The sequence below is a fragment of the Salmo trutta genome, unplaced genomic scaffold (assembly GCF_901001165.1).
Source record: "Salmo trutta unplaced genomic scaffold, fSalTru1.1, whole genome shotgun sequence".
In the NCBI taxonomy this organism is placed as follows: Eukaryota; Metazoa; Chordata; class Actinopteri; order Salmoniformes; family Salmonidae; genus Salmo; species Salmo trutta.
Window position 1 is genome coordinate 1 of NW_021822845.1, and position 110,156 is coordinate 110,156.

General features: G+C 44.5%; 1 protein-coding gene across 1 annotated transcript; it reads right to left on the minus strand.

Moving 5' to 3' along the window:
- Nucleotides 1–15,266: 15,266 nt before the first annotated feature.
- On the minus strand, nucleotides 15,267–75,334 carry LOC115185519 (A disintegrin and metalloproteinase with thrombospondin motifs 3-like; the record flags this gene model as incomplete). The annotated part of the gene is made up of 2 exons (XM_029745769.1): nucleotides 15,267–15,501; nucleotides 75,163–75,334. Coding segments are annotated over 2 exons (407 nt in total), but the record flags the coding sequence as incomplete, so codon positions are not given.
- Between the last annotated feature and the right edge of the window lie 34,822 nt (nucleotides 75,335–110,156).

Sequence of the window (110,156 nt, forward strand, 5' to 3'; positions counted from 1 at the left end):
TACAAGGAGGAGCTGAGGGGGGGGCGATATACCATTCCTAGAGTTAAACGAGCATTATTACCAAGTACCAAATTTAAAACTAGACATTCATATTGCTTTGGGACAGAGGTTGATATGGACACAGAAACATTTAGGCAGCATTTTACATAAATCGCGATACCACCACCTCTACCAACTCTATCAGCTCTATAAATATTGTACCCAATCAACTGAACATCTGAATCAGGCACAGAATCACACAGCCACGATTCAGATACAACCAATACGTCAACATTTGATTGTGAGACCAAAATTTCAATAAAGTCCAACTTTTCTATCAGGCTTCTAGCATTCAAATGAATTATTCCAATGCCATTGCTACAGGAATTCATATCAGATGGAGTATCCAAGGTAGCACCTGAAGCTGCACTGGATGAGCAATAAACCATTTTCGAGCTATTGACAGAGCTCAATTTTATGGGGACAAGATTACTACTAACAATACCTCTCTGCATGTGAGTAGTATTCGCAATACGGTGATTGGACAATAATCTAGGAATTGCAGAAAGGTTGTTAACTGTAGTTTGTTCCATATTTGCAATTGAGGGACTAATTAATGAAACTGGGAGAGGAGCATTGAACGTAGTCTGATAGGGGAGCGTACAATCCCAAAAGTCAACCCCCGAAAATACACAACGTCAGGTATCAAAGGCTCTATATGAGGCAAGAGTAAGAGACATGTTGGTGGAGAGGATGCTGGAGCCATACCTGTTAAGATGTAAATTGTCCCGAAGAAATAGACCTGGTCGGTCTGTAAAAGCTGCAAAGTTATCCACAAATGGAATTCCCATCGTGCAGCAGTATCCCTTAAGCCAGGTGTGTAATTGGCGTATACGACTAAAAACCATATCCGTGTAGCGTGGGGATGGAAATGGACCGGAAACAACGCACTGCTTCCCAGATTCCAGCAGCGTATTTATCAATGTTTTAAAATCGTCTCTCGATTTCTCTGACTGCTGGAGTTTAATGTCATTAGACCCAACATGGACAATGACAGTTGAAGCGGCGGAGTGCTTGCTAATAAGTAGCGGTAGCATGGAATTTAGGTCAGGGATCCTAGCGCCAGGGTAGCAGAAGGTCTCAGCTTTCCGGATGGAAACGTTTCGGACCATGGATGAACCCACCACGAGAACGGAAGGACTACAGATGGGTTTACTGGGTAAATGACAGGGCCTCTCCCGAGTGATCTGCCTCCTAGCAGGTTGAGGGGGGCTAGCAGCTGAGTCTGACGACCTAGCGGCGGGCAAGGAGCGCAGATGAGTATGCTTGGGCACTTCCACCTGAGAGTGAGACGGCAGCAGTAGAGATGTAGCGGAGGGACCCTGTACAGTATGATTGTAATGCACTTCCAGGTCTTCCAGGACCTCGAATCTTCTCCCCAATTGTAGCATCTCCGAAACAATTGATGGATTCCGTTTCCTGGAGTGCTTTACTCCCCGGACAGCAATCCAGGCATCCTGAGGCGGAGCAGAAGGGGTGGAACAGACCAGGCCCTTCGGTTTAGCTCCTAGCCTGGGCCATGGCTCGTTTAAGGGAACCGAATGGAGTTTCTCCTTTACAGGCTCCCCAAAAGTTGAGGTGCCGAGCCAGGGGCAGGTGACGTCGTCGATTTTGGAGGTGGTTTGTGCAACCATGGAGTCCAGGAGTTCTTCGTCCTCCTTGATCTGGCGCAAGACAGATACTCTCCCCTCCAGCTCAGCGACTCTCTGGCTCAGATACTGGCAGGTGGTACATCCAGGGGTGAGCGAAGCCATGAGAGACAGGTGGTTTTGGGCCCGGAGGCTAGCAGTTAGCAGTTTGTTTTTAGCCTAAAGCCAGCTTTAAAATAAATCCTCAAATAACATTATAAAAATGGAAGTGTAGTAAAATAAAAAGGCTAGAGCTGCCGCTTTCAATTGTTCTCTGCTTCCAATTCTTAGAATAGCCTAATTGACTTTCCAAGTGGCACAGCGGTCTAACGATGTGTGCTAAGGTGTGGAGAGTGTTGCATTCACGTGACCATTCACGTGTTCACGAATCTAGGAATTGCAGAAAGGTTGTTAACTGTAGTTTGTTCCATATTTGCAATTGAGGGACTAACTAATGAAGAGTCAAGTGAGTGTGTGGGTAGAGTCCAGTGAGTGTGTGGGTAGAGTCCAGCGAGTGTGTGGGTAGAGTCCAGCGAGTGTGTGGGTAGAGTCCAGTGAGTGTGTGGGTAGAGTCCAGTGAGTGTGTGGGTAGAGTCCAGTGAGTGTGGGTAGAGTCCAGTGAGTGTGGGTAGAGTCAAGTGAGTGTGTGGGTAGAGTCCAGTGAGTGTGTGGGTAGAGTCCAGCCAGTGTGTGGGTAGAGTCCAGTGAGTGTGCATAGAGCCAGTGCAAGAGAGTCAGTGCAAAATCAGTCCGGTCAGCCATTTGGTTAACTGTTCAGCAGACTTATGGCTTGGGGGTAGAAGCTGTTCAGGGTCCTGTTCATCCCAGACTTGGTGCTCCGGTACCACTTGCAGTGCGGTAGCAGAGAGAACAGTCTATGACTTGGGTGTCTGGAGTCTTTGACAATTTTTAGGGCCTCCTTCTGACACCGCCTGGTATAGAGGTCCTGGATGGCAGGAAGCTTGGCCCCAGTGATTTACTGGGACGTACACACTACCCTCTGTAGCATCTTGTGATCGGATGCCGAGCAATTGCCATACCAAGCGGTGATGCAACTAGTCAAGATGCTCTCAATAATGCAGCTGTAGAACGTTTTGAGGATCTGAGGGTCCATGCCAAATCTTTTCAGCCTCCTGAGGAGGAAGAGGCATTGTCGTGCCCCCTTCACAACTGTGTTGATGTGTGTGGACCATGATAGGTCCTTAGTGATGTGGACACTGAGGAACTTGAAGCTCTCCACCTGCTCCACTATGGCTCCATCAATGTGAATGGGGGCGTGTTCGGCCCTCCATTTCCTGTAGTCCATGATCAGCTCTTTTGTCTTGCTCTAACCTCCTCCCTATAGGCTGCCTCATCGTCATCGGTGATCAGGCCTACCAGTGTTGTGTCGTCTGCAAACTTAATGATGGTGTTGGAGTCGTGCATGTCCACACAGTCGTGGGTGAAAAGGGAGTACAGGAGGGGACTGAGCACACACCCCTAAGGGACCCCCGTTTTGAGGGTCAGCGTGGCAGATGTCTTATTGCCTACCCTCACCAACTGGGGGCGGCCAATCAGGAAGACTAGGATCCAGTTGCAGAGGGAGGTGTTCAGTCCCAGGGTCCTGAGATTGTTGATGAGCTTGGAGTGCACTATGGTCTAGAACAGCTGTAGTCATTGGTGGGAACGGGCAGTGTGGAGTGCAATAGAGATTGCGTCATCTGTGGATCTGTTGGGGCACTATGCAAATTAGACAGGCTACCTTGGCGTTCTTAGGCACAGAGACTATGGTAGTCTGCTTGATATAGATATTACAGACTGGGTAAGAGAGAGGTAAGAATTTCTGACTGAACATCTCCAACAATGTTTTTTTTTCTTATGTTATTTAACTAGGCAAATCAGTGAAGAATAAATTATTGATTACAATGAGGGCCTACCAAGAGGAAAATTGCGACAAAACACACAACACAAAATGCGAGACATCACAACACTACATAAAAAAGACACCACAACACTACATAAAGAGAGACCTAAGACAACACTACATAAAGAGAGACAACACTACATAAAGAGAGACAACACTACATAAAGAGAGACAACACTACATAAAGAGAGACAACACTATATAAAGAGAGACAACACTACATAAAGAGAGACAACACTACATAAAGAGAGACAACGCTATATAAAGAGAGACACCACTACATAAAGAGAGAACTAAGAGAACACTACATAAAGAGAGACAAAACTACATAAAGAGAGACAACACTATATAAAGAGAGACAACACTACATAGAGAGACAACACTACATAAAGAGAGACCTAAAATAACACTAAATGAAGAGAGACAACACTACATGAAGAGAGACAGCACTACATAAAGAGAGACAACACTAGATGAAGAGAGACAACACTATATAAAGAGAGACCTAAGACAACACTACATAGAGAGACAACACTACATAAAGAGAGACCTAAGATAACACTAAATGAAGAGAGACAACACTACATGAAGAGAGACAGCACTACATAAAGACAGACAACACTAGATGAAGAGAGACAACACTATATAAAGAGAGACCTAAGACAACACTACATAAAGAGAGACAACACTACATAAAGAGAGACAACACTACATAAAGAGAGACCTAAGACAACACTACATAAATAGAGACAACACTTCATAAAGAGAGACAACACTATATAAAGAGAGACACCACTACATAAAGAGAGACAACACTACATAAAGAGAGACCTAAGACAACACTACATAAATAGAGACAACACTTCATAAAGAGAGACAACACTATATAAAGAGAGACACCACTACATAGATGAAGAGAGACAACACTATATAAAGAGAGACCTAAGACAACACTACATAAAGAGAGACAACACTACATAAAGAGAGACCTAAGACAACACTACATAAATAGAGACAACACTACATAAAGAGAGACAACACTACATAAAGAGAGACAACACTACATAAAGAGAGACCCAAGACAGCACTACATAAAGAGAGACAACACTACATAAAGAGAGACAGCACTACATAAAGAGAGACAACACTACATAAATAGAGACCTAAGACACACTACATAAAGAGAGACCACACTACATAAAGAGAGATAACACTATATAAAGAGAGACAACACTACATAAATAGAGACTAAGACACACTACATAAAGAGAGACAACACTACATAAAGAGAGACAACACTACATAAAGAGAGACACCACAACACTACATAAAGAGAGACCCAAGACAGCACTCCATAAAGAGAGACAACACTACATAAAGAGAGACAGCACTACATAAAGAGAGACAACACTACATAAATAGAGACAACACTACATAAAGAGAGACAACACTACATAAAGAGAGACAACACTACATAAAGAGAGACCCAAGACAGCACTACATAAAGAGAGACAACACTACATAAAGAGAGACAGCACTACATAAAGAGAGACAACACTACATAAATAGAGACCTAAGACACACTACATAAAGAGAGACCACACTACATAAAGAGAGATAACACTATATAAAGAGAGACAACACTACATAAATAGAGACTAAGACACACTACATAAAGAGAGACAACACTACATAAAGAGAGACACCACAACACTACATAAAGAGAGACCTAAGACTACACTACATAAAGAGAGACCTAAGGCAACACTACATATAGACACCACAACACTACATAGAGACAACACTACATAAAGAGAGACACCACAACACTACATAAAAAGAGACAGCACTACATTAATAGAGACAACACTATATCAAGAGAGACACCAATACTCTACACAACAAAAGAGACACCACAACACTACATAAAGAGAGACACCACAACACTACATAAAGAGAGACAACACTGCATAAAGAGAGACACCACTACATAAAGAGAGACAACACTACATAAAGAAAGACAAAACAATATAAAGGGAGACCTAAGACAACAATACATAAAGAGAGACAACACTACATAAAGAGAGACCTAAGACAACACTACATAAAGAGAGACAACACTACATAAAGACAGACAACACTACATGAAGGGAGACAACAGTATATAAAGAGAGACACCACCACATAAAGAGAGACCTAAGACAACACTACATAAAGAGAGACAACACTACATATAGACACCACAACACTACATAAAGAGAGACAACACTACATAGAGACAACACTACATAAAGAGAGACACCACAACACTACATAAAAAGAGACAGCACTACATAAATAGAGACAACACTATATAAAGAGAGACACCAATACTCTACACAACAAAAGAGACACCACAACACTGTATAAAGAGAGACACCACAACACTACATAAAGAGAGACAACACTACGTAAAGAGAGACAACACTGCATAAAGAGAAACACCACTACATAAAGAGAGACAACACTACATAAAGAGAGACAACACTGCATAAAGAGAAACACCACTACATAAAGAGAGACAATACTACATAAAGAAAGACAAGACAATATAAAGGGAGACCTAAGACAACACTACATAAAGAGAGACAACACTACATAAAGACAGACCTAAGACAACACTACATAAAGAGATACAACACTAGATAAAGAGAGACAACACTATATAAAGAGAGACCTAAGACAACACTACATAAATATAGACAACACTACATAAAGAGAAACAACACTTTATAAAGAGACACCACTACATAAAGAGAGACCTATAACAACACTACATAAAGAGAGACCTAAGACAACACTACATAAAGAGAGACAACACTACATAAATAGAGACACCACAACACTACATAAAGAGAGACAACAGTACATAGAGACAACACTACATAAAGAGAGACACACTACATAAAGAGAGACCTAAGACAACACTAAATACAGACAACACTACATAAAGAGAGATAACACTACATAAAGAGAGACAACACTACATAAAGAGAGACCTAAGACAATACTATATAAAGAGAGACACAACTACATAGAGACCTAAGACAACACTACATAAAGAGAGACAACATTACATAAAGAAAGACAACACTACATAAAGAGAGACAACACTGTATAAAAAGAGACCACACTACATAGAGAGAGATAACATTACATAAAGAGAGACACCACAACACTACATAAAGAGAGACACCACAACACTACATAAAGAGAGACAGCACTACATAAAGAGAGACACCACAACACTACATAAAGAGAGACACCACGACACTACATAAAGAGAGACCACACTACATAAAGAGAGACCACACTACATAAAGAGAGACACCACTACATAAAGAGAGACACCACTACATAAAGAGAGACCTAAAACAACACTATATAAAGAGAGACAACACTACATAAAGAGAGACCTAAAACAACACTATATAAAGAGAGACAACACTATATAAAGGGAGACCTAAGACAGCACTACATAAAGAGAGACCTAAGACAACACTACATAGAGCCACCACAACACTACATAAAGACTGACAACACTACATAGAGACAACACTACATAAAGAGAGACACCACAACACTACATAAAGAGAGACACCACTACATAGATAGAGACAACATTACATAAAGAGAGACACCACTACACTACATAAAGAGAGACACCACAACACCACATAAAGAGAGACAACACAACACTACATAAAGAGAGACACCACAACACTCTATAAAGATTGACCTAAGACAACAACACAGCATTGCAGCAACACATGACAACAACATGGTAGCAACATAACATGACAACAAAACACTAGCAACACAATATGGCAGCAGCACAACATGGTAGAAACACAAGCATGGTGCAAAACTTGTTGGGCACAGACAACAACACAAAGGGCAAAAAGGTAGAGACAACAAATACATCACGTGTAGCAACCTCAAGTGTCCATGATTGAGTCTTTGAATGTAGAGATGGAGATTAAACTGTCCAGTTTGAGAGTTTTTTTGCAGCTCGTTCCAGTCGCTAGCTGCCGCAAACTGAAAAGAGGAACGAGGGATGTGAGTGGTTTGGGGACCTTTAACAGAATGTGACTGGCAGAACGGGTGTTGTACCGTATGTGGAGGATGTGAGTTGCAGTATGCATCTGTAAGAGGCGGTAGAGAGGGAGGGAAGCAGCAGTGTTAGTTCAGAGTGTTAGTTCAGAGTGTTAGTTCAGAGTGTTAGTTCAGAGTGTTAGTTCAGAATGTTAGTTCAGAATGTTAGTTCAGAGTGTTAGTTCAGAGTGTTAGTTCAGAATGTTAGTTCAGAGTGTTAGTTCAGAGTGTTAGTTCAGAATGTTAGTTCAGAGTGTTAGTTCAGAGTGTTAGTTCAGAATGTTAGTTCAGAGTGTTAGTTCAGAGTGTTAGTTCAGAATGTTAGTTCAGAGTGTTAGTTCAGAATGTTAGTTCAGAGTGTTAGTTCAGAATGTTAGTTCAGAGTGTTAGTTCAGAATGTTAGTTCAGAGTGTTAGTTCAGAGTGTTAGTTCAGAGTGTTAGTTCAGAATGTTAGTTCAGAGTGTTAGTTCAGAATGTTAGTTCAGAGTGTGCTGCTCACAGATGTGTCCCATTTTCCCTATTATTACCTGCTGGCCTTTCTCTGTTACCACGCAGGCCTTTAACTTGGACATGATGCATTCATTAGCACCCACCACAGCCAGGCTAGCTTTATCAGCCACACATGCACACACACACACACACACCCCACCCACCCCCACACACACGGACACACACACACACACCCAACCACACACACACAGACACACGCACACCCACTCACAAGCACACGGACACACACAGCCCTCATATTAGAGCGGATGAGTTGGTTATTAACACCATCCAGCCATCTCGCTCATCACAAACAGTGTCTGTCAGTGTAAAGGTCTCCCATCAGTTAGACAGGGAAACAGTGTCCTCTGGGTTGATACAGTATCATTAAGCAGACACTTCATATGCAAGAGATTACAACACAATGGATGTCACAATGGAATGGTCTCTCTCTCTCTCTCTCTCTCTCTCTCTCTCTCTCTCTCTCTCTCTCTCTCTCAGACAGTGGAATTTGACAGACTTTAGGGAGGAACATTGTGCATCACTGACGCTCCCTGTCCTCCTGCCCTTGACCGTGTGATTATGTGAGAGTGTGTGTGTTGGTGATTATGTGACTCGTGGACGGAGCGGGAGGAGGGGGGGGGGGGGGGTTCAGGTATCTCCCATACATTCCTCTTCATTTCCCATGGACCATTTAAGAAGCTGATCAATGGACTGTTTTTCTCAGTCATGTTGTTCTCCTCTCTGGGGGCAGCTTGTTGCTGATTGGGCCTAGAGTGTGTGTGTGTTTGTTCATTGATGGACAAGCTCTGGGCTCTTCAATTGGTTGGTCATTGACAAACCAAACCACACTAGAATTGATCAATTGATGCTATTGAGAGAAAAAAGGAGGATTTGGGAGAGCCAGATTAACATGGGAAGGGAGTAGGAGGTAAACACTCTAGTTGAACTCTACAGACAGGATTCAGAGGTTGCCGTGGGAGCTGACTGACAGACTGCCCACCTCATCTCTGACCCCTATCTCTCTCCCCTCCCCCGCTGTCTCTCCTTCTCATACTCCCTCTCCCTCCATTTCTTTCTCTCCCTCTCAATGTCCACCGTGACTTCCTGACCTTTAGCTGACCCAAGATTGACCCCTACATGAACTAGTGGCGGTGGAAAGAATGGAGAGAAAATGTTGCCATGGAGTGTAGAGGAAATGTTACCATGGGGTGTAGAGGAAATGTTACCATGGGGTGTAGAGGAAATGTTACCATGGAGTGTAGAGAAAATGTTACCATGGGGTGTAGAGGAAATGTTACCATGGGGTGTAGAGGAAATGTTACCATGGGGTGTAGAGGAAATGTTACCATGGAGTGTAGAGAAAATGTTACCATGGAGTGTAGAGGAAATGTTACCATGGGGTGTAGAGGAAATGTTACCATGGAGTGTAGAGGAAATGTTACCATGGAGTGTAGAGGAAATGTTACCATGGAGTGTAGAGGAAATGTTACCATGGGGTGTAGAGGAAATGTTACCATGGGGTGTAGAGGAAATGTTACCATGGAGTGTAGAGGAAATGTTACCATGGAGTGTAGAGGAAATGTTACCATGGAGTGTAGAGGAAATGTTACCATGGAGTGTAGAGGAAATGTTACCATGGAGTGTAGAGGAAATGTTACCATGGGGTGTAGAGGAAATGTTACCATGGAGTGTAGAGGAAATGTTACCATGGAGTGTAGAGGAAATGTTACCATGGGGTGTAGAGGAAATGTTACCATGGAGTGTAGAGGAAATGTTACCATGGAGTGTAGAGGAAATGTTACCATGGGGTGTAGAGGAAATGTTACCATGGAGTGTAGAGGAAATGTTACCATGGAGTGTAGAGGAAATGTTACCATGGGGTGTAGAGGAAATGTTACCATGGGGTGTAGAGGAAATGTTACCATGGAGTGTAGAGGAAATGTTACCATGGGGTGTAGAGGAAATGTTACCATGGAGTGTAGAGGAAATGTTACCATGGAGTGTAGAGGAAATGTTACCATGGGGTGTAGAGGAAATGTTACCATGGGGTGTAGAGGAAATGTTACCATGGAGTGTAGAGGAAATGTTACCATGGGGTGTAGAGGAAATGTTACCATGGAGTGTAGAGGAAATGTTACCATGGGGTGTAGAGGAAATGTTACCATGGAGTGTAGAGGAAATGTTACCATGGAGTGTAGAGGAAATGTTACCATGGGGTGTAGAGGAAATGTTACCATGGAGTGTAGAGGAAATGTTACCATGGAGTGTAGAGGAAATGTTACCATGGAGTGTAGAGGAAATGTTACCATGGAGTGTAGAGGAAATGTTACCATGGAGTGTAGAGGAAATGTTACCATGGAGTGTAGAGGAAATGTTACCATGGAGTGTAGAGGAAATGTTACCATGGGGTGTAGAGGAAATGTTACCATGGGGTGTAGAGGAAATGTTACCATGGAGTGTAGAGGAAATGTTACCATGGAGTGTAGAGGAAATGTTACCATGGAGTGTAGAGGAAATGTTACCATGGAGTGTAGAGGAAATGTTACCATGGAGTGTAGAGGAAATGTTACCATGGAGTGTAGAGGAAATGTTACCATGGGGTGTAGAGGAAATGTTACCATGGGGTGTAGAGGAAATGTTACCATGGGGTGTAGAGGAAATGTTACCATGGAGTGTAGAGGAAATGTTACCATGGAGTGTAGAGGAAATGTTACCATGGAGTGTAGAGGAAATGTTACCATGGAGTGTAGAGGAAATGTTACCATGGGGTGTAGAGGAAATGTTACCATGGAGTGTAGAGGAAATGTTACCATGGGGTGTAGAGGAAATGTTACCATGGGGTGTAGAGGAAATGTTACCATGGAGTGTAGAGGAAATGTTACCATGGAGTGTAGAGAAAATATTGTCATTTTCAAGCAACTTTTCTGCAATTCTACCCACATGTGTATATGATATCTGAGTGAGAGTGACTAAAAAACTCAATGGGGGCCCAATGGAGGTCAGGACCCCTGGAGGTCAGGACCCCTGGGCACGTGCCCTTCACCCAGTTGGTATTCGGCCATGATTACTACAAGTTAAGATAGATGCCTAGACTAACCTACCAATCTAAAAACATTTTAGCTGGCATGGGCTAATTGATTGACTGTCAGTGACGGACATAACAAGAAGAAAACTTCTGATGTACAACCACGTGTATTCTACTATTCTAACTCTCAAAAGAGATCCTGACTTACTTACTAAAAAAAAAATGTGGGGTCGGGGGCCCCCTAGCGGCTGGGGTTCCTAATAGACCTCTTATGTACAGATAACAACAGAGAGACAGGCTGGCTATAGCTCTGAGTCACTCGTGGGCTAAGCTAGTTAGAGTAGGGGTGACTACTTCACGTGGAATATACTGGTTTTTCAGATGAATGATGTATACCTGGATATACCGTACGTACTGGGGAGAAACAGAAATCAACAGGACTGGAATTGTATATTGGTTTGAGAGTGTTCTCTCTATGTACTTCTCAAGGTACTTTTAAGTAATATCTAGCGGATAGCATGGCCTGCTAAAGGTCTGAATAAAAGCAAGATAAAAAATACTCTACACACTCACACAGCCTGCAGTATATTGAACCCTCAAGCTTCCCAGGTAGAGGAAGATACACACACACACACGCACGCAAGTGCACACACACGCACACACACGCACAAACACAGAGACACAGACACAGAGACACACACACACACACACACACAGACACACACACACACACACACACACAAAGCTCACAGACAACAAAAGGTTAAGATAACACACTCTTCTCTGCTCTGAGACAGCCTCTATGATCTGACCCTGTAAGGGGTGCGTAACCGGTGGCAGGGAAGTCAGACGCAGGAGAGCAGAACTAGGTAATAGCCGGAGCAGTTTAATAGTATTAACCAACGGCATAAAAATAACAAGACATGGGTACAAAAACCTGTCGCGCACCGGTCAACATGTGCACAAGCACTTACAATAAACAATCCCACACAAAGACATGGGGGGAACAGAGGGTTAAATACACAACAAATGATTGAGGGAATTGAAACCAGGTGTGAGGAAAAACAAGACAAAACACATGGAAAATGAAAAGTGGATCGATGATGGCTAGAAGACCGGCGACGCCGACCGCCGAGTGCCGCCCGAATAAGGAGAGGACCTGACTTCGGCGGAAGTCGTGACAGACCCTGGCAGCCTTGGACAACAATGAGGAGAGAAAGAAAGAGAGCCTCTTCAGCGTAGCCATGTTCCTAGATAGAATAAGGACTCAATGGAAGCCACTGAAGGTATGGAGCCATGTTGCCTAATCAAAGGCTGAGGTAATAGCATCCATTGGATCTCCACACCAGTATTCGTCTCAGGGTAGAAGTGCTGCTCTAGGGTCAGTTTTGACTTTTAAATCATAATGAATAAGAGGGAAAACCTGATCCTAGATCAGAACTCCAACTCTGAGCTTCTCTTTGCTTCACTTACTTTGATGCATGGAGAAACCTCATGGAGAAACCTAATGGAGAAACCTCATGGAGATACCTCATAGAGAAACCTCATGGAGACATCTCATGGAGAAACCTCATGGAGATACCTCATGGAGAAACCTCATGGAGACATCTCATGGAGAAACCTCATGGAGAAACCTCATGGAGACTTCTCATGGAGCTACCCCATGGAGAAACCTCATGGAGACACCTCATGGAGACACCTCATGGAGATACCTCATGGAGAAACCTCATGGAGAAACCTCATGGAGAAACCTCATGTAAAAAAGTTAAAAAGCAAAGCTCCAAGTCCTGAGTACACTCTACCGCCAGAGAGACAGAGAACGAGACGATCCTAAAGTGAGCAAAGTTAACTTTCAAGAAGAAAGTGGCATAGATGCCATGCGTGGGAGGTTGTTTTGCTTATTTATTTACTGTTTATCGGGTTTTTCAGTAATTTATTCTGAATGCGCTGTTAAAAATCTCTCTGTCTCTAGATGAGAAGGGTGCCTGCAATATGGCTGTGCATTCCCCTCTAAGATTGTCTTACAGATATCTACAACAGGGAGTCAAAAGTGGAGGGGGTGCTGTTCTTTCACAACACCGGAGTAAAGACTAAAACAACTGCTGCTGTTTCTGATAGAAATCTCTGATATCTGTCTGTTGCTTCTTGCACAAAGGCTACACACACACGCGCACACACACACGCACGCCCGCACACGCACACACACACACACATACATGCTCGACAAAAACACATGCACACACATGCTCGACAAAAACACATGCACACACATGCTCGACAAAAACACATGCACACACATGCTCGACAAAACACATGCACACACATGCTCGACAAAACACATGCACACACATGCTCGACAAAAACACATGCACACACATGCTTGACAAAAACACACGTGCACGCATGTATAAACACACAGACACGCACAAACACAATCTCTCTCTATTCTCAGATCAGGTTTAATTTTCAGAGATTCAATTCTACATGCCACATTCCCAATCACACACACTCAGACACTCCTGGGAGGCAAGTGCTGGGCTAAGCTCTTTGTTGTGTCCTAAATCATATTGTCTGCTGGCTTTGCATCATTCCAATTCTGACACATGACATAACATCTGAAGGGACATGGGGGGACAGACGACAGGTTTCACTAGCCTGTGACCATTCTGTCGCTCACATGCACGCAAGCACACACAGAACATATTTGAAATCCCATCATATTCATATAGAGGAGACAGACAGAAAGACAGACAGACAGTGAGATAGGCAGGCAGGCAGGCAGGCAGGCATGCAGGCAGGCAGACAGACAGGCAGAGAGAAAGACAGGAAGAGAGACAGACAGACAGACAGACAGACAGACAGACAGACAGACAGACAGACAGACAGACAGACAGACAGACAGACAGACAGACAGACAGACAGACAGACAGACAGACAGACAGACAGACAGACAGACAGACAGACAGACTGTGGATTACCTGGGCTGATGGCTGGGTGGAAACATGCAAGAGGAAGAAGGGAATCTGCTGTCTTTCTGCCTGTCTGTAGGTCACATAGTTCCTGTGGATCCATGTGGATAGTTTTCTCTCCTAGTTTCTAGTTCTCTGTCCTAGTCTCTAGTTCTCTGTCCTAGTCTCTAGTTCTCTATCCTAGTCTCTAGTTATCTATCCTAGTCTCTAGTTCTCTATCCTAGTCTCTAGTTCTCTATCCTAGTCTCTAGTTCTCTGTCCTAGTCTCTAGTTCTCTATCCTAGTCTCTAGTTCTCTATCCTAGTCTCTAGTTCTCTGTCATAGTCTCTGGTTCTCTGTCCTAGTCTCTAGTTCTCTATCCTAGTCTCTAGTTCTCTATCCTAGTCTCTAGTTCTCTGTCCTAGTCTCTAGTTCTCTATCCTAGTCTCTAGTTCTCTATCCTAGTCTCTAGATCTCTATCCTAGTCTCTAGTTCTCTATCCTAGTCCCTAGTTCTCTGTCCAAGTCTCTAGTTCTCCATCCTAGTTTCTAGTTCTCTGTCCTAGTCTCTAGTTCTCTATCCTAGTCTCTAGTTCTCTGTCCTAGTCTCTAGTTCTCTATCCTAGTCTCTAGTTCTCTATCCTAGTCTCTAGTTCTCTGTCCTAGTCTCTAGTTCTCTGTCCTAGTCTCTAGTTCTCTATCCTAGTCTCTAGTTTTCTGTCCTAGTCTCTAGTTCTCTATCCTAGTCTCTAGTTCTCTATCCTAGTCTCTAGTTCTCTGTCCTAGTCTCTAGTTCTCTGTCCTAGTCTCTAGTTCTCTATCCTAGTCTCTAGTTCTCTATCCTAGTCTCTAGTTCTCTATCCTAGTCTCTAGTTCTCTATCCTAGTCTCTAGTTCTCTATCCTAGTCTCTAGTTCTCTATCCTAGTCTCTAGTTCTCTATCCTAGTCTCTGGTTCTCTGTCCTAGTCTCTGGTTCTCTGCCCTAGTCTCTAGTCCTCTGTGAGTGTTCTGTTTCATTTTAGCTGACATATTAGACAGTTCTTTCTTGCAGGAGTGTGTGTGTGTGCCTCTGTTTGTGTGTGTGTGTGTGTGTGTGCGTATCTCTCTGTGAGTGTGCTATACCTACGATGTTCATGAGCGTGAGCAGGTACTTCTGGACGTGTTCCTTGCCATGGAATTGGACCACGGAGTCATCCACTCCCAGCAGGACCTCAATGTTGTAGGCTCTCTCTGGACTCTGTCTCCTCTGTCTCTGGGCTCGGGTCTGGTTGATACTCTGCTCCACACCACGATACAGGGACTCGAGGTCTATCAGACCAGGCAGGTCAGCACCTAGAGACAACACAGACACACTGTTAACATCTAAAACACACACACACACGCACACACGCACACACACACACACACACACACACACACACACACACACACACACACACACACACACACACACACACACACACACACACTGTTAACATCTAAAACACACACACAAACTGTTAACATCTAAAACACACACTACATTTCGCGACACCCGCAATAGCATATGCTAAACATGTGTATGTGACCAATACAATTTGATTTAATTTTACACTGTTAACATCTAAAACACACACACACACAAAAACACACAAACTGTTAACATCTAAAACACACACACACACACACACAAACACACACCCAGTGTTAACACCTAAAACACACACACTGTTTACATCTAAAACACACACACTGTTAACATCTAAAACACACACATACTGTTAACATCTAAAACACACACACACACACACACACTGTTAACATCTAAAACACCCACACAAACTGTTAACATCTAAAACACACACACACAAACACACACACACACACACACACACACACACACACACACACACACGCACACACAGAGTTAACATCTAAAACACAGAAGCACACACTGTTAACATCTGAAAAACACACACACTGTTAACATCTAAAAAACACACACTGTTAACATCTAAAACACACACACACACACACACACACACACACACACACACACACACACACACACTGTTAACATCTGAAACACACACACTGTTAACATCTAAAACACACACACACACACACACACACACACACACACTGTTACCATCTAAAACACAAACACACACAAACACACACAAACTGTTAACATCTAAAACACACACAGTTAACATCTAAACCACACAAACTGTTAACATCTAATACACACACACTGTTAACATCTAAACCACACAAACTGTTAACATCTAATACACACACACACTGTTAACATCTAAAACACACAAACTGTTAACATCTAATACACACACATAGTTAACATCTAAAACACACACAGTTAACATCTAAAACACACAAACGATTAACATCTAATACACACACACTGTTAACATCTAAAACACACACACACACACTGTTGACATCTAAAACACACACTGCTTGAAACACAAGCATTTCGCTACACCCGCAATAACATCTGCTAAACGTGTGTATGTCACCAGTAAAATTTGATTTGATTTGACACTGTTAACATCTAAAACACACACACAAAAACACACACTGTTAACATTTAAAACACACACACAAACACACACGCTGTTAATATTAAAACACACACACACACAGACAGTTAACATCTAAAATGCAGGCACACATGCAGCCACACGCACACACCACACACACACACACACACACACACACACACACACACACACACACACACACACACACACACACACACACACACACATCGACACACACACAATGCTGTCTCCACAGCCAAGGATGGCTCTACTCATCCTGCCACAGACGGAAACACTGTGGCTTCCACAGAACATTATCCACTTGTTGGAAAGACTGGGAACGCCCGGCAATCTGGAGCCACATATCTCTACGGAATCTACATGCACTATCCTGTTAGGCTCTTTACACAGACACTCTTAGCTAAGGACTGTGTGTGGCCTTAGGCTGCCTGGTAACTGCAGGCTATCAGGCTGAGAGATGTGGTCTCATTGAGAAATGCTTCACTGTGGGGATTAGCTGCATGGTCACTGGTTAATGCCAGTGTGAAAAAATCAAGTACAGTACAGTACACTGCACATTTAACATGACAATTCTTCCAGACATACAGCACCAGTCAAAAGTTTGGACACACCTACTCATTCCAGGGTTTTTCTTTATTTGTACTATTGTCTACATTGTGGTATAATGGTGAAGACATCAAAACGATGAAATAACACATATGGAATCATGTAGTAACCAAACAAGTGTTAAACAAATCAAAATATATTTTATATTTGAGATTCTTCAAAGTAGCCAACCTTCGCCTTGATGACAGCTTTGCACACTCTTGGCATTCTCTCATTCTCTCAATTCTACAAGTAAATAGTCAAAATAAAGAAAAACCCTGGAATGAGTAGGTGTCCAAACGTTTGACTGGTACTGTATGTTCCACAAGACACTCGGTTTATTCATTTAGGAGACCCAGAACGCTAGGCCTTCTGAAGTCAAATACAACGAGACTTAGATTTCAATTTAGGTCGTGCTCAGTCCACTGCCGGTGCTTATTCCATTCTATTGGTAGCATCTCATTTGGACAGGTATGAGCTTTTGTTGCGTGCCATATAATGATGAGGAAAGGCAACTTGCTACAGAGGACAGTGATATCAGGAAGGAGAGCCACTAAGCTAACACACATGGTGAAATGCTTTAAGAGCCATGCGGGCTTTAACATACACTATGTGGAACTGTTTGATCTTTACTAGTGTAACACATCAGAGTGTTGGAGTATAAAGGGTTGGTGAGAGAAACTAGAGAGATAGTGAGGGAGAGAGAGACATAGAGAGAGAGAGATAGAGAAAGAAAGAGAGAGAGAGAGAGATATAGAACAAGGGGGCTGCTGGGTAAATCTACCTCCTAGTCTCCCGTCTCACAATCAGCAAGGGGCATCCTTTCCTTCCCGCTGCTCTTATGCAACGTTACCTAGGCAACCGGCTCATGGGTAAAACAACGCACCGCACAGCTAATATTGGCTCCGGAGTCGCTAGGAGATCCTAGAAGTCGGACGGAATAAGATTCAGTAGCAGCTAATATGAGTGACAGAACATTGTGAGGATGTTCTCTAACTACAGTGGAAGTGCAGGGGAAAATAATTAAAGGGATAATTAAACATGATTGTTTTTTTAAACAGTCAGGGGTGTACAATTCTTTTTCCAGCAGGTGCCATTGTCTAGGCTATCATGTATCTATGAGCACACATGTTGACAATTATTCTGGGCATCTTTAATAGAATTAGTTGAAGTTAAGGCCCTGTCCTTCAAAACAACCCCTGCTTGTTTGCCCTAAAAGGCCCTAACTCTTGTTAACGAGCATGATGTCATAACCACACCATCTGCTTTTAAAGACGATCACTTCAGATGTTCTGGTTACATAAGACAATCGATGGAAAGCAACATTTTGACTCTTTTGTTTTTTTTAGGAGGATACCATCCCTCTGGATAAAATGCCCTAAGACACTTGAGTAGCTTTTGAACAAGTGATGGACAGAGAGATGGAGAGAGAGACCACATTAGAGACACATATTTCCCTCAGATTACACAGACCCACAAATAATTCCAAAACAAATCCAATTTTGATAAACTTCCATATCTATTGGGTGAAATACCACATCAAAGCAGCAAGACTTGTGACCTGTTGCCACAAGAAAACGGCAACCAGTGAAGAACAAACACCATTGTAAATACAACCCATATTTTTGTTTATTTATTTTCCCTTTTGTACTTTAACTATTTGCACATCATTACAACACTGTATAAAGCCATAATATGACATTTGAAATGTGTGTATTCCTTTGAAACTTGTGAGTATAACGTTTACTGTTTTAGAATTTCACTTGCTTTGGCAATGTAAACATATGTTTCCCATGCCAATAAAGCCATTTGAATTGAATTGAGAGCGACAGAGAGAGGGAGAGGGAGAGAGAGAGAGATGAGTAGAGTTGTGATTTATCTCTATAAGCGAGAGTGAAAGAGAGAGGAGAGAAAAAGCTAACACACACAGAGAGAGATGGGAAGAGTAGTGACGTGTCTCTATAAGCAACAGAGTGAAAGAGAGAGAGAGAGATATGACAAGTTGTGATTAATCTCTATAAGCGAGAGAGAAAGAGGGAGAGAAAGCAATGAGGAGAGACCCGACAGACCTTGAGTGTTACAGTTCTGCTTCAGTCTTCTCCACTATATTTATGACGTGTCACAGTCTTTGCCACCAGGTACACATAAATAAATACAATCTCCTCACCTACAGTTCTGAAATCAGTCTACATGTTTCACTGTCTCTGGCTCTTGTCTTGACAATGCCAACAATTTTGCATTTATTATTTCTTAAAGTTGTTGTTACTGTCTATTACAACACTTTCCCTACATAAGAGACTGTCTGGTACAGTGTCCATCTTGTCCTCCTGCTTCTCTCCCCGAATCCTCTTTTCCCTTTTCTACTCCCTCTCTACTCTCTCTCTCCTCCCTCCCTTCTCCCTCTCTCCTCCCTCTCTACTCCCTCTCTCCTCCATCTCTCCTCCCTCCCTCTCTACTCCCTCGCTCCTCCATCTCCACACCCTCTCTCCTACCACTCTCCTCCCTCTCTCCTCCTTCTCTCCTCCCTCTCTCCTCCCTCTCCCTCCCTAACTCCTCCCTCTCTACTCCCTCTCTCCTCCTTCTCTCCTCCCTCTCTACAACCTCTCTCCTCCCTCTCTACTCCCTCTCTCCTCCCTCTCTACTCCCTCTCTCCTCCCTCTCTCCTCCCTCTCTCCTCCTTCTCTACTCCATCTCTACTCCCTCTCTCCTCCCTCTCTCCTCCATCTCTACTCCCTCTCTCCTCCCTCTCTCCTCCTTCTCTCCTCCTTCTCTCCTCCCTCTCTACTCCCTTTTCTAAGTCAGTTGCAGTGCAGTCAGAAGATATTTCAATTCCATGTGTGTAGTGACACAAGGTGGACCATAACAAAAGATCTAGAGTACCTCTCCCTTTTACTTTACCCCCTCATCCCCCTACTGCCCTCTCCCTTTTCCTTTACCCCCTCATTCTCCTACTGCCCCTCCCTTTTCCTTTACATCCTCATTCTCCTACTGCCCCTCCCTTTTCCTTAACCCCCTCATTCTCCTACTGCCCCTCCCTTTTCCTTTACCCCCTCATTCTCCTACTGCCCCTCCCTTTTCCTTAACCCCCTCATATCCCTACTGCCCTCTCCCTTTTACTTTACCCCCTCATTCTCCTACTGCCCCTCCCTTTTCCTTTACCCCCTCATTCTCCTACTGCCCCTCCCTTTTCCTTTACCCCCTCATTCTCCTACTGCCCCTCCCTTTTCCTTTACCCCCTCATTCTCCTACTGCCCCTCCCTTTTCCTTTACCCCCTCATTCTCCTACTGCCCCTCCCTTTTCCTTTACATCCTCATTACCCTACTGCCCCTCCCTTTTCCTTTACATCCTCATTCTCCTACTGCCCCTCCCTTTTCCTTTACCCCCTCATTCTCCTACTGCCCCTCCCTTTTCCTTTACCCCCTCATTCTCCTACTGCCCTCTCCCTTTTCCTTTACCCCCTCATTCTCCTACTGCCCTCTCACTTTTACTTTACCCCCTCATTCTCCTACCGCCCTCTCCCTTTTACATGTGTGACAGAAAAATATGACCTCACCCTGTCTCCCCCTCAAAAAGCCTCCCTCTGCCTCTCCCATCGCTCCCCTCTCCAATGTCTCCCCCCCTCCCCCCCGGACCTCTCATTCAGGTGGAGGAGCGCTTCCTTATTAGGAGACATAGGTGCTCTGTCTTTCAACCTTTGCAAATGTCAAAAATGTCTGGTGCCTGCAGAAGAGAGCAAGAAGAGAGAGAGGCAGAGAGAGAGAGAGACAGAGAGAGAGACAGGGAGAGAGAGAAAGAGAGAGACCGAGAGAGAGAGAGAGAGACCGAGAGAGAGAGACCGAGATAGACCGAGAGAGACCGAGAGAGAGAGAGAGACCGAGAGAGAGAGACCGAGAGAGACCGAGAGAGCGAGAGAGAGAGTAGGAGACTAATGGTGATTATTCAGGTGAAAGCAGTCCTAATATTGAGATGTCACTGCTACAGCAGACTGTTTGTCAGGACATGGTGTGGTTCTCTGGAGAGCTGCTCATCATGTTCAGCTGGCCACGGCCTTAACTAGACACAGTCTTCCTGGGGGGAGTTGGAGCATGATTTGTGTGTGCGTGCGTAAGTGCGTGCCTATGCATATGTGCCAATTGGACACCTTGCTGTTGGATTCGGCGAAGTTACTCCAGTTGTCTTATACTTAGTGATTGATGTAATCCAGCACACAGACTCAGGAAACAACACATGCTGACACACACACACACACACATACAGACACACAGGACTCTGGTCAAAAGTAGTGTAGTATGTAGGGAATAGGGTGCCATTTGGGATGCATAACAACATTCCTTTAGCTAATTTCATTAAAGCAGGTTTCTCTGTACTGGTCAATACATATGATTAAAGCAGGTTTCTCTGTACTGGTCAATACATTTGATTAAAGCAGGTTTCTCTGTACTGGTCAATACATATGATTAAAGCAGGTTTCTCTGTACTGGTCAATACATATGATTAAAGCAGGTTTCTCTGTACTGGTCAATACATTTGATTAAAGCAGGTTTCTCTGCACTGGTCAATACATATGATTAAAGCAGGTTTCTCTGCACTGGTCAATACATATGATTAAAGCAGGTTTCTCTGTACTGGTCAATACATTTGATTAAAGCAGGTTTCTCTGTACTGGTCAATACATTTGATTAAAGCAGGTTTCTCTGTACTGGTCAATACATTTGATTAAAGCAGGTTTCTCTGTACTGGTCAATACATTTGATTAAAGCAGGTTTCTCTGTACTGGTCAATACATTTGATTAAAGCAGGTTTCTCTGTACTGGTCAATACATATGATTAAAGCAGGTTTCTCTGTACTGGTCAATACATATGATTAAAGCAGGTTTCTCTGTACTGGTCAATACATATGATTAAAGCAGGTTTCTCTGTACTGGTCAATACATATGATTAAAGCAGGTTTCTCTGTACTGGTCAATACATATGATTAAAGCAGGTTTCTCTGTACTGGTCAATACATATGATTAAAGCAGGTTTCTCTGTACTGGTCAATACATTAGATTAAAGCAGGTTTCTCTGTACTGGTCAATACATTTGATTAAAGTAATAACTTAGCGAGCAAGATCAAACTGATCAAACTGCTGTATGAAACAGATTTTTTCAAAATTGTTTGAATCAAGCTTTAAACAGTATTCTGATCAACAAGTGTCAATGGCAAACAGATATATTTAGTGTGTAGGATGGTGTTGATATCAGAGGCAATGGAGTAGGACAGTGTTGATATCAGAGGCAGTGGAGTAGGACAGTGTTGATATCAGTGACATTGGAGTTGATATCAGAGACAGTGGAGTAGGACGTGTTGATATCAGAGACAGTGGAGTAGGACGGTGTTGATATCAGAGACAGTGGAGTAGGACGTGTTGATATCAGAGACAGTGCAGCAGGACGGTGTTGATATCAGAGACAGTGGAGTAGGACGTGTTGATATCAGAGACAGTGCAGCAGGACGGTGTTGATATCAGAGACAGTGGAGTAGGACGGTGTTGATATCAGAGACAGTGGAGTAGGACGTGTTGATCTCAGAGACAGTGGAGTAGGACAGTGTTGATATCAGAGACAGGGGAGTAGGAGGTGTTGATATCAGAGACAGTGGAGTAGGACAGTGTTGATATCAGAGACAGGGGAGTAGGAGGTGTTGATATCAGAGACAGTGGAGTAGGACAGTGTTGATATCAGTGACGGGAGTAGGAGGTGTTGATATCAGAGACAGTGGAGTAGGACGGTGTTGATATCAAAGACAGTGGAGAAGGACAGTATTGATAACAGAGACGGGAGTAGAAGGTGTTGATATCAGAGACAGTGGTGTTGGAGGTGTTGATATCAGAGAGAGGGGAGTAGGACGGTGTTGATATCAGAGACAGTGGAGAAGGAGGTGTTTATCAGAGACAGTAGAGTAGAACAGTTTTGATATCAGAGACAGTGGAGTAGGATGGTGTTGATATCAGAGACAGTGGAGTAGGATGGTGTTGATATCAGAGACAGAGGAATAGGCCTGTGTTGATATCAGAGACAGTGGAGTAGAATGGTGTTGATATCAGAGACAGTGGAGTAGAATGGTGTTGATATCAGAGACAGTGGAGTAGGAGGTGTTGATATCAGAGACAGGGGAGTAGAACGGTGTTGATATCAGAGACAGTGGAGTAGGACAGTGTTGATGTCAGAGACAGGAGTAGGAGGTGTTGATATAAGAGACAGTGGAGTAGGACGGTGTTGATATCAGAGACAGAGGAATAGGCCTGTGTTGATATCAGAGACAGTGAGGTAGGAGGTGTTGATATCAGAGACAGTGGAGTAGAATGGTGTTGATATCAGAGACAGTGGAGTAGAACGGTGTTGATATCAGAGACAGGGGAGTAGGAGGTGTTGATATCAGAGACAGTGGAGTAGAATGGTGTTGATGTCAGAGACAGGAGTAGGATGGTGTTGATCTCAGAGACAGTGGAGTAGGACAGTGTTGATATCAGAGACAGGGGAGTAGGAGGTGTTGATATCAGAGACAGTGGAGTAGGACAGTGTTGATATCAGTGACGGGAGTAGGAGGTGTTGATATCAGAGACAGTGGAGTAGGACAGTGTTGATATCAGTGACGGGAGTAGGAGGTGTTGATGTCAGAGACAGTGGAGTAGGACGGTGTTGATATCAAAGACAGTGGAGAAGGACAGTATTGATAACAGAGACGGGAGTAGAAGGTGTTGATATCAGAGACAGTGGTGTTGGAGGTTTTGATATCAGAGAGAGGGGAGTAGCACGGTGTTGATATCAGAGACAGTGGAGAAGGAGGTGTTTATCAGAGACAGTAGAGTAGAACAGTTTTGATATCAGAGACAGTGGAGTAGGATGGTGTTGATATCAGAGACAGTGGAGTAGGACGGTGTTGATATCAGAGACAGAGGAATAGGCCTGTGTTGATATCAAAGACAGTGGAGTAGAATGGTGTTGATATCAGAGACAGTGGAGTAGAATGGTGTTGATATCAGAGACAGTGGAGTAGGAGGTGTTGATATCAGAGACAGGGGAGTAGAACGGTGTTGATATCAGAGACAGTGAGGTAGGAAGTGTTGATATCAGAGACAGTGAGGTAGGAGGTGTTGATATCAGAGACAGTGGAGTAGGACAGTGTTGATGTCAGAGACAGTGGATTAGGACAGTGTCGATATCAAAGCCAGGAGTAGGAGGTGTTGATATAAGAGACAGTGGAGTAGGACGGTGTTGATATCAGAGACAGAGGAATAGGCCTGTGTTGATATCAGAGACAGTGAGGTAGGAGGTGTTGATATCAGAGACAGTGGAGTAGAATGGTGTTGATATCAGAGACAGTGGAGTAGAACGGTGTTGATGTCAGAGACAGGGGAGTAGAACGGTGTTGATATCAGAGACAGGGGAGTTGGACGCTGTTGATATCAGACAGTGGAGTAGGACGGTGTTGATATCAGAGACAATGGAGTACTATCATTTCTCTACGTGAAGAAAATAAATCATACAAGTTATCTATGGTTACTGTTCGCCTGGCTCGGAGGCATCCCGCCCACAGACACACACCACACACACCAGACTCCTTTGCACACCTTGGCCACATAGCTCAAGGCATGGACACTTTGTCTCCTTGGCGACAGGTTTATAGGTCGTCAAGGTGATGAGTGGCGCGGACGGAAGACCGTTAAAGCGGCCGCTGGCATCTGGATATGTAGCAACGCACCATGAGGTCGCAAAAAATGTCACCGCACCGCCATGAGCAGGCACTCATTACAAGTAGAGACAAGGGAGGAAGAGAACACCTTATGCAACCAGAAGAAGAAGACACTCTGATGATACACATATTGAACTCTGCATCGCCTCCCTTTATAGGTTTAATTATTTAATCAGTTAATCAGCAATCTAATTTTACATGAATGCAATTCCCGAAGCACACCCTCCACATCGTACATTATTCAAATATGAAGCATGAATTCAACTTGCTTTAATTTATAACGGATTTTAAAAGGGTTTCATTTATGATTAATTTAAATATTCCTCCATTTCATTGATTTGATTTGGTCCCCTTATGGTAAACAGATCAGTGATTACTTAGTTGATCCAGATGACCAGTACATCGTCTGTTCAACTTGTTGCTGTAAAACACAACTACCACATAGTGTTCTATTGGTTTAGAAGACACTGTGTGCATCATGAACTAGGAGCTGTAATAATATTCATCATTATGATCTACAAGCCAAATCCCATCCTAGATCAACACTCCTACTCTGAGATGCTTTGTGGATATGGGCCCTGACCTTAGTGAGCTTTCTCCAAAAGTTGAGGGACAGAGGTACCAGATAGACAGAGTTTAAGGAGACAGAGGTCTGTAGGGACAAAGCATTACCTAACTGTCTGTCTAGGTCTACTTCAGACCCTGTCTGTGTGATGGGGAGGATCCTGTCTGTGTGATGGAGGGATCCTGTCTGTGTGATAGGGAGGATCCTGTCTGTGTGACGGAGGGATCCTGTCTGTGTGATAGGGAGGATCCAGTATGTGTGATGGGGAGGATCCTGTCTGTGTGATGGAGGGATCCTGTCTGTGTGATAGGGAGGATCCAATATGTGTGATGGGGAGGATCCTGTCTGTGTGATGGGGAGGATCCTGTCTGTGGGATGGAGGGATCCTGTCTGTGTGATAGGGAGGATCCAATATGTGTGATGGGGAGGATCCTGTCTGTGTGACGGAGGGATCCTGTCTGTGTGACAGGGAGGATCCTGTCTGTGTGATGGGGAGGATCCTGTCTGTGTGATGGAGGGATCCTGTCTGTGTGATGGGGAGGATCCTGTCTGTGTGACGGAGGGATCCTGTCTGTGTGATAGGGAGGATCCAATATGTGTGATGGGGAGGATCCTGTCTGTGTGACGGAGGGATCCTGTCTGTGTGATAGGGAGGCTCCTGTCTGTGTGATGGGGAGGATCCTGTCTGTGTGACGGAAGGATCCTGTCTGTGTGATAGGGAGGATCCAGTATGTGTGACGGGGAGGATCCTGTCTGTGTGACGGAGGGATCCTGTCTGTGTGATAGGGAGGATCCAGTATGTGTGATGGGGAGGATCCTGTCTGTGTGATGGAGGGATCCTGTCTGTGTGATAGGGAGGATCCAGTATGTGTGATGGGGAGGATCCTGTCTGTGTGATGGAGGGATCCTGTCTGTGTGATAGGGAGGATCCAGTATGTGTGATGGGGAGGATCCTGTCTGTGTGATGGAGGGATATTTTTTTATATATTTTTTTTATTTCACCTTTATTTAACCAGGTAGGCTAGTTGAGAACAAGTTCTCATTTACAACTGCGACCTGGCCAAGATAAAGCATAGCAATTCGACACATACAACAACACAGAGTTACACATGGAATAAACAAAACATACAGTCAATAATACAGTAGAAAAAAAGAAAACAGAAAGTCTATATACAGTGAGTGCAAATGAGGTAAGTTAAGGCAATAAATGGTGGCGAAGTAATTACAATATAGTAATTAAACACTGGAATGGTAGATGTGCAGAAGATGAATATGCAAGTAGAGATACTGGGGTGCAAAGGAGCAAGATAAATAAATAAATACAGTATGGGGATGAGGTAGATTGGATGGGCTGTTTACAGATGGGCTAAGTACAGGTGCAGTGATCTGTGAGCTGCTCTAACAGCTGGTGCTTAAAGCTAGTGAGCGAGATATGAGTCTCCAGCTTCAGAGATTTTTGGAGTTCGTTCCGTTCATTGGCAGCAGAAAACTGGAAGGAAAGACGACCAAAGAAGGAATTGGCTTTGGGGATGACCAGTGAGATATACCTGCTATATCATGTCTGAGTGATAGGGAGGATCCAGTCTGTGTGATGGAGGGATCCTGTCTGTGTGATGGAGGGATCATGTCTGAGTGATAGGGAGGATCCAGTCTGTGTGATGGAGGGATCCTGTCTGTGTGATGGGAAGAATCCAGTCTGTGTGATGGAGGGATCATGTCTGAGTGATAGGGAGGATCCAGTCTGTGTGATGGAGGGATCCTGTCTGTGTGATGGAGGGATCATGTCTGAGTGATAGGGAGGATCCAGTCTGTGTGATGGAGGGATCATGTCTGAGTGATAGGGAGGATCCAGTCTGTGTGATGGAGGGATCCTGTCTGTGTGATGGAGGGATCATGTCTGAGTGATAGGAAGAATCCAGTCTGTGTGATGGAGGGAGTGATAGGGAGGATCCAGTCTGTGTGATGGAGGGATCCTGTCTGTGTGATGGGAAGAATCCAGTCTGTGTGATGGAGGGAGTGATAGGGAGGATCCAGTCTGTGTGATGGAGGGATCATGTCTGAGTGGTAGGGAGGATCCAGTCTGTGTCATGGGGAGGATCCAGTCTGTGTGATGGGGAGGATCCTGTCTGTGTGACTCTACATGGCAGTCTCAGCTGTGTGTGTGTGTGTGTGTGTGTGTGTGTGTGTGTGTGTGTGTGTGTGTGTGTGTGTGTGTGTGTGTGTGTATGTGTGTGTGTGTGTGTGTTACTCTGACTGATGATCACCTGTCACAGTACATACACAGTGTGTATTTACACTCATTGGTCAAAACATTAAGAACATCAACGTAATATTGAGTTGCACATACACAATACACATACACAATCCATGTTTCAATTGACTCAAGGCTTAAAAATCCTTCTTTAACCTGTCACCTCCCCTTCATCTACACTGATTGAAGTAGATTAACAAGTGACATCAATAAGGGATCATAGATTTCACCTGGATTCACCTGGTCAGTCTATGTAATGGAAAGAGCAGTTCCTAATGTTTTGTACACTCAGTGTATAATACGATCCAATCCCTGCAATAATGCACATTAGCCTGATTGGTTTAGATAACTCTCTCTACAACAATCAAGTTGAATATGAGTGTGTAACAGACAGACCTCGAGGCTGAAGAGATAGGACTACTCACACGCAGCACAACAATCCCATTATCTCCCCTGGTGAACACTACATTTATCATCAATGTTGTCATTTTCCGTTATAAGACACAGAATATACAGAGAAATCTAGAGTTCTGTAACTAAACCGTCTTAGCATATCATACGGTAAAGCCATATCGTCTTTAACCAACTCACCAAACACACACGTGCACATGTACTGTGCACACACAAACACACACGCCTTGCTGATATCAAGCTTTTCCAACTCTCATCCTGCTTGATTTAGAGTTAGGTCTCCACAAGGAAGAGATTTCAGAAGGACTGTCTTTTTCTTCTATGAAATAAAAGGCTGGAGAACATTTTTGTCCAGTCAGGGAAGGAGGAAGTGCAGAGTGAACACACTAGAGATGGGAGAATAATCACTGTCCACAGCCAGACGGATCCATCTCTCACAGGTCAGCATCAAACTCTCCACGACGGGTGTGTGTGTATCCTGTCAGTGGGGGCAGGATGGCCACTGCTAAACAGGCAGGTGAATAGGGATGAGAGGTAAGTGTGTGTGTTATTGCACGTGTGTAGTCGAAAGGCAGTACATTTTAGTCTGGACACATAGCCACACCCCTCTTCACACCTAGAGACAACTGCCATCACGCTTTTTGACCTGCAGGTCACAGATCCTCAGACATACACACACACACATGGCTGGGGGCCCTGTCCTGTCCTGACAGAGCGGTGTTAAGGAGGGGCCACCTGGGAGCCAGAGATGACTTATTATGACAGCCAGTCACACATCTGTCAGCCTGATCACTGTGTCCCCACCAGAGACAGAGAGGAGAAGAGGAGGGGGAGAGATAGGGGGAGAGGAAGGAGAGGTGAAGAGAGGAAGAGAGAGGTGGAGGGAGAGAGGAGGAGGGAGAGGGGGAAGGGAGAGAAGGGAGGGAGAGAGACAGGGGGAGTGGAAGGAGAGAGAGGGGGAGGGGGAGCGAGAGAGCGAGTGCAAGAGGGGGGTAGACACACAGAGAGAGAGAGAGAGAGAGAGAGAGCGAGAGAGAGAGAGAGAGAAAGAGAGAGAGAGACATACTGTCACGTCCTGACCAGTATAGGGGTCATCTGTAGGTTGGTCAGGACGTGGCAGAGGGTATTTGTTTTATGTGGTTCAGGTGTTATGAGTATTGTAGAGGGGTGTTTTATTTATCTATTACGGGGTTTTGGTGTGTGTTCTGGGTTTTTGTATTCTAGGTTGGTTTTCTAGTTTGTTTATTTCTGTGTGTTCTGTGTGGCTCCCGATCAGGAACAGCTGTACGTCGTTGTTCCTGATAGGGAGTCATATATTAGTTGCGTGTTTTCACCTGGGGATTTGTGGGTAGTTGATTTTGCACTGCTTGTTATTATAGCCTGTAAAACTGTTCCTGTCGTTTCTTTGTTTATTGTTTTTCCGTGTTCACATTTTAATAAATAATAATGATGAGCATGCAACCCGCTGCGCCTTGGTCCTCTCTCTCCTACGACAGCCGTTACAGAACTACCCACCAAACACGGACCAAGCAGCGGAGGAAGGAGCGACAACAGGTGGACTATAGGAAGCAGTGCGCTCGGGAGGAGATGGCATCCTGGTCCCTGGAGGTGTTGGAGTCAAGGATTGACTGGACATGGGAACAATTTTTGGACCACTGTGACAACCTGCCTGGGAGGCAGGTAGAGCACGAGAGGCACCCCCAATAATTTTTTGGGGGGGGCACACGGGTAGTTTGGCTGGGCCAAGGGTGAGCCCTAAGCCAGCTACCCGTGCTTATATGGAGGAGTGTATGGAGTGGAGGGCGCCGAGTTATGAAGAAGTGCGCACGATCTCACCCATACGCACGCACCGTGCTAGAGTGGGCATCCAGCCTGGTAGGAGGATGCCTGCGCAGCGCGTCTGGTCACCGGTGCGCCTCCTAGAACCAGGCTACCCTACGCCCGCTCTATGCACGGTAACCATCAGGCCCCTGCACAGCCCAGTTCGCCCTGTACTAGCACCCCGCTCGTACAGGGCTGCTAGTTCCATCCAGCCAGGACGGGTTGTGCAGAAGGTGCGATCAAGGCCACCTGTGCGCCTCCATGGCCCAGTTTTTCCAGTTCCCGCCTCTCGTGCTGACCCGGAAGTGCGGACCTCTAGTCTGGCACGTCCAGTACCAGCACCACGCATCAAGCTTCCAGTGAGTCAGCCTAGTCCTACTCAGCCTGTTCCCGCTCCTCGCACTAGCCCTGAGGTGTGTGTCCCCAGGCTGGTACCTCCACTACCAGCCCCACGTATCAGGCTTCCAGTGCGTCAGACCAGGCCCGAGTATCCGGCAACAGTGCCTCGTCCAAAGTATCCGGCAACAGTGCCTCGTCCAGAGTGTCCGGCAACAGTGCCTCGTCCAGAGTGTCCGGCAACAGTGCCTCGTCCAGAGTGTCCGGCAACAGTGCCTCGTCCTTAGTGTCCGGCAACAGTGCCTCGTCCAGAGTGTCTGGCAACAGTGCCTCGTCCAGAGTGTCCGGCAACAGTGCCTCGTCCAGAGTGTCCGGCAACAGTGCCTTGTCCAGAGTGTCCGGCAACAGTGCCTCGTCCAGAGTGTCCGGCAACAGTGCCTCGTCCAGAGTGTCCGGCAACAGTGCCTCGTCCAGAGTGTCCGGAACCAGGTGAGACGGCCCACTGTCCGGAACCAGGTGAGATGGCCCACTGTCTGGAACCGAGTGAGCCTGCCCGCGATCCGGAACCGAGTGAGCCTGCCCGCGATCCGGAACCGAGTGATCCTGCCCGCGATCCGGAACTGAGTGACCCTGCCCGCGATCCGGAACCGAGTGAGCCTGCCCGTGACCCGGAACCGAGTGAGCCTGCCCGCGACCCGGAACCGAGTGAGTCTGCCCGCAGGGATATCCTTGTCTCATTGCACACTAGTGACTCCTTTGGCGGGCTGGGTGCAGTGCATGCCGACCAGGTTGCTAGGTCTACGGTGTTTCCTCCGACACATTGGTGTGGCTGGCTTCCGGGTTGGATGTGTATTGTGTCAAGAAGCAGTGCGGCTTGGTTGGGTTGTGTTTCAGAGGATGCATGGCTCTCGACCTTTGCCTCTCCCGAGTCCGTATGGGAGTTACAGCGAAGAGACAAGACAGTAACTACTACCAATTGGATACCATGAAATTGGGGAGAAAAAGGAGTAAAAAAATAAAAAAATATAATAATTCTACAACTACCTAAAAGGAAGCGATTCCCAAAAATTCCATAACAAAGCCATCACTTACAGCAAAATTCACCTGGAGAAGAGCCCCATAAGCAAGCTGGTCCTCTGTTCAAAAACACACACAGCCCCAGGACAGCAACACAATTAGACCCAAACAAAAAGATAATTACTTGACACATTGGAAGGAATTGACAAAAAAATCTAAGCAAACTAAAATGCTATTTGGCCCTAAACAGAGAGTACACAGTGGCAGATTACCTGACCACTGTGACCGATCCAAAAATAAGGAAATCTTTGACTATATACAGACTCAGTGAGCATAGCCTTGCTATTGAGAAAGGCCACCGAAGGCAGACCTGGCTTTCAAGAGACTGCCCTCAAAATGAGGTGGAAACTGAGCTGCACTTCCTAACCTCCTGCCAAATGTATGACCATATTAGAGACACATATTTCTCTCAGATTACACAGACACACAAAGAATTTGAAAACATTTAATAAATTCTCATATCTATTGGGTGAAATACCACAGTGTGCAATCACAGCAGCAAGATTTGTGACCTGTTGCCACAAGAAAAGGGGCAACCAGCGAAAAACAAACAACATTGTAAATACAACCTATATATATGTTTATTTATTTTCCCTTTTGTACTTGAACTATTTCAAATCAAATCAAATCTTATTGGTCACATACACATGGTTAGCAGATGCTAATGCGAGTGTAGCGAAATGCTTGTGCTTCTAGTTCCGACAGTGCAGTAAGATCTAAGAAGTAATCTAACAGTTCCCCAACAACTACCTAATACAAACAAATCTAAAGGGGAGATTGAAAATATTTACATATGAGCGATGGCCGAGCTGAATAGGCAAGGTGCAATAGATAGTATATATATATATATATATATATGATATGAGTAATGTAAGATGTGTAAACATTATTAAAGTGGCATTATTTAAAGTGGCATTGTTTAAAGTGACTAGTGATCCATTTATTAAAGTGGCCAGTGATTGGGTCTCAATGTAGGCAGCAGCCTCTCTGAGTTAGTGATTACTGTTTAGCAGTCTGATGGCCTTGAGATAGAATCTGTTTTTCAGTCTCTCCGTCCCAGCTTTGATGCACCTGTACTGACTTCGCCTTCTGGATGGTAGCGGTGTGAACAGGCAGTGGCTCGGGTGGTTGTTGTCCTTGATCATCTTTTTGACCTTCCTGTGACATCGGCTGCTATCGGTGTCATGGAGGGCAGGTAGTTTGCCCCCGGTGATGTGTTGTGCACACCGCACCACCCTCTGGAAAGCCTTGCGGTTGAGGGCGGTGCAGTTGCCATACCAGGCTGTGATAAAGCCCGACAGGATGCTCTCGATTGTGCATCTGTAAAAGTTTGTCAGGGTTTTGGGTGACAAGCCAAATTTCTTCAGCCTCCTGAGGTTGAAGAGGCGCTGTTCCGCCTTCTTCACCACACTGTCTGTGTGGGTGGACCAGTTCAGTTTGTCTGTGATGTGTACGCCGAGGAACTTAAAACTTTCCACCTTCTCCACTGCTGTCCCTTCAATGTGGATAGTGGGGTGCTCGCTCTGCTGTTTCCTGAAGTCCACGATCATCTCCTTTGTTTTGTTGACGTTGAGTGAGAGGTTATTTTCCTGACACCACACTCTGAGTGCTCTCACCTCCTCCCTGTAGGCTGTCTCGTCATTGTTGGTAATCAAGCCCACTACTGTTGTGTCGTCTGCAAAAATGATGATTGAGTTGGAGTCGTGCATGGCTACACAGTCGTAGGTGAACAGGGAGTACAGGAGGGGACTGAGCACGCACCCTTGTGGGACCACAGTGTTGAGGGTAAGCGAAGTTGAGATGTTGTTTCCTACCTTCACCACCTGGGGGCGACCTGCCAGATAGTCCAGGACCCAATTGCACAGGACGGGGTTGAGACACGGGGCCTCCAGTTTGATGATGAGCTTGGAGGGTACTATGGCGTTGAATGCTGAGCTGTAGTCAATGAACAGCATTCTAACATGGGTATTCCTCTTGTCCAGATGGGATAGGGCGGTGTACAATGTGATGGCAATTGCATCGTCTGTGGACATGTTGGGACGGTATGCAAACTGAAGTGGGCCTAGGGTGGCTGTTAAGGTGGAGGTGATTTGATCCTTGACTAGTCTCTCAAAGCACTTCATGATGACAGCGGTAGTCTTTTAGTTCAGTTATCTTTGCCTTCTTGGGTACAGGAACTATTTGCACGTTACAACACTGTATAGAGACATAATATGACATTTGAAAGGTCTTTATTATTATGGAACTTTTGTGGGTGTAATATTTACTGTACATGTTTTATTGTTAATTTCACTTTTGCTTATTATCTATTTCACTTGCTTGGCAATGTAAACATATGTTTCCCATGCCAATAAAGCCCCTTAAATTGAAATTGAATTGATAACGAGAGAGAGAGAGAGAGAGAGAGAAAGAGGGAGATCAGTCTGCATTCCGTGAGGTCCATTACACCACCGAGCTATGGATGCTATGTGTCCTTCCATTCCACAGACTGACAGGTGACAGAGTACCACAAGGTTCTTCATTTTATCGCTCTATAGTAGAGCCGTCTCCTCTGCTCTCCTGTCTTTATCGCTATATAGTAGAGCCATCTCTGCTCTCCTGTCTTTATCGCTCTATAGTAGAGCCATCTCCTCTGCTCTCCTGTCTTTATCGCTCTATAGTAGAGCCGTCTCTTCTGATCTCCTGTCTTTATCGCTCTATAGTAGAGCCATCTCTATTCTCCTGTCTTTATCGCTCTATAGTAGAGCCGTCTCTTCTGCTCTCCTGTCTTTATCGCTATATAGTAGAGCCATCTCTACTCTCCTGTCTTTATCGCTATATAGTAGAGCCATCTCTACTCTCCTGTCTTTATCGCTCTATAGTAGAGCCATCTCTGCTCTCCTGTCTTTATCGCTTTATAGTAGAGCCATCTCTACTCTCCTGTCTTTATCGCTCTATAGTAGAGCCATCTCCTCTGCTCTCCTGTCTTTATCGCTCTATAGTAGAGCCGTCTCTTCTGATCTCCTGTCTTTATCGCTCTATAGTAGAGCCATCTCTACTCTCCTGTCTTTATCGCTCTATAGTAGAGCCGTCTCTTCTGCTCTCCTGTCTTTATCGCTATATAGTAGAGCCATCTCTACTCTCCTGTCTTTATCGCTCTATAGTAGAGCCGTCTCTTCTGCTCTCCTGTCTTTATCGCTATATAGTAGAGCCATCTCTGCTCTCCTGTCTTTATCGCTCTATAGTAGAGCCATCTCTACTCTCCAGTCTTTATCGCTCTATAGTAGAGCCATCTCCTCTGCTCTCCTGTCTTTATCGCTCTATAGTAGAGCCATCTCTACTCTCCTGTCTTTATCGCTCTATAGTAGAGCCATCTCCTCTGCTCTCCTGTCTTTATCGCTATATAGTAGAGCCGTCTCTACTCTCCTGTCTTTATCGCTCTATAGTAGAGCCATCTCTACTCTCCTGTCTTTATCGCTCTATAGTAGAGCCATCTCTACTCTCCTGTCTTTATCGCTCTATAGTAGAGCCATCTCTACTCTCCTGTCTTTATCGCTCTATAGTAGAGCCATCTCCTCTGCTCTCCTGTCTTTATCGCTCTATAGTAGAGCCATCTCTACTCTCCTGTCTTTATCGCTCTATAGTAGAGCCATCTCCTCTGCTCTCCTGTCTTTATCGCTATATAGTAGAGCCGTCTCTACTCTCCTGTCTTTATCGCTCTATAGTAGAGCCATCTCTACTCTCCTGTCTTTATCGCTCTATAGTAGAGCCATCTCTACTCTCCTGTCTTTATCGCTCTATAGTAGAGCCATCTCTACTCTCCTGTCTTTATCGCTCTATAGTAGAGCCATCTCTACTCTCCTGTCTTTATCACTCTATAGTAGAGCCATCTCTACTCTCCTGTCTTTATCGCTCTATAGTAGAGCCATCTCTACTCTCCTGTCTTTATCGCTCTATAGTAGAGCCATCTCCTCTGCTCTCCTGTCTTTATCGCTATATAGTAGAGCCGTCTCTACTCTCCTGTCTTTATCGCTCTATAGTAGAGCCATCTCCTCTGCTCTCCTGTCTTTATCGCTCTATAGTAGAGCCATCTCTACTCTCCTGTCTTTATCGCTCTATAGTAGAGCCATCTCTACTCTCCTGTCTTTATCGCTCTATAGTAGAGCCATCTCTACTCTCCTGTCTTTATCACTCTATAGTAGAGCCATCTCTACTCTCCTGTCTTTATCGCTCTATAGTAGAGCCATCTCTACTCTCCTGTCTTTATCGCTCTATAGTAGAGCCATCTCTACTCTGCTGTCTTTATCGCTCTATAGTAGAGCCATCTCTACTCTCCTGTCTTTATCGCTCTATAGTAGAGCCATCTCCTCTACTCTCCTGTCTTTATCGCTCTATAGTAGAGCCATCTCTACTCTCCTGTCTTTATCGCTCTATAGTAGAGCCATCTCTACTCTCCTGTCTTTATCGCTCTATAGTAGAGCCATCTCCTCTGCTCTCCTGTCTTTATCGCTCTATAGTAGAGCCATCTCTACTCTCCTGTCTTTATCGCTCTATAGTAGAGCCATCTCTACTCTCCTGTCTTTATCGCTCTATAGTAGAGCCATCTCTACTCTCCTGTCTTTATCGCTCTATAGTAGAGCCATCTCCTCTACTCTCCTGTCTTTATCGCTCTATAGTAGAGCCATCTCTACTCTCCTGTCTTTATCGCTCTATAGTAGAGCCATCTCTACTCTCCTGTCTTTATCGCTCTATAGTAGAGGCATCTCTACTCTCCTGTCTTTATCGCTCTATAGTAGAGCCATCTCTACTCTCCTGTCTTTATCGCTCTATAGTAGAGCCGTATATTTGCACATCAAATAGACGGCTATACTCACATCATTCTCCTGTCTATATTGCTACTGTTCACAGTTTATACTCTGATAAAGATACACAATGAGAGATCAGAGATGGTTGGGTTTGATCAGTATGCTGTTATAACAAACACACACACTCACTCACGCACGCACGCACGCACGCACGCACACACACACACACACACACACACACACACACACACAGTGAGAATAATTGTATAATTAGTCAACAGGCCTGAAACGTCCACACTCAGCAACAGCTGACTTTCACAACAATTCACGGTAAACACAAACATCAGATGTATACACACATGTCAACAACACACTCACAGTAGAATTGTTACATAACCAATCAACAAGTCTGAAAGTCGACGTACGGCCAGTGTGTCAACATCAGCATCTCAAACAACAGAATACAAAGGACACTTCGCTCTTCTCTTCTGGTTTCCCCTCCTCTCCTCATTTCCTCAAGTGTTCCTTTAGAAGCTTCATGGGGGGAGAGATGTGAAGAACGAGAGGGCGCAAGATGGAGAGAGAGAAAAAGAGAGATGAAGAGAGAAAGACAGAGAGGATCCCATCCAGAGGTGTAATACAATATGTATGCAAATGCTCTCTCTGCTCTCTCCAGCCCTCCCATACAGATCCAAGCCACACACAGACTGCATTGCCATAGGGACGGAGAATAGGCTTTACCATTGATGATTTATGAAATCCCATAAGCCACCATACACTCATGAGCTAGTTTAACCCAGCTACCCAGTGGACACATTAAAGTACATTAAAGTACATTAATGGAGATTGAATTTTAATCGAGATTAATGTTTGTTTTCCTAAACAATTATGCTGACTCTGCTGAAGAATACTCATTAGAATTGAATTACAAGAGCTGGAATAAAGAAAAGTGTTTTGACATTTATTATTGGCATTCTTTTGCCGCTAACATAATTATCACTCACAAGTAGAAAGACCTTTTGTTTTAAGCTTTAAGTTCTAGAGGCAGCCAAATTAATAAAGCGCTATCTGTGTGGCTAATTGGCAGTGTTTCATAACTGAGACTTTCAAAGCAATTATCAATTAAAAACAATTAAATACAACATTCATCATTGTCAATCATACCACTCTGAGCAGGGAGCAGTACCAGCATCAAACTCCATAATGGACCATCTCTCTCCTCCTCTCCTCGTGTGTGTGTGTGTGTGTGTGTGTGTGTGTGTGTGTGTGTGTGTGTGTGTGTGTGTGTGTGTGTGTGTGTGTGTTCCCACCCTCTTCCCTAGTGTGTGTGTGTGTGTGTGTGTGTGTGTGTGTGTGTGTGTGTGTGTGTGTGTGTGTGTGTGTGTGTGTGTGTGTGTGTGTGTGTGTGTGTGTGTGTGTGTGTGTGTGTGTGTGTGTGTGTTCCCACCCTCTTCCCTAGAAGAGAGAGAGCAGAGCTGGGGATTCCATTGGGAACGGTGATGGTTCCAGGCAGTGGTGTAAAGTACTTAAGTAAAAATACTTTAAAGTACTAAAGTAAAAATTATTTTAAGTAGTAGTAGAAAGATTGTCCTTAGTCACGCACTTATCAAGAGAACATCCCTGGTCATCCCTACTGACTCTGATCTTGCAGACTCACTAAACACAAATGTCCCTGGCTATTTCCGTAAATAAATAAAAAGAAGAAAATGTTGCTGCCTGGTTTGCTTAATATAAGGAATTTGAAATGATTTATACTTTTACTTTTGATACTTAAGTACATTTAAAACCAAATAGTTTTACTCAAGTTGTAACGTGTGTCGTAAGGATCAGACCAAAACGCAGCGGGAACGTGTATACTCATCTTCTTTTTTTAATGTGAAGAAGAAAAAACAAACAAATCACGTGTACAAAAACAAAGGAACGACACTAACAGTCCTGTCAGGTGCTCAGACACTAAACAGGAGACAACTACCCACAAAATCCATAGAAAAAAACACCCCTCTTAAATAAGACCTTCAATTAGAAGCAACGAGGAGCAGCTGCTTCCAATTGAAGGTCAACCCCATTAACTAAACATAGACATAGAACGACTAGAACTAACATAGAAATAAACTAACAAGAACATAGCCCAAAAACCCCGGAACACTCTAAACAAACACCCCTCTTACATAATAACATAACCCAACAAACCCCGAACCACATAAAACAAACACCCCCTGCCACGTCCTGACCAAACTACAATAACAAATAACCTTTTACTGGTCAGAACGTGACACAAGTAGTATTTTACTGGCTGACTTTCACTTTTACTTGAGTCATTTTCTATGAAGGTATGTCTTGGAAATTCTTACAAAGGGACACTTTACTCAAGTATGACAATTGGGTACTTTTTCCACCACTGGTTCCAGGTTCCATTGGAGAGCAGCATGGTTAATCAATGAGCCGTCTTCCGTTCCGTTCCAATAGTATGTAACAGTATACTCCAGCAGGGAGCAGAGCACAGCTAATATCTCCTCCCCTGTCCCTCTGTCCTCATGAACCACACCACTGTAATCTCATCACTGTCAACAGGCCAGATGTTCACCGAACACTAGAATAATCTACAGTACAGACACTACTGAACAAATCAAATCACATTTTATTTGTTACATGCCCCGACTAACAACGGGTGTAGACTTTACCGTGAAATGCTTGTTTATGAGCCCTTCCCAACGATACAGTTAAAAAACGATATCTAAAATAGTAACACAAGAGAAATAAAATACACAAGAATGAAGCTAAATACAGGGAGTACCAGTACCAGATCAATGTGCAGAGGTACGCGGTATTTGAGGTAGATATGTACATGAAGGCAGGGTAAAGTGACTAGACATCAGGATAGATAATAATAAGGTATTTGAGGTAGATATGTACATGAAGGCAGGGTAAAGTGACTAGTCATCAGGATAGATAATAACAAGGTATTTGAGGTAGATATGTACATGAAGGCAGGGTAAAGTGACTAGTCATCAGGATAGATAATAATAAGGTATTAGAGGTAGATATGTACATGAAGGCAGGGTAAAGTGACTAGACATCAGGATAGATAATAACAAGGTATTTGAGGTAGATATGTACATGAAGGCAGGGTAAAGTGACTAGTCATCAGGATAGATAATAATAAGGTATATGAGGTAGATATGTACATGAAGGCAGGGTAAAGTGACTAGGCATCAGGATAGATAATAATAAGGTATTTGAGGTAGATATGTACATGAAGGCAGGGTAAAGTGACTAGGGATCAGGATAGATAATAATAAGGTATGAGGTAGATATGTACATGAAGGCAGGGTAAAGTGACTAGGCATCAAGATAGATAATAATAAGGTATTTGAGGTAGATGTGTACATGAAGGCAGGGTAAAGTGACTAGGCATCAGGATAGATAATAATAAGGTATTTGAGGTAGATATGTACATGAAGGCAGGGTAAAGTGACTAGACATCAGGATAGATAATAATAAGGTATCTGAGGTAGATGTGTACATAAAGGCAGGGTAAAGTGACTAGACATCAGGATAGATAATAATAAGGTATCTGAGGTAGATATGTACATGAAGGCAGGGTAAAGTGACTAGGCATCAGGATAGATAATAATAAGGTATTTGAGGTAGATATGTACATGAAGGCAGGGTAAAGTGACTAGACATCAGGATAGATAATAATAAGGTATCTGAGGTAGATATGTACATGAAGGCAGGGTAAAGTGACTAGGCATCAGGATAGATAATAATAAGGTATTTGAGGTAGATATGTACATGAAGGCAGGGTAAAGTGACTAGGCATCAGGATAGATAATAATAAGGTATTTGAGGTAGATATGTACATGAAGGCAGGGTAAAGTGACTAGGTATCAGGATAGATAATAATAAGGTATTTGAGGTAGATATGTACATGAAGGCAGGGTAAAGTGACTAGGTATCAGGATAGATAATAACAAGGTATTTGAGGTAGATATGTACATGAAGGCAGGGTAAAGTGACAAGTCATCAGGATAGATAATAACAAGGTATTAGAGGTAGATATGTACATGAAGGCAGGGTAAAGTGACTAGACATCAGGATAGATAATAATAAGGTATCTGAGGTAGATGTGTACATGAAGGCAGGGTAAAGTGACTAGTCATCAGGATAGATAATAACAAGGTATTTGAGGTAGATATGTACATGAAGGCAGGGTAAATTGACTAGTCATCAGGATAGATAATAACAAGGTATTTGAGGTAGATATGTACATGAAGGCAGGGTAAAGTGACTAGTCATCAGGATAGATAATCATAAGGTATTTGAGGTAGATATGTACATGAAGGCAGGGTAAAGTGACTAGTCATCAGGATAGATAATAACAAGGTATTTGAGGTAGATATTTACATGAAGGCGGGGTAAAGTGACTAGGCATCAGGCTAGATAGTACTAAAGTATTTGAAGTAGATATGTACATGAAGGCAGGGTAAAGTGACTAGGAATCAGGATAGATAATAATAAGGTATTTGAGGAATATACTATATGTACATGAAGGCAGGGTAAAGTGACTAGGCATTTTTTTGATTTATTTAACCATTATTTAACTAGGCAAGTCAATTAAGAACAAATTCTTATTTTACAATGACTGTCTACCCCGGCCAAACCCTCCCCTAACCCGGACGACGCTGGGCTAATTGTGTGCTGCCATACGCATCAGGATAGATAATAAGAGTAAATTAAAGAACAGAGTAGCAGCAACATGTGATGAGTGTAAAAGTGTGTGTGTATGTGTGTGTAAGTGTGTGTTGTGCCGGTATTCATGTGGGTTTTAAGTGTGTGGGTTTTATGTAAGAGTGTCAGAGTAGGGTGTGTGAGTGTGTGTATAGTGTATATAGTCTTGTGAGTGTGTATATAGTGTATATAGTCTTGTGAGTGTGCATTGAATCATTGCAAGATAGGGTGTAACCCTTTAATTAACGATTTAGCGGTCATGGCTATTCAGCAGTATTATGGCTTGAATACTCTACTGTAGAAGACAGCACAACTGAACACTACAATATTCTCCTGTAGAAGACAGCACAACTGAACACTACAATATTCTCCTGTAGAAAACAGCACAACTGAACACTACAATATTCTCCTGTAGAAGACAGCACAACTGAACACTACAATATTCTCCTGTAGAAGACAGCACAACTGAACACTACAATACTTTCCTGTAGAAGACAGCACAACTGAACACTACAATATTCTCCTGTAGAAGACAGCACAACTGAACACTACAATACTCTCCTGTAGAAGACAGCACAACTGAACACTACAATATTATCCTGTAGAAGACAGCACAACTGAACACTACAATATTCTCCTGTAGAAGACAGCACAACTGAACACTACAATACTCTCCTGTAGAAGACAGCACAAATGAACACTACAATACTCTCCTGTAGAAGACAGCACAACTGAACACTACAATACTCTCCTGTAGAAGACAGCACAACTGAACACTACAATATTATCCTGTAGAAGACAGCACAACTGAACACTACAATACTCTCCTGTACAAGACAGCACAACTGAACACTACAATACTCTCCTGTAGAAGACAGCACAACTGAACACTACAATACTCTCCTGTAGAAGACAGCACAACTGAACACTACAATACTCTCCTGTAGAAGACAGCACAACTGAACACTACAATATTATCCTGTAGAAGACAGCACAACTGAACACTACAATACTCTCCTGTACAAGACAGCACAACTGAACACTACAATACTTTCCTGTAGAAGACAGCACAACTGAACACTACAATACTCTCCTGTAGAAGACAGCACAACTGAACACTACAATATTCTCCTGTAGAAGACAGCACAACTGAACACTACAATACTCTCCTGTAGAATACAGCACAACTGAACACTACAATATTCTCCTGTAGAAGACAGCACAACTGAACACTACAATACTCTCCTGTAGAAGACAGCACAACTGAACACTACAATACTCTCCTGTAGAAGACAGCACAACTGAACACTACAATACTCTCCTGTAGAAGACAGCACAACTGAACACTACAATACTCTCCTGTAGAAGACAGCACAACTGAACACTACAATATTATCCTGTAGAAGACAGCACAACTGAACACTACAATACTCTCCTGTAGAAGACAGCACAACTGAACACTACAATACTCTCCTGTAGAAGACAGCACAACTGAACACTACAATACTCTCCTGTAGAAGACAGCGCAACTGAACACTACAATACTCTCCTGTAGAAGACAGCACAACTGAACACTACAAAATTATCCTGTAGAAGACAGCACAACTGAACACTACAATACTCTCCTGTAGAAGACAGCACAACTGAACACCACAATACTCTCCTGTAGAAGACAGCACAACTGAACACTACAATATTATCCTGTAGAAGACAGCACAACTGAACACTACAATAATCTCCTGTAGAAGACAGCACAACTGAACACTACAATACTCTCCTGTAGAAGACAGCACAACTGAACACTACAATACTCTCCTGTAGAAGACAGCACAACTGAACACTACAATACTCTCCTGTAGAAGACAGCACAACTGAACACTACAATATTCTCCTGTAGAAGACAGCACAACTGAAGACTACAATACTCTCCTGTAGAAGACAGCACAACTGAACACTACAATATTCTCCTGTAGAAGACAGCACAACTGAACACTACAATACTCTACTGTAGAAGACAGCACAACTGAACACTACAATATTCTCCTGTAGAAGACAGCACAACTGAATACTACAATATTCTCCTGTAGAAGACAGCACAACTGAACACTACAATACTCTCCTGTAGAAGACAGCACAACTGAACACTACAATACTCTCCTATAGAAGACAGCACAACTGAACACTACAATACTCTCCTGTAGAAGACAGCACAACTGAACACTACAATACTCTCCTGTAGAAGACAGCACAACTGAACACTACAATATTATCCTGTAGAAGACAGCACAACTGAACACTACAATACTCTCCTGTAGAAGACAGCACAACTGAACACTACAATACTCTCCTGTAGAAGACAGCACAACTGAACACTACAATACTCTCCTGTAGAAGACAGCACAACTGAACACTACAATACTCTCCTGTAGAAGACAGCACAAATGAAGACTGGATTCACACATAGCAACAACGTTTACTCAAAAGCATCAATTGATTCACACTTTCTGGCAATGTTGCCACTAGAAATGTAACTATTCATACAACACACAGTATAAAACCACAGTAAGCATACAGGCTTAATTGACATACATTTAGTTCATTATTAAGTAATCAATTCCTTAATGCTGTGAAATGAACACATTTGAATAAATTGTCAGTATCAGTAATACTCTGTTGGGGAAGCACAGTAACTGTAGATAAACTGTGTATTAGAATCAGATGAGAGAGGAGAGGAGGAGAGGGTGAGAGAGGAGGAGGAGAGGGAGAGGGTGAGAGAGGAGGAGGAGAGGAGGAGAGAGGAGGAGGAGAGGAGGAGGAGGAGAGGAGCAGGAGAGGAGGAGAGAGGAGGGGAGAAGGAGAGACGAGGGGGAGAGGAGGAAAGAGGAGCATGAGAGGAGGAGATGAGGAGGATAGAGGAAGGGAGAGGAGGTGAGAGGAAGAGAGAAGAGGGGAGGAGAGAGGAAGGGAGAGGAGGAGGAGGGGAGGAGAGGTGGAGGACAGGTGGAAGAGGAGGGGAGGGGAGGAGAGAGGTGAGAAGACAGGAGGAGAGAGGAGGGGAGATGAGGGGAGAGGAGAAGAGGAGGAGAGAGGAGAAGAGAGGAGGGGAGATGAGAGGAAGGGAGAGGAGGAGGAGGGGAGGAGGAGAGGTGGAGGACAGGTGGAAGGGGAGGGGAGGGGAGGAGAGAGGAGGTGAGAAGACAGGAGAAGAGAGGAGGGGAGATCAGAGAGGAGGAGGATAGGAGAAAGGAGGGGAGATGAGGGAAGAGGAGAAGAGGAGGAGAGAGGAGAAGAGAGGAGGGGAAAGGAGGAAGAGAGGAGGAGAGAGGAGAGGAGGAGAGAGGAGGAGAGGAAGAGAGAGAAGGAGAGGAGGATGAGACAGGAGGGGAGAGAAGGAGGGGAGAAGGAGAAGGGTAATAGGAGGAAAATGGGGCCTTTATCTCTCCTAGGCTAAATTCAATAAGATACTTATTGAAAGGAAATATTCCCCAGTCTGCAATTTGGCTCTAACACTAAACACTGTTTCATTCTCCATGGTCCACTGCACACCTAATTCTGACTAATCCTTATACACAGAGAGAAGAAGGGGGAGAGCGATATAGATAGAGGGAGGGAGGAGGAGGGAGTGAGGGAGGACAAGAGAGAGGGAGGGAGAGAGGGAGACGGGAAGAAGGAGAAATACAGTACATCGATCCCAAAGGTGAGAAGGTAAAGGTCAGGTCAGACCATGATTGTGATTCTAATGAGAACGTTGAGCTTCCAATTAAGAAAGGGAAGGGTCCTCAGTTCCCCCTCAACCTCCCACCCCGCACACGCACGCACACACTGTGGTGTAGTTAGTGTAGTTCAGCCACTGTGGAGGAGAAGACATGGACCAGGAGCTGGTAATCCTCTGAAGAGTTTGTTAAAATAATCAATGTTACTATACTGTAAGAACACACACACAACAACGCTTCCATGCACATCCCATCCACTGTGACGTAATGAGATATCTTTCCTGTTTCCCATTCCGATCTGTCCATCCTCCACAGAGCTGCAATGATACAGCCAGGGAGGACAGGAACTGTAAACTGAGGGATGAAATCTCTCTCTCTTACCCCTCCATCTCTCCATTGTAATTGAATAGGTCTCATTACACTGCCTGTGGAAATTGCCTCTCAGTCTATGTCCCTCTACTGTACACACACACACACACACACACACACACACACACACACACACACACACACACACACACACACACACACACACACACACACACACACACACACACACCACAGCCATTCACAGAGCAATCAGCAGACCAGCTATTACTGAGGAGGAATCAGGCCATCAGTATTTAAGGAGTGTCACTTGAGCCGTCAACATGAGGGTCAGCACTGAGACAAATCTAGTGTGTGTGTGTGTACTAAGGGTCAGTTTGGTATGTAAATCACGCTTAGGTCTGTTGCGGTTTGCGGTGACCGTATAACCGCCACACCAGCGGTTACGAGTCATGAAGGCAGTCAGATTTCACATGACTGTTATTCACGGTAATTAGGATTTCTACCAAACTTGCTAACTGCCTGGTACTCAGCTCTCTATTGTCCCTCTAATCACTCTGACATCAATGCAAATGTATCGAAAATGTAATCAAACACTTCATGAGCTCATGTTGAGCAACATCTCTATGTTGCCGATGCAATTGCAGGTGAAAACAGAGTGATGGCCACTAATAAAAAGTGGAGGATCCCATCGGCTTTCTATAGGCCTACTATATTTATTTCTCAACTTTCCTAATATTAAGCACATTGCTTATATTTAGTCTACCTGGCTGGTATGAAAATAAACCACGGGGAAAAGCGTCCTCCATTCGCTATTTAAGTGCATAGATGACATGTATTTTTTCAATACAGATGCATGATAATGGTCCGTTCTAAGTCAAAACAAACGTCCCACATATATGATTTAGATTAAATCAAGAATAGTCTGATTGGTGTCACTTGTGAATTCCATATTATCACCTGTGAATGATGCCCAGCATAAGAAACAATGTGTTTCTTGTTTTTTTTACTTGATCGGATCATATTCGCACACCTCATGTAGCCTAGCCTATAGGCCTATATGTTTTGATAAGGTTTGTATCACAACTAAAGTGGCCGAATAACTTCTTAAAATTAAGCACATTCATCCACTTTACAAGGGGTGTAGAGCCTAACTGGCATATATAAGCAGCGTGTGAGTTTCAAGTTTGGGGAAGATCATTTTCACCATTAAAATGCATCTTTACAATAAAAGCATCACATGCATAATGTAATTTGCGTCACTTTTGATAATGGTGTTTTCTGCTAATGGAACATTCATGCTTATAGCCTACTACCATCAAATCAAACTTCATTTGCCACTTGCGCCGAATACAACAAGTATATACTTTACCGTGAAATGCTAACAAGCTCTTAACCAACAGTGCAGTTCAAGAAGAAGAAAATATTTATCAAGTAGACTAAAATAAAAAGTCATAATGAAATAATAATAATGCATCATGTGTGCATTCCTGCACTAATAATGTGAAGAAATAGTCTAGTTTATCAACATTAATAATGTGAAGAAATAGTCTAATAGTTTATCAACATTAATAATGTGAAGAAATAGTCTAGTTTATCAACATTAATAATGTGAAGAAATAGTCTAGTTTATCAACATTAATAATGTGAAGAAATAGTCTAGTTTATCAACATTAATAATGTGAAGAAATAGTCTAGTTTATCAACATTAATAACGTGAAGAAATAGTCTAATATCTCTAATTTAAGCATATAGGACTACCTATTTCTTTGTTAACCGCTCAACACAGAATAGCCGCATGTGCGCGCTCCCTCAAATCGTTCAGAGAAAATATCATTTTTATTTTATTCAGCTTTGTTCAATTGTATTCTTCATACTATAAAATAAGGAATTCTAAGCAAATCTTGTCTGCTAAATGAACTAATGTAGCCCACAGCCATATGGCATAGCCAGATCAGGACCTAAGATAAGGACAACAAAGAGAGAGAGACAGAAAGAGGGAGACAAAAAGAGAGAAAACAGAAAGAGAGAGACAAAAGAGAGAGAACAGAAAGAGAGAGACAAAGAGAGAGAGAGACAGAAAGAGAGAGAGACAGAAAGAGAGACAAAGAGAGAGAGAACAGAAAGAGAGAGACAAAGAGAGAGAGAGACAGAAAAAGAGAGGACACAGAGAGAGACAAAGAGAGAGAGAGACAGAAAGAGAGAGGACACAAAGAGAGAGAGAGAGATAGAAAGAGAAAGAGAACAGAAAGAGAGAGACAAAGAGAGAGAGACAGAAAATGAGAGACAAAAAGAGAGAGAAAGACAGAAAGAGACAAAAAGAGAGAGAGAAAAGAAAGAGAACACAAAGTGAGAGAGACAGAAAAAGAGAGAGAGAGAAAAAGAGAGAGGACCAAAAGAGAGAGACAGAAAAAAGAGAGAGACAGAAAGAGAGAGAACAGAAAGAGAGACAAAAAGAGAGAGAAAGACAGAAGGGAGCATGATAGGGTGAGAGTGAACATCTGCACCAACACAGAAAGTCGCACTTAAGTAACTATCGAACATGAACACAACCGCACTCAACACACGCGCCACGAAGTGTTTAGAGCTACTACACCCCAACACACAACTGTTAGAATTATTCAGATTGGGCCTGGATCTGCAATGGATGACAATCTTAGGACCTTAGGTCTCTCTCTCTCTCTCTCTCTCTCTCTCTCTCTCTCTCTCTCGGTCTCGGTCTCTCTTTCTCTCTCTCTCTCTCTCTCTCTCTCTCTCCTTCTCTCTGTTTCTCCATTGTAATGGGATTACATACACATTTTAGTCCTTTAGCAGATGTTCTTATCCAGAGCGACATTCAATTACTAATTAGAGATGGGTATCCTACATTCCCATGGACACAGAGAGAGGGGAGGAGTAAATAGACAAGGGGCAGAGTAAATGGAGAAGGACGGAGTAAATGGAGAAGGGCGGAGTAAATGAAGAAGGGCGGAGTAAATAGAGAAGGGGTGGAGTAAATAGAGATAGGCAGAGTAAATAGAGAAGGGGCGGAGTAAATGGAGAAGGGTGGAGTAAATAGAGAAGGGGTGGTGTAAATGGAGAGGGGCAGAGTAAATAGAAAGTGGTGTAGTAAATAGAGAGGGGTGTAGTAAATGGAGAGGAGTGGAGTAAATAGAGAGGGGAGGAGTAAATAGAGAGGGGAGGAGTAAATAGAGAGGGGCAGAGTAAATAGAAAGGGGTGGAGAAAATAGAGAGGGGTAGAGTAAATAGAGAGGGGCAGAGTAAATAGAGAGGGGAAGAGTAAATAGAGAGGGGTGGAGCAAATAGAGAGGGGTGGAGTAAATGGAGAGGGGTGGAGTAAATGGAGAGGGGTGGAGTAAATAGAGAGGGGCGGAGTAAATAGAGAGGGTTGGAGTAAATAGAGAGGGGCGGAGTAAATGGAGAGAGGCAGAGTAAATAGAGAGGGGTAGAGTAAACAGAGAGGGGTAGAGTAAATGGAGAGGGCAGGAGTGACTGACAAGAGTAGACAGAGATGATTAGAGAGAATTAGAAGGCAGGTATTGGCCTTTTTAATTAAATATATGGTATGGCCCACTCTCTACTGTAGTGATAGAGCTGATTTCTAAGAACAGGTATCCCCAACCCGAAGATTAGTCTGTGTGTCTGCCAGATGTGCCCGCTCCTATTGGCACTGCGTAGCTGATGATTGCAGTGAAGCTGCTTTGTGAGTGTGTGTACCATACTCACACTGTGCTGCACACACATAACCAGACTTCCCTGATGAATTACACTGAGCTACTTTCAGACAGGGAGGGAGGGAGAGAATGTATGTGTGTACTTTTGAGTTTTTGTGTGTAAAACAAATTGGGGAACGGTACTTGTGTTCTGTCACTCCCTAAGTGGGGTGCTCAGTGACCCTGAAACCACATTACACTACAGAGCAACACCTCCTACCCTCCTCCCCCTCTGTTTTCCCTCTCATCTCCTGTCTTACCTCTCTCTCCTATCCTTCTCTTCTCCTATCTTACCTCTCTCATCTCCTTTCTTACATCTCTCTCCTATCCTTCTCTTCTCCTATCTTACCTCTCTCATCTCCTATCTTACATCTCTCTCCTATCCTTCTCTTCTCCTATCTTACCTCTCTCTCCTATCCTTCTCATCTCCTATCTTACCTCTCTCATCTCCTATCTTACATCTCTCTCCTATCCTTCTCTTCTCCTATCTTACCTCTCTCCTACCCTTCTCTTCTCCTATCTTACCTCTCTCTCCTATCCTTCTCATCTCCTATCTTACCTCTCTCATCTCCTATCTTACATCTCTCTCCTATCCTTCTCTTCTCCTATCTTACCTCTCTCCTACCCTTCTCTTCTCCTATTTTACCTCTCTCTCCTCTCTCATCTCCTGTCTTACCTCTCTCTCCTACCCTTCTCTTCTCCAATCTTACCTCTCTCCTAACCTTCTCTTCTCCTATCTTACCTCTCTCCTATCCTTCTCTTCTCCTATCTTTCCTCTCTCTTCTCCTATCTTACCTCTCTCCTCTCGAAAGAATAGCTCTTCTCTCTCCAGTCTCAGCAGAGAGCTACTGTACCACTCAGAACCTCATCTGCCCCATCTCCTACCTCACTATTCCCCTTCCGCCCCACTCTCCTACACCCCTCTCCTATCCCCCATGCCCATCCTACAACCCTCTCCTATCCCCCATGCCCCTCCTACACCCCTCTCCTATCCCCCATGCCCCTCCTACACCCCTCTCCTATCCCCCATGCCCCTCCTACACCCCTCTCCTATCCCCCATGCCCCTCCTACACCCCTCTCCTATCCCCCATGCCCCTCCTACACCCCTCTCCTATCCCCCATGCCCATCCTACACCCCTCTCCTACCCCCATGCCCCTACTACACCCCTCTTCTACCTTCCATGCCCCTACCTACCTACCCCCCGCCCCCTCCCACACATGCCCCTCCCGCCCCTCTCCTATCCCCCCGGCAGCAGCAACAGTCTCATGTCCCCCCTCTTGCCCTCTCCCAACCCCGCCTGGGTCTCTGTCCACTGTCTGCATGTGTCAAATGGAAACCATCTTATTAGCACAGCTCTAATGTGTTCCCAAGATTCCCTCTGACAATTCCTGGTTGGGTTTTAATTGGCTGACCCCATAAATATTTCATTTATTTAAATACAGTGCATCACCTTTCCCTTCACTTATTCCAACACACAGCCATCTAGAGAGGGAGAGAAGTAGAGAGGGGGAAGGACAGAAGTAAAAGGGAAGAGAGGGGGAGGAGTGAGGAGTGAGGGAACATGCTGTGTAACATCTATAACACCTCCCCACTGTGATGCTAACAGAAAATCATACAAAACACACACACACACAGCACCTGTAAGCAATGCTAAAACACCGTAGTTAACCTAGTCCAACATTTTTACTGTCTGCCATCTGGGGCACTTGAATAATAGCAGGGTATAGGGTGTCTGTGTCTGTGTCTGTGTCTGTGTCTGTCTGTCTGTCTGTCTGTCTGTCTGTCTGTCTGTCTGTCTGTCTGTCTGTCTGTCTGTCTGTCTGTCTGTCTGTCTGTCTGTCTGTCTGTCTGTCTGTCTGTCTGTCTGTCTGTCTGTCTGTCTGTCTGTCTGTCTGTCTGTCTGTGTGTGTGTGTGTGTGTGTGTGTGTGTGTGTGTGTGTGTGTGTGTGTGTGTGTGTGTGCACACCAGAACTCAGGTAATAACACTGTCAGCACTGTAACAGGAATGTGAGGAAGTGATACACACAAATATATACAAGCACGCGCACACATGCACGCAAACACACACACACACACACACACACACACACACACACACACACACACACACACACACACACACACACACACACACACACAGTGGAATAGAGTACTGGAGATGAGAATCATTCTTATTGTAATAGTCCTATCATTATATCAACACATTTATTCTTCAGCTGACAGTGGGCTCAAGTTATGATTCCGCTGTCTATAATCATATCATTGTAGATATCATGTATTCACTTGAAACGGACCATGAATGCTGGGTTGCATAATATTGCCTAGTTGACAGTGAATTCCATCAAACCCAGAGGTATCAGGACGTTGGGATCAGATGGAGTACGGGACAGAGAGGTGGTATTGTGTGATCGTGGGTGGCTCAGGCATTACCCTGCAGTTGACACACATCCTGAGATCACACATACAAATACATGCATGGACGCTGGCCACTGCTTCTGTTAGAAAACACACACCCCTGCTCTACACACACCCCTGCTCTACACACACCCCTGCTCTACACACACCCCTGCTCTACACACACCCCTGCTCTACACACACCCCTGCTCTACACTCCTGCTCTACACACACCCCTGCTCTACAGCCCTGCTCTACACCCCTGCTCTACACACACCCCTGCTCTACACCCCTGCTCTACACACACCCCTGCTCTACACCCCTGCTCTACACACACCCCTGCTCTACACCCCTGCTCTATACCCCTGCTCTATACCCCTGCTCTACACCCCTGCTCTACACACACCCCTGCTCTACACCCCTGCTCTACACCCCTGCTCTACACCCCTGCTCTACAGCCCTGCTCTACACCCCTGCTCTATACCCCTGCTCTACACCCCTGCTCTACACACACCCCTGCTCTATACCCCTGCTCTACACCCCTGCTCTATACCCCTGCTCTATACCCCTGCTCTACACCCCTGCTCTATACCCCGCTCTACAGCCCTGCTCTACAGCCCTGCTCTATACCCCTGTTCTACACCCCTGCTCTACAGCCCTGCTCTACACCACTGCTCTATACCCCTGTTCTACACCCCTGCTCTACACCCCTGCTCTACACCCCTGCTCTATACCCCTGCTCTATACCCCTGCTCTACACCCCTGCTCTATACCCCGCTCTACAGCCCTGCTCTACAGCCCTGCTCTATACCCCTGTTCTACACCCCTGCTCTACAGCCCTGCTCTACACCACTGCTCTATACCCCTGTTCTACACCACTGCTCTATACCCCTGTTCTACACCCCTGCTCTACACCCCTGCTCTACACCCCTGCTCTACAGCCCTGCTCTACACACCTGCTCTACACATGCCTTCCCACAGGGGAAGCAAGAATGATTAACAAAGGAATCAAGCACACTGACTTGCTCTGTGACTGGAGGTGAGTATGTGAGAGAGGGAGAGATGATAGATGATAGACAGTGTATTCCACTTAGCTAAAGGCATCACTAATAGAAGAATAAACCACCAAAAAACAGGTTGATATTCAGTAACAGAATGCAGTGCATCAGAGTATTACAGTAACAGAGTGCAGTGTATCAGAGTATTACAGAAACAAAATGCATTGTATCAGAGTAGTACAGTAACAGAGTGCAATGTATCAGAGTATTACAGTAACAGAGTGCAGTGTATCATTGTATTACAGTAACATAGAGCAATGTATCATTGTATTACAGTAACATAGAGCAATGTATCAGTGTATTACAGTAACAGAGTGCAGTGTATCAGTGTATTACAGTAACATAATGCAGTGTATCAGTGTATTACAGTAACAGAATGCAGTGTATCTGTGTATTACAGTAACAGAGTGCAGTGCATTACAGTAACAGAGTGCAGTGTATTACAGTAACATAGTGCAGTGTATCAGTGTATTACAGTAACAGAGTGCAGTGTATCAGTGTATTACAGTAACAGAGTGCAGCGTATCAGTGTATTACAGTAACAGAGTGCAGTGTATTACAGTAACAGAATGCAGTAGATCAGATGACAGCTGAGTGAGTACTTCTGCTGCTCTACAGAGGACTGTGACTGTCTGTGTAACTCATCTTTGCTGGCTGCAGCTGTGGCCTTTCCCATCTTCTTACCTGTCATCTGAGAGAGAGCTCCTCAACACTCACAGCTTTATCTACTGACATAACACAGCACACACACACACAGCACACACACATGCACACACACAGGCAAGAATGCACACCATTGACCCCTGCTAGCATCTCAATCTCCTGACATAACAGAACAGGCAACATTATGACATCTCACACACACACACGCACGCACACACACCAGCCCTCCAGCCCCCCTGATAAACGAGACTGTTTGTTCTCTTCCCACTGGATGGGCCAATCACACGACACGACACAAATCTGTCCCTGTGGCGACACTAAAGGCCACTGACCACTATGTATTGTCAATCTCAGCCCTAACCATGCAGACAGAGACTGGGACACGACACACAGGGAGACTGGAGAGGGTTTGTGTGTGTCTGTGTTGTGTACCATCATTTTCAGTGTGTGTGTGTCTATATACCCTCTCTGTCAGTCTGTGGGTGTGTCTGCTTGCATGTATCTTAGGATCTCCTCCACTAGAAGTATAATATACAAATAGCCTGTCTTCTCTTGAGAGCCAGGTCTGCCTTTGGCCACATTTCTCAACAGAAAGGCTATGCTCACTGTGTCTGTACATAGTCAAAGATTTCCTTAATTTTGATGATAAGCTGTCGACCACACTATCTACCTAGAGAGTTTTCATCTGTCTTTTTTTGTAGCTGTCTACATACCACCACCGACCGATACTGGCACTAAAACCACTCTCAATGAGCAGTATACGGCCATAAGCAAACAGGAAAACGCTCATCCAGAGGCGGGGCTCCTAGTGGCCAGGGACTTTAATGTAGGGAAACTTAAATCAGTTTTACCTAATTTCTATCAGTATGTTAAATGTGCAACCAGAGCTAAACAATTCTAGACCACCTTTACTCCAAACACAGAGAAGCGTACAAAGCTCTCCCTCGCCCTCCATTTGGCTAATCTGACCATAATTATATCCTCCTGATTCCTACTTACAAGCAAAAACTAAAGCAGGAAGCACCAGTGACTCGGTCTATAAAAAGTGGTCAGATGAAGCAGATGCTAAACTACAGGACTGTTTTGCTAGCACAGACTGGAACATATTCCGGGATTCTTCCGATGGCATTGAGGAGTACACCACATCAGTCACTGACTTTATCAATAAGTGCATTGAGGACGTCGTCCCCACAGTGACAGTACGTACATACCCCAACCAGAAGCCATGGATTACAGGCAACATTCTCACTGAGCTAAAGGGTAGAGCTGCAGCTTTCAAGGAGCGGGACTCTAACCCGGAAGCTTATAAGAAATCCTGCTATGCCCTCCAAAGAAACAATCAAACAGGCAAAGCGTCAATACAGGACTAACACCGTACCCAAACCGGCTGCGTGCGTGCGCAAATTGATTTTGTCCTCCCACACCAAACGTGATCAAGACATGCAGGTTAAAATATCAAAACAAACTCTGAACCAATTATATTAATTTGGGGACAGGTCGAAAAGCATTAAATATTTGTGGCAATTTAGCTAGCTAGCTTGCAGTTGCTAGCTAATTTGTCCTATTTAGCTAGCTTGCTGTTGCTAGCTAAATTGTCCTGGGATATAAACGTTGAGCTGTTATTTTACCTGAAATGCACAAGGTCCTCTACTCCGACAATTAATCCACACATAAAACTGTCAACCGAATCATTTCTAGTCATCTCTCCTCCTTCCAGGCTTTTTCTTCTTTGGACTTATATGGCGATTGGCAACTAACTTTCATAAAATGTGTATTACCACCACCGACCTCCATTCGTCTTTCAGTCACCCACGTGGGGATAACCAATGAGGAGATGGCACGTGGGTATCTGCTTCTATAAACCAATGAGGAGATGGGAGAGGCAGGACATGCATAGAGATCAGCGTCGCAAATAAAACTGAAAGACGCAAATAAAACTTGCACACACACAGCTCGCGCTCGCAGTTTTGGGGGAGACACATTTTCTCAACGACACGCGCCGATGTAAAATGCTGTTTTTGGATATAAATATGAACTTGATAGAACAAAAAATGCATGTATTGTCGAACATAATGTCCTAGGAGTGTCATCTGATGAAGATTGTCAAAGGTTAGTGCATAATTTTAGCTGGTTTTCTGCTTTTGGTGACACCTGTCCTTGAATTAAAAATGGCTGTGTGTACTTTTTTTCCTAACATAATCTAACTTTATGCTTTCGCCGTAAAGCCTCTTTGAAATCGGACAATGTGGTTCGATTAAGGAGATGTTTATCTTTCAAATGGTGTAAAATAGTTCATTGTTTGAGAAATTGAAATGATTCGATTTTTGCTGTTTTGAATTTCCCGCCATGCTAGCAATCCCGTCAGTGGGATTCTATCCCCAAGAGGTTTTAACCAACAGTGCAGTTCAAAAAGAGTTAAGAAAATATTTACCAAATAAACGTAAGTCAAAAATAATAATACAAAGTAGCACAATAAGAAGAAGAATAGCGAGGCTATATACAGGGGGTACCGGTACCGAGTCAGTGTGCAGGGATACAGGTTAGTTGAGGTAATTTGTACATGTAGGTAGGGGTAAAGTGAATATCCATAGATAATAAACAGCGAGCAGCAGCAGTGTACAAAAGGGAGGGTGGGGGGTGGACAATGTAAATAGTCTGGTGGCGATTTTATTAGGTCTTCAGCAATCTTATGGCTTGGGGGTAGAAGCTGTTGAGGAGCCTTTTGGTCCTAGACTTGGCGCTATGGTACAGCTCGCCATTGAAGTAGCAGAGAAAACAGTCTATAACTTGGGTGAATGGAGTCTCTGACAATTTTATGGGCTTTCCTCTGACACTGCCTATTATATAGGTCCTGGATGGCAGGAAGCTTGGCCCCAGTGATGTACTGGGCCATACGCACTACCCTCTGTAGCGCCTTACTGTCTGATGCCGAGCAGTTGCCAAACCAGGCGGTGATGCAACCCGTCAGGATGCTCTCGATGGTGCAGCTGTAGAACTTTTTAAGGATCTGGGGACCCATGCCAAATATTTTCAGTCTACTGAGGGGGAAAAGGTTTTGTCATGCACTCTTCGCGACTGGTATGTTTGGACCATGATAGTTAGTTGGTGATGTGGACACCAAGGAACTTGAAACTCTCGACCCGCTCCACTACAACCCCGTTGATGTTAATGGGGGCATGTTCGGCCCGCATTTTTCTGTAGTCAACGATCAGCTCCTTTGTCTTGCTCACATAGAGGGAGAGGTTGTTGTCCTGGCACCACACTGCCAGTTCCCTCATCTCCTCCCTATAGGCCATCACAGAGTTGTCGGTGATCAGTCCTACCACTGTTGTGTCGTCAGCAAACTTAATGATGGTGTTGGAGTCGTGTTTGGCCACGCAGTCATGGGTGAACAGGGAGTACAGGAGGGGACTAAGTACACACCCCTGAGGGGCCCCGTGTTAAGGATCAGCGTGGCAGACATGTTGTTGCCTACTCTTACCACCTGGGGGGCGGCCCGTCAGGAAGTCCAGGATACAGTTGCAGAGGGAGGTGTTTTGTCCCAGAGTCCTTAGCTTAGTGATGAGCTTCGTGGGCACTATGGTGTTGAACGCTGAGCTTTAGTCAATGAACAGCATTCTCACATAGGTGTTTCCTTTGTCCAGGTGGGAAAGGGCAGTGTGGAGTGCGATTGAGATTGCGTCATCTGTGGATCTGTTGGGGCGGTATGCGGATCGGAGTGGATCTAGGATTTCCGGAAGGATGCTGTTGATGTGAGCCATGACCAGCCTTTCAAAGCACTTCATGGCTACTGACGTGAGTGCTACGGGGCGGTAATCATTTAGGCAGGTTACCTTCGCTTCCTTGGGCACAGGGACTATGGTGGTCTGCTTGAAACATGTAGGTATTGCAGACTCGGTCAGGGAGAGGTTGAAAATGTCAGCAAAGACACTTGACAGTTGGTCCACGCATGCTTTGAGTACACGTCCTGGTAATCCATCTGGCCCAGCGGCTTTGTGAATGTTGACCTGTTTAAAGGTTTTGTTCACATCGGCTACCGAGAGCATTATCACACAGTAATCCAGAACAGCTGGTGCTCTCAAATCAAACTTTATAGGTCACATACACATGGTTAGCAGATGTTAATGCGAGTGTAGTGAAATGCTTGTGCATCTAGTTCCTACAGTGCAGTAATATCTAACAAGTAATCTAACAAATTCACAAAGACTACCTATACACACATATGTAAAGGGATGAATAAGAATATGTACATATAAATACAGTTGAAGTCGGAAGTTTACATACACTTAGGTTGGAGTCATTTAAACTTGTTTTCAACCACTCCACAAATTTCTTGTTAACGTCACTAGGGTAGGGGGCACTATTTTCACCTCCGGATGAAAAATGTGCCCAAAGTAAACTGCCTGCTACTCAGGCCCAGAAGCTAAGACATGCATTGGTAGATTTGGATAGAAAACAATCTAAAGTTTCCAAAACTGTTAAAATAATGTCTGTGAGTATAACGGAACTGATATGGCAGGTGAAAACCTGAGAAAAATCCATCCAGGAAGTGGGATTGTTTTATGTTTGTAGTTTTCTATTGAATGTCATTATAGTATCCATTGACTTCGGACTCAAATTGCACTTCCTATGGCTTCCACTAGATGTCAATAGTCTTTAGAAATGGTTTCAGGCTTGTATTCTGAAAAATGAGGGAGTAAGACCACTCTGAATGAGTGGACACTGCAGTGTCCCAGAGGTTTTTCATGCGTGCGCACCTTTCTTGTTTTCCTTTTATATTGACGAAGATTTATCCGGTTGAAATTATGACCAAAAACAACCTAAGGATTGATTATAAACATCGTTTGACATGTTTCTATGAACTTTACTGATACTTTTCAGATTTTTTGTCTGCCTGCCTTTCAGCCTGTGGATTACTGAACAAAACGTGCAAACAAAAGTGAGGTTTTTGGATATATAGAGGGACTTTATCAAACAAAACAAACATTTATTGAGGAAATGGGAGTCTTGTGAGTGCAACCATATGAAGATCATCAAAGGTAAGTGATTCATTTTATTGCTATTTCTGACTTTTGTAACTCCTCTACTTGGCTGGTAACTGTTTGTAATGATTTGTCTGCAGGGCGCTGTTCTCAGATAATTGCATGGTATGCTTTTGCCATAAAGCCTTTTTGAAATCTGACACTGTGGTTGGATTAACAACAAGTTAATCTTTAAACCGATGTATAACACTTGTATGTTTTATGAATTTTTATAATGAGTATTTCTGTTTTTGAAATTGGCGCTCTGCAATTTCACTGGATGTTGGCCAGGTGGGACGCTACATCCCACACCCCCTAGAGAGGTTAACAAACTATAGTTTTGGCAAGTCGGTTAGGACATCTACTTTGTGCATGACACAAGTAATTTTTCCAACAATTGTTTACAGACAGATTATTTCACTTATAACTCACTGTATCACAATTCCAGTGAGTCAGAAGTTTACATACACTAAGTTGACTGTGCCTTTAATTAAACAGTTTGGAAAATTCCAGAAAATGATGTCATGGCTTTAGAAGTTTCTGATAGGCTAATTGATGTCATTTGAGTCAATTGGAGGTGTACCTGTGGATGTATTTCAAGTCCTACCTTCAAACTCAGTGCCTCTTTGCTTGACATCATGGGAAAATCAAAAGAAATCAGCCAAGACCTCCGAAAAACAATTGTAGACCTCCACAAGTCTGGTTCATCCTTGGGAGCAATTTCCAAACGCCTGAAGGTACTACGTTAATCTGAACAAACAATAGTACGCAAGTATAAACACCATGGGACCACGCAGCCATCATACCGCTCAGGAAGGAGACACGTTCTGTCTCCTAGAGATGAACGTACTTTGGTGTGAAAAGTGCAAATCAATCCCAGAACAACAGCAAAGGACCTTGTGAAGATGCTGGAGGAAGCAGGTACAAAAGTATCTATATCCACAGTAAAAACGAGTCCTATATCGACAACCTGAAATAGCGCTCAGCAAGGAAGAAGCCACTGCTCCAAAACAGCCATAAAAAAGCCAGACAACGGTTTGCATCTGCACATGGGGACAAAGATCGTACTTTTTGGAGGCATGTCCTCTGGTCTGATGAAACAAAAATAGAACTGTTTGGCCATAATGACCATCGTTATGTTTGGAGGAAAAAGGGGGAGGCTTGCAAGCCAAAGAACACCATTCCTACCGTGAAGTACGGGGGTGGCAGCATCATGTTGTGGGGGTGTTTTGCTGCATCAGGGACTGGTGCACTTCACAAAATAGATGGCTTCATGAGGAAAGAAAACTATGTGGATATATTGAAGCAACATCTCAAGACATCAGTCAGGAAGTTAAAGCTTGGTCACAAATGGGTCTTCCAAATGGACAATGACCCCAAGCATACTTCCAAAGTTGTGGCAAAATGGCTTAAGGACAACAAAGTTAAGGTATTGGTGTGGCCATCACAAAGCCCTGACCTCAATCCCATATGAAATTTGTGGGAAGAACTGAAAAAGCGTGTGCGAGGAAGGAGGCCTATAAACCTGACTCAGTTACACCAGCTCTGTCAGGAGGAATGGGCCAAAATTCACCCAACTTATTGTGGGAACCTTGTGGAATGCTACCCAAAATGTTTGATTCAAGTTAAACAATTTAAAGGCAATGCTACCAAATGCTAATTGAGTGTTAACTTCTGACCCACTGGGAATGTGATGAAAGAAATAAAATCTGAAATAAATCATTCTTTCTACTATTATTCTGACATTTCACATTCTTAAAATAAAGTGGTGATCCTAATTTTTACTAGGATGAAAACTGAGCTTAAATGTATTTGGCTAAGGTGTATGTAAACTTCCAACTTCAACTGTATATGGATGAGCGATGGCTGTGCAGCATAGGCAAGATGCAGTAGATGGTATAGAATACATTATATACATATGAGATGAGTAATGTAGGATATGTAGACATTATTAAAGTGTCGTTATTTAAGTGACTAGTGATGCCTTTATTAAATCTATTTATTAAATGTATTAAAGTGCATGCCTCAGTGTTGCTTGCCTTGTAGTGAGCATAAAAGGCATTTAGCTCGTCTGGTGGGCTCGTGTCACTGGGCAGCTTGCGTCTAGGTTTCCCTTTGTAGTCCGTAATAGTTTTCATGCTACATCCGAAGAGTGTCAGAGCCGGTGCAGTAGGATTCAATCTTAATCCTGTATTGACGCTTTGCTTGTTTGATGGTTCATCTGAGGGCATAGCGGGATTTCTCATAACTGTCCGGATTAGTATCCCGCTCCTTGAAAGCGGTAGCTCTAGCCTTTAGCTTGATGCGGATGTTTCCTGTTATCCATGGCTTCTGGTTGGGATATGTAAGTACGGTCACTGTGGGGACGACGTCGTTGATGCACTTATTGATGGAGCCGATGACTGAGGTGATGTTCTCCTCAATGCCATTGGATGAATCCCGGAACATATTCCAGTCTGTGCTAGCAAAACAGTCCTGGAGTGTAGCATCCGCGTCATCTGACCACTTCCGTATTGAGCGAGTCACTGGTACTTCCTGCTTTAGTTTTTGCTTGTAAGCAGGAATCAGGAGGATATAATTATGGTCAGATTTGCCAAATGGAGGGCGGAGGAGAGCCTTGTATGCATCTCTGTGTGTGGAGTAAAGGTGGTCTATATTTTTTTCTTCTGGTTGCACATGTGACATGCTGGTAAAAATTTGGTAAAACTGATTTAAGTTTGCCTGCATTAAAGTTCCTGGCCACTAGGAGCGCCGCTTCTGGGTGAGCATTGTCTTCTTTGCTTATGGCCTTATAGAGTTGGTTGAGAGTGGTCGTAGTGCCAGTTTCATTCTGTGGTGGTAAATAGACGGCTACGAATAATATAGATGAGGACTCTCTTGGTAGATAGTGTGGTCTACAGCTTATCATAAGGTACTCAGGCGAGTAATACCTCGAGACTACTTTAATATTAGACGTCTCGCACCAGCTGTTATTGACAAATAGACACACACCCCCACCCCTCGTCTTACCAGACGTATCTTCTCTGTCCTGCCTGTGCATGGAACATTCCGCCAGCTGTAAATGACCCGTATCGTTGTTCAACCACGTCTCGGTGAAACATAAGATATCACAGTTTTTAATGTCCCGTTGGTAGGATAATCTTAATCGTAGGTCATCAATTTTATTTTTCAATGATTGCACGTTAGCAAGAACGGATGGCAGTGGGAGTTTACTCGCTCGCTTAATTCAACTTTATTTAACCAGGCAGGCCAGTTGAGAACAAGTTCTCATTTACAACTGCGACCTGGCCAAGATAAAGCAAAGCAGTGCGACACAAACAACACAGAGTTACAAACAAATGATGAACAAACATTCAGTCAATAGTGTGGAAATATATTTAAAACACAGGAAAATCTAATTTTTCACTGCACTGGACCTTTAACGTCTTGTCACAACCACACAGCAGTACATTTTGCATGCTGCTTAGCTAAGACTCCCGAGCATAATCTGGAATTTAGTATACAGCTCCCTCGCTATGTACACCTTAAAGAGCCATCCTCCATTTGAAAAACAACAAAACGCCAGCCCTGCAACTTTGTTTGCTATAAAGGCGAGTGGGAAGAGGTGAGAAGTTGGAGTTGAACTTGGTGAGTCACAGCTTGAACGGCCCAGAGCGAGACACCATAGCTCATCACCCCAGCCCAAAGTCACCCGACAGGGGTTAGAGAGGGATGCACTGCCAGGTCTGGCTCCATAGAACAGGGGATGAGAGAGAAGGGAAGAGCAGACAAGAGGGAGAGAGGAGGAGGTTGAGATCAAGAAGTAATGGGGTAGAGGGCAAAGAGAGCGGGGGAGGCGAGAGAGAGAGTGAAGGGAGAGGTAGGAGAAGGGCTACAATAGCAGATCATCAACAACAACAACATCAGGGAGTCGGACAAGACAAGGACAGCCCACCACACACACACAGCGGATTGGAGCCAGAGAAGTGGGATTTCCCGGGTTGATGGAATCCTCCCAGAAATCTCCCAGAGTTCCAAGGGATGGGAGAAAGTCAGTGAGAGGACGGATCACAGAGGGAGTCTGGGTAATGCCAAGGACTCAAACTAACTTTTCTGCTGCTCAGCAAATACTGTACGGAAGGTGAATTAATCTATTTACATAGTACTGCTGTATCTATCCTTCTGTCTGTCTGTCCCTTCCTATCTATCTGTCCATCCATCCATCTAATCTAATCTAAAACAATCTAAACTAACTCTCCCTGTTGCATATATCCCTGTCCTGTCAGTAGATCTACAACTATAGTGGTGCTGTTCTGGGTGAACACAGACTGTAGTGCTGTTCTGGGTGAACACAGACTGTAGTGCTGTTCTGGGTGAACACAGACTGTAGTGTGGAGCTGTGCAGATTACACTCCACTCACTCTACTGTGTAATTATCTTAGCAATACTGCTAGCAGACCTGAAACAGATACAGCTATTAGTGAATCAACCCAAACAGATACAGTTATTACTGAATTAACCTCAATCAAAACCCTGATAGAGACAGCTATTAAAACTGTTAGTCTACTGAAGCCAGCCTCTACTACAGACACAGCCATTATCACTGAAAGCCTCTGACACGGGCAGCCTGAAACCAGACTGAAGCCTGACTGAAACCAGCCTGAAACCAGCCTGAAACCAGCTTGAAAAAAGCCTGGCGGCCTAAACACTGATAAATAAAATGTAGCTCAGTGTTATAGAGAAAATATATTCCAAGAGTAGAAACATACATTAGTCTCTAATAGGAACACAATCCTCAACACTCTTCAATTCCATTATCGACACATTCCTCCAGACCCAAACACACACTCCAAAACTCTGAACCATCTTAGCATCCACTCTGATCTCTGTGGGCCTAAAGGGCTTTCACGATGTCTGCGGAGCAGCTAGTTAGGCCATTGTGTGTGTGTTCAGCGAGGTAGGCCATTGTGTGTGTGTGTGTGTGTGTGTTCAGCAAGGTAGACCATTGTGTGTGTGTGTGTTCAGCGAGGTAGTCCATTGTGTGTGTGTTCAGCGAGGTAGGCCATTGTGTGTGTGTGTTCAGCAAGGTAGACCATTGTGTGTGTGTGTGTGTTCAGCGAGGTAGGCCATTGTGTGTGTGTTAAGCGAGGTAGACCGTTGTGTGTGTGTGTGTGTTCAGCGAGGTAGGCCATTGTGTGTGTGTGTGTGTGTTCAGCGAGGTACGCCATTGTGTGTGTGTGTGTGTTCAGCGAGGTAGGCCATTGTGTGTGTCTATGTGTTCAGCGAGGTAGGCCATTGTGTGCCTGTGTGTGTGTTCAGCGAGGTAGGCCATTGTGTGTGTGTGTGTGTTCAGCGAGGTAGGCCATTGTGTGTGTGTGTAGTCAGCGAGGTAGGCCATTGTGTGTGTGTGTGTGTGTGTGTGTGTGTGTTCAGCGAGGTAGGCCATTGTGTGTGTGTGTGTGTGTGTTCAGCGAGGTAGGCCATTGTGTGTGTGTTCAGCGAGGTAGGCCATTGTGTGTGTGTTCAGCGAGGTATGCCATTGTGTGTGTGTGTGTGTGTGTGTGTGTTCAGCGAGGTAGGCCATTGTATGTGTGTGTGTGTGTGTGTGTTCAGCGAGGTAGGCCATTGTGTGTGTGTTCAGCAAGGTTGGTAATTGTGTGTGTTTGTGTGTTCAGCGAGGTAGGCCATTGTGTGTGTGTGTGTTCAGCGAGGTACGCCATTGTGTGTGTGTGTGTGTTCAGCGAGGTAGGCCTTTGTGTCTGTGTGTCTGTGTGTTCAGCGAGGTAGGCCATTGTGTGTGTGTGTGTGTGTTCAGCGAGGTAGGCCATTGTGTGTGTGTGTGTTCAGCGAGGTAGGCCATTGTGTGTGTGTGTGAGTGTGTTCAGCGAGGTAGGCCACTGTGTGTGTGTGTGTTCAGCGAGGTAGGCCGCTGTGTGTGTGTGTGTTCAGCGAGGTAGGCCATTGTGTGTGTGTGTGTGTTCAGCGAGGTAGGCCATTGTGTGTGTGTGTGTGTGTGTGCGTGTGTTCAGCGAGGTAGGCCATTGTGTGTGTGTGTGTGTGTTCAGCGAGGTAGGCCATTGTGTGTGTGTGTGTGTATGTGTGTGTGTGTGTGTGTGTGTTCAGCGAGGTAGGCCATTGTGTGTGTGTGTTCTGCAAGGAAGGCCATTGTGTGCGTCAAATCAAATCAAATTTTATTGGTCACGTATACATGGTTAGCAGATGTTAATGCGAGCGTAGCGAAATGCTTGTGTGTTTGTGTTCAGCAAGGTAGACCACTGTGTGTGTGTGTGTCCAGCAAAGTAGGCCATTGTGTGTGTGTGTGTGTGTGTCCAGCGAGGTAGGCCATTGTGTGTGTGTATGTGTGTCCAGCGAGGTAGGCCATTGTGTGTGTGTGTGTGTGTGTGTGTGTGTCCAGCGAGGTAGGCCATTGTGTGTGTGTGTGTCCAGCGATGTAGGCCATTGTGTGTGTGTGTCCAGCGAGGTAGGCCATTGTGTGTGTGTGTGTCCAGCGAGGTAGGCCATTGTGTGTGTGTGTGTCCAGCGAGGTATGCCATTGTGTGTGTGTTCGCTAAGAAATGCCAGTACATCACGCATCCTGACACAAAGACAAGGACGTCACTGGAGAGGCTGTTGAAGGCTGTCCTTGAGTCTCCCTGCGTGCATTCCTGAGGGGACCTGTACAATGCCAGCAAGGCTGGGAGAGAGAGAGAAACACACACCCACTGAGCCATCAGCAGCCAACAACAACAACCATCCCTCACGATTCTCATTCTGCCGATTCACATAGCTGAATGAGAGTTATGACTGGTCCTTTGACACACACAGCCCCATACAAACATTAACACACAGACACGGACACACACATATAGGCACGCACGTCAGTGCACAAATACTGTGCATAAGTTCCACACAGATAAATACTACTCTCCTCCTTTTCTGCATCCTATGACTCGCACTATCCCCTTTCTTCCCTGCCGGCTCGGCCCTCCTAGTCCTTGGCTGAGTGACTCATTGGGAGCTTACAGAACAGGGCTGCGGGGAGCTGAGTGAAAATGCTCGACCCCATCCCCTTCTCAGGACCATCTCTGGAAAGCTTCTCCCATTCCTCACTTCCCTCATCAATTCATCCCTCTGACTTCAAAATTGCCTGAGTCACTCCCCTCCTCAATAAAAAAGACACTTGACTCATCTGACGTCAAAAACTATAGACCTGTATCTCTTCTTTTTTTTCTTTCCAAAACACTGTCTCTGATCAACTTTCTTGCTATCTCTCTCAGAATGATCTTCTTGACCCTAACCAGTCAGGCTTCAAGACGGGTCACTCAACCGAATCACCTTGGCGTGACCCTGGACAGCACCTTGTCGATCTCTGCAAACATCAAAGCAGTGACTCGCTCCTGCAGGTTCATGCTCTACAACATCCGTAGAGTACGACCCTACCTCACACAGGAAGCAGCGCAGGTCCTAATCCAGGCACTTGTCATCTCCCGTCTGGACTACTGCAACTCTCTGTTGGCTGTGCTCCCAGCTTGTGCCATCAAACCCCTGCAACTTATCCAGAATGCTGCAGCCCGCCTGGCTTTCAACGTTACCACCCCAACACCTGCACTGTCCACCCTCCCACCCCAAAATTCCTTATATTAAGCAAATCAGACAGCACCATTTTCTTGTTTTTTATTTATTTATGGACAGCCAGCGGCACTCTCCAACATTCAGACATCATTTACAAACAGAGCATTTGGATTTAGTGAGTCCGCCAGATCAGAGGCAGTAGGGATGACCAGGGATGCTCTCTTGATAAGTGTGTGAATTGGACCCTTTTCCTGTCCTGCTAATCATTCCAAATATAACAAGTCCTTCTGGGTGTCAGGGAAAATGTATGGAGTAAAAAGTAAAAATGTTTCTTGAAGAATGTAGTAGAGTAAAAGTTGTCAAAAATATTATTTGTGAATTAAAGTACAGGTACCCCCCAAAACGACTTAAGTAATACTTTAAAGTATTTTGACTCAAGTACTTTACACCACTGGAAAAAAATGATGTTTCTGCCTCTGATTCTCCATGCAGTAAGGCCAGCGACTACAACCAACACATCCCAACCTCAACACATCACAAACCCAAAACATCACAACCCCAAAACATCACAACCTTCATCTGTTCAAAGTCTCCTTCATTTGAATAACTACCATTCCTCTCATGTTATTGGATCAGCCATGAATGTTCCATCTGCCCTGAAGGCTCCTGGGTCAGCCTGATCACTGGAAATATACTTACATTTCGGATGTTTGAATAGGTCCTGAGAATGTCGACATACATTACCAGTCAAAAGTTTGGACACACCTACTCATTCAAGAGTTTCTTTATTTTTAACTATTTTCTACATTGTAGAATAATAGTGAAGACATCAAAACTATGAAATAACACAAAAGGAATCATGTCGTAACCAAACATTTTATAAATATATTTTATATTTGAGTTTCTTCAAAGTAGCCACTGCTTGTCTTGATGACAGCTTGCACACTCTTGGCATTCTCTGAATCAGCTTCACCTGGAATGCTTTTCAAACCTTCTTGAAGGAGTTCCCACATATGCTGAGAACTTGTTGGCTTCTTTTCCTTCATTCTGCAGTCCAACTCATCCTAAACCATCTCAATTGGGTTGAGGTCGGGTGATTGTGGAGGCCAGGGATTCTGATGCAGCACTCCATCACTCTCCTTCTTGGTCAAATAGCCCTTACACAGCCTGGAGGTGTGTTGGGTCATTGTCCTGTTGAAAAACAAATGATAGTCCCACTAAGCCCAAACCAGATGGAATGGCGTATCGCTGAAGAATGCTGTGGTAGCCATGCTGGTTAAGTGTGCCTTGAATTCTAAATAAATCACTGACAGTGTCACCAGCAAAGCACCCCTACACCATCACACCACCTCGTCCATGCTTCACAGTGGGAACCACACATGCGGAGATTATCCGTTCACCTACTCTGCGTCTCACAAAGACACGGCGGTTGGAACCAAAAATCTCAAATTTGGACTCATCAGACCAAAGGACAGATTTCCACCGGTCTATTGTCCATTGCTCGTGTTTCTTGGCCCAAGCAAGTCTCTTATTATTACTGGTGTCCTTTAGGGCTTCTTTGCAGCAATTCGACCATGAAGGCCTGATTCACGCATTCTCCTCTGAACAGTTGATGTTGAGATGTGTCTGTCACTTGAACTCTGTGAAGCATATATTTGGGTTGCAATTTCTGAGGCTGGTAACTCTATTGAATTTATCCTCTGAGGCAGAGGTAACTCTGGGTCTTCCTTTCCTGTGGTGGTCCTCATGAGAGCCAGTTTCATCATAGAGCTTGATGGTTTTTGTGACTGCACTTGAAGAGTTCTGTATTGACTGACCTTCATGTCTTAAAGTAATGATGGACTGTTGTTTCTTTTTGCTTATCAGAGTTGTTCTTGACATAATATGGACTTGGTTTTTTACCATATCTTCTGTATACACCCCTACCTTGTCACAACACAACTGATTGGGTCAAACACATTAAGAAGGAAAGAATTTCCACAAATTTACTTTTTAAAAGGCACACCTGTTAACCTGTTGGGTATAGGGGGCAGTATTTGCACGGCCGGATAAAAAACGTACCCGATTTAATCTGGTTACTACTCCTGCCCAGTAACTAGAATATGCATATAATTATTGGCTTTGGATAGAAAACACCCTAAAGTTTCTAAAACTGTTTGAATGGTGTCTGTGAGTATAACAGAACTCATATGGCAGGCAAAAACCTGAGAAGATTCCTTACAGGAAGTGGCCTGTCTGACCATTTCTTGCCCTCCTTGATCATCTCTATCCAAAACAGGGGATCTCTGCTGTTACGTGACACTTCCTATGGCTCCCATAGGCTCTCAGAACCCGGGAAAAAGCTGAATGATGTAATTCCAGCCCCAGGCTGAAACACACTAGCGCTTTTGGCAAGTGCTCTATCAGAGGGCCATCAGACTGAGGCTCGTGCATGAGGGGATAGCATGCTTTTACTTTCGCTCTCTTTGTAATAAAAAACGATTTCCCAGTCGGAATATTATCGCTTTTTTACGAGAAAAATGGCATAAAAATTGATTTTAAACAGCGGTTGACATGCTTCGAAGTACGGTAATATTTAGAAAATGTTGTACAATCCAGGTGTGCAAAGGTCTTAGAGACGTACCCAGGAAGACTCACAGCTGTCATGGTTGCCAAAGGTAATTCTAACATGCATTGACTCAAGGGTATGAATACTTATGTAAATTACATATTTTGTAAATTAGGTATTTCTGTATTTCATTTGCACTTTTAAAAACTTAAAAAATATATTTTTTCACTTTGTCATTAATGGGTTTTGTGTGTAGATAGGTGAGAGAAAAAATTATATTTAATCCATTTTCAATTCTGGATTTAACACAACAAAATGTGGAATAAGTCAAGGAGTATGAATACTTTCTGAAAGAACTATAAATATTTTGTCTTGCCCATTCACCCTCTGAATGGCACACATACCCAATCCATGTCTCAGTTGTCTCAAGGCCTAAACATCCTTCTTTAACCTGTCTCCTTCCCTTCATCTACACTGATTGAAGTGGATTAAACAAGTGACATCAATGGGGATCATAACTTTCGCCTTGGATTCACCTGGTCAGTCTATGTCATGGAAAGAGCAGGTGTTCCTAATATTTTGTCCTTCAGTGTAGACAAGATACACTCTGTGGTTTATCACTGCAGCCTAACACACTCACATGGCTACACATTATATTCTTGTTGGCTGTTCATAAGATCCCAGTTTAGTACCACAGCCTGCATACACACACACACACACAAATACACATCGCTGACATGCAGTCACACACAGTCTAATGAACACACACAGTGCTGTAATGTCATGTTCCGGTCTCTTTAAACACACATTACAAGATAACATTATCCAGTCATTTGCTCAGCGGTCGTACAGGGAATATTACAGCTCAGTTAAACATGAGGAAACCATGTCAAAACTGAGGCCTGTTCAAGCATGCATGTTAAGCGAGCACTCTGCAATGGCAGTTGGTCCCACACCTCTCTGCAGAGTGCCATACTTAGCACGGCAACTTTGCTTGTGGGTGTGTTCATGCGTGTGTAATGAGGAGGGAAAGAAAGTCACACGCCATCTCATTATCTATGAGCTGCTATCCTGAGGATGGTTACATAAGAAGTGATGCTACTCTATTAGCAAAATAATCTGTTATCCTTATGTTTATCACTTTACATGAATACAATAATGATTTCCGTGAGGCCAAGTGTAGCTAAATGCTACATTAACAGCTTAATGATCACTCACAGACCCACAGACACACACACATTACAAACGTGTGAAGACGGGCTGCTAGGAAGTTTCCCAGTGATCACGGTATATCCTACACTGGAAGAAAAGGTGCTAATCTTTTCAAAACACTGTAATCACTATAATGAAATAAACTCTCTATCGCAGACACTATAATCATGCTCTCTCTCTCATACAAATACACACACACACCACACACACACACACACACACACACACACACACACACACACACACACACACACACACACACACACACACACACACTGTGCTCCAGATGTGTGGGTCATAACATTGTTGGTGGCAGTGTTGGTGGCAGCAGACAGGACAGCCCCTGCTATTACCCAGGAGCTTCATCTGGAACGGCAGTGGTGTGGCGCACAGAGTGACGGCTCGAAAAGAGACCTGCCTACCGAGAACACTGAGACACACTGTAGAGACATAGACCCACAGGAGTTAAACATGTGAGAAATGCTGTAAAACAGGGAGAGAGAGAGAGAGAGTGAGAGAGAGAGGAGTGGAAAGAGAGAGACAGAGACACAGAGAGAGAGAGAGACAGAGAGACAATGAGAGAGAGGGAGAGGAAAGAGAGAGACAGAGACACAGAGAGAGAGAGACAGAGACAAAGAGAGAGAGGGAGAGAGATACAGAGAGCGAGAAGGAGAGTGTGAGAGAGATAGAAAGAGAGAGGTCAGAGGTCACAGAGGAGAAGAAAGGAAGCAGCTGGCTTCTATAGTATCTCCTCTACAAATGCCTGTAATATACCCTGGACCAGGGCTCTTTCATACTGCGTATAATTTACCCTGGCCCAAGGCTCTTTCATACTGTGTGTAATTTACCCTGAACCAGGGCTCTCTCATACTGTGTATAATTTACCCTGGACCAGGGCTCTCTCATACTGTGTATAATTTACCCTGGACCAGGGCTCTCTCATACTGTGTATAATTTACCCTGGACCAAGGCTCTCTCATACTGTGTGTGTGGTGAGTGTGTGTGGTGTATGTGTGTCTTAAGTGTGTACTGTGTATTTATGCAATGCATGTGTGTGTCCATCGCCTCTATCCGGGTAGTTCAGGTCTATGGTACTAGTTACCACTGTAACATCCTTCATATCTATGGATTCTATTCTTTGATAACCATGACATCCTACAGAGGCCAGCTGGTGTTAGTGTAAATGACAGGATACAGTATCCTGTTACGCCTACCTATCATCAACAGCTTTTTACAGTACACCCACTATGCTTCCTACATCTTTATGAAAACCAATGCATTGGGAAACACTGTCCCAGATCTTCAGATGTGTGAGGGGGAGTCGACAAGGGCCTAGAGATAGAGATATCTCCTGTCTGCCTTCCTTCCTTCACTCAGACAGACTGTGGAGCAAAGCCATCTTGCTTTGGGGCGAATATGAAGCCGTCAGTGTGGAATGGAGCCATGTTGCTTTGGGGCAGTAGGTTAGCTGACGGAGACAGATAGGAGTTGGTGTACTGTCTGATCAGATAGAGATAAACTCAAGTAACGTATGTAAGACAAGGCCTGCTGTGTCAAGCAACATGTGAGAGAGTCGATTCACACAGGAGATAAAAGGTAGCTCTTTGTGCACGTTCCAGCCATTTATGGTATGTTATCATCCTGGTCTTATGTGAAGGTAGACACACACACACACACACACACACACACACACACACACACACACACACACACACACACACACACACACACACACACACACACACACACACACACACACACACACACACACACACACACTCCAAAAGTGTTTAAGCTGTACTGAAAGTCACTGGAAACTGTTTTTAGTCAATGCTTAGTCACGACCCTCTGCTAAAACTCTTACATCACATGAACCATCATGTTGATACGGCAAGGTATGGAACAAGCAGGGAGAAAGAGAGAGAGAGAAGGGCAGAGAGAGAGAGAGAGAGAGAGAAGAGAGAAATGAGAGAGAGAGAGAGAGCGCTCAGGGGAGAACCCCTCACTTAGACACTAAGGCAGTGAGTAGACACTAAGCTACAGTGACTGGCACCATTAGCCTCTCTCTGACCCCTCACTGTTCCACTGAAAACAGAGTCAGAACCAACACAGCACCCAGCTCCCCCAGTCTCACTACCCCATTGGTCTGACCTGCGGAATCACAGCCTATAGTTCCATAGGTTTATTCTACAACAAAACATCCGAAATGTACCAACTGCATGTGAAATATAGATCTGCCTGTACATTCTATCGGGGCTATTTCTATGGTGTGAGTGCACCCAGGCCAGATGAGGATTGTGGGAAAAATCCATGTAGTGGTCCATCTGTCTGTGCATGTCTAAGTCCCCTGGACAAAAACACACTGCTCTCCTCAGACAGTCCTGGACAGTGTCCTGTTGTTACTCACAGATACAGTGAGGGGTGGGAGAAGAAAGAGAAAGAGGGATGAAACAAGAGGATGAGAGGATGTGGAGTCAAAGGAAAAGGTGAGGAAGGGAAAAACAAGAGATGAAAAAAGGAAGTGGAGAAGAGAGTGATGTCAGACCAATATGAGGGATGGAAAGATGGATGAGAGAAAATGAAGAGGGAGGAAAGAAAAGGTGCAAATATAGAGAGAGGGAGGGAGAGACAAGACAGGTTGAAATATAGGATCCTCTGTCTGTCTGGTAAAATAATGATAATGCCGAGTTTTCAACAGCAGCGATTCATTGATGAATGTGCAACATTAATAATAAAGGTTGCTCTCTCCACTTAGAGAGATTTTTCGCACCATAAGCTGTGGAAAAGGTGTGAATCAATGCCCTGTGTGTCATGGAACAAAAGGCTATATTTAGCTGGCCAATACACCGACTGTCCATGACCAGGAAATTAATAAGATATTTATTAATAGGCAGGTCGTTAGGTAGACCCTGCGTGGCAGATTTGAATAAATGATTCATTGATTCAAAATTAGATCATAAATGAATACATTAATGTCGCTAATTTATCAGCACAGTGCTAGGGTGAAGAGAGAGCAGGGTGAACATGAAGGAGGACAGGGGTAAGAGAAAGGGAAAGAAGAAACCCAGTCTCAGTAGGTGGCGGTGGTCGTTGTTACTCCTTCCTGAGATCTTAACTGGGTCTCTCTCTCAATTCATTTCAATGGGCTTTATTGGCGTGGGAAACATATGTTTACATTGTCAAAGCGAGTGAAATAGACAGGAAATAAACAATAAAAAATTAACAGTAAACATTACACCCATGTCACGATCGTTGTAATGATTGGACCAAGGCGCAACGTGAGTAGCGTTCCACATCTTTATTATAACGTGAAACTTCAGCAAAATACAAAACAATAAATGATCAAACAAAACGTGAAGACATTAAAGTGCAAATAGGCACCTACACAAAAACAAGATCCCACAACCACAGGTGGGAAAAATAACTACTTAAATATGATCCCCAATTAGAGACAACAATTACCAGCTGCCTCTAATTGGGAATCAAACAAAACACCAACATAGAAAAAGAAACTAGAACACAACAAAGACATAGATATACTAGATCACCCCCTAGTCACGCCCTGACCTACTACACCATAGAGAAACAATGGCTCTCTATGGTCAGGGCGTGACAGTACCCCCCCCCAAAGGAGCGGACTCTGGCCGCAAAACCTGAAACCAAATGGGGAGGGTAGTGGGGGGGTGATCAGTGTCAGTCGTGGCTCTGGTGCGGGGCGAAGTACCCACTCAGCTCGCGGATCTGCCAGCATCGGGGGCAGCTCTGGTGCGGGCCGAAGAACCTGCTCAGCTTGCGGATCCAGCCATGGACCTGGGCTGAACACTGTGCCTGGACTGGACCTCGGTGTCAAGGAAGGCTCCTGCCATGGAGCGGGACTGGACACCAGCCCTGGACTGAGCACCGGCGCAGAAGAAGACTCCAGCCATGGAGCAGGACTGGACGCCGTGCCTGGACTGGGCACCGATGCAGAGGGAGGCTCCTGCCATGGAGCTGGACTGGGCACCGATGCAGAGGGAGGCTCCTGCCATGGAGCTGGACTGGACGCCGTGTTTGGAAGCTCCGGACCGTTGACCCTCGCTGAAGGTTCCGGACCGTGGACCGTCTCAGGAGTTTCCGGGCTGTGGACCATCTCAGGAGGTTCCGGACTGTGGACCGTTGCCGGAAGCTCTGGACTGGGAACCGTTGCCGGAAGCTCTGGACTGGGAACCGTCGCCGGAAGCTCTGGACTGGGAACCGTCGCCGGAAGCTCTGGACTGTGAAGGCGCACTGGAGGCCTGATGCGTGGGGCCGGCACATGACGTACCGGACTGGGGAGGCGCACTGGAGACCTGGTGCGTGGAGCTGGCACAGAACGTACTGGGCTGTGAAGGCACACTGGAGACCTGGTGGATATAGCCGGCATCAATTGTACCGGAACTATGACACACTTCGCACAGTGAGTGCGAGGAGCTGGCACAGAACGTACTGGGCTGTGGAGGCGCACTGGAGACCTGGTGCGTAGAACTGGTACACATGGCACCGGACAAATGACACGCTCCTCAAGGAGAGTGTGGAGAGCTGGCACAGGACTTACTGGGCTGTGGATGCGTACTGGAGACCTGATGCGTGGAGCCGGCACAGATGTCACCAGACTAATAGCACGCTCCTCAGGACGAGTACGGGGAGCTGACTCAGGTGGCATTAAACTAATTACACGCTCCTTTGGGCAAATGTCGTACATCTTCCACCAACTCAACAACGCTATCCGCTCTTTCTCCTCCAATACCTCCATCCACTCTCTGACGGTCTCTGACTTTCTCCGTTCACTCTCCTCCAGTTTCTCCCTCTTCTCCCAGACTGGCTCTGGTTCACTCCTCGGTTTCGCCGACCACCCCTTGTGCGCCCCCAAGAAATAGTTTCGGGATGTTTTTTGGGCTTCTATGTGGCCGCGAACCCTGGAGTCGTCGCTGTCCTCCATCATAACCTTCCGTCTGCCACTCCTGCCAAGGAAGGCGATCATGTCCTGCCAGGATTTCCTCCCAAGTCCAGGAACCCTTCCCATCCAGGATCTCCTCCCAAATCCAGGATACACTCTCCTCCTGGGCACGCTGCTTGGTCCCGTTGTGGTGGGATCTTCTGTCACGATCGTCGTAATGATTGGACCAAGGCGCAGCGTGAGTAACGTTCCACATCTTTATTATAACGTGAAACTTCAGCAAAATACAAAAACAATAAATGATCAAACAAAACGTGAAGACAGTAAAGTGCAAATAGGCACCTACACAAAAACAAGATCCCACAACCACAGGTGGGAAAAATAACGACTTAAATATGATCCCCAATTAGAGACAGCGATTACCAGCTGCCTCTAATTGGGAATCATACAAAACACCAACATAGAAAAAGAAACTAGAACACAACATAGATATACTAGATCACCCCCCTAGTCACGCCCTGACCTACTACACCATAGAGAAACAATGGCTCTCTATGGTCAGGGCGTGACAACCCACAAAAGTTTTCAAAGAATATAGGCATTTCAAATGTCATAATATTGGCTATGTTGTAACAATGTGCAAGTAGTTGAAGTTTGGAAGGGTGTCTCTCTCTCTCTCTCTCTCTCTCTCTCTCTCTCTCTCTTCATTATTGATGGACCTCTAGGTGCCAAATCGATGAAGATGATATAATGTCCAAGACTTCCATCTCATGCATAAAAGTCTTAAATAATTGCAGTCTCATCATCTTACATTACAGTGAATAGCAGAAATAGACCCTGTTGAATAAACTGCTATTAGAACACAGGGGTGTTATACCAGTCTGTCATTCCCAAACATGAATGCACACATGAACACACAACCATGTACTGTGCGATCACAGGTTTGGAGTGCTAGTCTGTGGTGAAGTATGTCATATGCCACATTGGTAAGCAGGAAGTAGGTAAACCAATCACAGACCTCTAGAGTGGTAGCCTGCAGCGAGGCCGCTGACTGGCATCTTCTTCACGGAGGAGGAGCGGTAGACGATGTGTTGACGCCCTCCTCCTCCCTCCTCCTCCCCCATCACTCCATCCCCCCTCTCCACCGGCTCGATGAAGAACTCCTCATCTTCCGTCCTGATCAGACCAGCCTGGGAGAGAAAGAGAGAGAGAGGGAGAGATAGAGGAGGGAGGAAGGGAGAGAGGACTCTCAGTTAGTCCATCTTAGTACAATGCATAATAATCATGACATAATAAGCCTGGTTAGGGGCTCATCCACTCATCCACAAGTCATCCCTGTTTTTAAACTTTCCCCTGCTAAAATCCTGGGGATAAGGCACACTTCCAAGGACAGAAGAGAGATAGAGAGACCTGGTATCAGAGCCACCGTGGGAGGAAATAAGCTTGTCCAGATCGGATTCTGCTCTTACATTCCCTGTCAGGTAATTCCCCCTACCCCGCTCCCCACTCTGACACACACACACAGAAAAACAGGGGCTCAGAAAATTGCCCGTCACTCTCTCTAACTCCATCTGTCTGTTTAGACAACTGGTAATTACCACGGCAACCGACTGCAGAGGTGCGAAGCCATGGGGGAGAACTGAAGAGGAGGATTCTGGGGCTTTACAGGGAAAATAAATAAGAGAAAGACATAAAAAAGAGAGAGACACAAACAGTCATCCACCTGATCCGCTCGCTGTGGCCTTCCCTCCTCCCTCTGACAGGATGAAGAAGGGATGGTGTATGATCCTAATGCAGGAGTGTGAAGTGTGGGAGGGAGAAATTAGAGACATTGTTGCTTGGCAAAAAAACTGGGGTAAGTTCTCAGTGAGTGTGCTGTTATTCCAATGCTTACACCGAGAGCTGCACCGAAGCAGAACTAACTCAAAAACAGCACACTAATCCACAGTGGTTCCCTGTGCAGAAATGTCTCACCTCTACTTTAACTCCTATTGACTCTTCTCTACAGTACAGTACAGTACACCTCTGGACTACATCTCACTCAATACGTCAGGGAATTACTATAGGTCAGGGGTGTTCAAATCTTACCCTACGAGGTCTGGAGTACTGCTGCTTTTCTGTTCTACCTGATAATTAATAGCACTCACCTTGTGTCCCAGGTCTAAATCACTTCCTGATTACAGGGGAACATTTCAATAAAAAGCAGTGAACTGGCTCCAAGGTCCACATTTTCATCAGAGGGCTAAAGATCAAATACTTATTTTGGCCAGAGCCCTGTCTGATATGTGGATATGTGGCTTTGTCCAAAAGAAGTGGGCAGTAGGGGAATAGAATGGCATTTCAGGTTCACCCATTCAACTACACCCATGATTTGGACAGGAAGGGATGACATTAAAAGAGGGGCCTTACATTACAACCTCATCCTGTTTGGGAATATTAATAGTGAGATGTACAATGTCATTTTGTTCCGATATTTGATTGATTTAATTAACATAAGATATCTAGACTTTAGCTTTTAAGAGTCATTATATCATTACCTGACATTACAGCTACTGCAGGGGAGAATTACACCAATACAGGATAACTACAGTGCAGAGTAATGTCAGTGAATCAGCAGTATTATTAGGATCCCTGTCAGTGCAGAGTAATGTCAGTGAATCAGCAGTATTATTAGGATCCCTGTCAGTGCAGAGTAATGTCAGTGAATCCGCAGTATTATTAGGATCCCTGTCAGTGCAGAGTAATGTCAGTGAATCAGCAGTATTATTAGGATCCCCGTCAGTGCAGAGTAATGTCAGTGAATCAGCAGTATTATTAGGATCCCCGTCAGTGCAGAGTAATGTCAGTGAATCAGCAGTATTATTAGGATCCCTGTCAGTGCAGAGTAATGTCAGTGAATCAGCAGTATTATTAGGATCCCCGTCAGTGCAGAGTAATGTCAGTGAATCAGCAGTATTATTAGGATCCCCGTCAGTGCAGAGTAATGTCAGTGAATCAGCAGTATTATTAGGATCCCCGTCAGTGCAGAGTAATGTCAGTGAATCAGCAGTATTATTAGGATCCCCGTCAGTGCAGAGTAATGTCAGTGAATCAGCAGTATTATTAGGATCCCCGTCAGTGCAGAGTAATGTCAGTGAATCAGCAGTATTATTAGGATCCCCGTCAGTGCAGAGTAACGTCAGTGAATCAGCAGTATTATTAGGATCCATGTCAGTGCAGAGTAATGTCAGTGAATCAGCAGTATTATTAGGATCCCTGTCAGTGCAGAGTAACGTCAGTGAATCAGCAGTAGTATTAGGATCCCTGTCAGTGCAGAGTAATGTCAGTGAATCAGCAGTATTATTAGGATCCATGTCATTGCAGAGTAATGTCAGTGAATCAGCAGTATTATTAGGATCCCTGTCAGTGCTCGCTTCGGACCGGTACTTCCGGTCCGGAGCGAGCAGTCGCACTTCGCTTCGCTCCACAGGTAATATTACACTTCTTTACATTACAATGGTTTGGTTTGTTTGATCTGAGCAATTTTTCTTAGCTATCAAAGATAATTGTGTAGTTTAGAGTAATTAGAGTAATTATCGAGGCTAGCTATTTTATCGTCCTCCTAACGTAGTCAACACTGCTAGCTGCTAGCTAGTCAACACTGCTAGCTAGCCAACCTCTACCGACTAGCAGCACTGTAGAAACTATTACATTACAACGGAACGACTTGATTAGTGTAGTGTTAGTGTTAGTTAGCTAGCTACATAATTGTCTTTGCTGTCTTTGTATCTAAGATAATTGTGTAGTTTAGAGTAATTATCGAGGTTAGCTAGCCAGCCGCGACGCGACGCCTTGTCCAGACTCCAGACTTAGTCAACACACCTAGTCATCAAACCCACTGCTAGCTAGTGGGTTTGCTAGCTAGCCAACCGTTACCGACTAGCAGCGCTGTAGATACTAATACATTACAACGGAACGATTTGACTAGTGCAGTGTTAGCTAGCTAGCTACATAGTTGTCTTTGTCATAGCTTGATAATTGTGTAGTTTAGTAATTATCGAGGTTAGCTAGCCAGCTATTTCCGTCCCCCGCGACGCCATTGTTCCATACCTAGCCAACTATTACCGACGAGCAGCATTGTAGAAACTAAATACATTACAAAGGAACGTCTTGATTAGTGTAATGTTAGCTAGCTACAAAGTTGCTTTTGTATAATAGCCAACCTCTACCGACTAGCAGCACTGTAGAAACTATTACATTACAACGGAACGACTTGATTAGTGTAGTGTTAGTGTTAGTTAGCTAGCATTTTCGTCATTTTAGTCAATAAGATTTTCGCAACGTAAGCTTAACTTTCTGAACATTCGAGACGTGTAGTCCACTTGTCATTCCAATCTCCTTTGCATTAGCGTCGCCTCTTCTGTAGCTTGTCAACTATGTGTCTGTCTATCCCTGTTCTCTCCACTCTGCACAGGCCATACAAACGCTTCACACCGCATGGCCGCTACCACTCTAACCTGGTGGTCCCAGCGTGCACGACCCACGTGGAGTTCCAGGTCTCCGGCAGCCTCTGGAACTGCCGGTCTGCGGCCAACAAGGCTGAGTTAATCTCAGCCTATGCTACCCTCCAGTCCCTAGACTTCCTGGCGCTGACGGAAACATGGATTAGCACAGATACCACTGCTACTCCTACTGCTCTCTCCTCGTCTGCCCACATGTTCTCGCATACCCCTAGAGCATCGAGCCAGCGGAGTGGTGGCACTGGAATCCTCATCTCTCCCAAGTGGACATTCTCTCTTTCTCCCCTGACCCATCTGTCTATCTCCTCATTTGAATTCCATGCTGTCACAGTTACCAGCCCTTTCAAGCTTAACATCCTTATCATTTATCGCCCTCCAGGTTTCCTTGGAGAGTTCATCAATGAGCTTGACGCCTTGATAAGTTCCTTTCCTGAGGATGGCTCACCTCTCACAGTTCTGGGTGACTTTAACCTCCCCACGTCTACCTTTGACTCATCCCTCTCTGCCTCCTTCTTTCCACTCCTCTCCTCTTTTGACCTCACCCTCTCACCTTCCCCCCCCTACTCACAAGGCAGGCAATACGCTTGACCTCATCTTTACTAGATGCTGTTCTTCCACTAATCTCATTGCAACTCCCCTCCAAGTCTCCGACCACTACCTTGTATCCTTTTCCCTCTCGCTCTCATCCAACACTTCTCACTCTCCCCCTACTCGGATGGTATTGCGCCGTCCCAACCTTCGCTCTCTCTCTCCCGCTACTCTCTCCTCTTCCATCCTATCATCTCTTCCCTCTGCTCAAACCTTCTCCAACCTATCTCCTGATTCTGCCTCCTCAACCCTCCTCTCCTCCCTTTCTGCATCCTTTGATTTTCTCTGTCCCCTATCCTCCAGGCCGGCTCGGTCCTCCCCTCCTGCTCTGTGGCTCGACGACTCACTGCGAGCTCACAGAACAGGGCTCCGGGCAGCCGAGCGGAAATGGAGGAAAACTCGCCTCCCTGCGGACCTGGCATCCTTTCACTCCCTCCTCTCTACATTTTCCTCTTCTGTCTCTGCTGCTAAAGCCACTTTCTACCACTCTAAATTCCAAGCATCTGCCTCTAACCCTAGGAAGCTCTTTGCGACCTTCTCCTCCCTCCTGAATCCTCCTCCCCCTCCCCCCCCCTCCTCCCTCTCTGCGGATGACTTCGTCAACCATTTTGAAAAGAAGGTTGATGACATCCGATCCTCGTTTGCTAAGTCAAACGACACCGCTGGTCCTGCTCACACTGCCCTACCCTGGGCTTTGACCTCTTTCTCCCCTCTCTCTCCAGATGACATCTCGCGTCTTGGGACGGCCGGCCGCCCAACAACCTGCCCACTTGACCCTATCCCCTCCTCTCTTCTCCAGACCATTTCCGGAGACCTTCTCCCCTACCTCACCTCGCTCATCAACTCATCCTTGACCGCTGGCTACGTCCCTTCCGTCTTCAAGAGAGCGAGAGTTGCACCCCTTCTGAAAAAACCTACACTCGATCCCTCCGATGTCAACAACTACAGACCAGTATCCCTTCTTTCTTTTCTCTCCAAAACTCTTGAACGTGCCGTCCTTGGCCAGCTCTCCTGCTATCTCTCTCAGAATGACCTTCTTGATCCTAATCAGTCAGGTTTGAAGACTGGGCATTTAACTGAGACTGCTCTTCTCTGTGTCACGGAGGCTCTCCGCACTGCTAAAGCTAACTCTCTCTCCTCTGCTCTCATCCTTCTAGACCTATCTGCTGCCTTTGATACTGTGAACCATCAGATCCTCCTCTCCACCCTCTCCGAGCTGGGCATCTCCGGCGCGGCCCACGCTTGGATTGCGTCCTACCTGACAGGTCGCTCCTACCAGGTGGCATGGTGAGAATCTGTCTCCGCACCACGTGCTCTCACCACTGGTGTCCCCCAGGGCTCTGTTCTAGGCCCTCTCCTATTCTCACTATACACCAAGTCACTTGGCTCTGTCATATCCTCACATGGTCTCTCCTATCATTGCTATGCAGACGACACACAATTAATCTTCTCCTTTCCCCCTTCTGATAACCAGGTGGCGAATCGCATCTCTGCATGTCTGGCAGACATATCAGTGTGGATGACGGATCACCACCTCAAGCTGAACCTCGGCAAGACGGAGCTGCTCTTCCTCCCGGGGAAGGACTGCCCGTTCCATGATCTCACCATCACGGTTGACAACTCCCTTGTGTCCTCCTCCCAGAGTGCTAAGAACCTTGGCATGACCCTGGACAACACCCTGTCGTTCTCCACTAACATCAAGGCGGTGACCCGATCCTGTAGGTTCATGCTCTACAACATTTGCAGAGTACGACCCTGCCTCACACAGGAAGCGGCGCAGGTCCTAGTCCAGGCACTTGTCATCTCCCGTCTGGATTACTGCAACTCGCTGTTGGCTGGGCTCCCTGCCTGTGCCATTAAACCCCTACAACTCATCCAGAACGCCGCAGCCCGTCTGGTGTTCAACCTTCCGAAGTTCTCTCACGTCACCCCGCTCCTCCGCTCTCTCCACTGGCTTCCATTTGAAGCTCGCATCCGCTACAAGTCCATGGTGCTTGCCTACGGAGCTGTGAGGGGAACGGCACCTCCATACCTTCAGGCTCTGATCAGGCCCTACACCCAAACAAGGGCACTGCGTTCATCCACCTCTGGCCTGCTCGCCTCCCTACCTCTGAGGAAGCACAGTTCCCGCTCTCCCCAGTCAAAACTGTTCACTGCTCTGGCACCCCAATGGTGGAACAAGCTCCCTCACGACGCCAGGACAGCGGAGTCAATCACCACCTTCCGGAGACACCTGAAACCCCACCTCTTTAAGGAATACCTGGGATAGGTTAAAGTAATCCTTCTAACCCCCCCCCTAAAAGATTTAGATGCACTATTGTAAAGTGGTTGTTCCACTGGATATCATAAGGTGAATGCACCAATTTGTAAGTTGCTCTGGATAAGAGCGTCTGCTAAATGACTTAAATGTAAATGTAAATGTAATGTCAGTGAATCAGCAGTATTATTAGGATCCCTGTCAGTGCAGAGTAATGTCAGTGAATCAGCAGTATTATTAGGATCCCTGTCAGTGCAGAGTAATGTCAGTGAATCAGCAGTATTATTAGGATCCCCGTCAGTGCAGAGTAATGTCAGTGAATCAGCAGTATTATTAGGATCCCTGTCAGTGCAGAGTAATGTCAGTGAATCAGCAGTATTATTAGGATCCCTGTCAGTGCAGAGTAATGTCAGTGAATCAGCAGTATTATTAGGATCCCTGTCAGTGCAGAGTAATGTCAGCGAATCAGCAGTATTATTAGGATCCCTGTCAGTGCAGAGTAATGTCAGCGAATCAGCAGTATTATTAGGATCCCTGTCAGTGCAGAGTAATGTCAGCGAATCAGCAGTAGTATTAGGATCCATGTCAGTGCACAGTAATGTCAGCGAATCAGCAGTATTATTAGGATCCCTGTCAGTGCAGAGTAATGTCAGTGAATCAGCAGTATTATTAGGATCCCTGTCAGTGCAGAGTAATGTCAGTGAATCAGCAGTATTATTAGGATCCCTGTCAGTGCAGAGTAATGTCAGTGAATCAGCAGTATTATTAGGATCCCCGTCAGTGCAGAGTAATGTCAGTGAATCAGCAGTATTATTAGGATCCCCGTCAGTGCAGAGTAATGTCAGTGAATCAGCAGTATTATTAGGATCCCCGTCAGTGCAGAGTAATGTCAGTGAATCAGCAGTATTATTAGGATCCCCGTCAGTGGTGCCAGTCACTATAGCTGAGTGTCTTCTCACTGACTTGGTGTCTTAGCGATGGGTTCTCCCCTGAGCGCTCTCTCTCTCGCTCTCTGTCTCGCTCTCTCCACTCATCCCTCTCTTCTCTCTGAGCCGTGGTGCGGCATTCCGATCGGAGCTGATGGATCTGTGCTGGTGCATGGCTTCCCGCTCCGGAATACCAAGCAGACGGGAGAGGAGAGCCATGTCAAAGAACAATATGACATGTGGGACTGGGAGACATGGTCAGATTGATCAGAGACAGGGAGGAGGAGGAGGGAGAGGGAGGAGGGTGGGAGAGAGAGGACTGGACATCTCCAGTCTAAAAGAAGAGTGAATAAAACATCAGAGTCTCTATAGATTCCAGAGAGAGAGAGCGCATCGTGTTCTCTCAGAAACAGGAACAAGGAAACATGAACAAAGAAGCAGCTAGGGACCAGTGGAGAATTAAGGGAGTTTATTGGACAACTGTCTGGAACTTTCTTCTATTCAATATCAGAGAATAAAGAATGATGGAAAATATGATTAAATATAACCATTTAAGATCAGAGAACACTACTGGTAAAATCCCTTCCCTGATAGAGGATCTCCATCTCACACCAGCTATTTATTCCAGACACTTTATCAATGGAATGGAAATGGACACTACATGCAAAGCAGAGGAACACTCATTATTACAATTCTGATTCATCTAGACCAGGGAGAGGCAACTTTGATGGGGGTGGGGTCCACAAAAAAACAGAACTCATCATGAGGGGCAGCAGTGTCTCAACAATTTTTATTCTAACTCTCAACAGTAATTTGAGTCCCGGACTGAGTTATTTTTTTTATTGTTCCTCGGGCCTACAAAACGGAGGGCCACCAGTCGCCCATTCCTGCTCTAGAGTCTAGACCATACACTTCAATTTCTATTTGGCTCTTGCCTTAATGCCACACACACACACACACACACACCCACACACACACACACACACACACACACACACACACTAAACGTAGCCCTCGAAGACAGTAGGCTATTATTACCTTTCTGGTCATTGAGACCCTGACACAAACCACAACCCTCCTGAGGCCTGGAAGTCATCATCTCAGAGCTCCACGGCCCACACAACCAAGAGGAGACTTGCACCCTTTTCCCTATATAGTGCACTACTTTTAACCAACGGACATTGGAACAATAATTGACTGCACCATGGTGAACAAAGGGAACATATTTACAAATACAATCAGTGGGAATAGGGGCCAGGTGTGTGCAATGAAAGTTCCAGAGGGATCCGTGATAGTACCCCCCTGACGCGCTGCACAAGCAATGCAACGACACCGGTCTCGAGGACGATCACAGGAACGCAGTTATGGCGGCGTCGGACAGACCAGTAGCAGTGGCGTTGGATGGACCGGTTGTGGTGGCTTCAGAAGGGCCAGTTGCAGCTGCCGAAGTTGCGGTGGTGCCGGACGGGCCATTCCCGCTGTCTCCCTCAATGGTCGATTATTCTGTCATGCTGGTATCAAGGATCGGGAGACAGACGCAGGAATGCGTAATAGGGTTTTTTACTGAGCCCAAATTATGGCGTGCCGTGTAAAGGCATGAGGACGAAGAACAAAGAAACAAATAACAAAAACACAGGGTTGAAACCCAAACAAAAGAGAGAGGAATACCTCAAGTAAATAACACACGGGACGAGACCCTAAATCTGCGCAATCCACAATAGCACGAAACCCAAAACACACAGCACCAACAGACATTGTTCCAATAATCGACAGCCCAATGGAAACCAAAGGGCACACTTATACAAGTACTAATCAGTGGGAACAGAGGACAGGTGTGCGTAATGAAAGTTCCGGAGGGATCCGTGACAAGTTGTGCATTCTTTTATGGGTCTTTGGGCACCAATGTTACACTGGACTGTCAGTTGACTAACGATAGCCAGTCTGTTGCTCTGCACAATTTGTGTCAGCCTCCTTTGTCCTCTTTCATCAATGACCCGTTTTCTACCCCTGGCCTGCCGTTGACTGGATGTCCTTTGGGTGGTGGACCATTCTTAATAGACATGGAAAAATGTTGACCATGAAAAACCCAACAGCGTTGCAGTTATTGATACACTCAAACCGGTGCGCCTGGCACCTACTACCATACCCTGTTCAAAGGCACCTAACTATTGTATCTTGCCCATTCACCTTCTGAATGGCACACATACACAATCCATGTCTAAATTGTCTCAAGGCTTAAAAAAAACTTTAACCGGTCTCCTCCCCTTCATCTCCACTGATTGAAGTGGATTTTAACAAGTGACATCAATAAGAGATCATAGCTTTTACCTGGATTCACCTGGTCAGTCTATGTCATGGAAAGAGCAGGTGTTCATAATGTTTTGTACACTCAGCCTTAAAGCCCTACCTTCAGTAGTGTAGCCAAAGCCGAGTCGAAGTGTCCTGGTCAGGGGTAACAGTAGAACAGTACGGGGTGTTATGGAGGAGGCTGTGGGCAGGGATCAAAACGATACCGCCATACTATACCATAACACCAACCTCAGCTAGGATCTGTGGGACCAATATCTGGAGGATCTGTTAAAAGAGATTTGGTAATCTCTTCCCCTTTACCTGCGTTTTACAATCACAGTGCTGTGAGAAGATACTCAAGCTCATTAATCAGAGACACGAAGAGGGAGATGGAGAGACAGAAATAAATAGACAGAAAGAGAGGGCAAGGAGAGAGAGAGGAAGAGGGGGGAGAGAGGGGGAGGGAGAAAGGGGAAGAGAGGGGGGGTAGGAGAGAGAGAGGGGCAGGAAGAGGGAGAGAGGGGGGTAGGAAAGAGAGAGCGCAGTAATTAATGTTAAGTATTAAAACAGATTAATTTAATTGTTTTAATTGTAATTTCAAGCAGGGAGAAGAGATTGCCCAATTATGTAAATGTGGGATATGCTACAGGAGGATGAGGACTAGGCATAATAATAAAGCCTTAACTTATAGCACATGGTAAACATTTATTATGAAACATAAACATAACCTCTCTCACAAACACCCACCCACGCACGCACGCACGCGCACACATACACACACACACATACTCCAGGTCTACAGTACAGTGGTTCCATTGGATTGTGGTATTCTGCTCCCCTGTGCTGTCCTGTGCTGTCCTGTGCTGTCCTGTTCTGTGCTGTCCTGTCAGGTCTGGTGCTGGTGGCAGATGCCACTGTGATTTAGGCCCTGGGAGACTTGGTGATGCAACTCTGGCCCTGTCACCTTGTCCTGTTCATCACACAGAGTGCTCTCAACGCAGGCCGACGCTCCAGGACATACACAGGAGCTCACGTAACCACATATACACACACACTCATGTATGGACACACACAGAGACAAACGTACACACACACCAACAATGTGGTGGTGGCTCCAGTTCAAACACTTTCAAGCTAAATCCTGTATGGACCTCATTACCAAATTGATCATTTAACCTAGTTGTCTCTCTCACTGACTATGCTGAAGCTGGAGCCTGTATGACACTGAGCTGACATCAGTCTAGATCAGTCTGGGTCAGTCTACAAACCTCTGCCCAACCCTAGAAAAATACATGGAACCCCCTTGTGAACAAGTTGTGTCAGCCCACTGTGACCTCCAAGAAACCGGAAGAAACCTCTAGGAATAAGTCCTCAAGTACACACAATGGCCTACTACACCCTCCCTCTTAAAAACAAACACACACACACACACACACACACACACACACACACACACACACACACACACACACACACACACACACACACACACACACACACACACACACACATAATAAGAAAGAAGTGAGAGAAAAGAGAGAAGAGAGGAGAAACTAGCTAGTATGGGAGAGAAGAGAGGATAAACTAGCTAGTATGGGAGAGAAGAGAGAAGAAACTAGCTAGTATGGGAGAGAAGAGAGGATAAACTAGCTAGTATGGGAGAGAAGAGAGAAGAAACTAGCTAGTATGGGAGAGAAGAGAGGAGAATCTAGATAGTATGGGAGAGAAGAGAGAAGAAACTAGCTAGTATGGGAGAGAAGAGAGGAGAATCTAGATAGTATGGGAGAGAAGAGAGGATAAACTAGCTAGTATGGGAGAGAAGAGAGGAGAATCTAGATAGTATGGGAGAGAAGAGAGAAGAAACTAGCTAGTATGGGAGAGAAGAGAGGAGAATCTAGATAGTATGGGAGAGAAGAGAGGATAAACTAGCTAGTATGGGAGAGAAGAGAGGAGAATCTAGATAGTATGGGAGAGAAGAGAGGATAAACTAGCTAGTATGGGAGAGAAGAGAGGAGAAACTAGCTAGTATGGGAGAGAAGAGAGAAGAAACTAGCTAGTATGGGAGAGAAGAGAGGATAAACTAGCTAGTATGGGAGAGAAGAGAGGATAAACTAGCTAGTATGGGAGAGAAGAGAGGAGAAACTAGCTAGTATGGGAGAGAAGAGAGGATAAACTAGCTAGTATGGGAGAGAAGAGAGGAGAAACTAGCTAGTATGGGAGAGAAGAGAGAAGAAACTAGCTAGTATGGGAGGGAAGAGAGGAGAATCTAGATAGTATGGGAGAGAAGAGAGGAGAATCTAGCTAGTATGGGAGAGAAGAGAGGAGAAACTAGCTAGTATGGGAGAGAAGAGAGAAGAAACTAGCTAGTATGGGAGGGAAGAGAGGATAAACTAGCTAGTATGGGAGAGAAGAGAGGAGAATCTAGATAGTATGGGAGAGAAGTGAGGATAAACTAGCTAGTATGGGAGAAAAGAGAGGAGAAACTAGCTAGTATGGGAGAGAAGAGAGGATAAACTAGCTAGTATGGGAGAGAAGAGAGGAGAATCTAGATAGTATGGGAGAGAAGAGAGGAGAATCTAGATAGTATGGGAGAGAAGAGAGGAGAATCTAGATAGTATGGGAGAGAAGAGAGGAGAAACTAGCTAGTATGGGAGAGAAGAGAGAAGAAACTAGCTAGTATGGGAGGGAAGAGAGGATAAACTAGCTAGTATGGGAGAGAAGAGAGGAGAATCTAGATAGTATGGGAGAGAAGTGAGGATAAACTAGCTAGTATGGGAGAAAAGAGAGGAGAAACTAGCTAGTATGGGAGAGAAGAGAGGATAAACTAGCTAGTATGGGAGAGAAGAGAGGAGAATCTAGATAGTATGGGAGAGAAGAGAGGAGAATCTAGATAGTATGGGAGAGAAGAGAGGAGAATCTAGATAGTATGGGAGAGAAGAGAGGAGAAACTAGCTAGTATGGGAGAGAAGAGAGGATAAACTAGCTAGTATGGGAGAAAAGAGAGGAGAAACTAGCTAGTATGGGAGAGAAGAGAGGAGAATCTAGATAGTATGGGAGAGAAGAGAGGAGAATCTAGATAGTATGGGAGAGAAGAGAGGATAAACTAGCTAGTATGGGAGAGAAGAGAGGAGAATCTAGATAGTATGGGAGAGAAGAGAGGATAAACTAGCTAGTATGGGAGAGAAGAGAGAAGAAACTAGCTAGTATGGGAGAGAAGAGAGGATAAACTAGCTAGTATGGGAGAGAAGAGAGGAGAAACTAGCTAGTATGGGAGAGAAGAGAGGAGAATCTAGATAGTATGGGAGAGAAGAGAGGAGAAACTAGCTAGTATGGGAGAGAAGAGAGGAGAATCTAGATAGTATGGGAGAGAAGAGAGGAGAATCTAGATAGTATGGGAGAGAAGAAACTAGCTAGTATGGGACAGAAGAGAGGATAAACTAGCTAGTATGGGAGAAAAGAGAGGAGAAACTAGCTAGTATGGGAGAGAAGAGAGGAGAAACTAGCTAGTATGGGAGAGAAGAGAGGAGAAACTAGCTAGTATGGGAGAGAAGAGAGGAGAATCTAGATAGTATGGGAGAGAAGAAAACTAGCTAGTATGGGAGAGAAGAGAGAAGAAACTAGCTAGTATGGGAGAGAAGAGAGGAGAACTAGCTAGTATGGGAGAGAAGAGAGGATAAACTAGCTAGTATGGGAGAGAAGAGAGAAGAAACTAGCTAGGTATGGGAGAGAAGAGAGGATAAACTAGCTAGTATGGGAGAGAAGAGAGGATAAACTAGCTAGTATGGGAGAGAAGAGAGAAGAAACTAGCTAGTATGGGAGAGAAGAGAGAAGAAACTAGCTAGTATGGGAGAGAAGAGAGAAGAAACTAGCTAGTATGGGAGAGAAGAGAAGAAACTAGCTAGTATGGGAGAGAAGAGAGGAGAAACTAGCTAGTATGGGAGAAGAAACTAGCTAGTATGGGAGAGAAGAGAGAAACTAGCTAGTATGGGAGAGAAGAGAGGAGAAACTAGCTAGTATGAGAGAGAGAAGAAGAAACACTAGTATAATGGGAGAGAAGAGGGAGAAACTAGCTAGTATGGGAGAGAAGAGAGAAGAAACTAGCTAGTATGGGAGAGAAGAGAGGATAAACTAGCTAGTATGGGAGAGAAGAGAGGATAAACTAGCTAATTGGAGAGAAGAGAGGAGAAACTAGCTAGTATGGGAGAGAAGAGAGGATAAACTAGCTAGTATGGGAGAGAAGAGAGGATAAACTAGCTAGTATGGGGAGAAGAGAGGAGAAACTAGCTAGTATGGGAGAAAGAGAAGAAACTAGCTTATAGGGAAGAGAAGAATCTAGATAGTATGGGAGAGAAGAGAGGAGAATCTAGATAGTATGGGAGAGAAGAGAGGAGAAACTAACTAGTATGGGAGAGAAGAGAGAAGAAACTAGCTAGTATGGGAGGGAAGAGAGGATAAACTAGCTAGTATGGGAGAGAAGAGAGGAGAATCTAGATAGTATGGGAGAGAAGTGAGGATAAACTAGCTAGTATGGGAGAGAAGAGAGGAGAAACTAGATAGTATGGGAGAGAAGAGAGGAGAATCTAGATAGTATGGGAGAGAAGAGAGGATAAACTAGCTAGTATGGGAGAGAAGAGAGGATAAACTAGCTAGTATGGGAGAAAAGAGAGGAGAAACTAGCTAGTATGGGAGAGAAGAGAGGAGAATCTAGATAGTATGGGAGAGAAGAGAGGAGAATCTAGATCGTATGGGAGAGAAGAGAGGAGAATCTAGCTAGTATGGGAGAGAAGAGAGGAGAATCTAGATAGTATGGGAGAGAAGAGAGGATAAACTAGCTAGTATGGGAGAGAAGAGAGAAGAAACTAGCTAGTATGGGGAGAGAAGAGAGGATAAAACTACTAGTATGGGAGAGAAGAGAGGAGAAACTAGCTAGTATGGGAGAGAAGAGAGGAGAATCTAGATAGTATGGGGAGAGAAGAGAGAGAAACTAACTAGTATGGGAGAGAAGAGAGGAGAATCTAGATAGTAATGGGAGAGAAGAGAGGAGAATCTAGATAATATGGGAGAGAAGAGAGGAGAATCTAGATAGTATGGGAGAGAAGAGAGGAGAATCTAGATAGTATGGGAGAGAAGAGAGGAGAAAACTAGCTAGTATGGGAGAGAAGAGAGAAAAACTAGCTAGTATGGGAGGGAAGAGGAGATAAACTAGCTAGTATGAGAGAAGAAGAGAGGAGAATCTAGATAGTATGGGAGAGAAGTGAGGATAAACTAGCTAGTATGGGGAGAAAAGAGAGGAGAAACTAGCTAGTATGGGGAGAGAAGAGAGGATAAACTAGCTAGTATGGGAGAGAAGAGAGGAGAATCTAGATAGTATGGGAGAGAAGAGAGGTAGAATATAGATAGTATGGGAGAGAAGAGAGGAGAATCTAGATAGTATGGGAGAGAAGAGAGGAGAAACTAGCTAGTATGGGAGAGAAGAGAGGATAAACTAGCTAGTATGGGAGAAAAGAGAGGAGAAACTAGCTAGTATGGGAGAGAAGAGAGGAGAATCTAGATAGTATGGGAGAGAAGAGAGGAGAATCTAGATAGTATGGGAGAGAAGAGAGGATAAACTAGCTAGTATGGGAGAGAAGAGAGGAGAATCTAGATAGTATGGGAGAGAAGAGAGGATAAACTAGCTAGTATGGGAGAGAAGAGAGAAGAAACTAGCTAGTATGGGAGAGAAGAGAGGATAAACTAGCTAGTATGGGAGAGAAGAGAGGAGAAACTAGCTAGTATGGGAGAGAAGAGAGGAGAATCTAGATAGTATGGGAGAGAAGAGAGGAGAAACTAACTAGTATGGGAGAGAAGAGAGGAGAATCTAGATAGTATGGGAGAGAAGAAGAGGAGAATCTAGATAGTAGGGGAGAGAAGAAACTAGCTAGTATGGGACAGAAGAGAGGATAAACTAGCTAGTATGGGAGAAAAGAGAGGAGAAACTAGCTAGTATGGGAGAGAAGAGAGGAGAAACTAGCTAGTATGGGAGAGAAGAGAGGAGAAACTAGCTAGTATGGGAGAGAAGAGAGGAGAATCTAGATAGTATGGGAGAGAAGAAACTAGCTAGTATGGGAGAGAAGAGAGAAGAAACTAGCTAGTATGGGAGAGAAGAGAGGAGAAACTAGCTAGTATGGGAGAGAAGAGAGGATAAACTAGCTAGTATGGGAGAGAAGAGAGAAGAAACTAGCTAGTATGGGAGAGAAGAGAGGATAAACTAGCTAGTATGGGAGAGAAGAGAGGATAAACTAGCTAGTATGGGAGAGAAGAGAGAAGAAACTAGCTAGTATGGGAGAGAAGAGAGAAGAAACTAGCTAGTATGGGAGAGAAGAGAGAAGAAACTAGCTAGTATGGGAGAGAAGAGAGGAGAAACTAGCTAGTATGGGAGAGAAGAAACTAGCTAGTATGGGAGAGAAGAGAGAAGAAACTAGCTAGTATGGGAGAGAAGAGAGGAGAAACTAGCTAGTATGAGAGAGAAGAGAGAAGAAACTAGCTAGTATGGGAGAGAAGAGAGGAGAAACTAGCTAGTATGGGAGAGAAGAGAGAAGAAACTAGCTAGTATGGGAGAGAAGAGAGGATAAACTAGCTAGTATAGGAGAGAAGAGAGGATAAACTAGCTAATATGGGAGAGAAGAGAGGAGAAACTAGCTAGTATGGGAGAGAAGAGAGGATAAACTAGCTAGTATGGGAGAGAAGAGAGGATAAACTAGCTAGTATGGGAGAGAAGAGAGGAGAAACTAGCTAGTATGGGAGAGAAGAGAGAAGAAACTAGCTAGTATGGGAGGGAAGAGAGGAGAATCTAGATAGTATGGGAGAGAAGAGAGGAGAATCTAGCTAGTATGGGAGAGAAGAGAGGAGAAACTAGCTAGTATGGGAGAGAAGAGAGAAGAAACTAGCTAGTATGGGAGGGAAGAGAAGATAAACTAGCTAGTATGGGAGAGAAGAGAGGAGAATCTAGATAGTATGGGAGAGCAGTGAGGATAAACTAGCTAGTATGGGAGAGAAGAGAGGAGAAACTAGATAGTATGGGAGAGAAGAGAGGAGAATCTAGATAGTATGGGAGAGAAGAGAGGATAAACTAGCTAGTATGGGAGAGAAGAGAGGATAAACTAGCTAGTATGGGAGAAAAGAGAGGAGAAACTAGCTAGTATGGGAGAGAAGAGAGGAGAATCTAGATAGTATGGGAGAGAAGAGAGGAGAATCTAGATCGTATGGGAGAGAAGAGAGGAGAATCTAGCTAGTATGGGAGAGAAGAGAGGAGAATCTAGATAGTATGGGAGAGAAGAGAGGATAAACTAGCTAGTATGGGAGAGAAGAGAGAAGAAACTAGCTAGTATGGGAGAGAAGAGAGGATAAACTAGCTAGTATGGGGAGAGAAGAGAGGAGAAACTAGCTAGTATGGGAGAGAAGAGAGGAGAATCTAGATAGTATGGGAGAGAAGAGAGGAGAAACTAACTAGTATGGGAGAGAAGAGAGGAGAATCTAGATAGTATGGGAGAGAAGAGAGGAGAATCTAGATAGTATGGGAGAGAAGAAACTAGCTAGTATGGGACAGAAGAGAGGATAAACTAGCTAGTATGGGAGAAAAGAGAGGAGAAACTAGCTAGTATGGGAGAGAAGAGAGGAGAAACTAGCTAGTATGGGAGAGAAGAGAGGAGAAACTAGCTAGTATGGGAGAGAAGAGAGGAGAATCTAGATAGTATGGGAGAGAAGAAACTAGCTAGTATGGGAGAGAAGAGAGAAGAAACTAGCTAGTATGGGAGAGAAGAGAGGAGAAACTAGCTAGTATGGGAGAGAAGAAACTAGCTAGTATGGGAGAGAAGAGAGAAGAAACTAGCTAGTATGGGAGAGAAGAGAGGAGAAACTAGCTAGTATGGGAGGGAAGAGAGGAGAATCTAGATAGTATGGGAGAGAAGAGAGGAGAATCTAGCTAGTATGGGAGAGAAGAGAGGAGAAACTAGCTAGTATGGGAGAGAAGAGAGAAGAAACTAGCTAGTATGGGAGGGAAGAGAGGATAAACTAGCTAGTATGGGAGAGAAGAGAGGAGAATCTAGATAGTATGGGAGAGAAGTGAGGATAAACTAGCTAGTATGGGAGAGAAGAGAGGAGAAACTAGATAGTATGGGAGAGAAGAGAGGAGAATCTAGATAGTATGGGAGAGAAGAGAGGATAAACTAGCTAGTATGGGAGAGAAGAGAGGATAAACTAGCTAGTATGGGAGAAAAGAGAGGAGAAACTAGCTAGTATGGGAGAGAAGAGAGGAGAATCTAGATAGTATGGGAGAGAAGAGAGGAGAATCTAGATCGTATGGGAGAGAAGAGAGGAGAATCTAGCTAGTATGAGAGAGAAGAGAGAAGAAACTAGCTAGTATGGGAGAGAAGAGAGGAGAATCTAGATAGTATGGGAGAGAAGAGAGGATAAACTAGCTAGTATGGGAGAGAAGAGAGAAGAAACTAGCTAGTATGGGAGAGAAGAGAGGATAAACTAGCTAGTATGGGAGAGAAGAGAGGAGAAACTAGATAGTATGGGAGAGAAGAGAGGACAATCTAGATAGTATGGGAGAGAAGAGAGGATAAACTAGCTAGTATGGGGAGAGAAGAGAGGAGAATCTAGATAGTATGGGAGAGAAGAGAGGAGAAACTAGCTAGTATGGGAGAGAAGAGAGGAGAATCTAGATAGTATGGGAGAGAAGAGAGGATAAACTAGCTAGTATGGGAGAGAAGAGAGGAGAAACTAGCTAGTATGGGAGAGAAGAGAGGATAAACTAGCTAGTATGGGAGAGAAGAGAGGAGAAACTAGCTAGTATGGGAGAGAAGAGAGGAGAATCTAGATAGTATGGGAGAGAAGAGAGGAGAATCTAGATAGTATGGGAGAGAAGAGAGGAGAAACTAGCTAGTATGGGAGAGAAGAGAGGAGAATCTAGATAGTATGGGAGAGAAGAGGAGAAGAAACTAGCTAGTATGGGAGAGAAGAGAGGGAATCTAGATAGTATGGGAGAAGAAGAAACTAGCTAGTATGGGATGAGAAGAGAGAAAGAAACTAGCTAGTATGGGAGAGAAGAGAGGAGAAACTAGCTAGTATGGGAGAGAAGAAACTAGCTAGTATGGGAGAGAAGAGAGAAGAAACTAGCTAGTATGGGAGAGAAAGAGAGAGAAACTAGCTAGTATGGGAGAGAAGAGAGAAGAAACTAGCTAGTATGGGGAGAGAAGAGAGGAGAATCTAGATAGTATGGGGAGAGAAGAAACTAGCTAGTATGGGAGAGAGAGAGAAGAAACTAGCTAGTATGGGAGAGAAGAGAGGAGAAACTAGCTAGTATGGGAGAGAAGAGAGGATAAACTAGCTAGTATGGGAGAGAAGAGAGAAGAAACTAGCTAGTATGGGAGAGAAGAGAGGATAAACTAGCTAGTATGGGAGAGAAGAGAGGAGAAACTAGCTAGTATGGGAGAGAAGAGAGAAGAAACTAGCTAGTATGGGAGAGAAGGAGAAGAAACTAGCTAGTATGGGAGAGAAGAGAGAAGAAACTAGCTAGTATGGGAGAGAAGAGAGGAGAAACTAGCTAGTATGGGAGAGAAGAAACTAGCTAGTATGGGAGAGAAGAGAGAAGAAACTAGCTAGTATGGGAGAGAAGAGAGGAGAAACTAGCTAGTATGAGAGAGAAGAGAGAAGAAACTAGCTAGTATGGGAGAGAAGAGAGGAGAAACTAGCTAGTATGGGAGAGAAGAGAGAAGAAACTAGCTAGTATGGGAGAGAAGAGAGGATAAACTAGCTAGTATGGGAGAGAAGAGAGGATAACAAGCTAATATGGGAGAGAGAGAAGAGAGTGAGAGAAGAAGAGGATAACTAGCTAGTATGGGAGAGAAGAGAGGATAAACTAGCTAGTATGGGAGAGAAGAGAGGATAAACTAGCTAGTATGGGAGAGAAGAGAGGAGAAACTAGCTAGTATGGGAGAGAAGAGAGAAGAAACTAGCTAGTATGGGAGGGAAGAGAGGAGAATCTAGATAGTATGGGAGAGAAGAGAGGAGAATCTAGATAGTATGGGAGAGAAGAGAGGAGAAACTAACTAGTATGGGAGAGAAGAGAGAAGAAACTAGCTAGTATGGGAGGGAAGAGAGGATAAACTAGCTAGTATGGGAGAGAAGAGAGGAGAATCTAGATAGTATGGGAGAGAAGTGAGGATAAACTAGCTAGTATGGGGAGAGAAGAGAGGAGAAACTAGATAGTATGGGAGAGAAGAGAGGAGAATCTAGATAGTATGGGAGAGAAGAAACTAGCTAGTATGGGAGAGAAGAGAGGATAAACTAGCTAGTATGGGAGAGAAGAGAGGAGAAACTAGCTAGTATGGGAGAGAAGAGAGGAGAATCTAGATAGTATGGGGAGAGAAGAGAGGAGAATCTAGATCGTATGGGAGAGAAGAGAGGAGAATCTAGCTAGTATGGGAGAGAAGAGAGGAGAATCTAGATAGTATGGGAGAGAAGAGAGGATAAACTAGCTAGTATGGGAGAGAAGAGAGAAGAAACTAGCTAGTATGGGAGAGAAGAGAGGATAAACTAGCTAGTATGGGAGAGAAGAGAGGAGAAACTAGCTAGTATGGGAGAGAAGAGAGGAGAATCTAGATAGTATGGGAGAGAAGAGAGGAGAAACTAACTAGTATGGGAGAGAAGAGAGGAGAATCTAGATAGTATGGGAGAGAAGAGAGGAGAATCTAGATAATATGGGAGAGAAGAGAGGAGAATCTAGATAGTATGGGAGAGAAGAGAGGAGAATCTAGATAGTATGGGAGAGAAGAGAGGAGAAACTAGCTAGTATGGGAGAGAAGAGAGAAGAAACTAGCTAGTATGGGAGGGAAGAGAGGATAAACTAGCTAGTATGAGAGAGAAGAGAGGAGAATCTAGATAGTATGGGAGAGAAGTGAGGATAAACTAGCTAGTATGGGAGAAAAGAGAGGAGAAACTAGCTAGTATGGGAGAGAAGAGAGGATAAACTAGCTAGTATGGGAGAGAAGAGAGGAGAATCTAGATAGTATGGGAGAGAAGAGAGGAGAATATAGATAGTATGGGAGAGAAGAGAGGAGAATCTAGATAGTATGGGAGAGAAGAGAGGAGAAACTAGCTAGTATGGGAGAGAAGAGAGGATAAACTAGCTAGTATGGGAGAAAAGAGAGGAGAAACTAGCTAGTATGGGAGAGAAGAGAGGAGAATCTAGATAGTATGGGAGAGAAGAGAGGAGAATCTAGATAGTATGGGAGAGAAGAGAGGATAAACTAGCTAGTATGGGAGAGAAGAGAGGAGAATCTAGATAGTATGGGAGAGAAGAGAGGATAAACTAGCTAGTATGGGAGAGAAGAGAGAAGAAACTAGCTAGTATGGGAGAGAAGAGAGGATAAACTAGCTAGTATGGGAGAGAAGAGAGGAGAAACTAGCTAGTATGGGAGAGAAGAGAGGAGAATCTAGATAGTATGGGAGAGAAGAGAGAGAAACTAACTAGTATGGGAGAGAAGAGAGGAGACTAGATAGTATGGGAGAGAGAGGAGAATCTAGATAGTATGGGAGAGAGAAACTAGCTAGTATGGGACAAGAGAGGATAAACTAGCTAGTATGGGAGAAAAGAGAGAGAGAAACTAGCTAGTATGGGAGAGAAGAGAGGAAACTAGCTAGTATGGGAGAGAAGAGAGGAGAAACTAGCTAGTATGGAGAGAAGAGAGGAGAATCTAGATAGTATGGAGAGAAGAAACTAGCTAGTATGGAGAGAAGAGAAGAGAAACAAACTAGCTAGTATGGGAGAGAAGAGAGGAGAAACTAGCTAGTATGGGAGAGAAGAGAGGATAAACTAGCTAGTATGGAAAGAGAAGAAAAACTAGCTAGTATGGGAGAGAGAGAGGATAAACTAGCTAGTAAGGGAGGAGAAGAGAGGATAAACTAGCTAGTATGGGAGAGAAAGAGAGAAGAAACCTAGCTAGTATGGGAGAGAAGAGAGAAGAAACTAGCTAGTATGGGAGAGAAGAGAGAAGAACTAGCTAGTATGGGAGAGAAGAGAGGAAGAAACTAGCTAGTATGGGAGAGAAGAAACTAGCTAGTATGGGAGAGAGAGAGAAGAAACTAGCTAGTATGGGAGAGAAGAGAGGAAGAAACTAGAGTATGAAGAACTAGCTAGATGAGAGAGAAGAAGAGAAGAAGAAACTAGCTAGTATGGGAGAGAAGAGAGGGAAACTAGCTAGTATGGGAGAGAAGAGAGAAAGAAACTAGCTAGTATGGGAGAGAAGAGAGGATTAAACTAGCTAGTATGGGGAGAGAAGAGAGGATAAACTAGCTAATATGGGAGAGAAGAGAGGAGAAACTAGCTAGTATGGGAGAGAAGAGAGGATAAACTAGCTAGTATGGGAGAGAAGAGAGGATAAACTAGCTAGTATGGGAGAGAAGAGAGGAGAAATAGCTAGTATGGGAGAGGAGAAGGAGAAGAAACTAGCTAGTATGGGAGGGAAGAGAGGAGAATCTAGATAGTATGGGAGAGAAGAGAGGAGAATCTAGCTAGTATGGGAGAGAAGAGAGGAGAAAACTAGCTAGTATGGGAGAGAAGAGAGAAGAAACTAGCTAGTATGGGAGGGAAGAGAAGATAAACTAGCTAGTATGGGATGAGAAGAGAGGAGAATCTAGATAGTATGGGAGAGCAGTGAGGATAAACTAGCTAGTATGGGAGAGAAGAGAGGAGAAACTAGATAGTATGGGAGAGAAGAGAGAGGAGAATCTAGATAGTATGGGAGAGAAGAGAGGATAAACTAGCTAGTATGGGAGAGAAGAGAGGAGAAACTAGCTAGTATGGGAGAAAGAGAGGAGAAACTAGCTAGTATGGGAGAGAAGAGAGGAGAATCTAGATAGTATGGGAGAGAAGAGAGGAGAATCTAGATCGTATGGGAGAGAAGAGAGGAGAATCTAGCTAGTATGGGAGAGAAGAGAGGAGAATCTAGATAGTATGGGAGAGAAGAGAGGATAAACTAGCTAGTATGGGAGAGAAGAGAGAAGAAACTAGCTAGTATGGGAGAGAAGAGAGGATAAACTAGCTAGTATGGGAGAGAAGAAACTAGCTAGTATGGGAGAGAAGAGAGGAGAATCTAGATAGTATGGGAGAGAAGAGAGGAGAAACTAGCTAGTATGGGAGAGAAGAGAGGAGAATCTAGATAGTATGGGAGAGAAGAGAGGAGAATCTAGATAGTATGGGAGAGAAGAAACTAGCTAGTATGGGACAGAAGAGAGGATAAACTAGCTAGTATGGGAGAAAAGAGAGGAGAAACTAGCTAGTATGGGAGAGAAGAGAGGAGAAACTAGCTAGTATGGGAGAGAAGAGAGGAGAAACTAGCTAGTATGGGAGAGAAGAGAGGAGAATCTAGATAGTATGGGAGAGAAGAAACTAGCTAGTATGGGAGAGAAGAGAGAAGAAACTAGCTAGTATGGGAGAGAAGAGAGGAGAAACTAGCTAGTATGGGAGAGAAGAAACTAGCTAGTATGGGAGAGAAGAGAGAAGAAACTAGCTAGTATGGGAGAGAAGAGAGGAGAAACTAGCTAGTATGGGAGGGAAGAGAGGAGAATCTAGATAGTATGGGAGAGAAGAGAGGAGAATCTAGCTAGTATGGGAGAGAAGAGAGGAGAAACTAGCTAGTATGGGAGAGAAGAGAGAGGAGAAACTAGCTAGTATGGGAGGGAAGAGAGGATAAACTAGCTAGTATGGGAGAGAAGAGAGGAGAATCTAGATAGTATGGGAGAGAAGTGAGGATAAACTAGCTAGTATGGGAGAGAAGAGAGGAGAAACTAGATAGTATGGGAGAGAAGAGAGGAGAATCTAGATAGTATGGGAGAGAAGAGAGGATAAACTAGCTAGTATGGGAGAGAAGAGAGGATAAACTAGCTAGTATGGGAGAAAAGAGAGGAGAAACTAGCTAGTATGGGAGAGAAGAGAGGAGAATCTAGATAGTATGGGAGAGAAGAGAGGAGAATCTAGATCGTATGGGAGAGAAGAGAGGAGAATCTAGCTAGTATGAGAGAGAAGAGAGAAGAAACTAGCTAGTATGGGAGAGAAGAGAGGAGAATCTAGATAGTATGGGAGAGAAGAGAGGATAAACTAGCTAGTATGGGAGAGAAGAGAGAAGAAACTAGCTAGTATGGGAGAGAAGAGAGGATAAACTAGCTAGTATGGGAGAGAAGAGAGGAGAAACTAGATAGTATGGGAGAGAAGAGAGGACAATCTAGATAGTATGGGAGAGAAGAGAGGATAAACTAGCTAGTATGGGAGAGAAGAGAGGAGAATCTAGATAGTATGGGAGAGAAGAGAGGAGAAACTAGCTAGTATGGGAGAGAAGAGAGGAGAATCTAGATAGTATGGGAGAGAAGAGAGGATAAACTAGCTAGTATGGGAGAGAAGAGAGGAGAAACTAGCTAGTATGGGAGAGAAGAGAGGATAAACTAGCTAGTATGGGAGAAAAGAGAGGAGAAACTAGCTAGTATGGGAGAGAAGAGAGGAGAATCTAGATAGTATGGGAGAGAAGAGAGGAGAATCTAGATAGTATGGGAGAGAAGAGAGGAGAAACTAGCTAGTATGGGAGAGAAGAGAGGAGAATCTAGATAGTATGGGAGAGAAGAGAGAAGAAACTAGCTAGTATGGGAGAGAAGAGAGGAGAATCTAGATAGTATGGGAGAGAAGAAACTAGCTAGTATGGGAGAGAAGAGAGGATAAACTAGCTAGTATGGGAGAGAAGAGAGGATAAACTAGCTAGTATGGGAGAAAAGAGAGGAGAAACTAGCTAGTATGGGAGAGAAGAGAGGAGAATCTAGATAGTATGGGAGAGAAGAGAGGAGAATCTAGATCGTATGGGAGAGAAGAGAGGAGAATCTAGCTAGTATGGGAGAGAAGAGAGGAGAATCTAGATAGTATGGGAGAGAAGAGAGGATAAACTAGCTAGTATGGGAGAGAAGAGAGAAGAAACTAGCTAGTATGGGAGAGAAGAGAGGATAAACTAGCTAGTATGGGAGAGAAGAGAGGAGAAACTAGCTAGTATGGGAGAGAAGAGAGGAGAATCTAGATAGTATGGGAGAGAAGAGAGGAGAAACTAACTAGTATGGGAGAGAAGAGAGGAGAATCTAGATAGTATGGGAGAGAAGAGAGGAGAATCTAGATAGTATGGGAGAGAAGAAACTAGCTAGTATGGGACAGAAGAGAGGATAAACTAGCTAGTATGGGAGAAAAGAGAGGAGAAACTAGCTAGTATGGGAGAGAAGAGAGGAGAAACTAGCTAGTATGGGAGAGAAGAGAGGAGAAACTAGCTAGTATGGGAGAGAAGAGAGGAGAATCTAGATAGTATGGGAGAGAAGAAACTAGCTAGTATGGGAGAGAAGAGAGAAGAAACTAGCTAGTATGGGAGAGAAGAGAGGAGAAACTAGCTAGTATGGGAGAGAAGAAACTAGCTAGTATGGGAGAGAAGAGAGAAGAAACTAGCTAGTATGGGAGAGAAGAGAGGAGAAACTAGCTAGTATGGGAGGGAAGAGAGGAGAATCTAGATAGTATGGGAGAGAAGAGAGGAGAATCTAGCTAGTATGGGAGAGAAGAGAGGAGAAACTAGCTAGTATGGGAGAGAAGAGAGAAGAAACTAGCTAGTATGGGAGGGAAGAGAGGATAAACTAGCTAGTATGGGAGAGAAGAGAGGAGAATCTAGATAGTATGGGAGAGAAGTGAGGATAAACTAGCTAGTATGGGAGAGAAGAGAGGAGAAACTAGATAGTATGGGAGAGAAGAGAGGAGAATCTAGATAGTATGGGAGAGAAGAGAGGATAAACTAGCTAGTATGGGAGAGAAGAGAGGATAAACTAGCTAGTATGGGAGAAAAGAGAGGAGAAACTAGCTAGTATGGGAGAGAAGAGAGGAGAATCTAGATAGTATGGGAGAGAAGAGAGGAGAATCTAGATCGTATGGGAGAGAAGAGAGGAGAATCTAGCTAGTATGAGAGAGAAGAGAGAAGAAACTAGCTAGTATGGGAGAGAAGAGAGGAGAATCTAGATAGTATGGGAGAGAAGAGAGGATAAACTAGCTAGTATGGGAGAGAAGAGAGAAGAAACTAGCTAGTATGGGAGAGAAGAGAGGATAAACTAGCTAGTATGGGAGAGAAGAGAGGAGAAACTAGATAGTATGGGAGAGAAGAGAGGACAATCTAGATAGTATGGGAGAGAAGAGAGGATAAACTAGCTAGTATGGGAGAGAAGAGAGGAGAATCTAGATAGTATGGGAGAGAAGAGAGGAGAAACTAGCTAGTATGGGAGAGAAGAGAGGAGAATCTAGATAGTATGGGAGAGAAGAGAGGATAAACTAGCTAGTATGGGAGAGAAGAGAGGAGAAACTAGCTAGTATGGGAGAGAAGAGAGGATAAACTAGCTAGTATGGGAGAAAAGAGAGGAGAAACTAGCTAGTATGGGAGAGAAGAGAGGAGAATCTAGATAGTATGGGAGAGAAGAGAGGAGAATCTAGATAGTATGGGAGAGAAGAGAGGAGAAACTAGCTAGTATGGGAGAGAAGAGAGGAGAATCTAGATAGTATGGGAGAGAAGAGAGAAGAAACTAGCTAGTATGGGAGAGAAGAGAGGAGAATCTAGATAGTATGGGAGAGAAGAAACTAGCTAGTATGGGAGAGAAGAGAGAAGAAACTAGCTAGTATGGGAGAGAAGAGAGGAGAAACTAGCTAGTATGGGAGAGAAGAAACTAGCTAGTATGGGAGAGAAGAGAGAAGAAACTAGCTAGTATGGGAGAGAAGAGAGAAGAAACTAGCTAGTATGGGAGAGAAGAGAGAAGAAACTAGCTAGTATGGGAGAGAAGAGAGGAGAAACTAGCTAGTATGGGAGAGAAGAGAGGAGAATCTAGATAGTATGGGAGAGAAGAGAGAAGAAACTAGCTAGTATGGGAGAGAAGAGAGGATAAACTAGCTAGTATGGGAGAGAAGAGAGGAGAAACTAGCTAGTATGGGAGAGAAGAGAGAAGAAACTAGCTAGTATGGGAGAGAAGAGAGGAGAAACTAGCTAGTATGGGAGAGAAGAGAGGAGAATCTAGATAGTATGGGAGAGAAGAGAGAAGAAACTAGCTAGTATGGGAGAGAAGAGAGGATAAACTAGCTAGTATGGGAGAGAAGAGAGGAGAAACTAGCTAGTATGGGAGAGAAGAGAGGATAAACTAGCTAGTATGGGAGAAAAGAGAGGAGAAACTAGCTAGTATGGGAGAGAAGAGAGGAGAATCTAGATAGTATGGGAGAGAAGAGAGGAGAATCTAGATAGTATGGGAGAGAAGAGAGGAGAAACTAGCTAGTATGGGAGAGAAGAGAGGATAAACTAGCTAGTATGGGAGAGAAGAGAGAAGAAACTAGCTAGTATGGGAGAGAAGAGAGAAGAAACTAGCTAGTATGGGAGAGAAGAGAGGAGAAACTAGATAGTATGGGAGAGAAGAGAGGAGAATCTAGATAGTATGGGAGAGAAGAGAGGATAAACTAGATAGTATGGGAGAGAAGAAACTAGCTAGTATGGGACAGAAGAGAGGATAAAGCAGCATGCTGGGAACAAAAACAGTGCTGTGTCTTCCTCACTCTGACCCTCGGCAGCTAAACCAGCACATTGGGACTTTGTCACCCTCTCCCTGTCTCCCTCCATCTCCATCCTCCTCTCCCTCTGGCCCTGGTGAAAAGAAGTGCACTACATTGGGAATAAGGTGCCATTTGGGATTCAGCTCTTCATTATGTTGTTTCCAGGTGCAGAGGAAAGACTGCTGGTGTTCATTAGATAACCATCCTGAGGTTAGCATTTGAGAATGTCGTATATAGCCTCTTTAGCGTGACTCCCAGGGCAGGGCCATTTTCCTCCAGGGTGTGTTGATAGAGGGAGCACAGTGTCGGTGAGACAGTACTCAGGAAAGACAGGATCCCGGAGATGAACAGGCTGGTCACTAGAAATAGACGGTGATTCAGGACATTTGAAAAGGTCCTGAGAACATTGATTTATGCCGTCCGCCGCACTCACAAAAAATATATCGAAAAAATTATTGCCCAGCACTGGGCGTGAACTCATGATGCTCAGAGCCAGAGCGAGCTGCATAGACCACCGCGCTACGGCAGTTCACAATGCTCTAGCAAGCAGTGAGAATACTGTGAATATTGATGATACCTGATGGTAATAGTGCGTCAGTTTTAATTATTTAGTTTTAAGCCTTCCCCAAACCATAGCCCTAACCTTAACCACTCAGAAAACGTTTAACCTTTGAGTTGTTTCTGTTTTAACCCTGTAACCAAGTGGAATTAACCCTGTAACCACGCAGAATGAACGTGCCAAAAATAGACATTTATCCATAACACGTAAGATCTTGTTGGGGATGAAACCACACTCTCCCTCCCTCCCTCGCTCCCTCCCTCGCTTTCTCTCTCTCTCTCTCTCTTTCTCTGTCTTTCCCACCCTCTCTCCATCCCATTCATTAGCTCTGTTTTCTGACTAAACAATTCAGTCAATAGGTGTTATGAATCAGAAACAGAGCGAGAAAGAGAGAGAGACAATACAAGCGATATGAAATATGAGACCGGATGGAGAAGGATATTGTGGAGTAATTGATAAGGATAGAGAGAACATGTTTAACTGCGAGGCATACTGTAGAGAGAGGTTAATGTAGGCCCATGTGAAACAGATTAAGGAAACAGAGAGAATTATATAAGAACTGGAGTGGCAGAGAAAGAGAGAGGTAGAGAAAGAGAGGAAGGTAGATGAAAGAGAAGACAGAGAGAAAAAGATGGAAGGTAAAAATGGAAGGTAAAGTCAGTACATCTGGAATGTGACTCTGTCCTCTTCTGCAGCTTCCTCTAGTGTTCTCCAGGCTTTCTACTAGGGTTCTGTCAGAATTCTACTAGCGTTCTGTCAGAATTCTACTAGCGTTCTGTCAGAATTCTACTAGCGTTCTGTCAGAATTGTACTAGCGTTCTGTCAGAATTCTACTAGTGTTCTCCAGGTGTTCTACTAGTGTTCTCCAGGTGTTCTACTAGTGTTCTCCAGGTGTTCTACTAGTGTTCTCCAGGTGTTCTACTAGTGTTCTCCAGGTGTTCTACTAGCGTTCTCCAGGTGTTCTACTAGCATTCTCCAGGTGTTCTACTAGTGTTCTCCAGGTGTTCTACTAGCGTTCTCCAGGTGTTCTACTAGCATTCTCCAGGTGTTCTACTAGTGTTCTCCAGGTGTTCTACTAGTGTTCGCCAGCGTTCCGACCAACCAGATGTTCTCCTGGCCCAGTGGACATGGAGGAGTCACGACTTGTGTGTATGTGTGTGTGTGTGTGTGTGTGCATGCGTGTGTCCAGTATTTCTTGGTCTAATGCTCCTGTCTTCTCTTACCTATCTGTCTAAAGTTTTCTACTGTTTTTGCAGCTCTTTTTCCATCACTCTCTATTTTACAGTCCTGCTGTTCTGTAGAGTCCTGCTGTTCTGTACAGTCCTGCTGTTCTGTACAGTCCTACTGTTCTGTACAGTCCTACTGTTCTGTACAGTCCTGTGGAAAGTCCTCAGTCGATCCCAGTTGACAGTGTTGGCTTCAGTCTGACAGAGCAGATAGGTCTGCAGAGACAGTCTAGCGCTGACTACTCCACAGATGCAAGGGGTTGAGGGGAGGGAAGGAGGGATACTGTAGGGACAGAAATAGAGACCCGGATAGGGAGGAGGAGATGAGAGATAGGAAAAAAGAAAGAGAAAGTGAGAGACACATTCACGAGGTGAAAATACAGAACACAAGAACAAACAACCATTTCTAACATGGACTAAATCCCTGTAGGCAGTACCCCAAAGCACTGTCACGTACTGTGAGAATAAACTACTCAATGTGACAACCCACAGGAGACGGCATGATGAGCCTGGTAGTAATGTCAATGGAATATAAAGTATCTGATTACAATAATAACAGTCTCTTACTATGAGCATATACTGAAAGGTGACAATGCAGGAGAATGGTATATAAATATATTTCTTGTACATAGAGTAGAGTAGCTACCTCCAACAGGTATTCTCCTGTACAGTCACAGTGGCTCCTTTATCGACAGTATTGTGAGATAGACATGGTGTGTCTCTCAAACGGCACCCTTCTCCATATAATGCACTACTTTTGACAAAAGGCCGATGAGCCATGGGTTGTCAAAGCGGAGGCAAAGTTAATATCATGTAATGCAGTAACTTTTAATTAGAGAGAAGTATGAGGGAGGTAACTGGTGCCATTCTCTACATGCACCTATTGGAGTTTCTATAGGTGCATGGAGGAAGAACAGGTTTTCTATAGGTGCAAGGACGTAGAACAGGGTTTATATAGATGCATGGAGATAGAAAATGGTTTCTATAGGGGCATGGAGGTAGAACAGGGTTTCTATAGGTGCACGGAGGTAGAACAGGGTTTCTATAGGTGCATGGAGTTAGAACAGGGTTTCTATAGGTGCATGGAGATAGAACAGTGTTTCTATAGGTGCATGGAGATAGAACAGGGTTTATGTAGGTGCATGGAGGTAGAACAGTGTTTCTATGGGTGCATGGAGGTAGAACAGGGTTTCTATGGGTGCAGGGAGGTAGAACAGGATTTCTGTAGGTGCATGGAGGTAGAACAGGGTTTCTATATGTGCATGGAGGTAGAACAGGGTTTCTATAGGTGCATGGAGATAGAACAGGGTTTATATAGGTGCATGGAGGTAGAACAGGGTTTCTATAGGGGCATGGAGGTAGAACAGGGTTTCTATAGGTGCACGGAGGTAGAACAGGATTTCTATAGGTGCATGGAGGTGGAACAGGGTTTCTATAGGTGCATGGAGATAGAGCAGGGTTTATATAGGTGCATGGAGGAAGAACAGAGTTGCTATAGGTGCATGGAGTTAGAACAGAGTTTCTATAGGGGCATGGAGGTAGAACAGGGTTTCTATAGGTGCACGGAGGTAGAACAGAATTTCTATAGGTGCATGGAGTGGAACAGGGTTTCTATAGGTGCATGGAGATATAGCAGGGTTTATATAGGTGCATGGATGTAGAAAAGAGTTTCTATAGGTGCATGGAGTTAGAACAGGGTTTCTATAGGTGCATGGAGATAGAACAGTGTTTCTATAGGTGCATGGAGATAGAAAAGGGTTTATCTCGGTGCATGGAGGTAGAACAGAGTTTCTATAGGTGCATGGAGATAGAACAGGGTTTCTATGGGTGCATGGAGGTAGAACAGGATTTCTGTAGGTGCATGGAGGTAGAACAGGGTTTATATAGGTGCATGGAGGTAGAACAGGGTTTCTATAGGTGCATGGAGATAGAACAGGGTTTATACAGGTGCATGGGGGTAGAACAGGGTTTCAATTGGTGCATGGAGGAAGAACATGGTTTCTAAAGTTGCATGGAGGTAGAACAGGGTTTCTATAGGGGCATGGAGGTAGAACAGGGTTTCAATAGGTGCATGGAGGTAGAACAGGGTTTATATAGGTACATGGAGATAGAACAGGGTTCCTATAGGTCCATGGAGGTAGAACAGGGTTTCTATAGGTGCATGGAGGTAGAACAGGGTTTATATAGGTGCATGGAGATTGAACATGGTTTCTATAGGTGCATGGAGGTAGAACAGGGTTTCTATAGGGGACTGAGGTGGAAGAGGGTTTCTATAGGGGCATGGAGAAAAAACAGGGTTTCTATAGGTGCATGGAGGTAGAACAGGGTATCTATAGGTGCATGGAGGTAGAACAGGGTTTCTATAGTTGCATGGAGGTAGAACAGGGTTTCTATAGGTGCACGGAGGTAGAACAGGGTTTCTATAGGTGCATGGAGGTAGAACAGTGTTTCTATGGGTGCATGGAGGTAGAACAGGGTTTCTATATGTGCACGGAGGTAGAACAGGATTTCTATAGGTGCATGGAGGTGGAACAGGGTTTCTATAGATGCATGGAGATAGAGCAGGGTTTATATAGGTGCATGGAGGAAGAACAGAGTTTCTATAGGTGCATGGAGTTAGAACAGGGTTTCTATATGTGCATGGAGATAGAACAGTGTTTCTATGGGTGCATGGAGGTAGAACAGGGTTTCTATAGGTGCATGGAGGTGGAACAGGGTTTCTATAGGTGCATGGAGATAGAGCAGGGTTTATATAGGTGCATGGAGGAAGAACAGAGTTTCTATAGGTGCATGGAGTTAGAACAGGGTTTCTATAGGTGCATGGAGATAGAACAGTGTTTCTATGGGGGCATGGAGGTAGAACAGGGTTTCTATAGGTGCATGGAGGTAGAACAGGGTTTCTATAGGTGCATGGAGGTAGAACAGGATTTCTGTAGGTGCATGGAGGTAGAACAGGGTTTATATAGGTGCATGGAGGTAGAACAGGGTTTCTATAGGTGCATGGAGATAGAACAGGGTTTATACAGGTGCATGGGGGTAGAACAGGGTTTCAATTGGTGCATGGAGGAAGAACATGGTTTCTAAAGTTGCATGGAGGTAGAACAGGGTTTCTATAGGGGCATGGAGGTAGAACAGGGTTTCAATAGGTGCATGGAGGTAGAACAGGGTTTATATAGGTACATGGAGATAGAACAGGGTTCCTATAGGTCCATGGAGGTAGAACAGGGTTTCTATAGGTGCATGGAGGTAGAACAGGGTTTATGTAGGTGCATGGAGATTGAACATGGTTTCTATAGGTGCATGGAGGTAGAACAGGGTTTCTATAGGGGACTGAGGTGGAAGTGTGTTTCTATAGGGGCATGGAGAAAAAACAGGGTTTCTATAGGTGCATGGAGGTAGAACAGGGTATCTATAGGTGCATGGAGGTAGAACAGGGTTTCTATAGTTGCATGGAGGTAGAACAGGGTTTCTATAGGTGCACGGAGGTAGAACAGGGTTTCTATAGGTGCATGGAGGTAGAACAGTGTTTCTATGGGTGCATGGAGGTAGAACAGGGTTTCTATGGGTGCATGGAGGTAGAACAGGAGTTCTGTAGGTGCATGGAGGTAGAACAGGACTTCTATAGGTGCATGGAGGTAGAACAGGGTTTCTATAGGTAAATGGAGATAGAACAGGGTTTCTATAGGTGCATGGAGGTAGAACAGGGTTTCTATAGGGGCATGGAGGTAGAACAGGGTTTCTATAGGTGCACGGAGGTAGAACAGGATTGCTATAGGTGCATGGAGGTGGAACAGGGTTTCTATAGATGCATGGAGATAGAGCAGGGTTTATATAGGTGTATGGAAGAAGAACAGAGTTTCTATAGGTGCATGGAGTTAGAACAGGGTTTCTATGGGTGCATGGAGGTAGAACAGGGTTTCTATAGGTGCATGGAGGTAGAACAGGATTTCTGTAGGTGCATGGAGGTAGAACAGGGTTTCTATAGGTGCATGGAGGTAGAACAGGGTTTCTATAGGTGCATGGAGATAGAACAGGGTTTATATAGGTGCATGGAGGTAGAACAGGGTTTCAATTGGTGAATGGAGGAAGAACATGGTTTCTAAAGTTGCATGAAGGTCGAACAGGGTTTCTATAGGGGCATGGAGGTAGAACAGGGTTTCAATAGGTGCACGGAGGTAGAACAGGGTTTATATAGTTGCATGGAGGTAGAACAGGGTTTCTATAGGTGCACGGAGGTAGAACAGGATTTCTATAGGTGCATGGAGGTGGAACAGGGTTTCTATAGGTGCATGGAGGTAGAACAGGGTTTCTATAGGTGCATGGAGATAGAACAGGGTTTATATAGGTGCATGGAGGTAGAACAGGGATTCAATTGGTGCATGGAGGAAGAAAATGGTTTCTAAAGGTGCATGGAGGTAGAACAGGGTTTCTATAGGGGCATGGAGATAGAACAGTGTTTCTATAGGTGCATGGAGGTAGAACAGGGTTTATGTAGGTGCGTGGAGGTAGAACAGGGTTTCTATGGGTGCATGGAGGAAGAACAGGGTTTCTATAGGTGCATGGAGGTAGAACAGGATTTCTGTAGGTGCATGGAGGTAGAACAGGGTTTCTATAGGTGCATGGAGGTAGAACAGGGTTTCAATTGGTGCATGGAGGAAGAACATGGTTTCTAAAGGTGCATGGAGATAGACCAGGGTTTCTAAAGGTGCATGGAGGTAGAACAGGGTTTCTATAGGTGCATGGAGGTAGAACAGGGTTTCTATATGTGCATGGAGATAGAACAGGGTTCCTATATGTCCATGGAGGTAGAACAGGGTTTCTATACGTGCATGGAGGTAGAACAGTGTTTATATAGGTGCATGGAGATTGTACATGGTTTCTATAGGTGCATGGAGGTAGAACAGGGTTTCTATAGGTGGATTGAGGTGGAAGAGGGTTTCTATAGGTGCATGGAGATAAAACAGGGTTTCTATAGGTGCATGGAGGTAGAACAGGGGTTCTATAGTTGCATGGAGGTAGAACAGGGTTTCTATAGGTGCACGGAGGTAGAACAGGATTTCTATAGGTGCATGGAGGTGGAACAGGGTTTCTATAGATGCATGGAGATAGAGCAGGGTTTATATAGGTGCATGGAGGAAGAACAGAGTTTCTATAGGTGCATGGAGTTAGAACAGGGTTTCTATATGTGCATGGAGATAGAACAGAGTTTCTATAGGTGCATGGAGTTAGAACAGGGTTTCTATAGGTGCATGGAGGTAGAACAGGGTTTCTATAGGTGCATGGAGGTAGAACAGGATTTCTGTAGGTGCATGGAGGTAGAACAGGGTTTCTATAGGTGCATGGAGGTAGAACAGGGTTTCTATAGGTGCATGGAGGTAGAACAGGGTTTCTATAGGTGCATAGAGATAGAACAGGGTTTATATAGGTGCATGGATGTAGAACAGGGTTTCAATTGGTGCATGGAGGAAGAACATGGTTTCTAAAGTTGCATGAAGGTAGAACAGGGTTTCTATAGGGGCATGGAGGTAGAACAGGGTTTCTATAGGTGCACGGAGGTAGAACAGAGTTTCTATAGGTGCATGGAGTTAGAACAGGGTTTCTATAGGTGCATGGAGATAGAACAGTGTTTCTATAGGTGCATGGAGATAGAACAGGGTTTATATAGTTGCATGGAGGTAGAACAGGGTTTCTATAGGTGCACGGAGGTAGAACAGGATTTCTATAGGTGCATGGAGGTGGAACAGGGTTTCTATAGGTGCATGGAGGTAGAACAGGGTTTCTATAGGTGCATGGAGATAGAACAGGGTTTACATAGGTGCATGGAGGTAGAACAGGGATTCAATTGGTGCATGGAGGAAGAAAATGGTTTCTAAAGGTGCATGGAGGTAGAACAGGGTTTCTATAGGGGCATGGAGATAGAACCAGTGTTTCTATTAGGGTGCACTGGAGGTAGAAACAGGGTTATGTAGGTGCATGGAGTATAGAAGAACAAGGGTTTCCTATTGGGTGTCAGTGGAGGTAGAACAGGGTTTCTAT